The sequence below is a fragment of the Lepidochelys olivacea genome, assembly GCF_965140295.1.
Source record: "Lepidochelys olivacea isolate rLepOli2 genome assembly, chromosome: 1".
NCBI lineage: Eukaryota > Metazoa > Chordata > Testudines > Cheloniidae > Lepidochelys > Lepidochelys olivacea.
The window spans coordinates 288,316,932-288,461,110 of NC_140411.1; the positions used below are offsets into that span (position 1 = coordinate 288,316,932).

Below are 144,179 nucleotides of genomic sequence, written 5' to 3' on the forward strand. Positions count from 1 at the left end.
TTACCACTCAAAATAAAAGACATACCTCTTATGTCTGTGGCGTTCAGGGGGTCGTTAAGTGCACGACTAATGGCAAAAACAGTTAATGTATCTTAGAAGAATGAATAAGAAAAAATTATTCAGACAATCCCACCTTTCAATCATAGAATAACAGTTGGAAGGGACCTCTGGAGGCCGTCTAGTCCAACCCCCTGCCCAGAGCAGGACCAATCCCAACTAAATCATCCCAGCCAGGACTTTGTCAAGCCTGACCTTAAAAACTTTAAGGAAGGGGATTCCACCACCTCCCTAGGTAACGCATTCCAGTGTTTCACCACCCTCCTAGTGAAAAAGTTTTTCCTAATATCCAACCTAAACCTCCCCCACTGCAACTTGAGATCATTACTCCTTGTCCTGTCATCTGCTACACTGAGAATAGTCTAGATCCATCCTCTTTGGATCCACCTTTCAGGTAGTTGAAAGCAGCTATCAAATCCCCCCTCATTCTTCTCTTTTGTAGACTAAACAATCCCAGTTCCCTCAGCCTCTCCTCATAAGTCATGTGTTCCAGTCCCCTAATCATTTTTGTTGCCCTTCGCTGGACTCTCTCCAATTTCTCTACATCCTTCTTGTAGTGTGGGGCCCAAAACTGGACACAGTACTCCAGATGAGGCCTCACCAATGTCGAATAGAGGGGAACGATCACGTCCCTTGATCTGCTGGCAATGCCCCTTATACACCCCAAAATGCCATTGGCCTTCTTGGCAACAAGGGCACAGTGTTGACTCATATCCAGCTTCTCATCCACTGTCACCCCTAGGTCCTTCTCTGCAGAACTGCTGCCTAGCCATTCGGTCCCTAGTCTGTAGCGGTGCATTGGATTCTTCCGTCCTAAGTGCAGGACTCTGCACTTGTCCTTGTTGAACCTCATCAGATTTCTTTTGGCCCAATCCTCCAATTTGTCTAGGTCCCTCTGTATCCTATCCCTACCCTCCAGCGTATCTACCACTCCTCCCAGTTTAGTGTCATCCGCAAACTTGCTGAGGGTGCAATCCACACCATCCTCCAGATCATTAATGAAGATATTGAACAAAACCAGCCCCAGGAGCAACCCTTGGGGCACTCCGCTAGATACCGGACGCCAACTAGACATGGAGCCATTGATCACTACCCATTGAGCCCGACAATCTAGCCAACTTTCTATCCACCTTGCAGTGTATCCATCCAGCCCATACTACTTTAACTTGCTGACAAGAATACTGTGGGAGACCGTGTCAAAAGCTTTGCTAAAGTAGAGGAATAACACGTTCACTGCTTTCCCTTCATCCAGAGAGCCAGTTATCTCATCATAGAAGGCAATTAGATTAGTCAGGCATGACTTGCCCTTGGTGAATCCATGCTGACTGTTCCTGATCACTTTCCTCTCCTCTAAGTGCTTCAGAATTGATTCCTTGAGGACATGCTCCATGATTTTTCCGGGGACTGAGGTGAGGCTGACCGGCCTGTAGTTCCCAGGATCATCCTTCTTCCCTTTTTTAAAGATGGGCACTACATTAGCCTTTTTCCAATCTTCCAGGACTTCCCCCGATCGCCATGAGTTTTCAAAGATAATGGCCAATGGCTCTGCAATCACATCCGCCAATTCCTTTAGCACTCTCGGATGCAACGCATCCAGCCCCATGGACTTGTGCACATCCAGTTTTTCTAAATAGTCCCGAACCACTTCTTCCTTCACAGAGGACTGGCCACCTCCTCCCCATGCTATGCTGCCCAGTGCAGTAGTCTGGGAGCTGACCTTGTTTGTGAAGACAGAGGCAAAAAAAGCATTGAGTACATTAGCTTTTTCCACATCCTCTGTCACTAGGTTGCCTCCCTCATTTAGTAAGGGGCCCACACTTTCCTTGGCTTTCTTCTTATTGCCAACATACCTGAAGAAACCTTTCTTGTTACTCTTAACATCCCTCGCTAGCTGCAACTCCAGGTGTGATTTAGCCTTCCTGATTCCATTCCTACATGCCCGAGCAATATTTATATACTCATCCCTGGTCATTTGTCCAATCTTCCACTTCTTGTAAGCTTCTTTTTTGTATTTAAGATCAGTAAGGATTTCACTGTTAAGCCAAGCTGGTCGCCTGCCATATTTACTATTCTTTCTACACATCGGGATGGTTTGTCCCTGTAACCTCAGTAAGGATTCTTTAAAATACAGCCAGCTCTCCTGGACTCCTTTCCCCCTCATGTTATTCTCCCAGGGGATCTTGCCCATCAGTTCCCTGAAGGAGTCAAAGTCTGCTTTTCTGAAGTCCAGGGTCCGTATTCTGCTGCTTTCCTTTCTTCCTTGTGTCAGGATCCTGAACTCAACCATCTCTTGGGTCACTGCCTCCCAGGTTCCCATCCACTTTTGCTTCCCCTACTAATCCATTAACATCAGTCTGCTTTTGTCACATGAAGCTGTCTTAACTTTATCCATTCACTTGATTGGCTACATACAAATAATTTTAAAGATCACCCAAGACTGTAATCCTGTTCTCCCTTCCCCCAATGTTCAGTCATGCTAAAAAATAATTATGATTATTACGCACAATTATGAAAAAAGCAGCAGCTCTACTAAATTAAAATGTTTCAGTATAAAAATACGGATTTTAACCAAGAACCTCCCAATCGGAGGACAAATCTTGCTGCAACTTGTCATTGCATTTCCTTCCATGGCATATTGTAAATTTCAGTGCTAACCGAATGATTAAAAAAAGCTTAACAGCAATAGAGTTTCTTCAACATCCAAGTTAAACCCAGTCTTTTTTAATTGCCAAAAAAACGCACTGCGTAGCCAGTGCCCATTATAAAGCAAAACCCACGGCTGGAAATACACAGCCTGCAAAGCATATATTGAGTTAGTTGGCACTAAAATATCATTTTCAAGCTAAAGTAGTAATGTAAATCTTCCACTGTGAGAGGACAGTCATTTGTATCCACTTCCTTGGTCACAATATTAAATATTTCTCAGCTCCGGATGCTGAGAAAGTCCATTGCAATTCTCTCGATATATCAAGATCACACTCACTCATTCTTTATCAAGAAAAAAACACTCAGATATGAATTTGAAACTTTATTTCAGGGATCTATTGAGGGAACTAGGAAAGGAACAAAAAGAATATAGATGTTTCATACAACCCATGTTTTATTTGAATGTAAAATGCCTTTTTTAAAGCACAAAAACAAAATAAGTTAAATCTGCAGGAAAATGTAATAATGACATGCCAGTAATGAACACACTCTTTCTGTTTCATAACCTCTTAGGGTTTGTTTTTTTTTGTTTAAGTACTTGGCGAGATCTGGTCCACACATCCTTATGGGTTGAACAGTTAACATGGGCGATGGTCTGGTACACGTTTCCTGAAAGAAAATCACATGATTTAGAGTGGTATCTTCTCCTTGAAGTCCAGCAGACAATTTTTAAAGTACCTTAAGTTTTTCACACTACTGTAAAGTCAATGCCAATTACTTCCATAAGTATGGAACATATGAGCTGCCCATCTGGATGTGTCCCCAGTCCCTCAAATCCAGTATCTTGTCTCTGACAGTACTCAGCACCACATGCTTCCTGAGAAGGCAACCTAATGATAAACTGTTAGGGCTAATTTGTCCAGTAAGCATCTTCTCTTAATAATTACTCAGTTGAGACCTAAAGCACTAGATTTTATACACCTTCTAAAACTTTAAGTAATAATTTTACTAATGTAACTGGATATGTTATGTACATAAAAAATTTCAACTTTTTAAATCTTTCCCAGCTGATGGCAAATTTAAAATTCGTTAGGGTGCATAAGTTGTTCAAATTTTCCCCTCCAAGATGCGTTATTCATATTTATCAACAACATTCATGTTGCCCATTCACCTAACTTTGGAAATTTCCTCTGAAGTTTCTCAGAATCCTCTATGGACTTGGCTAACAATTGCAAATTGTGTTATCTGCACATTTTGCCACCTCCCTGTTCATTCCTTTTTCCACATCAACACACAGCAGTTCTAGTAGAAACTTGTGGCACCCCACTGTTAACTTTTCCCATGACAATTCGCTAATATTTTCTAACGTCTGTTTTTACAAAGTTAAAATTAAGGCTGAAATTCACCAATATGGTGAGGGCTTACATAAGCCCTTTGTGTCACCAAAACCTTTTAGGTAACACCAAATTAGTTTTGCAAGGCTGTTGCCACAGGGATGAATTTTACTGGTAAGGAACAATGAGGGATTCTTCATTAGCAGTCATTTTATTTCCAATAAATTCCTTAGTGCAGGACTTGATTTAACCAGGGAAAGAACTATCTTTTGCCACAAATTATATGAAGTGACTCTTCAAGGTGGCGTACAAAATTATAGAATATTTTCAGGTGCACAGATGTCAACATGCTCTAAGTTACAGCCTCTGAATCATCCAAAGAATGATGTTACTTACTTTACAGTAACTATAGTTTTTAGAGAGGTGTCATCCACTTGGATTCCACTCTTGGTTTGCATGTGCCCCAAGAGTGGAATCCATGCGGGCAATGACATGAAGAAATGTGGGTTATACATTAAGATCGGTAGATGAACTTTACTCCTAGTACACCAATCAGCAACCGAAGTAGACAAAATAATAGTAAACAGACAGCCACAAGCAGTAGCAGATTCCATTTCAGATAAATTTTGGGCATCCAGCTACAATTTTAGCTTTTAGGGTTTCTTAACAACGGAGAGAATCAAAAACTGCCTTCCCCATTTTTCTCCACAAACAGATTTCTCCAGTGAACTCAGATTTTAGTTCTACACGCTCTGATCAAACTCTGCGTCACAGCTATGGATTTTCATTGGCTAGATGGTGCTTAAACATACTCTAATTTAAACATCACAATGACTTTGGAGAGTCAATTGTTTTTGCTATTGCAAACTAAATGTGGGAAATGTTAGAGTAGAAACAAAAAATAGCTTTATCGGAAAAAAGAGAATATTTAGCTTGAAAAGAAGGGTTTTATCTAATGGTATAACTAGAACACCAAACTTAGATTCAGAGTTTAGGATACCTTGGTGCTGCTTTAATAATGTCATCCACACGAAGAATCATTTCTGCTGCTTCAGCTGCACTCAGCAGAACTTGTCTCTTGACTTGGAAGCTTTCAGTTACTCCCAGCGTTGCCATGTCTCCAATGACACCATCCTTCATATCTTTAAAGAGAAAGATACTTTGCCAGAAGGGTTTTTTTTTGGTGTTTGTTTTTTAAAAGGAAAAGCTTGCTAATAACCTGCATTATGCACAAAGCTATCTAAATCAAGTGCAGATAAAAACATTACATCTCAACCATGTATTATCCATATGTCATAGATTCTACAGAAAAACTAATTTAGAAATTACATATTTTAAAGGGTCAATACTTATTACCTATTTCCCTCCACCTGTAAAGCCAGGTGCTTTAATGACTATGAGTCCAACTATGCAGGGCTAAAAGGGAGATAATGTAAAATATCTCCACAAGTGACCTAAAATAGATTTTCTACATACAGAAATGTCAACTCCAAAATTCACCAACTTGGGATGTTCCTGGGCTAGAAGAGAGTGTTAGGTTCCCTTGGGAAGCTGTGAATATCCCCTTTCCAACAGTATGAATCTTCCATTATGAAATGCCCTACAAAGCTGCAATATGGTGGTCTTAAATTCACGATATATTAAGTACATACAAGCTGTTATTGAGGGCTTGTGTATTTGAACAGTTAGTCTCTGACAAGCTGGGGTGTAAGCCTACCTCACACTAGGCTGCCACATGCTAACTGTCTATGGGACCCTTCACACAAAGTTATACAGTGCGCTTTGATCTGCCCCTGTTTCAAAGTGGGCATCCACACTGAACCAATTATCCCAAATTCAAGCCAATAAAACTTGCATCACATCATCATGAGTACCATGTTTTCTTGCTATGCATGTGTATATATTTGATATGCAAACACATGCATGAGGATATTAATATGTTTAATTTTCAGGATATATTTGTAACTTTTTTGCACTATTAACTAAGAACCTGAAAATAACATTTACATATTATAGAATAGATGTAGTCTTCTATATTTGAACTTAAAATAGTCAGTTATTTACTATAACCATCCTTTCTATTACAACCATGTCAAAGTGGAGTTTTTCAACCTTATGTTACTTATCACTTTGTTTCAAATTCTTCATCTATTTACTGTCACTTCCTAATGCTGCTACTCAATCTTGACTGAATCATAGCATTAACACTCACTGATGTTAATTTACTTACTTATACTTTAACCAGGAAGGTAAAAGAATAGGTTATAGCCATACAGCCATCTCTATTCCAAATGATCAATAGAAACCATGAACTGGTCTCCTAGCATAACCACCTCAGAGGACCGAGACAATTACATGTTAAGACAGTACAGGAAAAAGCTAGTACTTTCATTCATCATATGAAACCATGATTTATGTCCACCCAATTGGACATCTATTGATGCAAATAGGTGTGACTATTTTTCAAGCTAGGGTGTTAAGATTATACTTTAAATTCTAATTATTTTGTTTGTGATGCAGTAAACTCTTGCCTTGACTTTATCAAAAGGTCAAGTTTGCACCCAGTAAGTCACAACAATGCAAAGGCACACATTCCACACCATAAAAAAGGACAAAAAATTCAATATAATTCACATGCTATCAAATTTCTCACCAAGTCCATAAGTTGTTTTCCCTTCACTGTGAGCAGCTCTGAGCTGAGACACTAAATCTGCACTATCATAGCCAGCATTATCAGCTATAATGGTTGGGATCTAAAAGAATAAATATGCATGACAACAGATCAGAGGATGCAAATAAAGCAAGTAAAAAACAACAAAATAACCATACTGCAACAACTCTATACAAACTTAAGGTTGCTTATTTACTCTTCAGTTACAAAAACAGCTGTAAAAGAGAAAGGCATAGTCACAAAAAACATACATAAGCAGAAGTTCCCCAGTTGAGGTCGTCAACAAATGTTTTTCATTAATTTATAGGTACACAAAGTTATACTATGACCACTTGAAACAAAATATTTATCTGCAATTAAAATGGTTTGCATGATTTCTTGTGATCCGTGCAAAATAATTCTCTACACTGAGAATACACATGCAAATTTGCAGGCCAAAAGGTGTTTAGATTGGTTGAAAATATATAGCTTAGAAAAAGTCCAAAATGACAACCTTAATGCTGAAACAGATAGTAAGCAGCTCTTAAAACAAAATCCTATTAATTTGTATTAAAGGTATATATTTCAGTAAGAAAGAAATTGGAAAAAATAGACCAAAACATTTATTATGAGAATACTATTCCCTCAGGCTTGAGATCTTTGTAAGCAGTAGTAGAGGGAATGCTAGCTACAATATTTTAGTAGGTTTTTCCTTCAATTTAACACATGAACACAAGAGTACATTTTCTCATTAATGATTTCAAACTGGTCTTGTGGCACTTGTTCCATTTTAACAATGTAATCTTGCTGATGAGCATTTTTCAACAAAACGTTCTTTTACTCAACGCATGTCAGTCTAAGTGATGCTAGAGCAAACTGTGTAGGGTCATTAAAGAGACAGTATTCTCTAAATTAAACATTACTTGACTTTCTGAAAAAAGTTTTCCCTAGTTTAAAATGTTGCTACTGGAAGTCAGGCTTTCCCAACTCTGTGCTCCAATACAAGCAAAGTTAGCATTTAATGTGTATTGTATTCACTTTTCTGTGGTGGTGTCTCATTTTTCACGAGATGAAGCAAATATTTTCTAAGATTTTATATAGGGAAGTTCAGACAGTGCTAGAGAATTTTTTCTATTAAAGCATTACTGTAATCTCCCTGAACCAGCCACCTAAATCAGCTGGAACCAATGTGTGCTGCCCGTTCTACTGAGCCTTAGGGTATATGCCTACACAGCTAAAGAAAAACTCACAACTGGCCCATGCCAGCCGATTCCAGCTTGTGGGGTTTGGGCTGCAAGGCTGTTTCATTTCTGTGTAGACTTCCAGGCTCATGTCCCAGAGCCTGGGCTCCAAACCGAGCACGGGCAGGGGCAGGAGGAGGGGAGGAGGAATGCATGAGGATGGAGTACAGTGCATGTGCTGGCCAAACAGACACTGCTACCAAAGTTCTCCAATTGGCAGCGCAGGGATGCAAGTGCACCTATAGTGGAGCACCCTTAGGGACACTATTTGAAGAAGAACATTAACTTACCATTCTCAAGGCCTTCGCAAAAGACTCCATTGCAACAGATTCTTTGCCTGGTGTTCTATTGGCAACCTCTGTGACAGCATTAGCCATCAGCATCTCTGAGCAACCTGTATATTAAAAGAATGTAAGTACCTTACAACCTGTCTTGACTGACAACAAGAAAAGGTTATACATAGTGTTGAAAAGAAAATGTAAAAGAGAACTTTAATATTCACCTCCACCATAAACAGTTCTAGTATCTTTCACAGTTTGGGCAAGGACACACAGAGCATCATGCAAAGATCGTTCGGCTTCATCTATAATCTGCTGTGTTGCTCCACGCAGTACTATGGTGCAAGCTTCACCTAAGGTCAAAAATAGCAAAACCAAAGAGCTAAGAACATAGCCAACAGAACATCAACAACATTTTGACAGAATAGCTTTGACAGAATGAAAAGCAAAGACAGTCCCAAAAGCATTTATGCTAGTTTTACTGACATCACCTTGGACAAGTTTAACCTATTAGGAAAAAATGCAACAGTTGGCATTTCACAGTACAAATGAAAATTTCTAATGAACTTCGTTAACCATGCCATTTTCATCCATGTCCTACTATAGAATTTGCTGTATTTCTTTGCAAATAGTTAATTTAGAAGCATCAAATATCAAGCAATAACTTGATAAACTACATATAGATCAGAAGTATTGGCACTTTCTGGTTAATGAAAGTTACTGAAATCTATTCTAGAAGATTCCTGCTAACAGGTTGCCACTTGCCTCACCACTGTTTCATTTACCAAAAAGGGGTGTGGGGAGGGGACACAAAGTCTTAGGTCCTAATTTTGCAAACACTTATGAACGTACATAACACAATACAGTAAAATTAAACCTATGGACATATCATAAGGACAAGAGCCTTAGTGTTGGCCAGGCTTTTAAGACAAAATGTTACCTGTCACATGGTGCATTTAAAGTATCTATTCTAATGACAACCATTTAATGAACAAGTTAAATATAACTGTTAGTAATAAATAGGGCCCTACCGAATTCACATGCCATTTTGGTCAACTTCAGTCATGGGATTTTTAAAATTGTAAATTTCATGATTTCAAATATTTAAATCTGAAATTTCCCAGTGTAACTGTAGGAATACTGACCCAAAGGGGGATTGCAAAGTTATTGTAGGGGGATTGCGGTATTGCCACCTTTACTTCTACGTTCCCGCCGGCAGCAGTGCTCACTTCAGAGTTGGGCAGCTGGAGAGCAGCAGCTGCTGGCTGGGAGCCTAGCTCTGAAGACAATACCACTGCCAGCAGCAGCACAGAAGGAAGGATGGCATGGTATGGTATTGCCACCCTTACTTCTGCATGGCTGCCTTCAGAACAGCAGCTGCTACTTGCCAGCCACCCAGCTCTGAAAGCAACAGCACAGAGTAAGGGTAGTATAGTATGTTATTGCCACCCTTACTTCTGCACTGCTCCTCGCGGGGCTCTGCCTTCAGAGCTGGATGTCTGGCCAGCAGCCAGCACTCTCTAGCCACCCACCTCTGAAGGCAGCACAGAGGTAAGAGTGGTAATACCGAGACCCCCCCCTGCAACCTAATTTGGGGTCAGGACCTCCAGTTTGAGAAATGTCGGTTTCCCCTGTGAAATCTGTATAGCATAGGGTGAAAGCACACCAGAGACCAGATTTCACAGTCCGTGACGCGTTTTTCACGGCTGAGAATTTGGCAGGGCTCTAGTGATAAATGAATGAAATTATAATGGTTGGTTAATGGTAAAATACTTACCCATAGCTACACCAGAGAAATGAATGAGTTTATCTTCTCCAATCAGAACCTCTTCAATAAGCTTGCAACTTCCTAGTTTTACCAGCTCTGGGTGATCAAAGGTTGAGGCAATTTCACCACCTATGAATGTAAGTTCATATTAAACTACTTGTTTGGTTACAGTCTACGTCAAGTCTGGGAAGATCTAAAGCTTCCTTTAGCTACTAACAACACTACACCAGTGTTTTCTAAAATTGGTGGCAGGACCGAATATCTCAGTTATTCCCAGAGTCTCCACTTTCATGTTTAAAAAAAAAAGCTAGACTTATTTTATGGTCGCAAAGTAAGTCTTTAAAGGGTGTGTATTTTCACTAAGGGAAAAAAAGGTGTGTGTGGGGGGGTCTAACTGGAGTTACCTAACATGATGTAAAAAGAAAAGGAGTACTTGTGGCACCTTAGAGACTAACCAATTTATTTGAGCATGAGCTTTCGTGAGCTACAGCTCACTTCAAAGCTCATGCTCAAATAAATTGGTTAGTCTCTAAGGTGCCACAAGTACTCCTTTTCTTTTTGCGAATACAGACTAACACGGCTGTTACTCTGAAACCTAACATGATGTAAAATCCTAGTGAAGACAAGGCAGTTTGTAGTTTCTACATACAAATTAAGCGGTCAAGTTAAAGACTAGGCTCCCCATAATTTCTAACTTGACCTACTAACTCACATGAAAGCTACAAACTGCCCTGTCTTCATTAGGATTTCACCTTGTTAGACAACTAGTCAGCTAGCTTGAGCTGAGAATACACCTTTTCGCTTTAGTAACAACAACGCCAAATTGTTAAACAACTGAAAACAATGCAAAGACGTTTGAGCTTACAGAGAGCCCTAAACAATACCTCCAAGGCTTGGACTGTTCCATCCTTTTCAATGGGTGCTAACTCAGATGTCAATGATGACAATTAATGTTGCATGTCACTGCTCAACCCATGTAAGAAACGATGACAAAGTTTCCGCCATTTCCCAAAGCATGTGGAGGGCACAGGAGTCAGGAAGATGTATACATTAAAACATAAAACTTTATCACTATATGGTAGGATGCAACTGGTTTCATTTTCCTGAAGTGGAGGCTCAGCTTTGAAGAGTTTGGGAAATTCAACAGTATATATTGTGAAACTCCAGATTCCTGGCACCAAAATATTAAGAACAGAGCCTAGAAGTATATGTTTGTTTCACCTCTGCAAAAGCACTTTGAGATCTGATGAAGACACGGCTGTATTACTTTAAAATTTTGAATTTAATCCAATTATTTGATTAAAGAGATTCAGCTCCTACATGAAAACCATATCCAGTACCCAACTATTTCTTATTTCACTCTTATGCTTGACTACCATGAGTGTAGCTCCTTTTAGACTTTAGGGCCGCTGTTTTATAAAATGCAAAGCGAGTGATATAGAGCTACAGTATGATCACTACATACAAACCCATATGATCTTTAAACAATACAACCTTAAAAAATCATACTTCTGTTGGGATATTTAATTTATTTTACATACTATTGTAACTAGAATACTTATACTTCCCCAAAACCAAACAATGCTATACCTAGCAAGGCTTATCTGCAGCAGGCCTATCCCATTTTTTTTCCAGACTTTCTATATTGGTTACTTAGGGTACGAAACACATAATTCTGATTTTTTTTTTAAAATAGTTATTTACAGATAACCTTTAAAATATAGTCTGATCCTATTTATCAGCATGCTATGATAATGCAGGGCTCATGAGCTGGTGCCAAATGACAACAGTAAGTTTAAATTTAAAGCAGAGTAAATTGAGTAGGCAGCTGTCTATTAGCAAATTAACATATTTTACAGAGGCCAAGAGCCATCAAGAACATAAGAATGGCCGTTCTGGGTCAGAACAATGCTCCATCTACCTCAGTATCCTCTCTTCTGACAGTGGCCAGGTGCCAGATGCTTCAGAGGAACAAACAGAACAGGGCAATTATTGAGTGATCCATCCCATTGTCCAGTCCCAGCTTCTGGCAATCAGAGGTTTAAGGACATCAAGAGTACAAGGTTTCATCTCTGATGAATAGTAATTACTTTTGGGTAGATTTTACCTTGAGATAAAAATCCTTAGAGGTTCTTTTGTATTTAACTCCCCCACACTCCCAAGTAAATTGTGTTCATATTACTCCACCACTTTTTAAATTAACTTCTTTTCTTAAAATGAAAAGTTAAAGGCAAGTTGTATCAACTATGGAATCATGCATTAACATTTAGCAGAAAATGAATTACTGATATGTCAACACCCAGGACATACTGCTATGATGCAGCATTCTTCTCTATACCTGTAACAAGAGCCAGACGTTCTACGCCTGCAAAGTCTGCATGTTCAATAGCCATAACACCAGCAGCACCAAACAGCTGTTCGGGGTAGTTATAAATCAGTTGCCTACAATTGAAGCACACACACATAATTTATGCTATCGAAAGACTGCATCTTTCATCAAAATTACATGATAGCGACAGAAGTAAACCTGCTTCTCAACATGAACAGAAATGGATTTTGAATTATTTAGATTCCAAAAATACTCAGGGTGCGAGGCACTTCCCAAACATGGAGAAAACGTCCCTGCACAAAGAGCACACAGCATGAAGAGTCACACAAATTCTGGGGGAGTAACTGGAAACTAAGACACTGTAAAGTAACTTCTAACTGTGGTTTTTCAAAATGGGTTATCCAGATATATTCCACTTGTGATGCACATACACCCAAAAGGTTCAAATTCAAATTATTTTGGCTATCTGTGCCTGTTGGGGCTGTGCCTGCACTGTAGTCCTCCTCATGATCTCCCACCCAAGGGACCAAACGGAAAAGTGGTCCCAAATGCCCCGAGTTCCTTCCCCAATACAGAATCCAATTTGCTTAAGATTCTGAAGTAGCACGAAAGGAGACCAGGTTGTATGAGTCATCTGAAGTGGAATACAAATACAGTGACCAGGAGCATAGGAGGTGGGTGATCTAAGTATCTGAACACCTACCACAGAACAGGTCTGCCAAAGCACACATCAGTCCTTGATGCTTCTACAAGGGAGTAGTGTTGTATAAAATGTATACCAAACACATGCAGCTGCCCTACAAGTCTCAGGTTGGTACACAGTAGCTGCCTGGGACCTGGCTTGGGCTCCAATCTTTACTGGTAGATCTTGTCTGGCTGTTTCATAGTTGCCCTAGGGCAACTGTGAATCCAGTTAGATAACCTCTGGGCAAATACTGCCTTACCCATCATCCTATCTGCAAATATACACACCGTCTGGGGAATTCCTGAAAAGTTTAGTGGTGTCTAGACAGAACGACAGTGCCCTAAGTACATCTAGGGAGTGTAGGTTGGCCTGCCCTTGGTTGGAGTGGGGTTTTGGAAAAAAGAAAGACAGATGGATCACTTTATTTATATGGAAGCTTGAGTCTACTTTCCACAAGAATTTCAGATAAGGCCTAAGGGTGTCCCTGTCCTTATGGAATGTAGTGTACACAGTAGATTAGTCATAAGTGCCTGGATTTCTCCTACCCTTTAGTCAACAATATTGCCACCAAGAAGGCTGTGTTCATGGATAAATGGTAAAGTGAGCAGGTCAACAGAGTCTCAAAAAGGTAGAGCCACCATATCAATCTCACATCCATGATATTAAGGTCTCAAGGAGGAGAAGACCCCCTTATTGAGGGGAAACACATCCACATAAAGCCTTAAGGAATCTAGCTATCATCAGGTGGGAGACCACCACATGACCCTGCATGGGAGAGATGGTTGGTTGATAATGCTGCCAAGTGGACTCTTACTGAGCTGACAAGATAGCCCTGAGTTCTTCCGCAATAAGAAGGTAGTCCAAAATAGCAGTACCTGAGTCTCTAAGGGAGAGAATTGGCATTGTTGGGCCCAAATAGAGAATCTTTTCCACTTGGCTGAATGAGTAAACATAGTAGTCTTTCCTACTCGTGAATTGGTACATTCTGGACCTCAGCAGAACAGCTCCTCTTAAGTCATGGTTAGCCAGCCAATATCCACACTGTCAGGGATAACAAAGCTGGGGCCAGATGAAGAATCTGTCCCTGATTCTGGAAGATTATGTCTGGAAGAAGTATCAGAGGTTGAGTGGATAGATTCTGCAGGTCTGATAACAAAAACTTCATTGGCCAAGCTGGATTGAGCATGATTACTACAGCTGAGCATGTCTGAACTCACTTAAGACCCTTGGTATTAATGGGATTGGTGGGCAGGGGATGTACTTTTTTCCTGATGTCAAGGGAATGAGGAAGACATCTGATAGGGAGCCCAGACTCAGATCCCCCTGACACTTCTTGTTCTCATTTGAGGTAAGTCTATGGCTAAGTGACCAGTTATTGATGTCTTGTGTGATGGTGTCTTCAAAAGATCATTCATGATCATTTGTGAACTGCCTTCTGAGGCAGTCTGCCAGGACATCCCATAAGCCTGGTAAATGAAAGGCAACCAGAGTGATTTTGTGGGACACACCAACTGCTGAGTTGGACAGCTTATTGACAAAAGGGAAATGATTGTGCTCCTTCCTGCCTGTTTATACAAGACATTGCTGTCATGTTATATCTAGACCATCAATCCTCTCAATATGGGAAGGAATGCTGTGTGTGTCCAATGAATTGCTTTCAACCCCAGTACATTTAAGTGAAGGCAAGTGTCTTCAGGAGTCCAGAGGCCTTGGATTTGCAGATGATCTAGGTGAGTTCAAGCATGTGTCATTAGTGTACTGGATGGCAACAGTGAGAAAGGGTACCTCCTTTAACATTTAGAGGATTCTTTCACCAGTTACAGTAGGACTTCTGGGGGGGGGGGGGAGAGGGTCTTGCACTTTAACATTTATGTGACATTTTCTTGGGCAGATGCACAGATTTTTGCATAGAGCATAGGTGAAGTCTGGCATGCTTTGTGACATATATCCAAGGGTCCGTGTGACTTCTGGCTCACATGGCCCCTATGTTGTTATTCATGTTTAAGGCTGAGCCTGCAGCTGGTTCATGAGATCAACTATGGTACTGAATATGTCCTAAAGCAGATAAGACTTTGGTGTTATCGAAACTAGCAACGCCCCTATGAAGTCTACCCTCTGGGTTGACAACAGAATCAAGTTTTTTATTGATCAAGTCCCAGGATAGTGAACAGCTGAAGAATGGAGTCACTTACATGTGTTGATTTCACTCAAATGATTCCCTACTTTTTCACATGAGCTTCTATTACCACAGCCATGGAGTTGAAGACCCTTAGCGTTGTTGACAGTTGAAATGGCAGAACTCTGTATTGACAGTGGGAATTTATCACTTGGAATCTCAAACATTTCATAGGAGTTGAATGGATTGTTATATGAAACGAGGATCTAAGGAAGGGATTATAGAGGCTATCTGAAGAACCAGAGAGAGTCTAGAATTGGGCACCAATCCTGTTTTTTCTTCAGACTTCACAGTCTTTCATGAGAGAAATCCCTGAAAAAGGGATGGGGAAGGAGGGTGCAAGGTAGGGAGACTCTGAAATTGTTTCAAATACCCCACCCCTTCGGGATGCGACAGGATGAGTAAAGATCCTCCAGATGTTGTAAACAGCTCTCAACCAAGATGTAAAATTAACTGCCTTGATGTAGCCACAGGGTGAGCAGCCAATGAAGGGAAGGCAGAGTGTCTTCCTTTGGTACCTCTGCTTAGACTACATTTGTGGTATGGCCTGCTTCCTTCTTGGTGCAGGCATGTAGACTCACAGAGATCTTTGAGTTACTTGTGAGTCTTTCATCAAGAGTATTGCCTCATTGGTTTTACTATTCAAAAGATCACACCCTTCAAATGGCAAGTCCTCAGTGATAAGTATATGAAATGGATAAATAAAGAGATCAACTTATAGTCAGTTGTTTATTGTAGCCATCACAAAAGAAGAAGATCTTAAGGAATGTTTTTAAAAAGAAGAAGAATGTGGCTCTGCAGACCAGCTCAGAAAAGGTGTTCTATATGTAGCAAATGGCATGGAACACTACACGGAGAGAGCTGGAGTACCAGTCACAAGGGGTGTCACGGCTGACAACAAAAGGGATGGGGATGACAGTAAGAAACAAAGGCCAGATCCTCAAAGCTATTTAGGCACCGATCACCCATTGAAATCAATGGGCGTTAGGTGCCTAAATAGCTTTGAGGATCTGGGCCAAAGATGATTCAGAAAACATGGGGTAGATATAAGTAGATTCTTGTACTCAATCACAGGCAGCTTCAACATAATGCAAGGGAGTAGGGAGAGTGAGTGGAAGGATTTAAAAGGTAGGGGGCATGACGCAGTCAGAATGACAGGTAAGAAAATTACTTAGCAATTGTGTTTTCCATGGAGTGGAACGGGGTGGTAAGGAGTGATATTGGACTCAGTGAAGATGTTACAATAAATAAGAAGTCTGATGATAAACAGCCGGATGAATCTTATGTGTGTGGGTAGAGAGAGCTGGATCTTAAAAAAGTTATGAAGCAGCAAGCCTTTAACAATATATAACATGTGGGACATAGTCACATACCTTATTCCTTCCACAATAAATACATACCTGTTAATAAAGCAGTTTATTCCATGCTTAAGAATACGTTCAACCTTCTCTTTCATTTTTTCTTTTTCTGCTTGTTCTATTTCTGCTACCTTTGCTGTCGAATCCACTCTTACACGAGAGCCAAAAACCTAAATTAAAAACAAAGATGTAAGATTTATTTGAAAATTAACTCAATTTATAAAGAAGGCTTCTATTATATTAATCACCTACCTTAATTTTATCTGTATCCATGCCAGTGTTTGCAATAAGTATCTTTGCATTTTCAATTCTTTTTGGCTGGTTGACACCAATCTTTTTATCTAGCAGAAAGCCTACAGTGAAAGAGAAAGTAGCACAAACTCAGCATGCCTTAAAATGGGAAAAGGACTATTATTCTAAAATGTGTCAAAAATTTGTATAGATTCACCTACCAATACCATAGCAATGTTTCCTGAAGCACATACAGACATATGTATATATCTCACATATAGTGTTAATTTCAACTCTCAAATACACAGTCACTGAATAAAACATACCTTCATCTAAGTAAGAGTCTACCAGACTTCCACCTAGTTTCTTGATAATATGGATAGCTTCCAAATTACCAGATCCTTTCAGTCTAAGGACAGCTTCCACTGCTAGTTTAGTAAAGTGATCTTTATGATGAGTAAGTAGTTTTGAGGACAATGTGGTCCCTGCAATGTTCATCAAGTCTTCACGGAACTTTATTTCATCATCACTAAAACAAACACAATGTAACCAAGTGAGTAAAATTAAATGGACAGGACTGAAGAAGCAATTCAACTGACTGACACTACACTACACTCAGATATATTGTTATATACTTTTCCTCAACATTTTTGAAGTGATGTGCAGTTGCAAAATAGTTGCACTTTGCGATTATTCCATTGTATGCCTCACTACATGAAGCACTCTCTACTTAGGATATGAATTTGAATAAAAGCACCTCTTGAAAAGGAGTTGGTGCTCAATGGACAACAAACCATATATGGCCTGTTGCATTACTGCACATATATATTATTGATACTTCGCACTTACATAGTGCTTTCACCTATACATTTCAAAACACTTAACAGTGGGTAAGAATCATCACCCCATTTTTCAGTTGGAGAAAGTCACAGACAGAAACAGTATGTAGACTTGACATAAGCAACTTGCCTCATTTCTTAATGGGCATGATTGGGAAGGTGCATGGAAGGTTAAGTTGTCGTAACGAACAGTATGCTGGAGTCAGGATGGCTAGTTAAGTTTAGTAGGAATATCCTGATATTAGCAAACAAGCATAAATGTAAGAAAAGTTGAAGATCAGATTATGCATGAACAGTGTATGCTGTACAGGGATTGGTTCCTGAAAAGTAACCAAGTCAATCATGAAATGTAAGATGCATATAGTTAGGCACTAGTTAGGAACTAGTGTTGGTAGAAATGAATATAAGGAAGTTTTACTGTATGACTTTGGATCTATGCTGTATCCTGCATCCACCCCGCTACTTTGCATCTAATCAACTCAACATATCTTTGCTGTATGCCAAATAAAGGAATACGAAAGATGAGATTGGAGCCAAACTGAGTTTTTGGGGAACTGAGTGGAAAAGGTCTCAGGGAACCCCAACACAGTACTGTATTTTGTTTTGATCTTTATTTCTCCTTTAGAATAAAATGTAAACACCTGTATTTAAGTGCTTCAATTTAACTGGGATTATTGTAACAAATATTCAGATTACTCGAATGAGCGGTCACACCTTTCTTATTACGGTCCGATACCATGGTGACAGGTGTGGTATCAGAGGGCCTGCTGTACCTTCAACTCATATTCCAAGATGCTGCTTCATTCAGGTATTTGATTATGAAAACTGGTAAAGAATAATTTCATATCTATATTGTTCATTGACAGAACAAGAAACTGCACAGATCATTTGGGCCAAATACGAGGAACTGCTTCTTTACAGGAGTCTTGATGAGGACAGAACATTTGAGCAGAGTTACTGAGCTAAATTCTCAGTTACATTAAGGCCTCATAACACCACCTTGACAGTATAAAGGGGTCTTAAGTGGCTCAAAGAATGCCCCTTGTGCAGATCCCTAGCAACGGCAAGTACTCTATTTTGGCCCTGTTCACAGGCAACAGCACAGAAGTGGATAGTGAAGGTTTCAAGGGGATGGCTGGAGTGTACCATACTATGACTATTCTCTTCTTCCCAGAGACATGGGGTCCATGAGAAGCAGGGTAAACTGGAGGTGCCCTGAGGTTCTAATTTATGTCAGGCAGGCTCCAGAATACAGTGAGCACAAAGGGGACGCAACGCTACCTTTGTCCAAATCTCTTGCCCAACTCCCCAAGTCCAGGAGAATATGCATTACATAACGACACGTTATCCTCAGATATAGCTTGTACAGCAACTATTTTCCCAGTACCTGCTGAAGATTTGGTTTGAACCAAAGTAAACTGTTTGCAGCTTTTTCTAGTCAATACAGACATGATGTTGCAAAGTTGGAGAAATTTGGAAAAGGTGGCTGGGTGGTTTCCGCCTATTAAAAGGTAACAACCCTCCTTTTCTGTCACACACATCTGAAATCCCTATTGGCTCAGGACTAGGTAGAATACTGCTGGGGGAATTCTGCACCACTGCGCACGCGCAAAATTCATGTCTCCTGCAGATTTCTTTGCTTCCCTGCAGAAAAATGACTCTCTGACAGGGAAGCAAAGGGAAGCTGCAAGAGCAGTCACACACCACTCCCTAGCAGCGCAGGTACAACGTTTCAGGCATCCAAAGCAGCCAGCAGAGAGGTAAATCACCGTGGGGCTGGGGACACCCCAGCCAGTGGCTCCTACCCTGAGCCAGGATCAGCTGCTAGTCCTGGCTGGGCTGGAGGCAGGAGAGGATGGGACTTCCTCTTTCCCTGCAATGAGTGGCTGGTGCTGTGCCAGACCCACCCCTAGAAACTTCCCCCAGCTGCAGGTAGTTCAGCATCCTCCCCTGCTTCCTGCCCACTCCTCAGCTGTAGAGGGGAGGGGCCACTGTATGGAGAGCTGCTCCCCCATCCACCCAACCCCTGTGCATCTGGACATCCCATACACAGACACCCCTGCCAAGCCTCACCTCGTACATCCAGAACCCCCCCAGCCCTCCGTACCCAAACCCCACCCCACTGAACCTCATCCCTGCATCTGGAATCCCCCCACATCCAGACCCTCTGCCTCTGGACCTCCACCCCTGCATCCAGACCACCCCCCACTAAGCTTCCTGCACTCAGACCCTGATCTTGATGAGCCCCACACCTACACCACCCTGAGCCCCCACCTTCAGACCCCCAACTAGCTGCACCCAGACCCCCCCACCCCAGCAAGCCCCACTCCCCCAGCAGCCAGACTCCTGCTGCTGAGACCCCCATACCCAGACCCTTCCGCTGAGCCCCAACAATCTTCACCTGGAAGCCCCTGCAGAGTCCCAAAGACCCTGCACCCCCACAACGAGCCTCTTGGAGCCTCCAATCACACTTGGATTCTGCCTGGTTGAGCCTACCTACCCCACACCTGGTGCAGACGGGCATGGCCCCAGCATGTTTCTGTGACAGGCCCAGGCCTTGTGCTGTGTCAGGGTCGGGAGCAGCCTCACCACTGAATCCATGTGCTGGGAGTGGGGGGCTGCAGGATGAGTTTCCACTTCTTGCAGTTAGTGGCCTGTGCTCCCCACTGCCATGCTGGAGTCTTTGCATTTATTTATTGACAAATAAAACTTGTAGAATTTTAAAATACTGTAAACAGAATTTTTAATTTTTTGGCGCAGAATGCCCTCAGGAGTAGAACAGTTCCTGAAACTAGTTCTGATTTTTTTAATAGATTTAAAGTCAACCGTATCCATCTGAGATTGAAATAACTTTGGATCTGGGTTTATGGATGTAGAGAATCTGGAAGTGAAACTAGAAATCTATAGTACACATTGAAAAATCTGAACAAAATTGCAAATTTTGTTGAAGGGGAAAATTATATTTTAAGGCAAACTATATTCTAGTTAAACAGCTACATCTTTTAGTATTTTAAGATAATTTGTCTATATTTTTAAAAAGCCTTTATAGTTTAGCTAAAGAAAATTGTGATAACATCTATTCAAAAAATATTGCTTAGATCATATTATATTCTAAAGTATAAAAATGAAGAAAACCAAACTGTTTTCCTCCTGCTGAACAATTCTTATCTGTTTGTCCTACCCATCTGTGACAGTTTACACAAAAATTAATCAGGACAACAAAAGAAGATTACTACTGCAAATGTAAGATATTTACTAACCCATGATCCACTGCAGATTTCAAGAGGGCCTCTCTTGCTGCTTTTGTAGCTTCTCTCCAACCTGCAATGATGGTTTGAGGATGAATCTTCTTTGCAACTAATGCTTCTGCCTCCTATTAACATAAAACATATAATTAATTTACTTCAACGTCAAATTTGAACCGAGGAAGGCAATTTATTCAGTAAGATAATTTAGAATCTTTTCAACACCAAAAGGAGTCTTTTAATCCACCTGACAGCCAAAACGATCAAAACAATCTTAACGTGAATGATTTAGGAAATATGTATTTACCCTCTAATACTTCAAATACAGATGTGGCCATTCATGCTGCTAGTATCTCTTACCTAAGCAACTCATGTGCTTTATTCAGGGTGGCCCTTGAAGATCATCTGGAAGCTTTGTCTACTCCAAGCCATAGCTATATTTTGAACAGGCAAGCAGGTTATTCTAAAAATGTATCATCTACTCGAAGCTTTGCATTGGCTTCCTGTTCACTTATGGGTGTAACTCAAGGGGCTGGTGAGAAATTTTAAAGCCCTGGTAAGTCAGCTACCCAAGAGATCATCTCTCATCTTAAGCCCTATCATTTCAGTTAAGATCAGCAGGTGCTCTTGATGTCAGTTCCTGGAGCTAAAATCTCTAGGCCTTGAAGAGCTTTGTTAGCAGGAGGTCCTTGCCTCTGAAGCTCCCTCCACAGGTAGCTCAACAGAGTCAAAACTCAGTCTGCAATCAAACACTGTACCAGTCTGCTAACTGCAAGAGCCAGAAAGCGAAACTGATTATATGATAAACAATGAAATTGCCTTTTTACCTTTTGCATATCAGTTGCGTGAGGAAGACAAAATCCTTTCAATTGCAATAATTCAAGATGTTGTTAATAATAGATAAGGAATACAGTTGTTTAAAATACTATAAATATTAACAGAACAGTGTGACCCAAGGACCTCTTAACGCCAACTGGCATAGGGAACAGGAATACATAAGGGTTTCAGAGATCCTCTGGGTCTGGTGTCTACATACTAGTTAACCAAAGAGTATCATGCAAGGTCTCTTATGATAGCCTGTGTCACACTGGTCACAACTGTGAGATGTATCTACAGAAAATATGTAAGAAAAAGTTAAGTTCTCTAGGTCTGAGAGTTAAGGTAGGCCACCAGAAGATGATCCACAAGCTCCCGACAGGCAGGAAGGACGAGATGCTTATCTGCGTGCGCCTGGTCACGTGCATCGAATGTTGTATGGCTCACAATGGATGCCCATTTATAGTCTGAGCAAAATGTTACTTAATAGATTGTGGGGACTGCAGGAAAACACAGCAAAGGTTTAGGAGTAAACAGCATATAATAAATAGCTTTGGGTTTCTTTTTGTGCAGTTGGGAGACCATTTTCATGGAGCTGCACCCACAGTTCCCCCCCACCGCCCACTCATCTCTGGGACTGCTTTTTCCCCCCTTGAACTATGCCCCATTCAGCATCATGCGCAAACCGCTAACCCCTTGCTATTTTTTTGGTGGGGTCTTTTTGTGGTTTGGACGAACCAGACTTGTTTTGGGGTGGTTTTCCTGGCCACCTGTGCAGATGAACCCCCAGTTATCCTTTAATTTGTGAGGACAAGCCACCAGTGGGCTTGGTCTTATGAAGCAGGGACCTCAGCCAACTTGGTTGAAACACTGGAAAAAGGACTTGGGGCAAGCTATCATATAGGACACAGAGGCCTTGTGAGTTAAGTTTAGGCTCTAGAACGCACGTTATGATGGTTATATATATATATAAATAAAACCATTTCTTACCAATATTCTTCCTTTCTATCACTTGAATCTCTGTTCTTTGATACATTTATTCTTGTTTTCACTATCTCCCCCAGGTGCTATGTGTAAAGTAAGGTGGTGATCCTGACTTGAATCTTGTGGCTGGTGAATACTACTTTTTTAGGACTAGCAAGTCAGGGTTCTCCAAGTGTTCAGTGAGATGGGGGTGGGCATTCCAGAGGGATGGTTGGAGGACTTGGGGGTTGGTGAGCACCTATTGCTAGCCTGTACAGAGAGAGTGAGGCTGGCAGAGGCCTGGAAGGTAGTACCTGCATTGCCAGAGGCTGGTGAAGTCAAGGAACTGATACACAGCAGACACAGACAAGAATTCCTCACATTAAGGGTAGGAGGTAGCAAGGTGCTTCACAACCCTGGATACTCCCAAGAAGCAGCACAGGCATCATCTAAGTTTTGTTCCTGTTTCTAAAAATTTGATAAATGATACACTAATGCTTACTCTCTTGGTGGCACCCTATGCTGTATATGGTACCAGAGCACTCAAATGCCAGATACAGTAGAAAATGTTTAAAAACAAAAGTTTCATTACCCTAAGTAATTCCGCTGCCAGCACAGTTACAGATGTAGTTCCATCACCAACCTCATCATCTTGAACCATTGACATGTCTAAGAGAGAATACTACTATGTTAGTTTATTTATTCAAATATTCTGTACTGCTCAGTACTAATGACAAATATTATATATTATGGATACACACTAGTTTGGAAATCAAAAACAGGGTTTTTAAAAACTACATAAGGGCAGGATTAATTGCAATAACTGAGCATCATATTATCAACCTGCTACATAGCAAAAGAAACTTGCACAGAGGATGTTTTGTTTGCTAAAGTAAACTATCTAATAATTGACCTACAAGGATGATTTAAAATATTGTAATGAAAAACATCTAGTCAAACTCACCAACCAAAACCTTGGCAGCTGGGTTGTCTACTCCAATAGATTTTAGGATGGTTGCACCATCATTGGTTACTGTCACTGTGCTGTCTCTTCCAGTACTTAGAAGAATCTTGTCCTACAGGATGCAAGATTTGGGATACTGCTTGAACATGTACTTCATAGTGGTACCACAGTTTTAACAGTTGTAAAGACAGCTGAGAGCCTGCAGATATCTTACCATGCCTTTGGGTCCCAGAGTGCTCTTAACCAGGTCTCCAATGGCAATAGCACCAATGAAGGATGACTGGAATAAAAGTGAACAAGCATCAGACAAGGATTCATCACTTCTTTTATAAGAGTAAGCAGCTAAAGATTAAACCATAACAGGGTCAGGAATCACAATTACTTGCCCTCATCTACTCCCTCCACCACCATATCCCATCCCCTTCCCTCCCCTGGTCCAGCTCTAAAGTCAGGCAGCTCCCTTCTCCTCATAACCTGGGTGCCAGTAGAGGAGCCACTCAGAGCACAAGAGATGCTGCTCTGTCTGCTCATTCTGTACCCAGCACTCCACCGACCCACAGCTGCTAGAAACAGAAACTCCATGGAAACTCCTGCTCAATCCCTACAAATTTAGGCTGGAGCATTCTCAGTACAGATGAAATCTTCAAAGAATTATACTGCAATAAGTCTCTACTACTGAACAAATGCAAACTGAATTTTTTTTAAAAAATTATTAAATATGGTCAAATTTGGCAGTTTTTCATGTGAGTGGCAAAAGAAATCCCACTCTCAGATTTCAAATCCTCAGTCCAAAGCATGGAAGGAGCAGACCTTCTCAACAAAACAGATACTTTTTAATATTTTGTTAATATGAGCGCACACACACTCCCCCACCCCAAATCTCGTTCTTGAAAACAGCTGAACCATTTTTGCTTAAAACTTGTTATATGCAACTGAAAACAGGGTCTTATACTTAGGGCTTGGTGTAAATTGTAATTTTATTTTTTTTTAAAGAAAATTCTCAACTGTGTAAATGGCAAAGTATTGCTTTTCAGGGAGCTTCCATGGAATTAATTTTACAGGTAACTTTAGCTGATTTCAATAACTGAATGAATTTTACAAGTTAATCAATTTCTTCCACACACATGCACATAGCAGTCTTATTCCTTTGTGTGCACAGAGCACTCTATTCTTCTGGATACACACACCACTGCAAGTAAAGGTAATGTTTTGTATTGAAGACTTTGTTGTAAACACTCTCTTTTTTTAAAAAATAAATATTTAAAAGATCGCCATTTGGGGGGAGGGGAGGCAATTTAATGGTTTCCATGCCCTCCCTGACAGTGTGATTTACACAGGGCCTTACTTATAATGGAAACTGTCAGGCAACCATACCTATAGAAGGTGTTAGCAGTTCTGCTGATATTTAAATAAACTCACCAACCGAGCTGTCTCTGCTTTTTCTTCATCTGCTCCAGCCTTGAAAATATTCACAGGTGCTAAGGAAAGGGATGCCTGAAATAATGGTGATCATTATTTAATTTCAACTTATGTTTGTGAGGTGTTTTGAAAATGAAGTGATAAAGCTAAATTACATTATGTTTCTGTTATGGTTGAATTACAATACTTAATATCCCCTATTCCTAGATATATTGTAATAAATGGATCTTTAACACACTTTTTATCTACATTTTTTTTTTAATCTTCACTTCACTGACATTATATAGAGCCTCTTAATTTAGAAAGATATTTATTACCTCAGGGGCACCAAAGAACTCAAATGCTGTCTCCAACTTTGCTGAGATGAACTAACGGAGCAAATATAAGATTTCCTGCCCTGTTCTGCCCTGCAGAACACAGAGATTTGCCTGGAAACTAACCAGATCTCCCTGACTGAGATTTCACCTGTGCTGGCAGTGAACTAGCTTTCTGCTACCCCTATTCCTGGAGTGATTACAGCTATTCTCTACTAGCTAGCAACCCTGGAGGAGCATTATCAGTTGGTGTAGTTTAAAGGAATCAGCTCTTAATTGAACCACCAGAAAATTAGGAAACCAGAACCTCTGTTGCTCCACTGCTCTGCTGCACCCAGCAGAAAATTGGAGCCGCTCATTTCAAAGTTTTGTGGAATTACTGAAAACAAACATAAAAACTTAAAAGTTGTTAGATGACAATGTTTTTAAGTTAACATTATCACAATTTTACTTCCTTGCCTTTCCCATGTCAATTACACCATAATAGTAGGATCTTTTAGCCCATTAAAATTAGAAATCTAAACTTAATCAAGGCCCCCATGAAATCAGCAGCAATCTAGAACTAAGTTGTACACCATCGAATGCTGCATTCTAAAGCGAACTCGGGATTCTTCAGCAGCTTCAAGTCAACTCAGAACCCGACGCAAAGGAACATACATGATTCAGTGGTATTAGGATGTTTGGATACTTACAGTATATTCAATTTTACACCGCTGCAAACTTTTAACACAGTAGATTGCTCTGATATAGGGTTGGGCCAATTCTGGAATAGTTTTCCCAAGGAGTAAGTTTCTTCCCAAGCCCCCGTCAGTTACTAGGAGCCTTGTGTGCAGAAACACAAAGACTTAGCTCCCTTAAACATATTTTACCTTGTTTGAGGTGGATGATCCTGTTACCCAGGTAAATCCTAACCTCGAGTCTGCCAAGGGCCGCCTGCCTCAGCCACACCCCCGGGTGCCCCGCGGGAGAGCGGCTGCCGAGCGGTCGCTGTCCGGTCCCAGAGCTGTCATTGCCCCTCTCGCCAGCAGGCACGTGGGACATCGGCCCCAAACCCGACAGCGTCAGAGCCCGGCCGGGCCCCGCCCCTCGCTCCCCTGGGATGGGGCGGCGGCCCCGTGGCGATGGGCCCCAGAGTGACGCAGGCCAGGCAGCGGCCCCGCATGGGGAGCCGCTCGAGAAACTTCTCGGCCGGCGCTCCGCTCTAGGCCGGGCGCGGCAGGGTCCAGCTCCCCCGTGACTGGCGGCACCGCCGCCGCACAAAGGAGGGGGAGGGCCCGGAGCCGCGGGCGGCAACGGCGGCAGAAAGCCACAGCTCCTCGCGCTCCCACGCGGAGCTGGCGCAGGCACGAGCCCGCCTAGCCCCGCCGCTCGCTCCCCGGCCCCGGCCCCGGCCCCGGCCTTACCATGGTGACGGTGAATCTGCTACCAGCGTCCTGCCGATCGCCTCGCGCCCGCTCACAGTCACGGCCGCACGAGCCGTCCCCAGGCCACGAGCTAACCCCCCAGCAGCCACCGGAAGTTGCGTTGCCTCCCGCGGCGCAGCCGCTCCCTGTCGGCCGGAAGCAGAAAGGCTGCCTCGGCCGAGCACATCCACCCTATTGAATATATTGCATTCTGGGAGTTGTAGTCTTCCGCAGGCCAAGCGGAGCCCCTGAGGGTGACCGGAGGGCGGATTGCCGATGGAGGCTGACCCACCTTAGCTACTTTGTCACTAGATCGAGTGACTTCGGTTTCCTTAGCCAGAAAATAAGTGTCAAAGTGACCAGTGACAAATGTAGCAACTCACTGTTGATTACAGTGACGTTCGGAGGATGAAAAAAGGAGAACGACTTGTGGCACCTTTGAGACTAACAAATTTATTTGAGCATAAGCTTTTGTGGGCTAAAACCCACTTCATCAGATGCATGCAGTGGAAAATACAGCAGGAAGACAGACACACACACACACACATTGAGAGAGAACATGAAAAAAATGGGTGTTGCCATACCCACTATAAGGAGAGTGATCAATTAAGGTGGGCTAGTAGCAGCAGGAGGGAAAAAAAACAAAACCTTTTGTAGTGATAATCAGGATGGCCCATTTCCAAAGGGTTGACAAGAAGGTGTGAGTAACAGTAGGGGGAAAAATAAGCATGGGGAAATAGTTTTACTTGGTGTAATGACTCGCCCATTCCCAGTCCTTGTTGAAGCCTAATGTAGCGGTGTCCAGTTTGCAAATTAATTCCAATTCAGCAGTCTCTCGTTGGAGTCTGTTTTTGAAGGTTTTTTTTGTTGTAGTATTGCCAAAAACAGACTCCAACGAGAGGGGCAGTGAGTTGTATTAACCTCCACTGACAGGGGCAGTGAGTTGTATGGGTCTGTGGTGCCAGGGCTCCTGCAAATTCAGGGCCCGGTGAGGCCAGCTCCACCAATGTTCAGGGCCAGGTCTCTCCCCTGATCCCACCTGCCACCCCCGTGTGCCTCCTCCGAGCATCCCTACGTGCCCTGGGCAGCGGGCAGCTGCCCCGCCCTGTGCTCCCTCACCAGCTGCTGCCAGCTGCAAGAGAGCAGCACCAAGGCTAGGCTGAGGTAGCTGCTGCACCTGAGGAGGGGAGGAGGTGCATGGCAGCACCCCCACCCCACAGTAAGCGACTCCAAGTCGACTTGGGAGGTATGGGGGAAGACACTTATCCTGGCTGGGCCTCATGAGCAGCAGTCTAGGGGGACTTGGGTGAGTGTCGGGCTAGGAAAAGACCCTGTCCAGAGCTCGCTACTGCTGGCTGCGAGGAGTCATCCTCTGGCCCCCAGCCCTGGGGCAGCCTGCCTGCTGCACCCCAAACTCATCCCCAGCCCTGTCCCACACCCTGCACCTCCTCCCACACGCCAACCCCCTGTCCCGGTCCAGAGCCCGCACCCAAACTCCTTCCCAGAGCCCACACTCCCTGGAACCTAATTAATTTACATTAATTCTTATGGCAAAATTGGATTCGCTTAACATCGTTTCGCTTAAAGTAGCATTTTTTAGGAACATAACTACAATGTTAAGTGAGGCGTTACTATATTCAGTATTTTTAATGAATTGGATGATGGAGTGGAGTATGCTTATAAAATCTGTGGAGGACAGCAAGCAAGGAGGGGTTGCAAATACTTTCCGTCAAAGTATTAGAAATCAAAATAACTGTGCAATTCAATGAAGACAAATACAATTCCTGCAGAGGAAAGAAAAATCAAATAAAAATGGGAACAACGGGCTAGGCCAAGGGTCTCAAACTCATGGCCTGTGGGCCATCTGCAGCCTGTGAACCTCCCCAATGTGGCCCGTGGGGCTCCAGCAGTTTTGGGCCAGGGCTTTCCCTTGGCCCCACCTGCCACCCCGGGCGCTCCCCAGCTCAGGCAATTTACAATGGCCCAGGGCCCCCGCAGCACAGCGGAGCAGAGTGGCTTCTGCCTGCTTGCTCCAGATGTCTGCTGCCCCTCCTTCCCCCGCAACCCCAGGACAGGGCTGTGCCTCTGTGCGCTGCCCGCATCCCTGAGCGCTCCTGTGGCCAATGGGAAGCTGCAGGGGCGGTGCCTGGGGGCAGCAGCACACGGGGCCCCCCGTCCCGTCCCATTTTGGAGCCCCAGATAAGTGCCGCACGCCCTCCCAGAGGCTGCAATCCCACCCCCTGCCCCAGCCCAGAGCCTGCACCCAGCACCTAAACTCCCTCCTAGAGCCTGCACTCCAATCCCCTATCCCAGACCTCCTCCCCCTCCCAAACTCCTTCCCACAGCCTTAACAGGTGGGGGGTGGAGTTTTTTTGGGCGGGGGGCAGGTTGTGGGCAGCATGAATAACATTATTGGCCTGCTGGGAGAATTTGAGGACTGGCACTGGCCCTAAGGTAAATTGAGTTTGAGACCCCTGAGCTAGGCAATAGTACTGCAGAAAAAGGATCCCAAGGTTATAATAGATCACCATCTGATATGAGTCAGTGTGACGGTATTGTGGAAAAGGTAAATTTAATTCTGAGATGTAGTAACAGGAATGTCATATGTAGGACAAAGTAGGTAATTGTTTCGCCATACTCAGCACTGGCAAGGCCTCATCTGGAGTACTGAATCCAGTTCAGGGCACCACATTTTAAGAAATGTGAAAAAACTGGAGACAATCCAGAGCGGAACAACAAAACTGCTAAGAGGTTTAAAAAACATGATTTATGAGAAAAGATTAAAGGAACAAGGCATGTTTGCTTTAGAGTGAAGGTGAGTGAGGAGAGACAGCAATCTTCAAATATGAAAAAGCTTAGTATAAAGAAGATGGTGATCAATTGTTCTCCATGTCTACGGAGGGTAGAACAAAAAGCAGTTGACTTAGTTTGCAGCAATGGAGATTTAAGTTAGATATTAGGAAGTTAAGTACTAGAACAAGTTACAGAAGGAGATTGTGAAATCCTCACCCTCTGGAGGTTTTCAAGAACCTGTTAGAGAAACATCTGTCAGGGATGGTCTAGGTATACTCAATTGTGCCTCAGAATAGGGGGTGGGGGTGTACTAGATGTTCTTGTGAGGTCCATCCAGCCCTATATTTCTATGAAGTCAGTGGAACATAAGGAAGGGCTTAGAGTTAAGCACAGGCTAAGTGCTTAGCTGCATAAGGATGGACGGTTGAGTCAGAGCATAAATTACCATCATTGGGGCTTCATCAATACAGTCTTATGACCTATGCTTACTGCTGAACCAGTAGTTCAGTTTAGTATGCTGAGCTATTGCAGATTAAAATGTATAGTCCTTGCCACTGTGATTTAACAAGGCTGTTTTAATACTTTTACTGGTGCTGTTAATTCAGTTATGACACATTAACGTCTTGTGATTAAGGGGATGACTCGTGACCTAATTTTTCTATCTGCCTTCAACAAGATTTTTACTTCATTTTCTAGAGAACTGATTATTTACTTCAAGAAATATGGGATATGTATCAATTTAAATGGCACCACACTGAAAAAGCAACATCTTTCTATATATTACAAAGATGTAAGGCCTGAACACCACTCAAAAAAAATCCACACATACTTCCAGGGCCACCACAGAAAATTTCCAAACTTAAAAAATTATGTACCTTAGTAATACAAAGGAAATAGAATAGAGGCGGTCTTTGTGATAAATGAGATTCAGAAAATTAAGTAAATACACAATGTTAGCTAATAAGGCTATTGGTATGCCAGGGACAATGGTGAAAAAGGACAAATATCTTTTCCATTGAAGGTACAACACACCCAATATTGAATAATGAAAATCATAACCGAGTCTCAAACAAGAAATTCACATGCTCCCAACAATGTAAAATCATTTTTATTGCCATGCTACAATTTAAAAAAAAATGAAGTTGGCACTGATGAGGGAGGACGACAATGTTGTCAACATTACATAATACATTTTTTAAAAATGAACATTTGGTTAGCTATCAGTAATGAAAATGCAAACCCAACTTAAATTAAAATTCTAATATGCTGATTTGGAACAGCATAAAAATACTGTACTATGCAGAAAGTGTCAATTTTCTCATAAAAAGAAACATGGAATGTCTGTAAAAGATTAACCAAACAGGACAAAGTTCATGGACATTTTATAAACAATTTGGCAATGGTACTCCCACTATTTATAATTTTTATAAAAGAAATAAAAATCTAGAAAGCTACCTTTATACAAAGTTGTTATATTTATGCCTTTAAGTAGGAAAAAACATTTTATAATGCAAATTAGAACATAATCTTACAATATCATACAATGTAATGACCATAAAGGAACATAAAAACATGGTTTTGGCTTTTATAGAAATATATATTTCTGCATTTAATAAATGCATTTGTGGCACAATGGTGACTGCTGTACTATTACTACCAGTCAGCTTTCATGCTAGAGCTGTATTCAGTTGTACTGTAACTGCAAATTTGCAGTTTAGTTAAGATGCAGACGATGGTTCAGAAGTAATAGTTCTAGGTGATGCAACAACAGAATGAGGTGTTACATGCAAAAAAAGGCAACGTTTACAGTTGGGACACACTGCATTGTGGGATACCAAACAACACTAATTTTCCTTTTCAAACCAGAAGCATATCCTATACATTCAGTAATTAAGTACCAATATCTTACAAGTGAGAATGTCTGTGTTAAAGATTTGGCAACTTCAGGGAAAGTACAAAGTTAGTACCAAATATATAGTATATTGTGTGTGCGCGCGCATACACACCCACACACACCCCCTTACACAATCCGATGCCAAAATTTGCATTAATTTTGGAGTCAAGGATGCTGATGTCCATTCCTAGCATTAAAAATAAAAGCAATCCTGAGCTGTTTCTTTCACACTCTTTAGAATCATTTCCTCTTTCATACATAACAGCTCAATCAATCTACACTTATGTATGACAAATAAAAATTTATATTGTAATTTTAACTCTGGTGACCACAAATAGGAATTTTTTTTAGTACAGGTAATATATTTATATTTTTACAGTATTTTTAGATCATTCCTGAATAGCTTGATCAACCAGATCTTCTGGTGTAGTACAGCCATTTTGCACTCATTGCCAGCAGAATCTGAGCAGGTACCACCTGGTCCAACAGACACCAAAATCAACAGAAATCTTTCTGTAGGCTTCAGTGGGCAATGAATCTTTCTGTTGGCTTCAATGGGCCCAGAGACAGTGTATCCAGCTCAAGATCACTCCAGTACAAAGGTAATCCACAGAGAGGCTCCTGCCTCACCCCCACCTCTGCAGCAAGCACAGAGGATGTGATAAAAGGTTGATATACCCCTATGCTCTATTATTCACCTGCTGTGATTTTGGGCTGGTTTGCAGCTAGTGGGGAGAATGTTCCTGGGAAATAGCCAGGCACAGAGTGGCCCCCAGAATCAGGGAGTGGAAAGGTGAGCTTCACGGCATCTAAGTACTCATGCTTCTCAATTAAAAGGTGAAGTTCTGGCCCTGCATCTTCATTATCTCCTCTTATTTTTATCACTGTAATTCTCAGACACCAGTCAGCGTTGGGGTCCCATTGTGCTAGGTGCTTTACAAAACACAAAGGAAGACTTAGTCCCTGCCCCAAGGAGCATACAACCTAATTCTTAATTATATTTTTACATCATCTCATTTGTATATATACATATTTGCTACATTAAATAGAAATACACCAAGGTAATGGATATATCAGGAAACTTTGTCACAATATGTGTATTATCACACTAGATAATTACTAAAACTGCAAGAAAAATTTTAAATGCCCTTTGTAAATATATAAAAAAATATAAAAATGTCCAATACTTGTTTCATGACTTTTAAAGATCAGACATACTTTCACCTATATACCTACATATTTCCACACAAAATACTGCGTTAAACTGGAGTAAACAACATTAGGATAATATCCTAATAATACATCTGACAAATGTCTTAAGTCATACTTAAAGCACAATTACAAGGAACATTAACACATGTATGGTCAGAGTTAAGTCTGCTATGTAAATTTTAATTTCCTATTCATCGTGTGTGTGTGTTGCCTGGAAGAGGAAATATTTTCTAAAGATTGTGAAAGAACCTTAACTCAAGATTTCCTATCTTTTTAATGAGTACTATTTAGGAATGGACATTAGCAACCTTAACTCCATGTTAACGCAGTTTTTTGTGCTGGAATTTCCCCTAGGCGCTCTCTTTTTTTTTTTTTTTTTTTTTTTGAGACTGTAAATGAAGAATTCAACATGAACACATCTTACATGATTTTGATTAAATATTTTTATGAAGTAAATACTGTCAAATTTGAATGCCTGAATTGTTATTCATGGAAAAACCCCTACATTTAAATGCCAAAAATCAATTTCTATCAGCCAACAAGCAGGCTCAAACTTTTCTTGACCTCTTCTAGTGATGGTTAAGAGAGAAGAAGTTTTCCTCTAAGAAACCAATTAGATCCACTACCAGCCTCTACAGTATGTTTCCTCACATTCATCTTTATTTGCAGCCATAAACAACACAGTACAGTGCAGATACGGAGTTCTACTACAGATTCCACCTTATATGAAGCAGGCAGTTCTGTTAAGAAACAGAGCTCCACATCAGGGATGCAACATCACACACAATGCAGTAACAACTCAACGAAAACTTGTTCACTCTTAATTCTGGCTCTCGATTAATTGCAGTTAACTCACGCAATTAACTAAAAAAATCATGATCAATCAGTTTTAATTGCACTGTTAATAGAATACCAAATGAAATTAAATATTTTAGATGTGTTTCTACATTTTAAAATATATTGATTCCAATTACAAACACAGAATACAAAAAGTGTACACAGTGCTCACTTTATATTATTTTTATTACAAATATTTGCACTGTAAAAATTATAAAAAGAAATAGTTTTTCAATTCACCTCATACAAGTACTATAATGCAATCTCCTTATAGTAAAAGTACAATTTACAAATGTAGATTTTTTTGTTACATAGCTGCACTCAAAAACAAAACAATGTAAAACTTTAGAGCCTACAAGTCCACTCAGTCCTACTTCTCCTTCAGCTAAGACCAACAAGTTTGTTTACATTTACAGGAGATAATGCTGCTGGCTTCTTATTTACAATGTCACCTGAAAGTGAGAACAGGCATTTGCATGGCACTTTTATAGCAGGCATTGAAAGGTATTTACGTGCTACATGCCAAACATTCATATGCCCCTTCATGCTTTGCCCACAATTGCAGAGGACATGCTTCCATGTGGATGACGCTTGTTAAAAAATGTGTTAATTAAATTCTCACTGAAGTCCTTGGGGGAGAACAGTAAGTCTCCTGCTCTGTTTTACCTGCATTCTGCCATATATTTCATGTTATAGCAGTCTTGGATGATGACTCAGCACGTTGTTAGTTTTAAGAACGCTTTCATTGCTGATTTGACAAAACGCAAAGAAGGTACCAGTGTGAGATTTCTAAAGATAGCTACAGCACTTAACCCAAGATTTAAGAATCTGAAGGGGACAAGGTGTGGAGTATGCTTTTAGAAGTCCTAAAAGTGCAACACTCCGATGCGAAAACTACAGAACCCGAACCATCAAAAAAGAAAATCAACCTTCTGCTGGTGGCATCTGACTCAGATGATGAAAAGGAACATGCATCGATCTGCACTGCTTTGGATTGTTATTGAGCAGAACCCATCATCAGCATGGATGCATGTCCTCCGGAAAGGTGGTTGAAGCATGAAGGGACATATGAATCCTTAGCGCATCTGGCACAAACATCTTGCAACACCGCTACAACAGTGCCATGCAAACGCCTGTTCTCATTTTCAGGTGACATTGTGAACAAGAAGGGGGCAGCATTATCTCCTGCAAATGTAAACAAACTTGTTTTTCTGAGTGACTGGCTGAACAAGAAGTAGGACTGAGTGGATTTGTAGGCTCTAAAGTTTTACATTGTTTTATTTTTTAAGGCAGTTATTTTTACACATAATTCTACCTTTGTAAGTCCAACTTTCATAATAAAGAGATTGTATTACAGTACTTGTATGAGGTGAATTGAAAAATACTATTTCTTTTGTTTTTTACAGCACAAATATTTGTAATCAAAAATAAATATAAAGTGAGCACTATACTCTGTGGTGAAATTGAAATCAATATATTTGAAAATGTAGAAAACATCCAAAATATTTAAATAAATGATATTCTATTATTGTTTAATCGCAATTAATTTTTTAAAAATCACTTGACAGCCCTGCTCTAATTGAAGTGAAAGAAGGCAAAGGCAATCTGTCCTCTGTTGATACTGCCTCATCCTGGGCAAAATGGAACTACCCCAGATACCAACATGAATATTCTGGGCTGGCTTTTCAGTGGATGTACATTGGCATAACTCCATTGAAACCAACTGTTGATTTACACAAGGATACCTGTCTCTGTCTCTCACACTTAGATAACACTTTCAGGTTGTCATGCCCATGAAAGTACTATTTAATTTACCATAAGTTAAATAAATTGAGTGTAGATGCCTCCATTTCTTTCAGTGCCTGTCTGGGCTCTGAGTGAATATGAAAGCCTGACTGGGTGAAGGGTGATGGGTGATGGATTATCAAACACTAGGGAGGGTGAGACTAGCCCTTGTACAGGAGGAAATGAGGCTCCAAGGAACAATATTGCAGTGGCTGCTCATGCAGCTGTTGCAAGGAGCTGGGCCACATAGTGGCCCTGCTTTGAAATCTTGACCTGGACCCTGTATATCATAGCTGTGGCCCAGACTAACTGCATTCTATGTTGCAATAAAATGCTTTCATGTCAGAGATTTGAACACACTGATATTATTTAAATGCTGAGACATTTGACTAAGTGCAAAATGTAAAGATAAATACTTGGGGGCCTGATACTGCACTACTGAAGATAATAGTTTTGTTATGGATTTAAATGAGAGCAAGATTAGGCCTTACTGTGTCACTTGTTATATTCAACACCTTCCATATGCTGAATAAATTATCAGTACATGAGTACATTTTATTTATTTTTTAATTTAGACACTTCACTGAGGAGAAACCAAAAGAACATTATAAAGCCAGTCAAATTTTTCCAGAATTGGTCATTTTTAAATGTATTTGATAGAATCACTGGAAAAAAAAAAAACTTTCACAAAATAGAACTCTGCACCTCTTAAGTATGCAATATCAATTTGGGAAGGAAATACTTGTTTTTCCGTTGTGTAACCCATGGATTAAATTCCCACTTTAACTGCATTTTCAATGCAACAATGGAGTCTTGGACAGTGCCTCCTCAGATTTTATACACTGCAAATAAGAATTGGTTAGAGCAGCTACTTAACGTAGTAGAATATATGAACGCTCCGCACCTTTTACTAGTCATGGCATCGGGGGGGAGCAACGTCTAGCTTAAAGGCTTTACACATTGGAGGATTAGTAGTGTCGAATATGTCATGTGCCTGAAAGACAGGGGCCAGCTGAACATTGTGTATAAACACAATTAAAAGAAAATTTGCCACTTTTTCTGGGCATTGGTTAGGTAATCTTCACATATTATGCCAGTTATTTTCCAATGAACTGTTACATAGTTGTTGCATCTTGCTCTGTACACCTGTGGGTCCAAAATAAATATGCTTAAAAATACAGATGAGAAATTTCAGCTAAAAACTGAACCCCAGATCTGCAGACAGTGAATCTAACATCACAAAGAAACTGAGATACAACCAAGTCTCCAAGGGTAAAGTGCAACTACTTCATAGGAAAATTAAATAAAAACAATGCCATAGATGAATTGAGTAGTTTCTATCTCTTACCTGCTTAGGGAAATGGAAGAGGTTTAGGGACATCCTTGAAAAATATGCAGGTGGAGGTATCAGCCTGAACCTAAACACCATGCTTAACATCTTTAATGCTAAAATGCACTCTGTATGTTAGAGATACTCTTCCCTTTAGGTGCAGTATGATGTCTTTTGCATTTGTCATATTAAAAGCATCACCAACCCCAAGAATTCAAATATCATGAATGAGAAAAAAAAATCATGAGATTGGATTTGGCTTCTTTTTAGAGGCCTTCTGGTTTTTGATCCTTTAGGGATCATATTTTCAAGCTTTTCTCCCCAAGGGCAAGAAATTTAACTTTATTTTTTTGGGGGGAGGGGGGAGAAAAAAAGGAAAAAGTGAGATTTTGCAGTATTCACAACTCCAGGATCTACAGCTTTAAGAAAAACACTAAATATTACAACACTCATAAAATTGCAAGAGTTGGCAACAACGTTATTCTGAATGGTCCATGGTAGGTCTTGGATAGGAAGGATGATCTAGTGGAAAGGGCACTGGACTAAAACTCATGAGAGTGGGGTTGAACTCCTGGCTCAATGTGTGACCTTCAGCAAGTCATGTATAGTTTACTTGGGCCTCAGTTCCCCCATCTGTAAATTGGGGACAGTACTTACTTACTCTACAGGGGTGTTTGAAGATAAAATCCATTAATGATTAAGACACTCAGAGATTATGGTGACACGAGCCATATAAGTCTCTAGATAAGATAGCTGATGAGTTAAGTGTTCTAGCTTTTTAACTGCTTGAAATATAGTGCTGAAATCTTGTCTTAGTTTACAAATTCGCAACAGTTTGTCGGTCTGATTCTAGTTCCTAGCCCACTTCACACATCCACCACACAGTTTGCAACAATTGGCAATCACACTTCAAGACAGACCCAGGATTAGTATATGCATGGTGTGATGCAAATCACAACAGAGGTGCAATGTCAGGGCGGAGCAAGGGACACTTATAGCACCATGCATCTGTACTACCTCTGGTTCTAGTGAAATGCTACTAGTCCCTCACCTTTTTGAGCACCTAAATAAAAAAAAATGTATACAAGTGCATAGACTAATGGTGAAATGATTATGGAAAAGTTTCTTGATCTCAATGAAGTTTTCTTACAACGTCCCAACTAAGGCTCCTGTTCCCTTACTACTGTGAAGCATATGGATTGTGCACCTAGATGCATTTTAGAATTATAAAGTTTGTGAAGAACACTGGAAATCCTTCAGGATAAAAAGGCCTGACCTATATAAATGAGGCTGCCATTATCTCACTGGGGTGAACAGGAAAAATGTATTTCAGCTATCACTCTTCCTACTATTTATCTGGCTGAAGACAAAAGGAAAATGTAATAGGGAAACAGGAACACCTTCCACAAAATTCAAAGAACTGGAAATAGTGTTTTGTTTTATATGAAAGCTCAAATATTACATGAGGACCCTAAGCATTTTTTCAGACCTCCCCTATGGTTTCTTGCATGTGATTTTTCTCACCCACAGCTCAAGGATTATTATTCGTCACACCAGTTCACATAGTGGTCAGTTCCTTTGAAATCACAGGCTCAAGCTTAATCTGTTTTTTTTTCTGGTCCTGCGCTGCACCTGCTGTACTGCTATCAATTCTATTAATATTCAGTATAGAACAAGGGACTGTCAAGGGCATACCTGGCATGTTCAGCAGATGCGTTCTACTTGGATGTACCATAACATCGAGCAGCAGTTAAGCCATTAGAGTAACTGAGTTAACTAGCTGCAAAGGGAAAATATATATGCCCATAGATATTACCTTCAGAAAATTCTCTACATATTGTAAGTAACTAATTCGGTCTAAATCCAAGTACATCATCTACAGATCCACACAGTTAGAATTTAAGATTTGGCACACTGAACTACCAACTGCAGTACCTTGCTTCCCATGGTGACCTATATTTGATGCTTCAGAGGAAGACAAAAATGCATAACACACCTTTCCACTTGTGCGATGCTGTATGCTGCTGGACACTAACACTTTTGGGATGTTTCTGCCAGACATAAAAAGTAGAATAGAACACTGGACAAAAGCAACCCTGTTAAGTAAAAAAGGTTCCCACTGAACCTTCAAGAGATTTTTCTTTGACAATGTGCAGACTGAATAGGAGCAACACACATAAAAACCCTAAACAATCATTGAAGTTATACACAAAAACTTAACTGTTCTTAAGCTACAGACAATACAAAATAGGTCAAAAGACATCCCACACATGAAGATGGAAAGGTGAGCAGAACTGTGAAATTAGAGAACACCTTAAAATCACAGATATAATCAACCTTTGAATTCCTTCAGAAAACTCAGATTAAAATTTGGTAAAACTGTTCAGGAAGCTTGATACTACCACTTGGAAATATCTTTTCTAGTGGAAATGACTTATGGCTTATTTCAGACCCAACTCTATCTCTGACCAAGTGAACTTGATGTAACCCCTCAATGTTACAGAAATTTAAAAAACCTTCAAGAATTTGAAGCTTGTCCAAATTACTTCAAAAAATGAACTGACATATACAAGGAAGCACGGTGTTTATATCCCTTCACATGAGCCAATATGTATTATGTAAGTCAAACTGATTGAATAATGAATTACTCACACCTCTCATATTGGAGGAGGCCACATGAATGAAGAGAGTGAAGGTACAAATATCAACCTTGCAAGATTAGGGCTATCAGCTAATAATGCACATCAAGAGGCTTTATAAAATGTTATAACAATGACTATAGGCACATGGCCAGAATATTGATAACTTCAGAACTAGCAGTCACTCCAACTCTAACCAAGTAAAGAGGCACTGTGAAAAGTGGCAATGCTTCTGCACAACAATTACTATTACTGTAGAATAAAATGGTGTCATTTAATGAGTACCTGCTCTACATTATTTCCCTTTTGTTAGACAAGCACATGAAGTATTCAGAAAAAAGTCTATTACTCTATAAAAAGCGTTACTGTTAAGAAATGCAAATGAAGTATTTGCATCTTCAATTTTATAAACTTCACAAAAGGTGCAAATGATTTAATGCTTCCCGGTTTCACATAGGCAGGTCAGTACTGTTATGTCTAGTTTTTCTAGACGTACCATCATCTCGTGGCAGTGCTTTCTGCAAACTTGACATAGCAGCAGTTCTTTCAATGTCTATCACAGCATACAGCTCTGTGCGCCTGGTTGGAGTTTGTGGAAGTGGAGTGGTAGGAGTTTTTGGAGTCTGAGGGTTGTCGGAGTCACTGCCACCTTCCAAGTCAACCTGTATATAATTGAGCTGCCTGTGTTCTAAACTTGGACGTCTAATATCAAAGTTAAAGACTGTTGGTGTACAGTCCCGACGTCGTGTAAATTCTACTTTATGAGCACTTGCTGGCACAGTTACATTCTCTGTATTTACGTAATTATGCATTGGATCTAGGTTATTGTGGTAGCCATTCAGAGATGGGGTCTTTGGTCCTAAATTGTCATCTTCATCTCTACTTAGCTTGCGGGCTTCCCAAACAGGCGGCAAAGATGGCAAGTTTTCATAGTTTAACAATGCAGTTCTCCTTTGAGCAGAGTTGTTAATATTCTGGGTATCTGAGGTACTTGTTGATGCCAGACGACCTCTCCTGACCCCTGAGGCACTAGGGATTGATAACCTGTTTAGATTTTCATACACTAGTTTATTACCACAAGGTGTTTCTTTACGTTCATCACTGTCGTACCCAGTGTCCCATTCAGAGTTGTTTGTACTGCTGCCACTAACTTGGTCTCTCCCAAGTTGCTCCAGTTGCTCTCTTTCCATTAATTGTCTTTGAACAGGTGTTGGTCCTAAAACAAATTTGACTCCTTCAGGCTCCAGAAGAACCTGAGCATCTCTGTCATCAGTGCAATTCTGATCTTCTGTTGTCTTGCTTGTTTCAACATTAGAAAGCCTTAATTCCAGCGGTACATGCACACTTGATCTATTTTTTCTTTCCTCTTGTACACCAGTAGTGTTGACATAGGTGTGCACCTGTAGAGGACAAATTCAAACATTAGTTGCACTTTTTCTTAATCTCCTTACTCCTTCCCTTCCCTCAAAGACTTGCAATCTTTTTGCCTGGCTGTCTGAAGAGTGAAGGAAACTGTGTTTTGGGGACAGAGTTTTGGGGTAAAAGTCCAGCCTGTTGGGTTGTGTTGAGCATGGAGCTTTGTCAGAGGTTTGCTACTCATCTTATTTTTGCAGTGTTGTTTTAAATAATGTCAAAAGGTGCCCAGACGAACCAGTGAGAACCTATTTCTACCATTAAATTTATTAATAAGCTCAATTCTACCTTATGTCTGAGCTCTGCTGAGGTTACAGCTCCCTGATCCAGTGCCAGGCTAGCCCCAACATTGGTCAGAACAGCCTTGGGGCTGCTCTGACTAAAGCCACTGGTATACTTGGAGGGTTAGGTAGCTGCGCTTCCACCGAAGAGCATATAGTCAATTAATGGTCAAATTATAAAACTGTTTCAGAACTAACGATCGAAGAGGTCAGACTGGTGTGTGAAATCGTACATTTACGGAATTAAAAGTGCCGATCAGGATGTTGGTAGCAGATGCACTTTGGGCGAGCTAAAAGTGCACCACTAGCTTCACACTTCATCCTTCAGGGTTTCCGACCCCTTGCTTTGAAGGGAATGGAGAGATGGAATTCTCTCATCCCCTATACCACTCCTGGATCTGGAAACTTGGAGGGCAAAGGTAATGACTGAGAACAACTCCCTTCTGTGCTCCACACTATACCAGACCTCTGCCAGGATTTGCCTGCTGAGTGCGTGCAGGGCACACTAGTAGATGAGGATAACTATTACTTTTCCGGATTGCCTCACACATCAACAGTCATGTGTGTCTTCATTTTTCAAGTTATTTGCTTCTACCAAAGAGCATTGCTGAGAGTCAAATACACAGATGTAATTTCTCCCACAACACTTACCCAGTGACATGCTCAAAAAGCCATGGTGAGGCACTCAGCTTCTCTCCCACTCCACTTGCTTTCAACCCCTGTTCTCCCTCCCTCACCTAATTCATTCTCCTTTGAACACTCCAACCATTTGTTCTCTCCTTTTCCTGCCCTGCAGGTGCTCACTTGACTCAACTCCATCTATCTTCCTCTCTGACTTTTGGCTCTGCCTCTTTTTCTCCTCCCAGTCTCTCATCATCATCCTCAGTGACTTTTCCATGCTGACTCCCCATATGACTCTTACCCACCTATCTTAAGTTCATGACTGGGAACTCCTGGCACTATTACAATACAAATAAATGCATAATAACATGTATTTTAAATCAAGTAGCTAAGAAAACAAAGTTGCTCTTTCGCCAGATGCACACCATATACATCATCATCAAGACTACGGTTTTGTCACGGAATCCACGACTTCTAAAGACCCCCGTGACTTCAGCCCTGGTGGCAGGGAGCTGTGAGGTACCCCCGCCACTTTGAGGCAGTGTGCCCCCAAGCGCTCAGATGACATGGGCAGCGGGTGTACCCTGCAGCTCCCAGCTATGGCCATGGCTGGGCAGGGGGACCCCCGCAGCTCCCCACAGTTGGAGAGGAGGCGGGGGACCCCCCCACCTTTCCACGGCTTGGGAGGGGGGATTCTTGCAGCTTCCCTCCACTGCTGGTTGCAGGGGGAACCTGGAACTCTGTGCCCGCTTGGGTAGTGGGACCCCAGAGCTCCCAGCTGCCCAGTACCTTCCCATTTTATCATGGATATTTTTAGTAAAAGTCAGGAACAGGTCATGGGCTTCCATGATTTTTTCTTTATTGCCCGGGACCTGTCCCTGATTTTTACTAAAAATACCCATGACAAAATCTTAGCTTTAATCATCATCCTATATTGGTACCACATGCAAACATTTTACAGTAATACAACATACTATGCAGATATACACAGCCAAGATCAGAAAAAAACACACATTTTTCCATCATGGAAACAGATCTAGGAAAATAAGTGCAAATACAAATCTACAGGGTCAGTATAAGAGCAGTAGAATTAATGCTGAACCCAAAATATGTGAAAATAAAGACTATGCTTACTTGTTCCTCTGCTACAAGCAATGGATGCGTTGACTCTTCACCTACTGACGGAAGCCGTGCACTTCCTACAGAGGGATGTCTGCTGGAAGGATGTGATGAAGCATCTCCAAAGGAGGGATATCTTGGATACCCATTAGGTAAACTTTGTGCACTGAACCCAGGAGCTAATTCAATTTAAGAAAAGATGCATTAAAACGATATTCAAAGTGCCCCCTTATGTATCATTCAGCTGCTTTCTTTTGTCTTTGGAAAGTGCATTGTACATTGTGGACACTATCAAAATAAATATACTTAACAAATGCCAAATGCTCACGGGCCTAGATATGTGCCTAAAAAAATATATATCTAGATTGGATCTCCTCAATATTTAACTGCCAAACCATGTGCCAAAAATTTTAATCCCCTCAAGAAAATATGAAAAGCAACTACTGCTGAGTAACAAAGTGGAATTGGCATCAACATTCATTTTCTTAAGTTCAGCCCTCTTAAACTGTATTGTCTGCATGCATAAACAAGAGAACGGGAATATACATTTTACAATATACATTTACGGGAATGTATATTAGGGTACGTCTTCAGTACCCGCCGGAACAGCGGGTAGTGATCGATATATCGGGGATCGATTTATCGCGTCTCATCTAGACGCGATAAATCGATCCCCGAATTGACGCCTGTACTCCACCTCTGCAGGAGGAGTAAGCGGAGTTGACGGGGGAGCCGCCACCATCAACTCACCACCGTGAGGACGGCCAGATAAGTTGAACTAAGATAGTTCGACTTCAGCTATGCTATTTGCATAGCTGAAGTGGCATATCTGAGTTCGAACCCCCCAGTGTAGCCCAGGCCTTAGATATAAACGCTACTGAAAAATTAATTTGTGTTTTTCATAATTGCATTGCATTGTTTGTCAGTATATTTATGATACAGAATGACAGCAAAGATTGCAAACTCGTTTACTTTATTCAACAAAGGGTAAGCTAAATATACAATGGGAAAATAAGTTAGTTTCATTGGTTACAAGTATTTCATCAGAAAAATTGTTAAGCCAATTTCAGGTTTTCACACACTGCCAAATTTTAATGCAGTTTTCCAGTTAAGTATATAAGATTGTCAAAAGAGATATTCTTGTAACATCACTAGTCACAAGAGTATCTACTTTTGAGAACTTCATTCCACCACTTTTCAAATTCACAGTTTTACAGTTCTAGGTTATCTGAAGTGAATGTATAGACAACACTGAAACAAGAAGTTTACATTTTTAGATCTCGATGGAGGAGGAACCATAACCCTTATCAAACTTCTTTTCAATATTGCCATTAGTAACATGAAGCTGTCTCCTTAAGGAAAAGAAAATTACTTGCCTGTAATTCTACTTTTTTAAATCACCACCACCACCGGATCCTCACTGCTAGATCTCAAGCCTCCAACCTGAGATTGGCCAGAACTCCCACAAACAGAGTTTTGGAGGGCTTCACACACACACCCTCCCCACATCAGAAGAAACATTCCAACCCCGCAGCACGAAAGGTACAGCTTAACTGCCAATTCCCTTTTGAGAGCGAGAGCGAAAGGCTGGAACATGACCAGTACCAACATATCATTAACTCTGCAAGGATAAAGGGTGAGTTCATATTAAAAAACCCACATTCAGTAGACAATGTTATTTTTGTATATAAATATGCACAAATACACAATCACCACAAAGCAGAGCACACCTCTTCATAGGCAGAACTCCTACACTCTGAAAGGAGATGCATGGGTGAGAATCATGTGAGATATGTTCAAAGATGAAGAAAGAATTTTCTCTTTAAAGATACAATCGTTATGGGATTCCCACTCTTGGTGAGTAAGGAGCTTAAGGATGTGATGTTTCAAAATAAAACCAAAGGCACTGCATCAGGCAATGATTAACATGTACCTTAGGCAAGATGCAAAGCAGCTCTTTTTTTCTTTAATAAAAAGGGAGGATGAGTCACCTCCTGCTAACCAAGAAGCATCAATGCAGAGGGATTTGAGGATGAGTGCTCAATAAGCAAGAATTATCCACAAATATATCCAGATAAAGATATCCTAAGAAACAAAACTCATAGGCATGGGAGAGTTTGGGCTCCGCTACTATGAAATATGTTCTGCAGACGTGAGAGATGGAAGCTGACTGCAAGCCATGAATGACACAGACATCTATGACTACATCTGTGAGGTAATGGTCTTCCAAAAAGCCAGAATTCAAGCCATTTGTTCAGCTATACATACCATGCCCTCAGAACTACATTCTGTCAAAAAAAAAAAAAAAAAAGTGTCAGAGGACAGCTCAGTCTGGACAAGGTCACAGGAGTTCTGAGCAGTCATCCAAAGCCACACACTGAGCCTGAGAAAGCTCATCTTAGATATTTATAAAGTCAAAAATGACAGTCTTGGCTAATATGGGGATATTGGAAAAGGAGAGGTAACTCAACTGTGCAGTGGCTGGAGTTCTTCAAGGTATGTGTCCCTATGGGTGCTCCACTTGAGGTGCACATGACCCCATGAACCTTTGACCGGAGATGTTCAGTAGCAGTGCCCATTTGGCCCATGTATGTTCTCCAAACATCCTGGTTGCCTGAACTGGAGATACAGAGAGCTGCACAGGCAAACTGCCCTCAGTTCCTTCTCTACCACAAAGTTCCATGAAAGGAAGCTCCAAAACAGAAGGAAAGGAGGGCTTGTAGCAGACCACCCTCAGGGAGGCATCTCAAACAACTCCAGTTATGCACAAGGTGAGTAACCTCTCCTTCATTGAGTAGTTTCCCTGGAACAAGTTCTCTACTTCAGATGACTCCCAAGCAGTGTCCTCACCCAGAGGAGGGAGCTTCAGAGCGAAGTCGAATAGTGAAGACAAAAATGCATTACCAACTCCAACATCTGATCTATAGGCACGAACCAAAGCATATAGAGGGGTCCAGGTTTTGGCTTTGCTGATTTCAATAGCCAGAACAGGTTTCAGTAATGCCACAGAAATAGGTAGAGGCCCTGTACAATGGGCTAGCACCCTGGAAGGAGGATGGATTTGACAGACTCATAACATGAAATAATACCCCTAGAGATCCACCTTGAGAGTCTTTGGGAGGAGACTGTGGGTCCTTTGGATCTGTCTACAACTGAAACAGTCTGGGAGACTTTCTAAATGGTTTAGTTTCGTCCAAATAGAAGGCTAATGCCCTTCTGACATTCAAGGTATAGAAGACATCCCTGGTCTGATGTAGTTTTGGGGAAAAAACTGGGAGATAAGTGACCTGGTTAATCTGAAATTCAGAAGATACTTTAGGCATAAACTTAGGGTGTGGCCATAACAAAACTTTTTTTTGAAAAACACCAAAGGGATGATCTGCCATTAAAGATCCCAGTTCTCCGACCCTTCGAGCAGAAGTGAGGGCCATCAAAAAAAAAAAAGTAGCCATTTTCATGGAGAGGGGAAGTAAAGAACAAGTAGTTAATGGCTCAGAGATGTTTTGTAAAACAATTAAGAATGAAGTTCAAATCCCATATTGGGGTTTAATCTGAGGGGAGGAAAAAAAGACTGAGGAATCTTGATGTTGCCACTGAGGAGGGCCCATAGGGCATGGGAAGAGACATCCATCTGCCGCACCAATGGAATGGAGGTCAAAGTCATTTCCCAACCTCTAAACCCCCTTTCTCTCCCCCTCAGTGTAGGTGGCAAGAGAGTAAATGTCTTGTCAAGTAGAGAGGGGTCCCCTGGACAGAAATCTGGAAATCGGACTTTTCCTCACCATAATCCAGTGGCGGTGATTACTGCTCATCCTGAACGGTAGGTATCAAAGAGGTAGGAGATCTGGGCAAGAGATGTGGTGTTGGTGACCCAGAAGATCTCAGTATAGGCAATTGTATGGTACCAATAAATAGTGGAGACAGGCTTGTCTGAGACAAAAAGATCTTTTGAATAGCAATGGTACCAATGGAGTGTGAGCAGAAGTTGAATAGGATTCTGCAGAAACTGTCATCAGTACCAGGATAGGTGCTCATCTAGAATGTGCTAGTACTGCGCACATGGAACACTTCGAACAAATACATCTAGTAGACTCAGATGATATCAATGAAGTAGACTGGGACATTGGTATAAAGTCTCAGAGAAGGTATGCAGGAGTCTAATGGCACTGACTGCTTCAAAGTACAATGTCTCCTGGAATGGACATGACGACAAAAAGACAAAAAGATCTTTTGAATAGCAATGGTACCAATGGAGTGTGAGCAGAAGTTGAATAGGATTCTGCAGAAACTGTCATCAGTACCAGGATAGGTGCTCATCTAGAATGTGCTAGTACTGCGCACATGGAACACTTCGAACAAATACATCTAGTAGACTCAGATGATATCAATGAAGTAGACTGGGACATTGGTATAAAGTCTCAGAGAAGGTATGCAGGAGTCTAATGGCACTGACTGCTTCAAAGTACAATGTCTCCTGGAATGGACATGACGACCTGATGTCAAGGGAGGTGTCACTACTGGGCAGGGCTTTTAGATGATGTCTTAGAGATGACCTCTCGGTACTGGAGCCAGTCGGCGCCTCAATGGTACTCCCTTTGGGAGAGGTCTCCGGAACATTAATTATAAACCAGTGATAGAGATTTTTTTTTTTTTTTTTTTTTTTAAGAAAAGACAAGGACTCTCAGGTAGGAAACCTAGTACTCCTTATCCTCTTGTTGGCACCCATAGTCTTGTTCCATGAGGCTCTTGTTGACCTGAACTCAGAGGTAGATGAAGCCATTAAGTGTGCTGGGAGACCAGTGTACAGGGGGGTTCTCTGAGCCTGGATCAGAGGCCAGTCTTAGGACTTGTTCCATCATAAGCAATCTAAACTCTCTCACACTATTCTTAATGAGTTCTGCTTTTAAAAGACGTCCAGATCTTACACTTAGTCAGTATATGGATGTCTGCCAAACAGCGGAGGCACTGAGAATAGCCGTCACTGACACAGATTACCTCCTGGCAGGAGAGAGAGTGCTTAAAGCCTAGGGATCCTGGTGTACCCCAGAAGTGCTGATCTCCAAAATAACCCCTCAAGAGGGGAAAATAAAACAAACAGAACCCCCAAAATTAAATACTAACAACTAGATTAAATTTAAGAAAACTACTTAACAAAAGAACAAACCAAGCTAAATTACACCTAAAGTGAACCAGGCACACTTGATGCTCAGTCTCAAGCGTAAGGGCAGTTAAAAAGGAACAGAGGGCATTTTGCCTATGCAGCTCTATATATCGTTGGTACAGGCATGAGGATGTCTAGAATGCACGCACAAGCCAAATGGGCACTGTTACTGAAAACCTCCAGTCAAAGGTGCCAAAGGGACAATACTCAAAGAAGATTCAAGCTTTGCCAAGCCCTTTGCTGCTACAGAGTGGTGGAAATGCTTACAGGAGCCTTCCCTATAAAGAAAAGGTCAGTAATTTCTTGTTTAGCTGATAGGAAGAATTCTGCTGTTCTACCTTCATTCAGCCCCTCAGGGCCTGCTGACACAAAGCATGAACATTTTGGACAAGGATTCTGACGTTTACAATTGTCGTATAATTTTCTGTGGTTGTAATCAGGCAATCCTTAGACAAGATCTCATAAAGCGACCATATGTGCACATACTGAAGTGGTGCTTTTGTGCACTGATGTTAGGTCCCAATACAGCCTAGCCAAATTCTTCAGCTTTGGGAGTCCTAGCCAGTCCTGCCCCAGAGCAAGGAGATCTAGAAGTGAGAATTCTGTGATGGTATTTAAAGAAAAAAACCTACTGCAAACACTTTAGCTGGCAATAGCATTTAAATCAGTATTCATTCGTTAACTAGATTACTTGCATGCTGCTAACTGAAGAGCTAATCAAATTTAAAGCAAGGTGTCACGTTACACACAGAAATTATACTCTGAGAGCAGAACCATGCTTACTGGTGGGTGTTCGAGGGGTTCTTGGAACTTCCAACTCAGTTTGATGATGATTCCTTTCTACTACTGGTTCTTCTACCACATTTATGCTATTGTTCTGCATGATCTCTTGTAGCATATTAAATAATTCTTCTGCACGAGCACACTTAAAGGCAAAGATTCCTATAAACATACAACAAATTGTTTTAGATCCCTTTAAGTGAAAACAAGAACTGCTTCTAAAAACAGTTATGTAATTAATTTTTAAGTAACTAAACAGGAGTCCACTTAACGAATACCTGTTAAAGGAACTGAGCTATTATCTTTTTTGTGCACCAACCGAAACAAAAATATATAGTGAGGCCCTTTTAAATTAGTACCTGATAAATGAATAAGCTTCCAATGCACCAAAGGACAGACTGGAAAATAAAACAGACCCAATAAGAGAAAATCTGTTAAAATTTCTGGGTAAATGAGGAAAAACACTTCATGAAACAGCGAAGTTTTAAAATGAATAATCTAATAAGTAGACCTGTAAAAAGAATAGAACTTTGGTGCTGCAAGGTTATGTGTTTATCAGGTTTATACTGAGTTACCATAAAAAATAAAATACCTGCACAACAGGGAAGAAGGGTTTTGACACAGGGTAAAAGTCCACGTTCTTAAAGAAGGTTAAAATGAAGGGCTAGAAGACAGATTGTGTGAAATAAACAGCAACAAACCATTTTTTTCCTGCCTTAGGGATAGACACGAAATACAAAGTTGGCATCAATACTATGTATATTGCCCAAGTATTGTGCCACTTTGTCTTTGAACAGTAGAGGGAGCCCAACTTACCATCCCAAGCAAAGAGACAAGCAGTGAAGTCGCAGCTTTGGTTATTCTTTCCATTGAAAGCATTAATTTAAAGTTGACATATTCTTGTTAAAAGAAGAGTGTGTATGTGGTTTTGTTTTTTTAAGAAGACTGGATACATCTAAAAAGTATCTTTATTTTAAGATACCTATATCCTACTACATTTTGACAATGCAATCAATCATGACATTCACTTCTTGTTATCTACAAACTTTTGATTGATTTGAATACCATGGAACAAAGAGCAATCTAACATATTGACTATATTTTGGCGTTAATCACTAAAAAAATGCTCCAAAGGTAGAAGCTTACAAGATGTGCAGTACTCTAGGTCTAAACAATTTCTGTGAAACCTCTCCAAAAATTTGACATTTTGCTTGATATACTTCAGAAAATAACAGTGTACGCTTGAGAAATTCAAATTTGCCCTTCTATTAAAAAGGAAGAATAAAACATGTTCTGTTCCCAAATTGTTAGTACTTCGGAACATGAGGTGCAATTAAATTGCATATATAGAAAAAGAAAAACAAAAATCAAGACTTCTTACTGCAGCAATTTCTCAAATATTTTCATATTAAAAGCCATACTATGAAAAAGCAACTCCCTTCCCCCCACTCAAGTTAGCTAGGATGCCATGGGTTTTTTCATAACATGTACTACTATACCCAGTTTACCGACACAGAAACAATGTTGCATGGTCAGTGAAGTTCTGAAGTGGGCTTCAAGTTTAGAAAGACAACAAATAATCTGGTTCTTGTCTACACATATAGCAGTGCAGCTGTACTGATGCAGCTGTGCTGCTATAGCACTTAAGTGAAGATGCTACCTGTGCTGACTGGAGAACTTCTGTCAGCATCGGTACTCCAACTCCCTAAGAGGCTGCAGCTATGTTGACAGAAGACGACCTCCCATCGACATAGTGCTGTCTGCAGCAGGAGTTCATTCGGTATAACTACGTCGCTCAGGAGTATGGAGTTGTGGTGGTTTTTTTGTTTTGTTTTGTTTTTTTACGAGCCTCATAATAAAAAAAATAGTGAGTAAACAATGTTAACGGCAGTTAAGAATGCAACTTAACCTAACAAAATGATAAAAATGGGTGACTAACTACTCTCACCTGCTTTAAATAGTGGTTGCTTTTTAAAAGGTTAAGTTAATCAACACTTCAAGCCAGATCTCCAGCCCCAGTCTGGCTGCACTGTGCTGCAGGAATCTGCAATGATCAGGCAGCCATAGATTACCCTTGACACAGAGGAATTCTTGAATGTCGGAGATGGGGTAGCCACCACCCAATATCTTCATGAAGGTGGTGCATCAGGGGTAGGGAAGCATAGAAAGGGTGTCATGGAGCACATGGTACTTCACCTGTTCCTTGGCCAGTGCAGTTGTCGCATAGGGACTGCTGCAGTGGGTGTAATTTAGTGTAGCTGTTTGGCCCATCAACTGGGAGCCATTTTGACTCCCCAGTCAGCTCAGGATTAAGGGAACGGAAAAGTAGGAGCCACCTATCCCTCATTCTTCTCAAATGTGCTGAAATTAAGTGCTTCATATTTAAAATAAAAACAGAATTTAGGAAACAGGATGATTTCACTGATGTTTTGGCTTTTATAAACAAACATTTGTGATTTTTTTTTTTTTTAGGGAGAAGGATAGAAAATGCAAGTATGTGTTTTAAATACTATGTTTAAAAATAAACAAGGCAGACAGACCTGATCCTGCAAGTGCTTAGGTTTATTATACCCCCCCCCCCCATTTGCTGCCCTCATAACAGGTGTAGTGATGAATTCAGCTAAAATAATCTGTTAGTTTTCAGAAAGGCTTCTCTGAAATCTTCATTTTTACATTTCTCCTTCCCCAAAAGGAGAAACATCAGGAAAGTCAACACTTCGAGCCAGGAGAGTTGGATTCAACCCTCTACAAAACCCATTAAATCAGCTCTTAAACTGATTAGTGATGTCACTGCAAAGAAGTACAAAGTATTCCACGTCTTTGGTGATTTCAGAAACTAGAAGTCTCCCAGATCTTCTTTCATATAGTGCAGACAAACTGCTCCAGAGCAATCAGGCCCACCCTATTTAAAATGCTGGCCATTTAACTAGAACTGTTCCCCAAAGGGCTACTTATAAGGTTTTTTGTGATGCCTACATTCAAGGAGAAAAAGCCCACTCTTTCCACTCTTGCTCTCAGGAAGAAAAAACTGAGTGAATTGTATTTCATTTAAAGACTTGTGGAACAGGTTGCTAAAATACTTATATATACAAACATATAGATGCTACCTACCTTGTCCAGTTTGACATCTTCGACCACTTTCAAAAGAAAAGAGATTTGAATCATAGCCGTAGCGACGGAGACAGAGGTAGTGCCATTTTACGGAATCCCGTTTACGGGTGTATAAAATTAGTTCTGTATCTGTAAGTTCCATTACGCCAGAACCCAGTTCATTACCATCATCATCTACATTAATGACCTTTAAAATAAGAGTTTTATACCATTATATAAGCTTCTTGGACATTTCAGTAACATAAAGCATCTGACCCATCAAATACAAATTTGAAAAGAGTTTATAGCTCCTGGTGAGATACAAAACATTACAGGTTTAACTATTTTTGAAAACAAAACATTTTTGTATAAGAGCAAGTCAGGAAGTGTTAATTCTCTAGATGAGAGTATTTGCCTCTTTTTTTAAAAAAAGTGTATGTTTAAAGCAGTGTGTATCAAAGGGCGCAAATCATTAATGTGACTTGTTACCTCAACACTACAGAAGTTTGAAGGTAAGTCCAATAAATCTAAGAGTCTGTATTTTTTATATGTAATATGTGCATTAAAACAAACAGTCACCACATCCTCTTTATCCCTGATAGAACTTGGACAATCGCCACATTTATTCACACTGTAACAGCCCCTATTTCAGTGCCTTTTGTCCCAACCACTCCTTACTCAATAGAAAGACTGGTTATAATTAATTTTCTTCTTAAAAAGAGATAGTCAAATTGAAATCTAGTCAATTTTAAAAAAGGAGAAATAGTTTCACCTGCCACTGAGGCTCCTGACATTTTCTGTGGTTTTGCAAAAATAGTCTCTTTTTTTCTCTCCCCGGTTTTTAAGTAAGACTCACACAAACAAGGGAGTTAACTGTATAGGGGGAAAAGAGAAACTGACCACCAAACAAAATGCTGTTGAAGCACAAATTGAAAAACAGAAATAAAGTCTCTGATCTTTCGGTTATTAGGTGTTATTTGTAACAAAACTATGTAAAAAAGTCCAGACATTAATGTGGTATTTAAGATAACAGCATCCCCTTAAGTTGTCTGCAAGAGTCATTGTTCATGATGGAAAGCACAGCCACTTGCCCTCATTCTTCTAGGATCTTGGTGAGACAGACAGGGACAGAAAATCAAATATCAATCTTGTGTAACTGGGCAAAATGAGGCCATTGCAGTCAACGGGGCTACTTGTGGTTAAGGTTAAGCACATGTATTTCCAGGTCTAAAACTCCTAGGAATTCTTTGCGTGTGACAACAAGGACTATTCTTCTTCAAATAAAAGACGTTTTCTGAAAAATGCTACAATAATACTGACCTTCTGTTTAAATGGAGATTCACCGCCTAAGACACATGGCTTTTCACCTTACAGAAGATCAGAGGTCTATGAATATCCATCACTACTGAAAACCAGACCTTTTAAAATATCCCTTTTACTGGACCTAATATATCCTTAGGGATAAAGAGGAATTCATAGCCATACAAACTGATACGTCTCTGATGGCTTGATTTTCATAAACATTACTAACACTTTCTTCATTCCAATTCTTATATCTGAATTCTATTTTGCAAGGGAATGACAAAATAGATTGCAACACAAAAAAATCAACTGCTTACCTTAAACTTGTTTCGATGGTTGTCTGGGACAGTCTCTTTATCTGGACAGCTACAACAGCTACCCATGGCTTCTTTAGAAGACCATGTAATCTCTAGAGCCAAAAAAGGAAGTGGTAATTTACTTGGGGGAAGGGAACCCAAGAATACCCAGGGTAGACTGATTTAAATCAAAGACATTTACATCAACAATTTTAATCATGATTTAAATCAACAAACAGGAAACCTTGATTAAGGTCATTGTTAGGAAAACAAAAAGAACAAATGCAAAAAAACCAAGGATGATTCTTACTGGTTGATGTAATCATTAAAAACGTGTTCATTTGCAACTACTAAATATAACCTTTACACTAAATTTGGTACTTGTTGCTAATCAGGAGTATACCTTATATCTGTTTGTATTTATTTAAGCAATTATATAGCTTAACATTTCAGAGTACTAATTTTTACATTCTGTTATGTTAGAAAATAGTTAATGATGAATTTACTTACTAGATTAATATTTTACTCGTGATTTGAGTCAAGTTGTATTTGGACGGAAATTGAAATTCAATTAATAAAATAATTTTAAAATTCTGTTTTTAATTAAATAAAACTACCTTGTATATGATAGAAATCTAAGGGAGAAAGTAAGTTTACCAAAACATATTTTGTATTTAAATTTGATTTATTAAACAAAATAAGTACCTGAGTTAGTGAATTGAAGTGATAGTTTCTGGTCATCATGTCTTTCAAGATTTTAAAACTAGTCAACTCACTCTCTCGTATCTCATTTTTATTCACAGATTGGAAGAGGAAAACAAGTTTTCCTGCTTTTTTGATTACCAACCAGTTTCTTAACTTTGAATGAACCTGTCACTGAACTAAAACTAGTGGAATAAACTGATTTGAAGAAAATATTTTCTCTATCTGCAGAAGAGACTACTGCTATCAAGAGTTGGTTTCACATTTCAACACACTTTGGTTCTAGGTACTTAATCAGTGGCTTTCACCAAGTCAGTGTTCTATCTTTTAAACGTCAGCATCTAATATGTACTGCTTGATTTTTTTTTAATTAAATGATTTAATACATTTTAGTAAGTTTAGGCTAGATTGTCAATTTTAAATATATTTTTTAAATATACCTATTAATTTTAAGTTTTAAAAGGAATTTAATTTAAATTTTCATACACCCCAATAACATCCACTAACTATATATACACAAAAAGAAAAGGAGGACTTGTGGCACCTTAGAGACTAACCAATTTATTTGAGCATAAGCTTTCGTGAGCTACAGCTCACTTCATTGAAAGCTTATGCTCAAATAAATTGGTTAGTCTCTAAGGTGCCACAAGTCCTCCTTTTCTTTTTGCGAATACAGACTAACACGGCTGCTACTCTGAAACCTATATATACACATCTCATTGACACAACAAAACCAAATGCACAAATAGTTCTCCTTGAGATGACAAATGTCTGAAGTATTTTGCAGTAATCACACAAGCTATTATAAAAATATTAAAATAATGATAACATTCCACTTTTTAAAATTTTATTTTCTTACAATTTGACTGGGAAAAAAACCTCTCTCAATACAAAGTTGTGAGAATCCTGCCATAAGTAAAACTTGCAGTAACCAGCTCATGTGAGTTGTGAATTGAATTCTCATGACATTTGGAAACGTTTTGTGGTGAGACCCTCACCCCCCTCCAAACTCTTCACACTGGGCCAAAAGGCTCTAAAAGCCCAAGTTCTGGCTCAGGGAGAATTTCCCCAGCACAGGCACTGTGGAGACAGCCTATGGATCCTTACACAAAGGGGGGGGGGCGCGCGCAGCAGGGGTCCTGTAGTCTATTGATCCTGCTCATTTATTTTGAGGAAGTACTCTTGAAAACAATTATGAAAGGTAGCTATAGTGCACCTAGATATTAAAGTTAATACAAATAAACACATTTAAAACAGAAGTTCTCGCTCTGTGGTCCACAGAGCGCTTCCAGATGGATGCAGAGCTGTTTCAGTTACATTGGGGAAGTGTTTGTCAGTCTTTAAACAGAGATACTGTAGCTACGTATGCCCAGTCTTAGGGCTTCCTTTAACCTTTTTGACAAACTGATAACAGAACTAAGCAGCAGTGATGCACTCACTCTTTCTTTCTTTGGTGTAAAAATTACATTGATCAAAGCTGTAAACGGCAGAACTGGGATGCCAGTGCGAGCGATTTTGAAGGACAACAAAATCAACCTGCAAAGTGACTAGCAGATATAGAGCAAAGGGAGTTGTAGATGAAGTGAAGAGATCTGGTACTTAAATTTCAACACTACCCCCCCAAGAAGAGGAAACAGAGATACAGAAAGGGAGAAGGGAAATATAATTCAATAGTCAGAGGAGTTTATGGTTTTACCTCCTTAACGTTTTAGGACACAGAGCACTTAAAGCTGTTTAAGAGACAATGTGGAATTGAGGTTAAAAGGCCCACAGTATGGAACTTTGAGAACTGATGGAACTTAACTAAATTCACTCACCTAGATTTGGCCATTAATATTCCTAGCCTCTGCTGCAGCATCAGGACTTCTGTCATACTTCAAAATGGCATGTTGTCTTCTCACATTAGCAACCACTTGAACTAAAAATATAAGTGAGGGGGGAAAAGTTGAACAACTTGTCTTTATACATACTTTCCTTCAGCAAAAACTTGCTATTAATGTACATTTATACATAGTCAACAGTATATTTTGGAGGCACTGTATAGGGCTAGACTGCTATAGTTTTGTATAAGAGGCAAATCTTTGTGCAATGGTGCTTATGTCGTGGACCCCAGGGTCTCAGAATCACAATACATTTCCTGTTCCCATCTTGCTTGCAGAGAGAAGAAACCTGCTAATACTGGTACACTGGAGCAGTTGTCCTCAACGAGGGTATGCACAGGTCTTCCAGGGGTTACGTCAATTCATCTAGATCAGTGTTTTTCAGCCTGGGAGTCATGAGCCCCAGGGGGGTTACGGGAGAGGTTTTGAGGGGATTAAAAGTGCAGAACTGGCATTAGGGGGTGACAAGTATGGAAACTGCCTGGGGCCTCATGCCACAGGGGGCCCCGCAAAGCTAAGCTACATGCTTCAGCCCCAGGCAGCAGGGTTTGGGATTCAGAGACCAGAAAGGAGTACAATAGTCTGGAACGGTTGAGAATCATTGCAATGGGGGACTATGCCCACTCTCTGCCGATACCCCACCTACCTGAGAGAAGGGAAGTACCAGATACACAGACATGTAGGGTATAGCAGACACATTGGGGAGGCTGCACAGAGGAGCAATATGTCTCTTATTCCATATCCTACAGAACGCGTAGGATAGTATCAATGGGTATTCTTAGCATGTCAACCCTCTTTGCAACCCTCCACTGGCTTCTCCTTCTCTATCACAACATAAGCTTTTTGTCTTCACTTACAAGGCCCTTCACTTACTACTGAAATGTTAGGAGTACTTGTGGCATCTTAGAGACTAACAAATTTATTTGAGCATAAGCTTTTGTGAGCTACAGCTCACCTAATCGGATGCATTCAGTGGAAAATACAGTGAGATTTATATACAAAGAGAACATGAAACAATGGGTGTTACCATACACACTGTAACCAGAATGATCACTTAAGGTGAGCTATTACCAGCAGGAGAGCGAGGGGGGGACCTTTTGTAGTGATAATCCAGGTGGGCCATTTCCAGCAGTTGACAAGAACGTCTGAGGAACAGTGTGGAGTGGGGGCGGGGAATAAACATGGGGAAATAGTTTTACTTTGTATAATGACCCATCCACTCCCGGTCTCTATTCAAGCCTAAGTTAATTGTATCCAGTTTGCAAATTAATTCCAATTCAGCAGTCTCTCGTTGGAGTCTGTTTTTGAAGTCTGATCCCACTGAGGGTTACCAAAGGAAACTACAGCATTTGCTCAAGAAACTCCCTGAAAAAGCACAAGAACAAATCTGCACAGACACACCCCTGGAACCCCGACCTGGGGTATTCTATCTGCTACCCAAGATCCATAAACCTGGAAATCCTGGATGCCCCATCATCCCAGGCATTGGCACCTTGACAGCAGGATTGTCTGGCTATGTAGACTCCCTCCTCAGGCCCTATGCTACCAGCACTTCCAGCTATCTTCGAGACACCACTGACTTCCTGAGGAAACTACAATCCATCAGTGATCTTCCTGAAAACACCATCCTGGCCACTATATATGTAGAAGCCCTCTACACCAACATTCCACACAAAGATGGACTACAAGCCATCAGTATCCTCGATAATGTCACGGCAAACCTGGTGGCTGAACTTTGTGACTTTGTCCTAACCCATAACTATTTCACATTTGGGGACAATGTATACCTTCAAATCAGCAGCACTGCTATGGGTACCTGCATGGCCCCACAGTATGCCAACATTTTTATGGCTGACTTAGAACAACGCTTCCTCAGCTCTCGTCCCCTAATGCCCCTACTCTACTTGCGCTACATTGATGACATCTTCATCATCTGGACCCATGGAAAAGAAGCCCTTGAGGAATTCCACCATGATTTCAACAATTTCCATCCCACCATCAACCTCAGCTTGGACCAATCCACATAAGAGATCCACTTCCTGGACACTATGGTGCTAATAAACGATGGTCACAAACACCACCCTATACCGGAAACCTACTGACTGCTATTCCTACCTACATGCCTCCAGCATTCGTCCAGACCACACCACACGATCCATTATCTACAGCCAAGCTCTACAATACAACCGCATTTGCTCCAACCCCTCAGACAGAGGCAAACACTCACAAGATCTCTATCAAGCATTCTTACAACTACAATACCCACCTGCTGAAGTGAAGAAACAGATTGACAAAGCCAGAAGAGTACCCAGAAGTCACCTACTACAGGACAGGCCCAACAAAGAAAATAACAGAACGCCACTAGCCATCACCTTCAGCCCCCAACTAAAACCTCTCCAACACACCATCAAGGATCTACAACCTATCCTGGACGACGACCCATCACTCTCACAGATCTTGGGAGACAGGCCAGTCCTTGCTTACAGACAGCCCCCCAACCTGAAGCAAATACTCACAAGCAACCACACACCACACAACAGAACCACTAACCCAGGAACCTATCCTTGCAACAAAGCCCGTTGCCAACTGTGTCCACATATCTACTCAGGGGACACCATCATAGGGCCTAATAACATCAGCCACACTATCAGAGGCTCGTTCACCTGCACATCTACCAATGTGATATACGCCACCACGTGCCAGCAATGCCCCTCTGCCATGTACATTGGTCAAACTAGACAGTTTCTACGTAAAAGAATAAATGGACACAAATCAGATGTCAAGAATTATAACATTCAAAAACCAGTTGGAGAACATTTCAATCTCTCTGGTCACTTGATTACAGACCTCAAAGTGCAATACTTCAACAAAAAAACTTCAAAAACAGACTCCAACAAGAGACTGCTGAATTGGAATTAATTTGCAAACTGGATACAATTAATTTAGGCTTGAATAGAGACTGGGAGTGGATGGGTCATTACACAAATTAAAACAATTTCCCTATGTTTATCTCCCCCCCCCCCCACCACCACTCCCCACTGTTCCTCAGACGTTCTTGTCAACTGCTGGAAATGGCCCACCTGGACTATCACTACAAAAGGTCCCCCCCCCTCGCTCTCCTGCTGGTAATAGCTCACCGTAAGTGATCACTCTGGTTACAGTGTGTATGATAACACCCATTGTTTCATGTTCTCTATGTATATAAATCTCCCCACTGTATTTTCCACTGAATGCATCCGATTAAGTGAGCTGTAGCTCACGAAAGCTTATGCTCAAATACATTTGTTAGTCTCTAAGGTGCCACAAGTACTCCTTTTCTTTTTGCGAATACAGACTAACACGGCTGCTACTCTGAATACTGAAAGGTTGACTCCCACCTTCAGTCGGGCCATGATGCCAACTTCCACTGCTCACCTGTTTTCAAACAAGCACCTTTGTGCTTTCTCCCATGTTGTCCTTCACTCTTGGGAGGTACCCCCTGGGAACATCTGTAAAGCTACCCCTTTAACTACCTTCAGCTACCTCCTTTGATGTGATGCCTACAAATACTTGACAATGATGAGGCTGGTGATAGCACTGTTTATCAAGCTGACCAATGCTCTGTCATTGTTCCCTTGTATTCATTTATATATCTTTAGACATCTGCTGTCTTATACTTAGATTGTAAACTCTTAGGGGCAGGGACTATCATTTTGTCCTGTATTTTTACAGTGCCTACCACAACAGGGTCCTGATCCATGGCAAGGCTCCTGGGTGACAAGGTAATACAAGTTAATAATTAGGGATAGTATGGATAACCCATCTTTAAATTATATAGATTAAAAAGTAAAGTAGCTACATTGGACTTTCAAAACCAGACTATCATAACGCTGCCTATGTTTTTCATTAGGCTATAACAAAAACTTGTGATCACATTTAAGACACTACAATCACATACAAAACTGCACAAGCTTTGCTGAACTTCAATCAAATTTGACTTGTGCATAGATGTAGGATGACCATTGGTCATATGCTGTACATTTAGGTGTGTGTAGACACACAAATACACGGAAAGGAATTTATAGAGTGCAAACACGGTTAACATGGCTATGTTGTTGCCTCAAAGACATGTGGTAGTCAATGTCAAAGCCTTGCAGCAAGTGAGGATGTATAAATTATTTCTATAATTGCACTAAATTTCCAGGCAAAGTGCTCTTTCAGGGACAACGGCCTAACACCCAACCTGAAGTTTGCCTACTCTAGCTTTTACTGTAACTTAGTGATTTGTAAACTCATGTCCTCCTCACAATCTTCTTTACTAGACTATATAAACTTCACTACCTTTGCCCTCCATGAGTCTCATCTTCCAGTCTTGATATAATTTCATCCTGCCCCTTGCATCCATGCATTATGATACAGTTTTAAATTACACAATCAAATTTTTGCACAAGACCTCCACCTTATTCGATGCACAACGGGGCAGAGTTAAAGTTGAATAGGCGACCTTAAATCTGGCAATTCCTAATTTTTGATTGCTTGACTTTGCAACCTGTTAATTTTGGGGAGAGGGGAGGAAGTAAGTTAAAAACAAAATAAAGTGATTAGTGTGGGAAGGGAAAGAAAAGGAGCCTTCTTTCTCTAGCCCTCACCCTTTGCAAGCTCTCCCATCATCTGGGAGTTAGTTAAGGAGAGTATGGCTCTTCAAATCCAATAGCTACAACATGGCTAGGTCCATTTGCTCTTAGCTTCCAGTTCTGACTGAGCAATGAGTAGTCCTGTGATCATACACACTTTGCCCAATAACTCAATTTTAAGTTCTTGCATTTCAAAACATCTATAAAATATTATTTCAGTCAAAAGACATTGAAAGATACCTTTCCTTCTCTAGCACATTCTTTTACCTCAAGGAAGTCTAGCCTTTTTTTTTTTATTTTATTTTTTTTTTTAAACCGTTCCCGCCGGTAGATTTTGTATTCAGTCATGAGAACGGCTGACCACAGCTAAAAGCTAAATATACTTACATCCATCATTTTCACCTAGAGCATTCTAAATGCAACAATTTGGCAGACCACGTCTACTTTTTAACCTTAAAATTAAAGGGCAAACATGCATGTATACACATGTATGTATACACACACACACACAAAATCTAGCTTTCTAATTTATATTTTTCTTCTTTAAGAAGGGGCTTAGCCCTGAGTCCTGAAACTAGAACACAGAACTGTTGTGTTTTTATTTTAATGCTTACCCTAAATTCTAACATTACATATCATATGTATTTGATTTTAAAAAGGTAGAGAAGATAAAGGATAGTGAAATTAAAGTGGTTTTGAACATTAACTTATCTAGCACCAAAAAACAGAGTAGCTAGAGTTATTCCATTGTTCCTGAGATGCATTAATTCATCTTTAGCTTAAAGCTGTGTGTGATGTGTGAGGTTTTTTGTTTGCTGGTTTTTAAACTTAGGATCTCCATTAGGGCCACAAATTTGTGACCAAAGAGTGAAGAGAATGAAGCTAACAAACTATTTTTTCCACTATGTACATTTCTTTAACAGTTAATTTAAGATACTGGATAAACAGAATGTTTTTGAGATCACTAATTTACATTACAGTACATGTTTTAATAATAGAACTAATGCTGGGATACCTGGGTACTAAAATCCAAGAAAATACAAATGTAACAGAACAAGGATCAAATCCTCAGTTTTAATTCTTCCCATTCCTAAATATTATTTCTCAAAATAAGTATCATATTAAAACAGTAAAATGAAAGTCATGGTCTGTCTAAACTCTAAACTAGTTAGCCAACAATGAATTTAATATAATACATTTGTACCAGAGTTGAAAGCAAATATTTAATGCGCAATACCAAAAAAAAGCTTACAAGCACTCTCTGAATGTTACAATTAAGACTTTTCAGTTGCAGTAGTACTACCATGGTCAAAGGCTTCAGAAATACCTAACTGGGTTTTCACAACTGCCTGCTGTCAAACCAAGAAAAAGGACTATAGTCAATTTGGAACTTTATGAAGACATTCTTAAAATAGCAGAAACATTAAAGGTTTCATCCTCAGTAAGTCCAATTTCTGTTTGTCCCCCACTTAAATGCCATAGTTTAATTCTAGGGCCAGCTCATTAAACAAAAAATTTGGAAATTAGTTTAATTTGAAGCTTCAGGATAAATCCTTGAGATTTTGAAGGAGGAAAGTTGAATAACTGGAAAAACGTGTTATGTTTGTGATGTGGATTGAACCTGGGAAGAATTCTATTTCATGGCATCCCCTCTGGGCAGTGAATTCAAGTCACGGCCTGCTGGACAGTTACTTCTACTTAAACTGAAATACAACAATCCCTCAAATAATTTTCAAACTCACTTTACAAAACTGCTTTTAGCTACAGAGTAATCTCTGCCATTTAAATCACATTTTTATTAAGTGTCTGGTTTGCTCACTTTTCAGGTTAAATTAAGTATGAGACTGTAGCACCATCACAAAGCAGATGACTAAACATATTTTCTGCTCTCAGGTTCTTCTTGGTAAAATCATAACTTGATTTTTAAAACTGGAAATCATTTAAAAATCCTGGGAAACTATGTGGGGGAAAAAAAAAAAAAAACACTTGTCAATTATTTAACGGAAGCATTCTGCTGAAAATACCAGTGGTAACACCAGCACCAAATTACAAAAGGGAAAAAACAAAAAAGTGACTGATTATTTTTTCTAAATTCTTGAAACAAGAAAAAAAACAAACAAGCTTTTGAGTCTGCAACCTGTTCAGACTTCAAATTTAGTGTACAGTATTTCAAGTCCCTTCACTGGAAAGGGAAAATTCTGTCTTACCTGTGAGTTTTCTTTTTAGAAACCTCCATGTCAGCTAGTCTTCGTAGTAGGGCAGTCCCCATCTCTATGGCAAGGGGAAGCATACTAAATCTCTTTCGGGAGCGTGGGCTTCGGCACACCTCAGGAAGAACTAATGATCATTCTGGAGATTTTTTTTTTCCAGCTTTGGAAGCTGTATAAAAGTTTCTAAGTGCTAGTCAACACAAACCATTTGCAGCAGAGCCTTTACAAGAAATTTAGGAGTTTCCTGGAAGAATACCCTCATCTGTTTCAAACTTCTTAAAAAAGAAGCGTGTGTGGTGGGGGGAAGGGAAGGAGAATTGGACATTAATCAATTCTCTGAGGGAGGGTCAGACTGCAACATGGAGGTTCCTCAAATGAAAATTCATGGATAAAACAGAATTTTCCCTTTCAGACCCCTCCATGTTGCAGTCTTCATAGTGGGAAGCAGTAAATCATCCCTAGGGAGGGAGGATTCCATTTTCTCCTGTAGAACTGAAAAGGAATTTACAGAACAGGGTACCCCAGTAATCCTTGGTTTCAGAGTAGAAGCTGTGTTAGTCTATCCACAAAAAGAAAAGGAGTACTTGTGGCACCTTAGAGACAAACTTATTTGAGCACAAGCTTTTGTGAGCTACAGCTACCAAATGCTTCAGGATGTCAAGTCTAGTGTCTGAAAAAGCAGATGGAAAACCCTTTAGTAGCCTTACAGATTTCCTTTTAAGATTTCCATCCACAAAAAAAAGTCACTGCTCTTTTCACAGAGTGCATAGAAACAAAAGGAGAAGAGCTTTGAATGTCTCTGCTATGAATATCTTTACCTGTAGGCTCTGTTCATGTCTAACTTATGCATTTCTACTTCCCTAGGATGTCTGGATTCAACCAGAAGGGCAACATAAAACTTCCTATTATATAAGAAAGATTGTAGTCACCTTGGGGATGGAGGGCTGGCTAATTCACAGAACTACCATGTTTGAGAGAAAGTATAAGTCAGGTTTCATCGAGAGCCTGCCAAAAACAAACACTGTTTGACAAGAAAGTGGTGAATAAGCAAGATACTTTCAGTGAGAAGGGAAAAGCACCTGCAAGACTGAAAGGTAGTTCTATTCGAACTTGTAGGACATAGATCAAGATCATGCCAAGAACCTGCATATTGCCAGAGGACTGATAAGAGTGGCAACTGTCAGGAATCTATTACATGGCAATAATGAGAAATTCTTATGCATTTCTTACAGTGCGATATACCAACAGAAACTGACTTGTCTTTCTAAAACAGTGGTCCCCAAACTGTGGGGCTCACCCCCCTAGAAGGGCATGGAGGAACATTCAGGGATCACAGTGAGGCCTAGGGCCAGCCCCCATGGGGGGCAGGGAGGGAGTGCCACCCAGCCCCTCTTTATCCCCAGCTCTGCTCCAGTCCTGGTCTCCGACCACCACAGTTCCCCAATCCTGGCTCCGCTCCTGACCCCAGCCGGGGCTCCCCTTACCCTTGTCTGTGCCCTTCTCTCCTCCCCCCCTCCCTCCCCGGGAGAAGTGGCCTCAGCTTGGGGGGGCAACAGGAGTCAGGGGGGCAACCATGAAAAGTTTGGGGACCACTGTTCTAAAACAAAAAAGTGTTGCCCTTGACATCCATGGTCAGGGTGTCTTGCAAAAAAAACCACTGTGTCCTTTGCATCATCTGACCTTCCCTGATATGTATCCCTTGTAACACCAATATATAATCATCATGTGATACATAGACATCATTTGTGAATTTCCTCCGAGATGCTAGGAAAATGGTTTTTTGCACTGCTGTTGTAGCCACACTGGTTCCAGGACATTAGAGAGACAAAGTAGGTGAGGTAGTATCTTTTATTGGGCTAACTTTTGTTGGTGAAAAAGAAACTTTTGAGCTACACAGAGTTCTTCTTCAGGTCATCTTCCCAGGTGTAACCAAGGCTGATGGAAGCCAGAGAGTGGCAGTGGTATAACAAGCAGGCTACTGGAATCAGAGCGCTGAACCAGAGTTCCTTAACACAGCTACTCAGTGCATGCTTGTATGCTGGCTGGAAACACCCTGTCAAGAGAGCTACAGCAGACATTAAACTGATAAGAACAGATATTAGTTTAGGAGATAATGTTTGTACTTCACGGTCCAAGAGACACAGACAAGGTTTTTCATCTCAGGGCCAAAAGCCTAAAAACATCAAGATGCTTGATCACAGCCTTTGATAAGCCAAGAGACTACCTATGCTTGATCTTAGCTCTGAGGAGCTGAGAAGCAGGAAGGCATTTTGAGGCACTAACAGGGCAGACAGTGACAACTCCTCACTGGGCTGGACTGCACCCCAGAATGTGACTTGAATTCTGTGTAGCTTGAAAGCTTGTGTCTTTCACCAACAGAAGTTGATTCAATAAAAGATATTACCTCACCCACCTTATCTCTCTAGGAGAATGTTTATCAACTTCTTAGAATGAGCACCTGTAATTCTTTCCTATCTGTTTCCCAGCTGACTGATTAGGCAGCACTGGATATTTGTTCAAGATGGGTCCCTGTTGCAGTATTGGGTGGGAAGGGCAGGGGTGGGATCTGAGACGAGGTTCCAATGGGTCAGGTCTAAGAACCAAGCCGTGAGGCTTAATGAGGTGTAATCACTGTAGTCTGCTCCTTCACAATCTGTGTTACCATTTTGATCCTCAGTGGCTGCAGGGAGTTGGGGATAGGAAGAAAACAAAAAAAAAAGGAGACTTTTAGCCCACTTTCAAAGATATGGGGACCACAGCCTCCGCTTGTGAGTGTGCATCTCACATGGTACCTCTTGGCTTTCCAAATGGAGTTGGATGCAAACGGATTCACAAATAGGCTTTAAGTCTGACCCATGAGGCACAGAAAGGCTAGCTGTTGTAAACTGCATTCCTTTGGTTCTAAGTTCATCTTCAGATGCTAACTTTCCTTCTTTGTGTAGAACCATGGTGGGAGGGAAGGAGAGCAAGCGAGCATACACGCTTGTTTCTGCCAAGGGCACAAGCAAGAATATTTCTCCCAGCAGGGCTGAAGATCTTCAGCCTTTGCAGGCACATACAGACTGTTTCCAAAGAATCAAAAATGCTGGAAATGCAGGTGTATGCTTGACGGCTCACAGAACGAGACAGGTTATACTCTATATCTCGTCTCTGGGCTATATCCCTCTCCCAAGTCAATGAGGGGTCCAGCTATGTTCCCTTTACATGGGATCTGGTATCTGTGCAGATGACAAGTTCCTCCAGACTCAACATCAGGCAGCCGTTAAATAATATTAAGAATGAGTTCATTGAGATACCAATACTGGATCTGGACCAAGAACTTTATATACTATTTTGCTGCAATTGCTGGCTGGAAGCAAAGCAAGAATTGTGCCAGGCATACGCACAAGACCAACTAGCCCAGGAGCTGAGTCAGATTTTTCCTATGAGAAATGTGCTAATGTTTGGCAAATAAGACACTATTTTCTTTTCTCTCCCTCCTGCCTCCCCCAAATAAAGAGATTGTCCCGGACAATAACTTAGATGCTGGAGTTTTATGAGGGCTGTAATTGGCTCTTCAAACCTGTTTGCTCAAAGCCATGTTTCTGATGGCTTTTTAGCAATGGTTGCTGGGTCCAGTGTAATATGACAAGAAGGCTGTCCAGACAAGGGTAAACATGTATCCCTTTCACTTGAAGGAAGGGATGAATTGTGAATATCCATGTAGACGTTACGAGTCCAAAAAGGGAATACTTTGTTGTAGCAGAGACTAAGTATCTCTGGGTGAGTCTCCCCAATCACATCTTCAGTAGACCTCTGGGAGCTTTATTTTCACATTCCAAAGTCTTGGAAAGAAAATGCTGCAATGATGGATTTTAGTATTTCTAACTGGAATATATGATCTCCTTCTGGACTTTGAGGAACCAGAGATCTAAAATTTGTACCACAAAGAATCTTTTACTTCTTCCAAAATATTCATCTCTCACAGAACTGGTTCTTATTGTTTCAATGTGTGGGAGATGGACAATGCACGCTTCATCTTCTGATGCTATAAAAGTTCTTGCTGATAGTGCGGATTTATTTTAATTTACTGTGAGTAAAGGATAAACTTCTCCCTAGGACAATAAGTGAGTTCTACTGAATATCCTTCCCTGATTATCTCAAGCTCCTATTCTCTGGAGGTGATTCACTTCTAGATCAGGGCCCACCCTGACGCATCCCTGCTCAGGGGAGGGAGTTCTTCCCAAAATTGGGAAACCCAAAAAATAAGAAGCTTTGAAGGCTGGATGGTTTTCCAGAGAATCCCAGTCTTGGTCTTCCAAGTCCACGAGAGAGAACGACCGCTTCCCAATTTGTAATATCCATGCTGGAATCTGGAGGAGGATTGGCTTCAAAGGAAATACCTGCTGAAATAAGGTAATTTGAAGTGTCTCTCACTGGCAAGGACTTAACCCCTTGTCTAAAGTCTCAGCGTCTGCTTTGCTTCTATGCTCCCAAAATGCTTACAACAAGATATTTGGAAGGGTATCAGAGTTTAGCCTGTAATTCCAGTTTCTTCAAGTGCAGCCATAGCTGCCCCCGGGACACAACTTTGAAGCTTTGAATGTTCAGCAAGTTAAAGACATAAGGTGGATGACGTAATCTCTTTTATTGGACCAACTTCTGTTGGTGAGAGAGACAAAATTTCGAGCTTACACAGAGCTTCAGACCAATAAAAAGATATTACCTCACCTACCTTGTGTCTCTAATATCCTGGGACCAACATGGCTACAACATTACATACAGCAAGTCAGAATCAGGTGAAGCATCAGTCCTAAAAAAGCTAATAAAGAAATCTAGTTTAGAATAGATTGTTTTTCTTTTTCCCCTGCATGCTCACAAGCTGCTAACAGTTAAGCATAGACCTCCACAATAAGACTACACCCAGACGCTCAGGCTGAGACTACTGTATCCAAGTTTAGTCTGAGTGATTTTATTCTCATCTGTGGGTTTAGCAAGATTACTCTCTTCAACTGGTATGATTATGCCCTTTAACAAAGTCACAACAGGCTTAACCTTAGGCAGACTAATGAAGACTTTAGGTAGGGAATTGCCACTCCATCTTAAAATCACACCCTCAAATAAGGGGATGAACAACATGGCTCTTCCACTTTGCAAGTTATTTTGTTTGTTTCATTTTCTAAAAATCCATAAGCACTTGTGAAGTTAGATCCTCTCCCTGTGCAATTTGTGCTTAACTATGGAAAGCTTAGTCAGTCTGAGCATCTTGCTCAAAAGCCTCAACTTTAGAGATTTCTCCTAGAGACCTAGATGGGACACTCATGAGACGTGTTACGACTTTGCGGTTTCCTTTTAAGATCTGATTGTGAGAAACACTCTTCACCAGACCTTGGATCAAACCTTCAAGAGAAGTGGGGAGAAGCCCTCTGAGGGGGAAAGTGCGTTACCAGAGAGATTGAAAGGACAGTCTGCAGGCATATATCCCTCATTTCTCTACAAGGAAAAAAGAGTAGCCACTTTATGACCTCCTGTGTGAATTCTGGAGGATAGAAGGGGAGATATAGCAGGCTCATCTCCCAAGGAGGGAATTCAAATCATTTTACCCTGTGCTCCTTGCTGCTGGGTCCAAGCTAAGCAAGAACCGACTGCACAGAATGAGGTGTGAGCTGAAGCCACTGGAGACAAGGGACCCGTTGGTATCAGGGAGGCGACAGGAAATGAGACAGCTGTGGCCTTGCAAGTAAAATAGCTTGTGTGAAAGGGGAGATGCTTTGTAGCCTTCTCAGCCATCTCACAGTCCACACCTACTAACTGGCTTGAAACAGAAATTTCATCCTCCTGATTGTCATGGGGTGAGACCATGCCTTACCCCAAGATTCAGGAGTCTCCAGTGAAAACTCTCAGCCTTCAGGACAAGCAGAAAAGAAAAGGGATCCCATATTTTGGGGAAGGGGAAAAACTTACCCCCAAGTTTGACACTGATTCTAGCCTGGTCTCCATGAAAGAAGCTTCCATGCAGTCTGCTCAACTGTCTTGACATGGCCTTGCCCACGTGCTTGCTGGGAGCTGAATTCCTGTGGCCTGCTGTCTGCCATTTCTGGAGAGGGTGAGAAGGCGAGGTGCTGTTCTCCAAACCCTCCTCAGAAAGCCAACCTAATTTTTTTTTTTTAAGTTTAGTCTTTTTGAGGAAAAGCCTCAGAGCCATTGAAGAATTTGAGACACACTTGTTGATAATCTTTTAAGAATCCTGCAGAAGCTTCTGCAATAATCTCATGTGCACGCAGCTTGTAGGCAGACAACTCTGGAGCTCAGCCTTAGAGCAAAGGCTCTAGTTGTCATGGAGATGGTGAACACCCCACTTTGAAAAATGATGTGGAGGGGCCCGAGAATGGACCATTTTTAATACTTAATATTTAACTCTATTATTGAGAACTCAAATTAGCATAGCTCTAAAAATGACAACCCTATTGCTGCTTGGACACTGCCTCTTGTAGAACTCTTTTAAAGAGCAGTATGTTGAAAAAAGGGCTTACTCTCTGCCAAACAATTCCTGCATAAAATATTCTTAAATGTAGGTATCTTATGCATGAAAACATTACATTATAGTCCTTGCCCCCTTTTTAGTCCCCTCCCCCATTCCCCTTCAAGAACCAACCTTACATGGGGAAAAAAAAATGAGGGAAGAAAGTGGATTCCTTATTTCAACTAGAAAGCAACAGAAGTATCAACTCAAGAATTCTATTCACACTACTTCCCTATTAAAAAAAAGAAAAAGGTGTGCGTGCGAGTGCATCTTATCCTAGACCTCAGACAATTAGAATTAATTCACCAGCTCAAATTCAGAATGTTGACACTAGCTTCCATAATCAACTCTTTGGAAGCAGAATTGGTTTTCTGCTCTTAACCTTCAGGAAGCTTATTTTCAAGTAGTGATTCACCCAGCCCTCAGAATACATCAGTGGTTCTCAATTAATTTACCATTGTGGGCCTCATCCAATACTACCTGTATGGCTCTGAGGACGTCACATGGGCCACAGCTGTGTGCTGATTCGGCTGCAGGTTTGGAACATCTCTTCAGTTCAACCACTATCACTACCGTCTGTCTACAACCTAAGAGTTTTCACAAGATATCTGATGGTAGTAGCAGCACATCCAAGATGACAAGGAATACACTTCTACCGTACTTGGATGATTGGCTTCGGAGAGTGAAATCCCCACTGTTGTCCCACCTTAACGAGCTTCTCATATACTTCTAAAATCAGTTTTCTAACAGTAAACTAGCTGTGATCTCAAGAATATGGAATCTCACATCACTAACAGCAACATTTACTGATTCAAATCACCACTAGCTGACTTCCTACAACACAGTAATTAAATTTGAGAGCAAGAGGTTTTTTGTTTTGGCTTTGGATTATGTAATAGGTCATGCCTAAAAAAAAAGATTTTTTTTAAATTATCTAGAGGTTAGTTACATTGTAATTGATTTTCCTTCAGTTTTGACATCTCTTGTTTTCATCCACAACTGTCGTAGACTTTTTAGTCATTAAGATTACTTGCTATTTGTTTAGTTACATCCCTTTTACTGAACCTTGTTTAACACCAAATTCTTTTGTGTTGCAAAAATACTTAAGTAGCATATAAGGAGTGTATTTTATAAGTCAACCTACATACTTAATGAAAAATACTTGAGTACTGGGTCCTCTCACAGAGCTAAGGAAAAAATGTGTTTTTAAAGGATTGAGTTAATGAGTTATGAAATCCGCATTTCAAACATTCCCCTTTTAAGGTACATTCAGTTTGCCACAACAGTTGCCATATTATACATGGAACAAATTTACAGTTGCACAATTTGCACAGACTACATCTTTCTTTATCCCAGGGTAGCCTTGTAGCAGCACCACATGATCGCATGACCATAAACTCAGTTGCAATTCCCTGTCCATGGGGCTTCTCCAGAGCTTCCAGTTTGTTCAGTATGCAACAGCACACATTTATTTTCAGTATTTTACACCAGTCCTGCCTTCTTTACATTGCCCTAAGTTGACGGATGGACTATAAACTGACAATGTTGGTTTTTCAAACTTTTAATGCTATAGGCCCAAGCTATATTAGACGCGGAGGCCTCATTTTGACAGGTGTCTGCAGTCATACACCAATAGCCTTTCAGTGAACCATCTTTGCATCTCAGGTTGGTAAAACAAACATGCCTTTACTGAGGAGGGTTCCAGAGTATGGAATCTACTATACCCTGAAATTCAACCCAGTACTTACTTCACTTTTTTTTTTAAATGCCTAAAATATTTTTATCTGACTGCAAATAGTGTAAGTTGTCATCTCCTCCCTTAGAAAAGAACAATCATAGTTGGCCCCACATCTGTTATATTTCTCTCATTCCTTTCCCTCCAGCAACTTTTAATTGCCTTATTTGCTTTTTATTTGTTTGACTATTATGATAGTGGTTAACATTGTCTTTACTTGGAACCCCAACTTTATGAAACCTAGATGGGACAGATTTATACCCAGAGTCCATGTGCTTTAAGGACCCTCTTACCAAAAACAGCCCAATGAAAAAAAGTGCAAACTCTGTAGTGTCTGGAGAAAATACAGCCAGGCTTCTATGTAATTTAAAATAAATCTTGTAATTTTCCTGACTCCCACCAAAATCACTGTTCCACTGTGGCATTTATCAATATTCAGTGAAACGCAGGGTTTCCACTGAAATACTGACACCTCAAAGAAGGTCTGCAAAATGAGGGGTTGTACTGTGTGACTACATTATGTCAGATTCCTGCTATATAATGCAGCAGATAGGCTGCATGGGAATCCACTCAGTTCTCTGGGCGAGAAACTAGTGTTCTAAATGCGGACGTTTTTGGGTGGCCTATACAGAACACAGATGCATGTTCAGATAGAACTGGAAAGCCCTCCAGACACTAAGTTAGTGTCAGCAATTGGATAGACGGAAACAGATGGGAAACCTACCATATAGAAAAAAATGCTATTGAGTAAAACAAAGGGAGCAGCCTTTAAGCAGCACCTTATTCCCTCCAGAAGATAAGGTGACAATGCAATCAACCCTCTGAACTTAGTTGATGTCTATCTTACTTGTTGGCACTAGATTCTTTCTCTAGGCTTCAGCTGAATAATTTAGTAGTAGACACTGTGGTAGAATAAAATGTGAAAGAAAAGAAGGACCATTGGTTGCTCAGATGTGGCAAATCCTATTAAGCCTAGTATCCTATTTAGACTTAAGTAGTTCTTACTTTGACCTTTGTCTTTTTTCTGGCTAGAGTGGCTTCCTAGAACAGAGGTGGGCAAACTATGGCCCGCGGGCCCGTCCTGCCCGGCCCTTGAGCTCCCAGCCCCGCCACTGCTGTCCCTCCTCCCCCGTAGCCTCAGCTCGTCACGCTGCCAGCGCTCTGGCCCGCCACTCCTCTGGGCAGCGCAGCTGGCTCCGGCTGGGCGGCGATCTCCTACTGCTCTGAGCAGCATGTGAAGGTTGCGGGGGGGTGGGGGGGGGGGTTGGATGGGGCAGAGGTTCTGGGGCAGTCAGAGGACAGGGGGCGGTTGGATAGGCGTGGGAGTCCCCGAGGGCCTGTCAGGAGACTGGGGACGGGGGCGTGGATAGGGGTAGAGGCAGTCAGGAGACGGGGGGGAGTGGGTTGGATTGGGGCGGGGGGGTGGCCAGGCTGTTTGGGGAGGCAAAGTCTTCCCTACCCAGCCCTCCATATAGTTTTGCAACCCCAATGTGGCCCTCAGGCCAAAAAGTTTGCCCACCTCTGTCCTAGAATGATGCCAAATTCTTTAGATTATTTTCTACAATTTGTGGTGTAGAAGTCTGAAAAAACAACAGTATCGATTTAGAGTCCATTCACCACTTTAGGGCAATATAAAGGCGGCAGGGCTGGTGTAAAATGCTGAAAATAGGTAAGTGCTGTCACATACTGCACAAGCTGCAAGCTCCGGAGAAGCCCTGTGTAAAGGGGACTGCAATTGAGTTCACGGTCATGAGAGCATGTGTTGCTGCTATGAGGTTATCTTGGGATAAGGCATCACATGCAACATCTCTTCTGTATCAAAATTTTGCTTCAAACCAGTAATTGCTGGCTGTGCAGGCAAGCCTCTTGGAGCTGGCCCACAGGGGTGAACTTCTTAAGAATTAATGAGGAAAAACCAGATTTGCGCTTATTAGCCCAGACTGGAAAATTCACTAGGAGTCTGGAAATAGAACAGAGAAAAAGTAACAGGTTTCAGAGGAGGAAACTTCTCCCATGGAAACAGAGTAGTTTAAAAAGACAGAAACCCTTGAAAGAAGATTCAGAAGGGTCATGATGTTCTTTCCCATACATCCCCACGTATGCAGCCTTTCTTCAAATTAACTGTTTCTTCAAGATGTCTTGCTGAGTCCTTGCCTTGCATTCTCCAGCACATGAAGATCTAACAGCAACTAGCTTCCCATTTTGTCTACTTGAGATACAGTAGGGGCATTTTAACAGTTAAGAAAGCTGAGTTGGGTCACTGAGCATAATCCTGCACTTTCATCTATCTGGCATCAGTCATAACAAAAAGAGAACAAGTACTTGAGGGGAAAAAAGCAGTGTTACCAATATCAAACTAAAACAGACCAAAAACTACAGCGAAGGAGATGCAAGTGGGAAGTAACGGTACTGGAAAATTGTTTTGATTGGAGCTGTGGCCTGAATATGAAAGGTGAATAAAATCTACAATCCTGAATGGTGGAGCTGAAGGTATTAAAAAAAGTGTATTTTATATATTTGTCTATGATAAGTGTTTAAGTATAAGAATTTTTTTTATAATTAAATTAAATACATTCACAGACTAATTATTCAAATTATGTTGAATTTAGACTGCTTTTCTCTCTACCCCTTGCCCAAAACAAAACCATGACATTTTTATGATAAAACTACAATGAATCTGACTCCTAGAAAAACAAAATTATTGTAACCACACACAAGTGCCAGCACACAGAATTGTAGTTTCTACATACCGCCCACACAGCACTTTTTGAACATGTGATTAGGAGGGCTGATGCATGATCACACTAAATTCCTTCCCTCAGCTCACACATCAAGAACTTGCCGTCTCAGCTGCATTCTTCTTCAAACAGCCACTGTAACCTTAGCAACCCTCTGCTCCTAATATGGACAGCTGGTCCATTTAGAGTCAGCCCTAGTTGGCAACGAAAATGGTTGTTCCCTCAAATTCGGAAGAGCTTGTCCTCTTAATTCCCAAACTACTAATCACAGGGGTTGATTTAAAATTTTGAAACTTGATTAGCACTTTTGTTCAGTTCCAGAGATTTGTGCAGCATTTTAATCTGTTTGAGCTAAAAAAAACCTGAGGAGTTATTTCCTATGTATTTTTCAAACATTGTTAATCAAAGTAAGTGTCATAGTACATAAAACACAGTTTGAGAAAATATTTGGGGGAGGGAAGGAAAGAGAACAGACTAAGCTGTAAGGAAAGATCTCTGAAGATCCTACTGTAAAAATAAACTGAAAATCTTGATGTGCCAGTATATTAAATTGTAAAGCTGCAAACACCCAAAGCATTTTTCTCAAAGCTGAAAATAATGATTTTAGTAACCTGCAAGAAGCTATCTACATTTTTGTTCCGTAACTATTCCTGACTAACGACCATTTACAAACACATACTTAACCCATGCAAGGGCAATCACTCGGAAGATGCCTTTGTGCTCTTGTATTCTTGTAAAAAAAAAAAAAAAAGGGGGGGGGGGGGGAAGAGGGTCTCAAGGGGTTGGTATAGGAGTGTGTGGCGAACTGGCCATTGATGACAAAATTTAAGATTAATCTCAAAATACTTCAGGATTAATAAAAACCAAGATTTGTGCACAGCTGAACTTATCAAATATATGACATCTCTTTCATAAGATCTCTCTTATGATTCTTTTTTCCACTCAAAGCGTAACATTTACTCCCTTAATTCTACCACAGGGAATATATACATCAAGTAAGGTAAATACATTCTGGCATATCTTCAGGTGGTAAAAGAGGTAACCATTCTTTTCATTTCAGAATTCCAAGGATTTGAGAGGAGAACTGGATATGAATTTTTCTATTCAATAGCAACGCAGAAGTTCCTCTATGTTAAACACAATTTTCAATCTTCACCAGTCTATTTGTTTAAAATTTTACTTCAATACACAGAGTTTCTATTAAAGTCCTCAGATGACAGCACTCACTCATTTATTCCATCATACTTCAGTACAACATAGGCAATATACTACAGGACAATTTTCAAAGGCCACGGCTTCCCCAGTGGCACAGCACCTTGATTCTGGACTTTATTAATCTACTCTTCTGATTTACCTTGCATTCTATCAAGTTCAGCAGCAATTCAAACACCTTCAGCAGCAACAAACTTTCCATCATTCATCTGTCATCCACCTTGAAAACAGGCAAGAGTTCAAAACAAAATTTAAAAATAGAAATGACTTGGGTAAAATATGCAATAGTAAAAGACAAGGATTACATTAAAAAGGATATACTTCGAACAGCTAGATAAGGATAAGATTAAATATAAAAGTAGAAAATGGCAAGACAAATACTAAGACGGGTCAAGACTTAAAAACTCATAAAAAAAGACTATATATAAAGTGTCTCACTGTAAAGCCCAGCCCCCAAATAATTTGTATGGCTCTTTTATGCACCTTCTATTTTTCAGATCCTTTTTAAAATGTAGACACCAGAACTGGACACAGGACCCTACAGCTACTCACATTTATCCACCCAGAGACCACATGTGGAGTCCCCATTTACTTCCTCAGTACAGGACTGGGGAAATAACTACTTGCAGATTGGAGTCCTGTGTTTGTAAAGCACCTAGCACAGTGAGACCCTGATCCTGAATGCAGTTTTTGGATGGTACCACAATACAAATCATAAAAATTAAATGGGATAAAAATAGAAATAATTAAAATAAATCCTATATATGAAGCAGGAAATCTAAATTAATCTTAATGACAAGTTTGTTGTGAGAACTGGGGGAACATGCACAACAAAATTTATAAAATATAATCAATTCATTCCTGTGATTTGATTACACCATTGTAGGCTGCTGGACTGGTCCATCCTCTATGTGAGCCAGGGGACATCAACTCCAAGAGGATTTTGAGCTGTTTAAGCCACACTATTGTCCCAGTAGTTAGACACAGAAGAGACACAGAAGAGACCCAATTAGGTCATGTAGCCCATCCCTCCTTTGTAGCGTAGGATTGTTCTATGCATTCTGTTTTTCAGTCCTCTGTACGCCTAGTTTTAACAGTCTCAATGATTTTTCCACAACTTATTTTGGGAGACTTTTCCATAATCAAATACATCTTTCTGTTAGGAAGGTTTTTCCTAATATTCTGTCTAAATTTTCTTTTGCTTAATTTAGTCACACTATGCCCTGTTCCACTCCTTTGTGCCACTCTGAACAATTTACTCTTTTTTCTTGGTGTTCACATCTTCAAGATACTTATAGACCAATATGTCCAGGTCCACCCCATCTGATATAATTATTTAGCCAGTCCACACCCATGTAAACTATTTTAATCTTAATTCATAGAACAATCCCTCCAGACCCCTAATCACTGTATTAGTCTCCTCTGAATTCTTGTCAGTTTAAACTATATCTTTCTGAAAGAAGAGGCCAGAAGAGAAACCTCAGTGTTGGCTTTTGAGGTTTGTTTGACCAAGGAAGCACTATTAAAATTATTTTAGTTTTGGAAATTCTTGGTCCTCTTCAAATATAACATGATAATTTATATGTAAAGTGCAACATTTTCTCCTTGGAGCTCATGCATCAGGACACAGTGGCTGGTTTAGGTGAATACCTGAAAGAAATAAAGAACTATGTATATGCTGAAGTAATCTACCAGCTAATTCAAGCTACCTAGATATTTTTATGACCTCAATTTTTTTTCATTTCCCCCATCTGCAGTGAAAGACAATCCTAAATATACCAAAACCATCCAGTTAAAGGTCAACCAACAGAGAATGCTGGTGAGGAAATTAAGACCTTCCTTACACAGGAAAATTTTACCAGGGAAAACAAATGCAGTTAAATAGCTTGTATCCCTGTATTGACAGTATTATTCTGGTATCAGAATTTCTCTTTTCAGTTTAGCTTAAACCCTTTCCCAAGCAAACAACTAAACTGAAAAAAGCCACTCATACGCCAGAAGATGATTATCCACACAAAGGATGATACCAGTATAGGTATATCAGTTTAAATTCAAACCTTAGGTTATAAAGGGGAAAAAAAAACAAAAACATCTTCCTGGCATAGACGAGGGTTGACATATGCTGACTTCCTGGAAGTAAGTTTTAAGAAGGGATAAGGAGAATAAGCTTTTGGCAGACTGTTCCAAGTATAGGGATAGCAGAAATGAACCCATAAAATCAAAGGAGTGGGAGAAAGAAAAGAAGGAAGCAGTGAGCAAAATACAGGGAGGAGGAAGTTATAGTGGAGGTTTACGTGAAGACAAGGAGCATGAATATTCTGCAGTAAGAGAGGCAGTGATAGGATTCAAGTAGTGAGCGCCATGGCTAGAGAAAGGGAAGTAGTATATTATACTTCAGAAGCCGCATTTTAGGTAAACTGTGAGGGAGGAGAGAAAGAAGTAGGGAAAATGGAGGAGGTTACACTTATCAGGGCAAAACAATGGAGCCTAAATTAATTATTGGGGGCGGGGGGGAAGAAATGGCCTGCAAAGACTTAAAGAGCGCGTTAGCTCTCCAATACTTTTACGTCAGATGCCTCCCAAACTTGAGCCCACAGCCCAGGCAGATTCTCCAAGGCCACTTGAGTGCCAAATCTCATAATAAAAGTGGCATGAAAAGACTTATTTTTTATATTTTAATGGATGAATATTACTCATCCAAACATTTTTATAAAAATTCTTTAAACTTTGTTTTAATTTTTTGAGCAGAGTCTGCACAGTCTTTTAAAACCACAGTAGATCTTTGGTTTTTTAAATGTTAGTTCTACCCTCTTATTAGAAGATTCAGTAAATGCAGCAGAATTTACCAAAAATAAGGCAGTGTAATTTTGATATGTACTATAAAAAAACCCAAATATCTATGAATTCTTTCAGCATGTTACCCTTCTCTTTCCTTCCATCCATTGGTTCCCCCTCCATCTACCCATTGAGAGCCACTGCTGACTTTACCTCAGCACCCTGTACTTATTCTAGTTACAACTTGCAGAGTAGTCTTTCCTCTTGTGTACTTCAGTTTCAACTAGCTATATTACATGTATTTCTTTCTATAGTGTCTGTCAGGAGCCAAAAATTGTAAACAGACATTTCCAATTACTGTGAGAAGCCTCAGCTGTCCATGAAGCTTCCCATTGTAGCACTAAGACTTAGAAACTCATTTGCCTGAGTGCCTAATCTCAAGGTTCAAAGCCCCTTGTAACATTTGTAACCCACACAGTTTCCCAGGAAAAACCCAGTTAGGTCATAAGATCTTTAGGTTGAGGGGGACCATACCTGCAATACTATCCCTCCTTGTGAAAGCATGTGGAGGCACTCACAGTGTCAGACAGCAGTTCAGAATATTTTCTTTTTTATTGGGTTGGTATGATGCCACCTCAGAGCTTTCATAGCCAAAGGAGAGGGCGGAGGTGATGCCTGCCTGGTGTTAGCTGCCTGAGAAGGGCCTGTACAGCAGACTTTCAACGGAAAGTCTTCCCCACTTAGAAATGTTGAACCCTGGTCACCAGGAAAGACAGCCATGTTTAATTCCATTAGTGACACCACGTTGGATATGGATTGGCGCACACAAAGGAATCTTCTGGCCTAATAAAATGGTGTACAGTGGAACTAGAAAGATAAATGGTGGGCCTCCTACTGCCTACTTGTTTTTCCACACCTGGGTTACTGGCCTTCTCATTACTTCACGGCCAGCCGCTTACAGATCAGAAGGGAAGGCAGACGCTGGGGACAATATCCTGGACGTTAAAGTGTGGTGACCCACAGAGTCAGTTGGAAATGACAGCCCAGTAGTTAGCCTATGGAAATCCACAGAAGCGGCAGGTGATGACAGCCCAATATTTCCCCCCATCCCTCTATTACATTTTACTAGAGAAAATGAGGAGGGGTATATAAACTATTGTTTAGGACAGCTGCAGATGACCTGACCGTGGTTAAAACGGTACTCTGCTGGCCTTCCTCCCAAAAGGAAGAATTTTCCTATGTATATGTATGCACATATGCCACAGAAATAATCTGGTCTTTTCTTCATTTATATTCCATGTTACACTCCATGAAGGTGAACAATGTAACCAGGTGCTGCGAATCATTCACCCAACTGCACTGTGAGAAAAGGGAAATTCAGCCCTGGCAACCAGCTGCGAATTAATCAGCCAAATTATTGAGCCAAATAGTCAGAAAACTGAAATAAAGTTTAGCGTTTTCCTTAGAAAAAGCGTTGAAGCAGAGAGATCTGCTTGTTTGTGCCTGTCACTGTGGAGGCAAATAAAGCTGTAGTGAACTACTGTGGTAGGACATTCAAATGCTGTCAATTCTGACAGATTTGGTTCTGTCCCTAAGTTGCAATACCCATTGTAACAGAGCTGCAGACCTTAGCATTAGTGTTTATCACCACAAGTTACTAAAGAAATAAAGGTTTTAGAGTGGTAGCCGTGTTAGTCTATCAGCAAAAACAACGAGGAGTCCCTGTCGCACCTTAGAGACTAACAAATTTATTTGGGCATAAGCTTTCGTGGTCTAGAACCCACTTCATCAGATTCATGCATGCATGAATCTGATGAAGTGGGTTCTAGCACACAAACGCTTATGCCCAAATAAATTTGTTAGTCTCTAAGGTGCCACAGGGACTCCTCGTTGTTTTTTAAAGAAATAAAGCAATTCAGGGTTGAGGAAGGGGGTGTGTATACACACACACACACACACACACCCTTTCATTGGCTGGACAGTCCAACATTCCAAGAAGGTTGCTGCACAGTCCAATACATATTACTATGAGATGCAAAGGTTTCCAGTTCTCAGCTGGTAAAGGACGGGGGGGGGGGGGAAGAAGAGAGAAAAGAGTAGAGAAGAATAAGTCAAAAACTGCAAATTAAGAGAAACTTTCATTTGTTGTTTATTCACTTGGACACATGCTATAATCTTGAACTGAAATAACCTTGCTATTCTAATTGACCCAGTTTTATTCTTGACAAGATGGGATTTCCTTATTTGCTATTTTTAAGGGGGTGCATAATATTTAACTGCTCTGCAGGTGAAGAGAAAAAAAAAGCTTGTTTTTCTAACAATATTTCATATGGATAAAAATTAAATTTGGTAGTGGGTGTTAACATTCTGCAAAATACTTCAAAAATAACGTAAGGTCTCAAAGCCCTCTAATTTCACTCTTCTGCCTTTATTATTAAAAATAAGGAATTAGGTTCTGTGTCTTATCCAATGTTTTATTTATTCTAAGCATTTGTTTATTAAGCAGTTTAAAACCATGTTTTATCCCTCTGTAGAACTATTGTACAGAATGTATATGCCAAAATTAAAACAGATGTACACACATGAAAATTTGATCAAAGTTAGTAATGTAATGTAACTAACAAAATAATGTACGAATTAACAAATAGTAACTTTAGAGAGACATGGTGAGGGAGGTAATATCTTTTATTGGACCTAATTCTATTGATGAAAGACAAGCTTTTGAACTACACAGAGCTCTTCTTCAGGTCTGGGAAAGGTACTCAGGCCTGGTCTACATTCCAGAGTTCGGTTGACGTAAAAGTCAGCTTACTCAACCTAACTATGTAAGTGTTTACACTAGAATGGTGCTCCCGCCGATGTAAGTTGCCCACTACATCAATCTAATAACTCCATTTCTTTGAGAAGCGTAGTGCTTAGGTCCACGTAGTTAGGGCAACGCAGTGTCCATGTAGACCCTGTGCTACTTATATCGCTTGTTGGCTGGCAGCCTGGAGCCCCGCTGCCACCTCCCAGTGAGGAAGGAGAGAAAGCCCGAGCCCGGCTCCCTGCCCTGGCAGCAGGGCTCAAAGCAGGAGCCCCGCCCACAGCTGACAGCTTAAACTGTGAGCCTGATGAGGGGCAGGGCTCAGCTTCACAACAGGGAGCCCACTAGCAGTGAAACTGTCATTCTTGTCAGTTTCATAGCTGCTATTTAGCATTTGTTGTGGGACTCCTGCTGTCCGCCCATGGCAGCCAGCCAGAGAGGACATGCTAAAATAGTACAAAAATTAGTTTACAAGCACCAGCTAAATAATACAGCCAGCGTTCAAGTTTAGGTTCTATTCACTTAATATAAGTAAGCAAAGAGACAACTCATTGCATTCTGTGTCAGCTGTAATAGCTAAGATATTTTCATATGGTAGCTGTAGATAGAACGCATTCATTTAGAGGTTACAAAAGCACAGATGCTTACAGCATGGTCCACATCAGATAATCAGTTACTGCAGACACCAAAAAAGGCACTTCTGGCTATCAAAGCCACTTGGAATTCCAGGAACTAATAGGGATCCAGTAATACCCTGAAATTATGCTCTTCATTGACTAGGAACAGGCAAGATGCCTCAATCATGAAGGCAGTCACCATTCATACCTACTCACTACTTCTCTCAAACAACCAGCATCATCTCAGTCTTATTAGGACCGACTCCCAGCCAGCTTATTGAAACCCAAGCCCCAATTAAACCTAATTATCTTATACTAGCCAGGAGGGCTACGCAAATAATTCTTAAGTACCTGACTAAAACATTCTACGAGCACACCTCAGAACAAATTTGTTCCTTCCTGGCTTATACTCATAACATCCAGGCCTAAAATAAAGAAACAATACCATTATGTTCATTTTAAGGAGTACCATAAACAAATTGCCCCCCCACTGGACAACATCACAACAGTATTATTCCAACCCTCCATACATAACAAAGATGTATGGAAGATGCCATCACACCATCTTGTACTACAATGAAAGATGCATTCACAATGACACTAGATTCAGGTGGTGCAGAACCAGTAAGGAAACTCGGGGGGGAGGGGAGGGATATGAGAACCTTTTCCACTGCAGTTCCTGATTCATGAAAAAAACATTTAAAAGCTGAAATTTAAGCCCATAAGAGAAGAATTTTTGGACTAATTAATTATTTACTTGTATACAGAGTAGCTGTTCTCTGATTCGCATGGTTTCTAACAAACAAAACAGTGGTCTGAAAAAATCTGGATCATGGGACAGGCAACACTAAGAAAAACAGTGAAGTACAGTTTTCTAGTTAGAACAGCACTTATTTTCATATTCAATCCAAAGAACATCTAATTAGATGGCAATTGGCTAAAAACAGCTTATTTAAATATGATTATGACTCAAAAATAGCCTTTAAACATATTCAACTATGCAGCCAATTTAGGTTGCATAGAAGGATTGAAGAATCCTTTTATAGTCCCAAGCATAAAAGAAAATGATGCTCATTTTCCTCAGTCCAGCAGTTTGAAAGTTCAAAAGGTAAGAAAAGTTCTGCATGAACACACACAAAGTTACTTAGAAAAATAAAGCTTTAATTATAACTGGCATTTCTTAAGCCACTACTCAGAGCAACTCTATGGTTAAGAGGTGACATCATTCATGTGCCTGGTGGTGTGGAAGCCCAGAATCAAAATGTAGGCCAGATTACAACATTCCACAATACTGGTTTAATAATAAATTATTACTAATTGTTTTTATTACGGCACTCCCTAAGGGGCACCCAAGAATGGGGCACTATGGTGCTAGGCACTGTAGAAACACAATGCTAGAAGACAGTCCCTACCCCAAAGAGCTTAGCTGTTCCTTATCCTACCATCTGGAGTCTCTAGCTGGCTCCTCTCTACAAACCTCCCCCGCCCCTCCCAATCTCGATTGTGGGGTGGAGGGGAGGCACCACCTGGGTCCTAGAGCCACCATAGTATGTGGGGGTCTCTTCAATATAGTTCTGGTCCCAGAGGGTACTGGGAGAAGAGATGGACCCAGTTAACCAGAAGAAAAAAAAATCCTAAAATAAATTTAAATATCAAATCTGCATGGATTTATGCATAGAATCCTACCAAATTCAAGGCCACGAAAAACGTGTCACAGATCATGAAATCTGGTCTTGTGCGTGTGCTTTTACACTTTACTATACAGATTTCACAGGTGAGACCAGCATTTCTCAAATTGGGGGTGCTGATCCAAAAGGGAATTGTGGGGGAGGTGGGTCACAAGGTTATTTTAGGGGTGTTGCAGTATTGCCACTCTGTCTTTGGTGCTGCCTTCAGATCTTGGCGACCGCAGAGCAGTGACTGTTGGACGCTGCCCAGCTCTGAAATCAGCGCCCCGCCAGCGGCAGCATAGCAGTAAGGGTGGCTATACCATACCACACGCTGCTGCCTTCAGAGGTGGGCAGCCGGAGAGTGGCGGCTACTGACTGAGGGCCCAGCTCTGCAGGCAGCAGCACAGAAGTAAGGATGGCAATACCATACCATGCCATCCTTACTTTATGCTGCTGCTGGCAGCAGCTCTGCCTTCAGAGCTGGGCTCCCAGCCAGCAGCTGCCCAGAAATAAGGGTAGCAATAGTGCAACCCCCCTTACAATAAGCTTGCGACCCCTACCCTCCACAACTCCTTTTTGGGTCAGGACCCCTACAATTACAACACCATGAAATTTCAGATTTAAATAGCTGAAATCATGAAATTTACCATTTTTAAATCCTATGACTGTGATGTTTACTGAAGTGTACCGTGAATTTGGTCGGGCCCTATTTATGCAGGATTGACAAAGTCAATACACTAATTTGCCTCTTCAAATCCCCTTTTCTTTTGCATCAAATTGAACCTTCACACATCATACTCCCAGTCCCAAAAGGCGCTAAAAATCATGAGTTTGGTTTAAAACAATAAAATTTGGGGTCTTTTTACTTACCATCTGTTTTTTGAGCCTTTACGGTCACATTTTCAAGTTTTTCCTCTGCAACCAGGAGAGCTAGATACTTTTCTTTTAAATGTATGTTGAGATTTTCATGTAATCAATTACATGATTCCAGGAGCTGGGGCTTTAAGAAAAATACCAAATATTGCAAGAGTTGGCAAAAGTACACTCCACCGTCGAGGCCCAAACCTTATTTGCTTCCACTGCTCATATGTCTCTTCCTATGAAAGTATGATAAATGCTTTGCTACTTTTGGTTGCTGTCTTGATGAAAAGGGGAATAGAATTTATATTTAAAAACTTATTCTCAAACAAGTTTCACACTTCATTCATAATGATCCTTTCATCTTTTGAATTTTGAGCCACGGGAATGAACAAAGTGGGTGCAATTTTCTTTTATGACAGTCACTTTCTAGAAAATTTAGAGGTTTCCAATTAAACAAGCTTTTTTTGAATAATAAATCGGTTACATATTAAGGGCATTATTAAAAGTTGCCCCAAGTTCCACACAAAATAGCTCCCACAGCTTCAGCAATGTGATCGTATGACTGAAGACAAAGGGTTTGGAGCAAAGCAGATGCCAGACTTTTGTTTTAATCGACTCAAGACCTAACACACTGGTTTAAAATATTTTTAGTGGTAAAAGTATTTTTTAAAAAAAGCATAAGCCTGCATATATATATATATATATACACACACACACACACACACAAAGTAATAAGTGTTTGCACTGCAGTCTGCTCAAACAAACAAGTTCAAATGCGCCTAACATTAACACACCCATTTAATACCAGCATTTTTTTTTAATTTAAAACTAGATGACATGGTCCAAAAATTATACTAGAATTCAGTTAGCTATACATTAATTCAAGAAAAGAAATATACAAAGATAAGATCCAAAAGAATGCTAAACATAAATCAAGTCAAATTTAGACAAAATTCAGACTTCAATTTAGAAGTTCAAGAGTAATTGTCTTCTATATATACACTATTCTAGGTGAGAAAGCATAGCAGCAGTATGCATATATTATGAATTACTGTTAATGTATGTATTACTGTAGCACCTCGGAGTCCTAGTCCTGGACCAGGACCCCACTATGCTAGGCATTGTACAAACAGAACAAAGACTGCCCCTGCCTCAAGAGCTTACAATCAAAAGTAGACTCACTCATTGACTTAGGGCTTGTCTACATCACCCATGTGAAAAAACACCCCCTGAGCAACATAAATTACACCAACAGAAGCGCAGGGTGGACAGTCGTTGGGAGAGCTTCTCCTGCCAACATAGCTACCATGGCTCATGGCGATGTGTTATTATGTCGACGGGAGAGCTCTCTCCCATTGGCTTAGAGCGGCTACATGAGCCATCTTACAGCAGCACAGCTGCTCTGCTGTAAGCTCGCTAGTGCAGACAAGCCCTTAGCTTCTATCTTTATTACCATTTCTGAAATAAAGCTGTACAGTTAAAACTAAAATTGTTTCAATTAAAAGAAATTTCTTGTCATTATTTTAATATCCACACCTTTTCACACTCCAGAACATTTTTCAGTCCACCGGGAAAGCCAGTGATATTAAATATAACTAAGACCATGAGAAACCAGGAAGGGCTTTGCTCTTTTAACGCATTGTTTATTTTTGATGGGGAGATTCTGATCAAAGTAATCAAATTAGAAATGGAAAGCATCACCATGGATCTTATATCAGTTTACTGATCATGTGCTAACTGGAATAGGAAAATGTGTTTACTTATCTCAAAAATCCCTTTCTTCTAGTAGGCAGATCCACAGACACTACTTTAGGTAGCTCTCAAGGGAGACATCTGTAGGTTACTAGCGTGGTGCTAAGCCTCACTCATTGATGACTCAGTGCCACAATTGTGAAAGCTAGTATATCTTATGTTATGACAGATCAAACATTTAACAGAATTAACTGGTTTTGTTTGTAAATAGAAGGCTCTAATGAAGAGACAGGAAAACTAAACTCAAAATAGAGACAGTTAACTAGATTTCTCTGCTTTTGATAGAGGTACCCAGATCTAGTGGTCCATCTATTAGAACAAAGGACAATTTAGGTAACATGTTTTACCATTCATCAGCAAATATAGGTTCAGAGATCCTAAAATCAAATTTAAACAGCATTCAAAATACAGATAGTGATTTTAACTGGAATAATTAGCTGACTTTAGTAACTATGTACACTAATCTAACAGCAATTACTAGGGACCCACTGCATGTAGCCTTTTCCAGCTGAACATTGTCAAGTGAGAAATGTACATTGGTTTTGTATTATTTTGTGAAGGAGGGCAATAACGATTTATAGTGTCTTCACAGGAGATGTACAATATTATAGCCCATGTGAATGTCACCAGTATGAGCAAATGAGCCCTAAATAAGATGTTGGCAATAGATTTCTAGATTTAGAAATCTAGACAGTATTGCCAACCCCAAATGTTCAAATGTGTTAGAAATGGAGACAGAGCTGCTCCTTTGCTTACACCCCATGGCATAATGGTAGCACCTTTAAGAGTAAGCGTCATTTAAAAACACAAATAACTAAAAACCAAAACACTATGTTTTCTAAAAAGACAACTATGACAATCAGGGTACAGACACCAAGGGGAGATCAGAAGGTTTAAATCCCCAAAAGTAAGCAGCTAAACCAACTACTTTACTGTAAAAGTACATCAAGTAAACTCTTATGAAAGCTTGTAATGCACAGAACTTAACAGTCATTATGAGATATGTATACAGATGGTGTGAATGTATGTGTACCCCCCCACACACACACACCTGTAATGGTAACTGTGATACAACTTCAGCATCACCTCAAAACAGCGCTGTGAAGCAATCAGACAGGGAAGGGCTACCTCTCCTACCCAATGAGACTAGCCGCAAGCACCTAGACATTGTCCAGAGCAGAAAAGAAGAGTGAGGAATCATCAAAGCAAACAGGAACAGCTTGAAACTGAAAAGAAAACCCCAGTCTATAGTGACTAAAGGGGAAAAAAAATGTAAAGCCTTTTAAAATGGAAGGGGTTTGAACTAAAGAGTATCCAGAACTTGGGGGGACAGTCAAGGCAGCAGGTTGTCCATGAACAGTGGATCCCTCTTATAATTAGGATTATGCTATGAAACTACTTTAATGCAATAGGTAACTCTTATTAGAAAAGTGATTTTATCTAATATGAAATTGTAAAGCCTGAGATTGCATCTTGAACATTGACTTTATGCATAAATGTATATGTTTGTTTTTCCTCATTATTTCATCTCTGAATCTGTGGTTTTTGTATTAAATTAGGTTTTTGTTTAATTTTATCATAAGCAGGTCTCTGATGTGCAAACTGTGTGGAGTCCATATCCCAAAGTGAACCGATAACTGGGGACTGGTTTCACACCTCTGGGAGGTAACAAAATAGAGAGGAACAGTCCAATCTGGTAATTAAGAACTCAGGAAGAACGTATTTGGGGAAATTAATCGCGGAACACTTACCGGCTCAGGGTGGCGCAGAGGCTTGAGGCTTCCCCCTGCAGCAGGGCCAGCTGGTGCTTGTGGCTCCAGCCCTGGGGGGGGAAGGGGGGGGCACACAGAGACTCAGGGCTTTCTCCACCCTCAGCCCGTGGTGGGGAGAGCAGGCGCTCACAGCTCCAGCCCTGTGGAGGGAGTGGGGGTCTGCCATGGGCCGAATGACATTAACCAATGGGCTAGATCCGGCCCGCTGGCTGTAAGCTCCCCATCTGTTTTAGCCAAACAAGCTAAAGTTCCCCACCCCTGTTTTAGCTCCATAAATGGGTAAATGATTAAATGCAATAGCCTGTGAGAACCAGGAGCTCAGACTATATTAGATAATAGCCCTTTCTGACCTTAAACACTCTGAATCTGACACACAGTCTACATTATTGAAACTTCAATTGTGCTTCATTATCGTGCTTCAAAATGTTTAAAGACCATAAGACAAAAATACTACTGAACTTCTACACGCAGGCTTTTTAAAGAATTCTGATGCATAAAAGTAAAGGCTATCTTTCAAATTTTACCTTGCAAGGTTGAATAGTCTGTGACTACACTGCAACATTAAATTACCTTATATGTTGTTGTGTTCAGTAAGATTTGGAATATCCCACCGTCAGACTTCTCAGACTGACTAAACATAAAAGTGGCCACTGGACGACCAAATTAAACTGTTAGCTTAGGGGAAGGCAATGTTAGCGTGCATGCATGTATGTATACGTATCTTGAAAGAGTACCAAATATATATTTTGGACAGATTTCATACATAAAGTCTTCACTAAGCAGCAAGGTTATAAAAGTTAAATATATACACTGCATGCCCAAGCCTTTATTTTCAAATTTGCCAATTACAGTGTGTTCAGACAGTAATAAATAAAAATCAAGACTCACTGTAATTACAAATAAGGAAACAGTTTCAAGAAGTGCATATTCCAATTAAGCTATAATATATGTAATAATTGATCCCTTAAACTCAACTATTGAGAACAGCAATCTCTTCAATTTCCTTCTCTTTCTTACCCTTGCCCTATCTATACATGTTTTTCCTCTGTTTTTTCCTCAAAAGAGAAAACACACTATTCCTTCTCCTAAGGGAATTTCCGATTCAGCTGAGTGATACCTGGCAGCAGCAACTGGCTCCCCTATAACAAATGGAGGTTTCAGCAAATCAATGGGATGACGTGCATCAGACTGGTGACTATTTTCGTCGATGAGCTGTGCCAACAGTCAAAATTCCCTGAAAATCTAGCTCCCTAAGGAGCAGCGCTTTCCATCAATCTAAATCTGTTTAACTGGGCTGGCCCATTTTATTGCACTCCTCTCCTCACAACAGGAGTAACCTGTTGCCTTTGACTACCCAGACAGTAAAAGTTTGTTGTATGCAACAGCTGCTGTTAAGCAGGCTGTAATTTCCACTGATGTTAGAAAGGGTTCCATTTATTAAGTTGATCACACTTCTGAAAGTTCACCTTACGTTGAAATAGCAGCACCGAGGAGATTTTATGTGCAATTCTACAGATAAACAGTTGACACAGATATTAAAATTCTATAGTATGCACATAAAAACACTGAAGACCACAATTCTAAAAGTGCCAAATGAATAGCTGATGCATTTAGGTAACTGGTACAACTACAGTCATTGAATTCACTTTAGTCTAGACTTTTGAAGATCTGTATCTATACTGTATTGTTTCAATAACTTTGAGTTGACAGTAGCTTCAATTTTTTCTCCCTTTAATTTAAATGGCTACAGTAGCAAAGCAGACACAGAAAAAGCAATGGCAGAGGACCCTCTTTGTACAGTCAAAGGATGCAGAAGGAAGACAAGGTGTCAGCAACAGAAATGTGGTTAGAGACAGACTAGCGATATATGTGTGCGCCCCAACACCACTTGTAGGTTTTGAGTAAAATCAATAAGACAAAATACTGGCATTCCCTAACTTCTAAATCCTTGACTTTCAAACCTTCATAAATGTTCTTCTATCAAGGTTATTTGTGTGGCCGGGGGGGGGAGGGGGAGGGAAGGGAGGTGGCCTGAACAGTATAAAACTAGATTTACTAGGGAAAGACTCTTACTATATATTTGTTAAGCATGACACACAAGAAAATTCTATGTATATGTACAGTGTAATTAAAAACATGAGATTACCTTCCATTAATGATTGATGCCTACTAGTTTTGACTTCAGATTCATGACATACTGGCTTAAGTATGATAAAATAATGGTATGACTATCACTCAAAGTATACCTCTGTGGGTGCAAAGATAGGATAGCAGGAGTTAAAAAAAAGTGTTTAAACATATATTTTCAACTAACATGGTGAATGTTGCTATTGTCACACATTCCAGTCCAGAACAAACAAATCTGATTAATTACTGCCTGGTAAAGTGGATTGTGGGGGAGGGAGGAGATTATTTTAAAAAGAATAACTGGATTTATTTAAATCGGATTTTAAAAAATAAACCTATTTAAAATTATATTTGAAATTAAAACAATTTATGTTAAGGCCTGAACTAACTATAGTCTATTAAGTTATATAAAAAAATATATTAAAGCAGTACATGTTCGCTGTCAAAATTTTAAAGAAAGTCTGGTAGAAAACTTTGACTAAGTAGCTGGTAACCAGAGCATGTTGACATATTAAACCACGTTACAACAGCAGACTCTTCTGCAGATGCAGAAGGAATATTTTCTTCCATTTTTTTAACTAGCTTGTTCAAAGTTAAGAAGCTAATGGGAATTAATAAATAAATAAATAAATCAGGAACGCTTGTTTTCCCCTTCCAAGCTATGAGTAAAAAGTAGGTGTGAAAGGATGAGATCTAGTAGCTCTAAAATCTTGAAGGACTAGTGACCAGAAACAATCAGTTCCATTCACCAACTACAGACAATACTTCCCTTGTTTAATAAATCAATTTAAATGCAAAACATGTTTTAATAAATTTTTAATGTATCCAGCACATTTAATGTTTTATTTAAAAATTCTGTTTTGTGCATTAATTGAATTTGAATTTCCATCCAGCGCTTGACACAAATCACGAATAAAAAATTAAAGAAATGCATCATTCACCACTTTCTAGCAATATAAAAATTAAGAATGTGCATGAATATATATTAAACTACAAAAGACTATAGATATAATGTATCCTCCTGGTTCGTAAAAAGCAGCACCAAATTTAGAGTAAAAACTGTAATTAGTTGCAAATTAACATTTTTTAATGGTTACCAACCAATGAGAATCAACCTTTCCTTTGGAAAATAACTAAAAAAGTACTACTGCACAACATGATTAAAATAGTTTATTTAAATCAAGGTTTCCTGCTTGCTGATTTAAATTGTGATTACAATTGATGGTTTAAATAGCTTTGATTTAAAATCAATCCACCCAGTTGCAGGGGGAAAACTCATTTAAAAAATCAAGCCCCTCATCTAGAGAAAATAAAATCACTTGCTCCAATTGAGTAAGAAGAGACAATTACTGTGCAACATTTAATTCACATAAACATAAAAATGTACACCAAATAGGGAAATTTATCGGTTCTTATCTGAAAAGTTCCTTCCTTTGAATAATGAAGTCCACAAATCTGTTACAATAGGTCAGAGGTTCTCAAACTGGAGGTTGTGACTCCTCATGGGGTCGCGAGGTTATTGTGTTGGGGGGCGGGGTCACAAGCTGTCAGCCTCCATCGCCAAACCCAGCTTCACCTCCAGCATTTATAATAGTGTTAAATATTTAAAAACGTGTTTTTAATTTATATGGCAGGTGAGGGTCACACTCAGAGGCTTGCTATGTAAAAGGGGTCACCAATACAAAAGTTTGAGAACCGATGCAATAGGTACTTCCTGGAACAGCACCAGAACTGTCAGTCACTAGAAACAAAAGCGTTCCACCACTAAGGTTCATTACTGTTGTGAACTTCCACAATCAGATTAATTCAGTTCTCATTTCCTAATTTACAAATTGTGTAAGTATACTTAAGGTTTCAGAGTAGCAGCCGTATTAGTCTGTATTCACAAAAAGAAAAGGAGTACCTGTGGCACCTTAGAGACTAACAAATTTATTTGAGCAGAAGCTTTCGTGAGCTACATTGTACATTATCCTCATTGTAGCTCACGAAAGCTTTTGCTCAAATAAATTTGTTAGTCTCTAAGGTGCCACAGGTACTCCTTTTCTTTTTAAGTATACTTTTAGGAAAAAGCACAATAATTTCTCCTACTGTAGAGTGTGGAAAACTCTCTCAGAAGTTTGGATGTCAGTTTCCATCTCTATTCTGAATGCTCCGTTTGTCTCCAGGTGGCCCAGATCGGTGACCTTAATACTTGAAGAAAATTTTCAGACAAGCAGAGATATATTCTCCTATTCATCATGCCGAAGTCAACAGATTTGTTACAATGGGATTCTCAAAGCAGCACATCTCCAGGATGGAAAGCAGGATCATCATTTAAAAAATGGAAATCTAAAGTGAAGTATATTATAATAATACATAACACAACTCTTATATAGTGCTTTTCATCCATAGATCTCAAAGCACTTTACAAAGGTGGTCAGTAGCATTATCCTCATTTTACAGACGGAGTAACCAAGGCACATAAGGCTTATACATCCCCTTACCTTCCACTTGGCATTAAGATGTGGAATGAGTTATGCCAAAAAATGGCATTGGTTAAAGACTGGATGACAGATGTATAGAATTAGGTGAACTTCTGTATTCATGGCCAGGTGGCCACCTGGAATTCTCAATAGAGGAGACATGACTATTCTTCTCTGAGATTCAGTGCTCCAAAGGACTGGACTTTGATGCTTAACCAAAGGAAGAATATTTCTTGATTTACTCTGCAAACTAATGTTATGACAGTTGAAAGGACTACTGATTGGAATTAGAAGTACAATACTGGGTTTTATCCAAGAAAGCTCCTAACTTTAAAAAAAAAAAATCCACCAAAAAACCCCACACCTCATGATTGGAGGTAGTGTCAATTGGGAGGTCTTCCGTAATGAACAGGAAATATGACACCTCCTGCAGGAACTCAATTAGAGCAGTGCTGTAAGGAGCAGAACCAGGTTCCAAGGCCGTTCTGTATGACCTTATGGGGCTGGAATAAGGATCATTGTCCAAATAAAGCATTTAAGGATGGGATTTGTACAAAACTTCCTTTTCTTGAACATGCTGATAATACGCTATGGAGAGGTGACTTTTTCCCTGTATACTCATAACTACATTAAGACCCTCCTAGAGAAACTCAAGGCTATGTTTTACTTGTTTACTGGTGGAACCATGATCCCACGTGCCCTTGGATTGCTGCGGCTTGGCAGACTTTAGACACCATCTCTCTAGTTCTGTGCCTCTAGGCACACTCACTAGGTGCAGAACCTGTGAGTGACGCTCCTCTTGGCTGCAGAGATCCTATAGTCCAATTGCCTAGGCCCTGAAACTGGCACCAAACCTGACAAGCAGCTGCTGCATTCCAGTTCACTCTCCCCCATTCATGGAATGTGACAGTGAATGCACTTGGAGAAAATACAAGAGATATACAGAGGTATGAAAAAACAACAAAACCCTGTCTCGATTTCTTAACAATTCTAAGAGCCCTTTGGGATATGGTATTGCCTTTTCAGGGGAGCAGGCTACTTCCTCTACTCCTACTCACCTTACCTGCTTCGGGTCCTGATCTGCTCACTTCTCTCTCTAAAGTGTCCAGTCAGAAGCTCCCCTTTATAAAGTTGCAGTTTCTTTTGTCAGGTGACCTCTTTCAGTGACTCCCAATCCCTCATCAAGTGATCCATTGCTTGATTACCCAGCTTACCTGGAAGAACAGGTTACACTGAGCATTCACTATCTGTCCTGCTATGTCAAATTAGAGAGACATGATTGGTGAGTGAGTATCTTTTATTGGACCAACTTCTGCTGGTGAGAGAGACGAGCTTTTGAGTTACACAGAACTCTTCCTCAGGTCTATGGCAAAGTTTTCATTTGCTGATGGTCCTTTCCCACTGTCCCATTCAGGAGCAGACACAATGTGCCAATGCCCTCCCTTTATTACAATAAATATGATGCAAGAGATATAGTGAAAGACAGTCAGGAAATTCATTAGGCAGAAATAAAGAGTTCATAAAATCTAACTGGAATTCATGAATTCACACAGAGATTCCAAATGGTCACAGTAGGTTCATAAGGCTAGAGAGCCATAAATTCTATAGCCAGAAAAGCAAACAGTATGACTGCTGCTCTCTCCTTACTATGCATGTATGGTCCTGAGGAGTAGTGGAAGAGGTGGTAAGACAGAGACATCACCCAGTTTTAGAACTGTTCATTCAATTCCTCACATCCAGTCCTGACATATGAAGAGACCACAGGGCACTTCACTGCTGTTTCTAGATGCAAAGAAGTCAGTCATCAGCCTATCAAATTGATTTACATAAGCCTTGGTGTTCCATGTCTCTTTTGGGGGTAGCATACACAGAGAAAGGAAACTTCTGTCCTGGGCAGAGCAGAGTTACTTTCTATGGAGTTGGGCCAATCGTGTTTTTCCTAGCTGATTTATGAAAACCGCACCAACCATTTTGACTGCCAAAACAAGACCAAGCCCATTATATCCATGGAAGGAAAAGTGCTTGCAAACCTCCAGTCATATAATCATAGAAATGTAGGACTGGAAGGGACCTCAATAGGTCATCTAATCCAGTCCCCTGCGCTGAGACAGTCCTAAATATTATCTAGATTAGATCATCCCTGACAGTGTTTGTCTAACCTGTTCTTAAAAGCCTCCAATGACAGATTCCACAACCTCCTTAGGTAATTTGCTCCAGGGCTTAACTACCCTTACAGATAGGAAGTTTCTCTTAATGCCTAATCTAAATCTCCCTTACTGCAATTTGCCCACTGCTTCTTGCCCTGTCCTCAGTGGATAAGGAAAACAATTTATCACCATCCTCTTTATAACAAGTCTTCAAGTACATAAAAGGTTATGTCCCCTTTCATTCATCTCTTCTCCAGTCAAAACAAGCCCATTTTTTTTTTTCAAATCTGCTAGAACCTTAATAATTTTTCTTGTTCTCCTCTACGCTTTCTCCATTTTGTTCACATCTTTCCCAAAGTGTGGTGCTCGGAACTGCACACAGTACTTCAGCTGGTGGATGCCACACACACACTCTCCCGTACCTATTTCTTGGACTGAACTGGGATTTGTTTGGGCCTCCACCATTGTACCCATCTGGCATCTGACATAAGGGTCACTCTGCCTGGTTCACTGATAGGTGGATCCCTTCAAAAAAATTTAATGGTCTATAGTCACAAGGTGAGTGAGTGGACACCATGCAATGCAACCTTGACCTCTGCTAACAAAGGGAAATCTTAAAAAACAGGAAAACATAATTACAGGCTATATGATCTTTCACACTTCAAGGTAGAACAACATCTAGTTTGCACAGGCACCCAAAGTTTATCCAGAGGAACAAGTCATCATATTGGGGCGAGAGGGAGAGGAATACCAAAGACTCCAGAAACAAGTTTCTTTTGCTCTTGTTCACAATTTAGCTGAGCAGCTTGCATATTTTATACCCCTACCACAAAAAGGTTTTGTTCAAGTGAAGTTAATTTTGCAAACCATATATTCTATTTCAAAAATGTTCGCGCTAGCAAAAAAGTTAAATTCCCATAAATTCAGTGTTCAAAACATACACGAAACTCAAACCTTTGAAAGGTATGGAAATTCACAGTTAAGGAAGCCAAACTATCTGAAATCTGGCCATTTTGAAGAATGTGTGGTGATGATGGTGGTTTGACAGCAAGGAGGAATGAGGAAGGGACCAAAATCAGGTTTGTAATGGAAATTCAGTGATATGCTATTCTTTTATCACACGCATTACTGTATAATCTGTGTACTGCAACAAGAGCAGTTGATATTACTCAATAAAAGCAACACCAGTACTATATTTTAAAGTTGAAAATATGTTATAAAACCAATTCTAACCAAGCCAAAATATTGTGAATTTCCAGAAACAACCCAACAACTGCATTTTATAAGAGACAAAAGACGCAATACAGCTCACAGACTAGATATTGCAGAGGGCTACTGAGCAAACCATTATATTACCAGCTCTTTTTTCTACCTTAACTTCAGAGTAGTTTTCCTGCTATAATCTTCAATACTTCAAAAGAAATCCAAGTGACTCAGGATTAATATTTACATACTTTAGTCACACCCAAACAACTTGCTGGGGTTGTGGTTTTTTGGTCAGCATTGACATTTAGGGAAAGTCAGTATACCAACAAATATTGAAACTTTTGTACGTTATACAAGCTTCGGTAATTATGAGTATGCATATATCAAAAGGTAAACTCTTCTATTCCTATGGTAATACAAATTAAATTTATAACAAAACTGTAGCTGAGGTTGTGGGGGGTCTGATACTCCAACCATATAGAAAAGATCAGGTTAAGGACATACAAGGGTTGAATGAAAATAAATGTTAAAATGCTAAAACACTCACGTCAAAACCTTAAGTCAGGAAATTCTACATTAAGGCTCTCTTTCCTTTATCTCACTGATTTTTTAACAGTATTGCATGGATCTGCTAAAAATTTGATTTTATATTTGATTTTATATACTGTTTTTACTACAACCTAGAAAGAAGGCTAGAGCATTGCAATAGTTTGCTTTGTGTCAGAAACCTTAAATGTTTTAAAACAGGTTTTGTAGTTTCTCTCTTAAGACAAAAAGAAAAGGAGGACTTGTGGCACCTTAGAGACTAACCAATTTATTAGAGCATAAGCTTTCGTGAGCTACAGCTCACTTCCTCACATCTGAGGAAGTGAGCTGTAGCTCACGAAAGCTTATGCTCTAATAAATTGGTTAGTCTCTAAGGTGCCACAAGTCCTCCTTTTCTTTTTGCGAATACAGACTAACACGGCTGCTACTCTGAAACCTGTCTCTTAAGACAGTTACATGAAACAGAGTACCCACACACAAAAAAGCACCTTGGTCTATAATATAGGGATGTTATTAAGCAGACCCAAGGTGACATATCTTAACAATTCTAAAAGACCGGTTAAAGTATTTTGTGTTGATGAATCATCTATTGCTGATCAACTGCCAATAAGAATAAAATCAAGGCTTTATCTTTTCCCCCAGAGCAGTTACTTTTAAAAGTTACTATGAATGTTCAGTATCTCATTTTGTTTAAAAACAAAAAATAACTAGGACTGTTTAGAAAGATACCAAGAGGCATCTAATCAAACTTAAGAAAAACTGGGACTTTTTGTAATTTAGACTTTTCAAATAGAGTTTGACCAAAATATATTAAGCTTACAGCAAAATAAAATAAAAATATCCAGTTTGTTAGACTTGCTTAATAAGATTTTTCTATGTTTGCACAAATCTGCAGTCACATAAAAAAAGTTTCATTTCAAACAAATACTGGAAACTCCATTTACAAACTCCTGAAAAATAGGGCTTATGATAGAAATTTAAATTCTGATATCAGAAATGGCATTTATACATTTTTTAAAACTTAGCAAATCTAGACATATGTGAACACCATGGTACCCTTCAAATTGTCACTGTCTATATTTTAACTTATATTTATGTTGCATTAGAAGCATCAAAAACTATATACCATGCAAAAATGACAGCACCAACACAAAATTCCAGATATCTAGGAATTAGAGAATAGCCCACTTAACTAGTGGGGAGATGTTTATCAGATAAAGCTAAATGCTCCAAACTATTTTTTCTCTGAAGTAAGAGTGTGTTCTCACCTGAATAAACAGGAAGCTCTGGTCAAACCTTTGCCCATCAAAATGAAACTACTGGCCTGATTTTTCAGATATGCTGTGCACTTCCAACATCGTTAAAAAGTCAATGGGAACTGTGGGTGCTCAGCTTCTTTGAAATTAAAGCCAAACCTTTAAAGGGCTGCCTTCAAAAATGTTGACTTGACTCAGTAAAAATTGCATTTATGTAAAACTTGGCATTAATGAACAGACCTTCCCTTTGGAAATTCTGTATTTGTTACGTCTGTCCAATTATGACCAACATGAAGGTGGTTACAAACATGGGGAAGATTTTCATCCCTCCGCTCTCCCTTCTCTCAAGCAAACAACAAAGTTCTCTGTATTATTCTTCACAGAGGAAATTAAGCCTTAGTAGTAAAACCACACATTTCAGATACTTCACAATAGCAAGCAAGCACATTTTTATAGAGGAAGAAGGTAACAATTTTTTCCCATTCAGTGGCTTGAAAAGAATTTTTCCCCTAATAGGACTGCACTTGGATGGAAGCAAATTTTACAAGCGGCAAAGAGTCCTGTGGCACCTTATAGACTAACAGACGAATTGGAGCATGAGCTTTCGTGGGTGACTACCCACTTCATCTGTTAGTCTAAAAGGTGCCACAGGACTCTTTGCTGCTTTTACAGATCCACACTAACACAGCTACCCCTCTGAAGCTTTATAATAGTTCTTGACATAAAGCTCTGTACTGAAACAGGACTATAAAGCTCTATAGTTCATAGCCACCACGAGCATTATATGCATACAGTTGACAACTTTTGGCCCTTTCATTCAGCATTCATAAGAATTTCTTATTTTAAACACCTGATGTACCATTGTATTGTACTTTATTTTCAGAGAAAATTTATTTACATAGCACTTTTCATCCAAATAGATCCAAAAGATGCTTTACAAATTATATTGTGATTATTTTGCCCTCTACTGGAAGACAGCTACCTCCAAAATAGAGCACAGCAGCCGTTTAACAGTACAAGCAGTATTAAAGAAGTTAAAAAAGTAGTTTAGAACAGCAACTATAAAAATATGGTGGCCAACTGCTGTTAGAGGAGAACCAGTAGAATTTTGTCCCATTTGCATATCAGTATACCAGCTTAGAAACTAGTCAGCTTAGCATTTATTGTCTACATCGAAAGGTAGCAAAACCAGTGCCTCAGAAAGGTTCTCATGTACCCTAGGAACTTTCACTCCTGCCTTCACTAGGCATCCGAAATTGCCGTTTCCACAGTATACTTAAGAAATAGTTTACATTTATTCCTGATTTTGATAGCTACGAGGAAGTTCACATAAAACCTTCCTTCACAAAAAATATGATAGAAAAATATACAAAAACGTACACTTCCTTCCTTCCACCCCCAGTCAAAAAACCCTCAACACAGAAATATGGTACCAGATTAGTGAATCTAAAGTACAAAAAGGAAAATTCTACCTGCTTGATTACTTCATCTTAACAATTCTGAATTGAAGAATGGGCAACTCTCTTTTCATATGGTAAAGTACCTTTAAATTCACTTCAGGTATTTCCAGATCCCTTTAGGCACAACTCATAAGCCTACCATTGTGGAAAGGTAATATGGAGGAACTACAGAAATATTTTTGGGAGAAGATAGACAGCATTTTTATATCTGGGATCCTCAAATATCCCTGGTTTAAAGCCTAGATAATACAGTCACTGGAATGGATTTGTTGGTAAATCTCCTTATGGTGATGGATTACGATCAACTATACAAGCAGATACTGCCTTTGTTACTACTGATCATGAGATTTTGGTCACATGCCTGGAGTCACTAGCAGCGACTGATGGAGTCACTTTGATTATGCTGAATAATAACTCCGCTCCCCAAAGCTTTTTCATTTACAGAGCTACAGGATTCTCAGCTGGTCACATTCAGCATGTATGCGAGGATGCTAGGAGAATTAGCGAGATAGTGTACTAAATCTGCTGTAGCTCATACTAAACCCCACCCTTATTTCTCAATCTCATCTGAACTTGAAGCAGTTGAGTTACTTACCTAATTTATGAGACCGAGGGATGGAGAAGTGCTAGCCAGCTGAGACTCAATGAAGACTGAGGTGATATTTAAGTTGCAGAAAACAAACAAGCAGCGCTTTATACAGACAGTACATTAGCATGCCCCCAGAGCTGCACTGGCTTCAAATTAATCTCCAGCGGGAATTTAAGGCATTAGTTATGACTTGTAAACCATAAGTGAGTGAGCCATAAGCCCAAATTTCAATGAGTTTTGGGTTCCTAACTCCCATATATGCTCTTTTGAAAATCCCTGCCCAAATGCTTGGGCCCAGACTACCTAAAGTGCCAAAGGCGGCATGCAAGCCGATTTTTACTCGGATGCTGCTGCCAGCCAGAGTCCCGGCCGCCGGCCCCATTCAGCCCGCTGCCTGCTTGGGCGAATGGAAACCCTGGCTGGCAGCAGGCTGAGCGGGGCTGGCAGCCAGGACCTCAGCTGGCAGGAGCCGGCAGTGGGAACCCCAGACCGGCAGCAGGCTGCCGGTCTGGAGTTCCAGCCACCGGCCTCTTGCCAGCCAGGGTCCTGGCCATCGGCCCCGCTCAGCCCGCTGCCAGCCTGGGTCCTGGCCACCAGCCCCATTCAGCCCACTGCCAGCCTGGGTCCTGGCCATCGGCCCCGCTCAGCCCGCTGCCAGCCTGTGTCCTGGCCACCAGCCCCATTCAGCCCACTGCCAGCCTGGGTCCTGGCCACCAGCCCCATTCAGCCCACTGCCAGCCTGGGTCCTGGCCACCAGCCCCATTCAGCCCACTGCCAGCCTGGGGTTCCGTCGGGGGCCCCTATAAATGTAAAATTTATTACTGGCACACGAAACCTTAAATTAATGAAGACTTGGCACGCCACTTCTCAAAGGTTGCTGATACCTGCTCGAGAAGCTGCGATCAGAGGCAACCAAGCTCACAGCCACGTCATTAAAAAAGTTAATTACAACTGAGAATGTGTTCTTGACTCGAACTCAATTCTCCTGTTGGTCCAAAAGACCCCAAGTCTGTTAACTTCCCAGGCATGATGCAAGACATATCTATTCTTCTAGGCTTTCCTAGGAAGTATACAATGAGAGATGTGGAGTGATTGTATGATGCCCTATTTCTAGAGGTCTGTTTCACTTTATTTGGGCACCATAAGGATATAGCTTACCTTATCTGAGCCGGACGGCCATGCATTGGTTTCCCCACCAGTCCTGGGCTCCCTGTGACTGCAGCCAAACCAAAAAGTTCCTTTCTGGAGTAAAGGAAAGACCAAAAACACAACAAAGCCTTTCACAAACAAGTACTTCGCTGTCAGTGGGCCACAGCTTCCTCCAAGTCCTTCCCCTAAACTACAGGGGTTTTCATACAACCTACATGTGGCATTACAGAGGAGCTTCTCTCTTTTATCTATGGCATTACAGAGGAGCTTCTCTCTTTTATCTATGACCTTAGGACCCAAAACCGTGAAGTGATTGTTCACTCCAAACTGCTTTACTTTACTCTTCCCCAGGGCACTTCAAATACCTGCTCGTATCCTCTTAGACCTTCTCCCCAGGCTCTTCCTAGGTATCTTAAGTGCAGAGACCTCTATGGCTCCCTCTACAGCTCTCTCTCAGCACGGAACCACACCAGTCTTGGCTCCAGACCCCTTCCTACAAGAGTACTAACAGTAAGAAGCAAGAGGCAGATATTTTCTAGCCCAGTCCAGGCCTTGCTGAGGCCAACAGTCACATGATCAGGGAGGAACCTAAGCACAAGTGAAAGCTGGGATGTGAACCATCTGAAAGGCTCACTAACCTTGCAACAGGTACATTACATATGGGTTCTTTGATCCATGATCATTGCTGCTTGTCATACAACCACACTATTATGTAGACCATATGTCCTTGTATAGGTATTGTTATTGAATTCTGACTATTTATCTTTGTTGGGTGTTTAATTTTCTACCAGAGTTAGAGCTCAGAATGATACTGTATTAAAATATATAAAAAGTACAAATAGTGAAATGGGCCTTTAGGATGTTAGAAGATGGAACTCCTTCAACAAAGGTTTCCTTACATATTCTGATATATTTGGCACAGGACAGTTGTTCTGCTCAATGGAGATGTCTTCAACTGATTTAGTAGTGTGTCATGATGGTTTTGGCAGTTTACTATTAAAACTTTCAGTATCCATAACTGGGTGGAGCAATTGAAGTGACTGATTTAAATCAGATTGGGGCTTCGTAAAACTATATTGAAAATTTTGCTATACCAACTTTAGATTAATAGGTATAATCAATTATATCTTGTTGAGGTTTTTTAAATGCCAATACTGATAGAAAGTCTCTTACTTGAATTTTACAAAACCGCTATAGGCCAAAAGCAAAACACTATATTGAAAATTAAGGCCTTGATGCCACAAACTAGAACGTAACTTTACTCACATGTACAGTCCTGTGGATTCCAATGGGATTATTTAAGTATTTAAAGTACAATAATCAAATAAGTGCTTCCAGCATCAGAAAGTGAAGTATTTTTATTAAAAACTTCTGAGTGACAAAAATCTTTGTCACTTCAGATCAAAATTGCTCAAGTTACTTAGATCTGCTGTACAATGATTTATATATGCACAACCCAGAGTTAACAAAAACAGAAGCCTAAAGCAAGGCCCCTGAACTCATATTTAGGTACCCATTAGTGGGATTTTCAAAATCACTTAAGTAATTTAGGAGCACAAATTTAATAGACTTCAAACTGCAAACCCTGATGCAGGAGTGTAGCCTGATCAATGCATTTTGGCTTTCCTGAATTGTGATGGTTCAATATTTTGGAAGACGGGGGTTGAATTTCTGGACTCATCTTTTTCAGCATATACGAACATTTTAAGTTTGAAACTTTTTAGTAGAAAAAATATCTAAGTAAAATCTGAACATTAGAAAACTAAAAGGAACAAGAACAGGATATCCATATTAATTTAAGACAATATAATGGGAAGAAAAGAACTAGCAAATTTAAACTAGAAAAATTTAAATAAAAATTTTGATTTTTTAAATCATGATTTGTATTCTCCCTGCTCCATACAAACAGAAAGCATACAAGCTGCTCATCACTACCTATTTGCTTCTTCCACACCAACAAATCAAGGTTCAGTTAATAGGAATTCTGAAAGGCACCGAGATACTGCAATTAAGAGTATTCTAAATGACTACCTTCAGTATTACAGTAGAACGACTGCTGAAACTCTGACAAGCAATATCTTGGGAGTTTCAAACAGCCAACTTCCCAGAAGTTTTAAGCCATGTCCTCCTACCAGTGATAAAACTATAAATTGTAATCTATATGATAAAGTACCTAACTATCATTCTATTAAGTACAGAAGAGTCACTTTTCAAGTAGGAAACCTAAATCTGAGTCTATCCTAAAAAAAAAAACCTTAGCATGACAATCAGCAACTGGTTCCTATAGCACACCTGTAACACCAACTGGACAAGATCGTGGGCTGATGTAAACTGTTGTCACTCCACTAAAGTAAATGGAGTTATGCCAGTCTACACTAGGCTAAGGATCTGGTTCCATTCATTCACATAAAATTCTCCAACAGCAGACAGGCAGTCATACCACTATTTTGATTTAGACTTTCTTCAAGCAAGACTAATCAGCAAATAATCCTCCACCATACTAACATCCAGCATTGAGCCAGTCTGGATGGGCACGAATAGTGTAAAATAACCCTCCCACCACCCTACCACACGTGCATTTACCCCAAATTGCAAACGTGGTCTGTGGTATAGTTTCAACCTTCTACTACACAGGGGATGAGTTAGGTAGAAGACATTTCCCTGTACAAATTAATTGTGCACACACTGTGGAATTCATTTATGCACTATTTAAGGAGTGGCTGATTTCTTCAACTGCATTAGATTTTGTTCTGCTTCAACCTATAGCCTATTTCAACCTTCCTATTTAGTGTACTACTGTCAGTTGGCCGATAGCTGCTGACTGATCATCAAGGGAGTTAGGAGGTCCAGGCCCACCTGAATTTAGTCACTTGGATCATTTTGGTTTATGACTGGCTGTCAGTGCAACTAACAGAAGTGAATGTTCCATAGTGGCCATTAAATTACAGAAGTTTCCTTAGAATCATGGGAGGTTGACATCTTCCTCAATTCTACGCGACTCCCTAAAAGCCTTTCAAAATCTCTCTCAGATCACTGCTTCAGAGACCTGTGCCAGAAATTATGGCATAGGTACCCAAAAAACCAATGCAACTGCAATGGAGTAATTAAGTGAAAGTGCAGATTCAGGACAAAACTGCACCTAAAATGGCAGAGCTACCATGGTATATATAGTACCACATATCCCACTCATTCAATTCTCTATGGAAGATGCAGTCTAATATACACAACCAGGCAATTAAAACGGCAGCTCTCAGAGTTTCCTCTGAGCCAAACTGAGGTTCCAGGAAATAACTAGTGCTATAGCTGGAGATCTAATCAAGATGCTGCCTATCGTATCACTAAATGGATGGCATCTGAAAAACCTTTTCTGTTTACCCCTTTTCATAGAACAGCTGCTAATGTTTAAAGGGTGCTGGACAAAAGGTTAACTTCCAAAAACAGAAACTCATCTAGGGGAAGCATGAGTGGGATTCATCTTGTAGTAGCACCAAAAAGAAATTGAACATGAAGCTAGGAAATCTCAAAGTTCAGTTCTAACTTGGGCTCCTGCACTAAAAGCAGAGTCCCAAATGCCAGAACTGTAAACTGTTCTGCTGAAAACTCAGATTGAGACCATTTTATCATAGAAATGGAAGACTGGAAGGGACCATGAGAAGTCATCAAGCCCATCTCCCTGCACTGAGGCAGGACCAAGTAAACAGAGACCATCCCTGACTGGTGTTTGTCCACCTTGTTCTAAAAAATTTCCAATGATAAAGATTTTCACAACCCCCCTTGGAAGCCTATTCCAGAATTTAACTACCTTTATAGTTAGAAAGTTTTTTTAATACCTAACCTAACTCTCTCTTGCAGCAGATTAAGCCCATTACTTCCCATCCTACCTTCAGTGGACATGGAGGTCAGTGAATTATAATCCTCATTATAACAGCCCTATTAGAAATGTGTTATCAACTTCCCCCCACACCAGCCTTCTTTTCTCAAGACTAAATATGTAGCTTTTCTCTTCATGCTGAAATTAAATGTGAAGGGGCAGCAGTGTGGTACCACTGTCTCCTGAGGCACTGGAAAATGGACTAAAATTGAACCAAAACTCCTGAGATTACCAGTCTCTGCTCCCTGTCAATCTAGATTGGGAAAAAGCAACCAATCAATCCAGAATTAGAGTTTGCAAGAAGAGAGTTAATTTACATTTGTCAATAGGGTTAAGTTATGAGGCACCTGGCAGCAGGCTTCCTTTGATGTAAAAGAATTTAAACACCATACTTTTTACTAACAGTCTTTGCTACAGTTTTATTTACAGCAACTATAGGTTTATGAGCAAAACAAGACATCTTCTCATTCCTTCCATTACTATAATCTTCCTAAATGCCACAATGTTAAACATGGTCACTTTATAATTTGAAGTTTCATACCTGACTAGCTACCTCAAGTAGAAAGAAAAGGAGTACTTGTGGCACCTTAGAGACTAACCAATTTATTTGAGCATAAGCTTTCGTGAGCTACAGCTCACTTCATCAGATGCATACAGTGGAAACTGCAGAAGACATTATATACACAGAGACCATGAAACAATACCTCCTCCCACCCCACTCTCCTGCTGGTAATAGCTCATCCAAAGTGAACACTCTCCCTACAATGTGCATGATAATCAAGGTGGGCCATTTCCAGCACAAATGCAGGTTCTCCCCCCCTCCCTCCAACACACACACACAAACTCACTCTCCTGCTGTGTGTGTGTTTGTGTGTGTGTGGGGGGGGGGGATTTGTGCTGGAAATGACCATAACCTTGATTATCATGCACATTGTAAGGAGAGTGATCACTTTAGATAAGCTATTACCAGTAGGAGAGTGGGGTGGGAGGAGGTATTGTTTCATGGTCTCTGTGTATTTAATGTCTTCTGCAGTTTCCACAGTAGGCATCCAATGAAGTGAGCTGTAGCTCACGAAAGCTTATGCTCAAATAAATTGGTTAGTCTCTAAGGTGCCGCAAGTACTCCTTTTCTTTTTGCGAATACATACTAACACGGCTGTTACTCTGATACCTCAAGTAGAACATTCATGGAAGGTAGTCTGACTGAAAAATCCACTAATGCTTTGTTTGGTGCTGGACTTGATTAATATCAAACGTTTGTAGTGGTAAGTAAAAAAAAGTTTATTCTCAAAGCACTCCAACTGACAGCCCAAAATGTTTACTGTTAGTGGCAGAGACACAGAAATACTGCAACTTTTCACCATAAATTGCTAGTTTTTAGCATTCCATCATTCTTTCAAAGTATTCTGCTGTGGTTCCATGATTAATCTTAAAAAGTCGAGAATACTGAAGGACTCTGCAGCTACATTTCTTTAATTGGTACAGTATGCCACACACTTCAGAAAGACATTTGGCACACAACAACTCTAAAGCCTAACTGTTTAAATAACCTCATAAATACAGTATCTCACTTATCCCTCCCCACTAGGAAGGCTTAATATCTCTCAATACATGAAAGGTTACATTCTTTTCAGTTCCTGGGTTACATCCAAACTTTGACATTTTGAATGACTAGCATTTGTATACTCTAGTAGTGGAAGAGCTGAATTTATTTAAGCCTGAATGCACCCATATGATGAAACAGAGAAAGCTAAAAATCTGTTTTACAGAAAAAAGTATACAATCATTAACCTATCAGCATTATCAAGAAAACAGAAGATAATTTGTTATCTAAATTGTAGCAAATTGCCTCTTTTTACAAAACCATAATTTTAGATATAAATCTACGTAAAGACAATTACCTTTCATAACTAGAATAAAGTATCTGTCTAAAAAAAGCCACAAGCTTTTACGTAGAATATTTGAGACTGCAAGTAAAAATCTGAACATCAATTCTAGATTTTCTGGCATGAAGAACAGAGTACAGGTTTTGGAATAAAATGTTGACTGTTATTTTAAGAAAGGAACAATGCAACTGTATATGGTTGTCAAACATTGCGGCACCTAAAGATATAGCAAATGGAACAAAAATAACTTTCAGAATTTTCATAAAGCAGAAGACATTCTTACTGAAGAATATAACTAGTTGCTTTATACATACACTGTTGCATTCATTCAAATTTTAATAACTTATGCCTAGGATTTAACATTTCAGAAAAGTATTACACTCAATCCTATTCTGACTTTAAATCAGTATAGAAGCCAGTTGATCTGTAGAGTTCCATTTCATCCATTCACCTTATATAATTAACAGAAAAGCACTTTATATTACAACATACAGAAGGCATAACAAGCTGGTTAATGTCACTCCATTTATTAGCATAAATGTGTCCTGTCCTTGTCAATCCCCATTTTTAATGCAACTCCTTTCCTTAATTGTATAATACTAAATATCTGCCAAGATCAGGTTATCTATGCCATACAGGTCTGGTACAGAGTTGGGCAATGCTTCAACCCATTCCAGAAGTGGGACCCACAAATACCCTAAACAACTACCTACCTAGAAGTAAACATCGCTACTTTAAAATTCCAGTTTAAGATTAAAATTAAAAACTATCTTATTTAATATCTGAAGTGTCTATAACTCAGCTCTCCTCATTAACTAATAAGGCTCATGTAGTATTTATCTGTCCCACAAACTCCAACTTCAGGGGGGCGGGGGAGAAATCAGGAACTGGGATATCAGAACTTCTTAAAAAAAAAAAAAACCCCACAGTGAATGAAGAAAAACAGCAGTCAGTTATAACGGCAAGATCCCAGAACGGAGTAAAAGCTGGCATCCTCTCAGACCAACCATGCCTTATTAAATACTTTTTAAAAATTTAGAGCAGAGGTTAAAGAATAAATTACTTGTTTTAACTATAATCCATTGTACCAATATGAGTATCGTGTAGGGTGATGAGGACCATCCAGTTTACCATATTAACCCAGTTAGATTTTTTTGCTCATGTTTTGTTTATAAAAAGAAAATTAACACTCAAATGACCAATGTCTTATATAGTTTTGCAATATATTATCTGGAAACTCCCAAACCAATGACTAGCCTAAATGCTGCACAATAAATGCTGAGATATTAAGTGCTATCCTAATTGATTAAAGGTTTTAAGCACCCAAAAGGCAAACACAGATCAGGATCTGTCCCTTTAAGTTCTAAAATTCTACAAGTTATAAAAAGGTAGATATGAGAGGTAAAGTTTGTCAGATGTTTAATGAATCTAGGTCCCAACCAATCTGAATGTCAACAAAATGAAAATTCCTGAAGAAAGAGGCAACAAGAGGACATCTTCAAAAGCTACTGCTGGAGTAACTTTTGTAGCATTTGTCTATCTTGTTTATACCCCTAACAGAGGGCCTTTAACAGATTTTAATTTGATTTAAAAGTAGGTCTTGTTTCTAACAGTTTGACCTCCTACTGTAGAAGGAACCAAACTGCTTTTAAAATGAGTTTAGAAACTGTAACTGTTTCAACTGACAGCTTAACAATAAATTCATCTTTTCACCGTCAGTGCACCGCAAACATTCAGGCCTCAAACTCTTTACAGTAATTGGAATGGATTTAAAACTTTAAAAAAATATTCTGATGTTTTTATTTACCTTTTACTTTTTGAGCCTTTAGTGTTCATGTTTAAGCTTTTCTCCACAAATGTGAGGTCTAGGAACTTTAAAAAAAAAAAAAAAAAGAGAGAGAGAGAGAGAGAGAGAGAGAAAGAGAGTTAAACATAATCATTTAACTCCGAGAGCTCAGGACTTTAAGAAGAAACACCAAATATTATAAGACTTGTAATGAAATCATGAGAGTTGGCAACATTGTGACCAAAATACCTACTTGGCCTTCCCAATTTCAAAAAATGTGTTTCCCTCATTAATTCTGCAGTAAGACCATTTTAAGGACAACCTGTTCAATATTGATTTTGTTCAAGTTTTAGACAAATATTTAGGTCATTTTCACCTAGGTCAGCTGATCAGGGATGACAACCTACTGTATTACTTTTTTCACCAGACCATATACCCTGGGCTCAAAAGTGTTTCAGAGACCAACCAGATGCAAGAAATCACTGTTCGCAACCATTTACTTAGGGTTAGAAAAAGTCATCTTCCCCTCCCACAAAACCTTTATTGTATGGCATTGTCATAGTGTCACCAATGAGCTCCCCTAGCTTAAAAGCACTTTGAATCACTAGGAAAGGAAACCAGGTTTGGAAGACTCACCCAAACACTTTTTCAGGCAGGTTAGTTATGTGCATAAGACTGTACGACGCACCTAATAGTAGAAATAATTTGCACTCACAAGACAGAGACCAGATGTGTGTCTATAATCGGAGGTGCATAGTTTGCCTGCATCCTTATCAGTTTAAGGAGGCAAGGTGGCAGCCCATTGCAGGTTTCAGGATTCGGTGCTTTATAAACACAGACTGACAAGCTAGGGTACCTGAACACCATGAGGTCTGGTCAATATAACTACCCCACTCAGGGGCATGAAAAATCCACACTCCTGAGCACCATAGCTATGTTGACCTACCCTTGGTTGAGAGATAGCTAGGACAACAACAACTTGGTCTTTTTGTTGTGCATAAGCATAAATATTAATAATAATTAAAATATATCTAACAGTCCTCCAACTAAGATCAGGGCTCCACTTTGATAGGTGCTGTGCAACACATATTAAGTGATAGTCCCTATTCTGAAGGTATAAAATGTGGCATGGAAGGAAAGGAAACAGACACATAGGGTGGTGAGTGAAATCAATGGCAGAGGAGTGGGGCTGGGTTTATGCACAAAAGGACAAGGGCAGAGAAGGAGGGAGGATAAGAATTAAACAGTGTTTTCATGGTAAGGAAAAAGGACTCTAACTTGATGCAGTACACAAGGAGGACCTAGCAACTACAGAAGTGATTCTTAACATCTTTCTTCTGTGTGGACTGCAGCAATATGGATGTCAAGAAGGCTGGGGAAGAGGCACTTACAGTAGTCAAGGTGTGACACTATATGGAATATGGGTGACCGCAATAAGTCTTACAAGAGGTGCTATGTAAGGTATCAGTGGAAAAGTTATGATTTGCTAAATAAGCTTATTTATATGTATCATGAGTTTAAATGTGTGTAATATATTGATATCTCAAATATGTGCTGTGGATCTGGGTGACACACCAAAACAGATTGGCATCAGCACTATCCAGCCTGTTTAATGGCCCATCAAGGGCAATCACCTGTACAATGAACCCACTGAGAGAAGCTTCTTAGTGGGGTGGGTGGGGGGGGACGGGGACACGACTCCAAGTGCATTTCCACTTGCTGAGAGCTTATGTTTGAGACAGATGATGTACAAGCCACATAGCAAAGAATATAAAAAGGCAGCTGCATCTTCTCCATTTTGTCTTCAAGCCTGCTTCTCACCTTGGAGTAACTTCCCTACAAACTGAAGCTTTGAACAAAGGACTGATGTGCAAAGTTTGGATGGTCTATGTTCCAAAGGGACTTTACACAACAGCAATCTCACCAATGCGGCTAAGAACCTGAAATATGGACTCTGAAGTCATATATATGTATCCGATTGTGTTGACCATTTAACAACTGTCTTCTTCCTTTTCTTTTTGTTTACAATAAAACCTTTAGTTTTAGATACTCAAGGATCATCTGGCAGTGTGGTATTTTGGGTAAGATCCAGACTAGTCTTGAACTGGTAGTGTGGCTGGCCCTTCGGGATCAGAAGAACATTTTGTAGTGTCTAGAGCTTTAAATAACTTCTCACTTTATTGGACCTATCTGCTGATTGGGAGCCGGCGACTGGAATGCAATAAAGGGACTGTGCGATTTATTTTTTTCTAAGCTTCTTGATAACCAGTATGAGGGATCAGGAGCTCAGTTTGTGACTGACTGGTGACTAACTAGTTAGCCACCAGTTTGGGGAGAATCTGCTCTCCTTTTTGCAGCCTGCCCTGCCTTTGGCATTTTCAGTATGGGTTACCCTGACACCTAAGGTCACATAAGGGCCTGAACGAGACCTTTAGCTGCGAAGAGAAAAAGAAAGGACTCATCTTGGAAACATTCTGGAGAAACAGGCAGCTGTATTTGCACATCCATGTTTTTTGTCCAGGTCCAGGGAGAGGATGTAACCAAAGTCGACTCCCAGGTTATTGGCCTGAGTGAGAGGGAGGATGGTGGTATTTGTCAGAAGTAATTGAGAATGGTGAGGGAAATGAGCAGAGACAGGAAAGGAAGAGGACTCCAGTTTAGGCCACACTAGTCTTAAGATGACTGCAAGAAATCGAGAAGGAGAAACAAGACTGGATGGTGGCACACAAATCAGGAGTTGAAGCTGTCTGAGAAGATGCAGTCACCAAAAAAGCCTGAGTATTGCGTAAATGATTCATAGAAATGGTGCATAAAGGGGTGTGTAGAGGGGCAGTCATGTGTGTCTCACCCACTGATAGGGTGCCTGGACCTACACTTTAAAGAGTAGGAGTGCATTTTAACTGTTTTAAATAAATTTTGGACTGGCGTATTGCACTGGTTAATAGTTGTAGTTTTAAGAATGCTTAATAACTGTACAATATCCACCTGGGAAAGTGAGGAAACAGATTGACAGAGCAAGAAAGGTACCCAGAAGTCACCTACTACAGGACAGGCCCAACAAGGAAAACAACAGAACACCACCGGCCATCACGTACAGTCCTCAGCTAAAACCTCTCCAGCGCATCATCAATCTACAACCTACCCTGGAAAATGATCCCTAACTCTCACAGACCTTGTGAGGCAAGCCAATCCTTGCTTACAGACAGCCCCCCAACCTGAAGCAAATACTCACAAGCAACCACACACCACAGAAACACTAACCCAAGAACCAATCCTTAAAATAAACCATGTTGCCTACTCTGTTCCCATATCTACTCTAGCAACACCATCAGAGGACCCAACCACATGAGCCACATCAGAGGCTCATTCACCTACACATCTACTAATGTGATATATGCCATCATGTGCCAGCAATGCCCCTTTGCCATGTACATTGGCCAAAATGGACAGTCTCTATGTAAAAGAATAAATGGACACAAATCAGACATCAGTAATAGTAATGTACAAAAGCCAGTAGGAGAACACTTTGATCTCCCTGGACATTAAACAGATTTAAAAGTACCCATCCTTCAACAACAAAAACTTCACAAACAGACTTTAAAGGGAAACTGCAGAACTACAATTCATTTGCAAATTTAACACCATTAATTTGGGCTTGAATAGGGACTGGGAGTGGTTGGTTCACTACAAAAGCAATTTTCCCTCTCTTTGTATTGACACCTCCTCCTCAGTTATTGGGAGTGGACCACATCCACCCTGATTGAATTGGCCTGTCAACACTGGTTCTCCACTTGTAAGGTAACTCCCTTCTCTTCATGTGTCAGTATATTTATGCCTGCATCTGTAATTTTCACTCAATACATCCGAAGAAGTGGGTTTTTTACCTACAAAAGCTTATACCCAAATAAATCTGTTAGTCTTTAAGGTGCCACCGACTCCTCGTTGTTTTTGTGGATCCAGACTAACACAGCTACCCCTCTGATAGTTGTACAGTTCTTACGACCGAGGAGGATTAGATTTGTTTTTCAGTTACCATTTTGCTGTAATTTAAAAGCAATATCATACTATAGTTTAAGGAAATAATTACATCTGCAAATCAATATTTGAAATATTTAATACAGTCCATCAGAGAAAAAACCTCAAAAGTGTGAAATACTCTGTAGCATTAATGCTTGGCTGAAAAGCCCTAACATTTAAGTGACACTGAATAGAGCTAGAGGATTTATTTATTTAATTTTTTTAAAAAAACCATTTTTATAATATTTACATTTGCAGTTTTAAACACTTATTTAAAAGAAGAGAAGTCTTTTTTTATATGAAAGAACTGTCTCTAAAATATCAGAAGAATTTTAACATTCTTCTCTGAAGTAGTCCTATCCTAGTCCTCTGTGTTGCTTGGTATCTTAATTTGCCTTTGGTTTCAAAACTGTAGGCTTGCCAAGAACTATTCCTTTCAAAACCTCAGGAATTCCATTACTAGTTTTAAGCTAAATTAAAGGAAAATAGAAGCATTCAATGCGTGGCAAAACTATGTACAAAGTGTTTGTTGATAGTCATAAATAGACTGAAAAATTTAGACACGTCTGAAAGACAACTGCTGTACAGTCAGCTCTGTTTTGCTCTGCTCTGCAACTAAATAAAGAACTATTGCTGTCACTTCAAGTAAGCTCAGCGTGCGATGCATTTGTACTGAACTGGAATATAGCAAACACTAGATCATTCATTCTTCACTTGAAACAGTTTATATATAAAACTGTAGTTTGCATTTCTGTGAAGTATAGTGGGAGATCCTCTAAAATTATTGCTTCAATGTCTCCACGTGGGGCAAAGGTGTCACTAGTTTCTAAAGACGTAGCAAAAACAGCCAACTCTCCATCACACTCAAGATTTCCTCTAGAACTCTTGTTCTACCACACAAAAAATAAAATAAAGCCATTCCATACTAGGAATACTTGTAAAATTAAGGATATGTTGTCAACTAGATTAAGCATGAAGATGAAAGTACAATTGTCAGGTTCTTAACTAGTATTATATTGATTGACATCCATATTTTAACATTTAAGTACAATCATCCAAATAGAAAAGGAGGACTTGTGGCACCTTAGAGACTAACCAATTTATTAGAGCATAAGCTTTCGTGAGCTACAGCTCACTTCCTCAGATGCATATCGTGACTAACACGGCTGCTACTCTGAAACCTGTAATCATCCAAATGTTTAAGCAATTAATTATGATCATTATTAGTAATCGTATAGCGGTAATGCTGAAATGTCTCCACCCAGAATGGGATGACATTGTGATAGATGCTGTACAAACATGTTGGAAGGCATGGCCTCTCCCCCAAAGTGTTTACAGACCAACTTGCTTGAAAAATAATGTTAGCAGTTATAGGATCAATCAAGGATAAGCAATTTGGCAAATAAGTCTGTGGTGTGACATAACAGTTTGTTGGGCCACACCATAGTAATCACCAGAATTATCAGCAAGGCAAAATGATTTAAATTACAGCTCTGAAGACAAGTTTAAAAACTTTGATTAACTGTTGCAAACGACAGAATTCCAGCTTCCAGCATACCAGGATAGAGGGTCCATTTTCTCTTTGAAAGAGAGGCAGGAAATTGCAGCAACTTTTCACCATTGAGCCAGCACACAGTAATGGATCAGTGGTTTACACTAACCGTCATCTGCTATATGAATGACTGCAGCAGCATCTCAGCTCTGCCAGTGCCAATACCACCATGAAGAAAAACCAACGGAGAGGAGTCAAGGAAAAAAGGTCTTCTCTTAGAACTAAAAATGTAATGATCAAACCCCTCTTGAATTTGAGTAGTCATCCAAAAAACCTGCAGTATTACAAATATGCCAACTGCCATATAGTACTTGGCTTTTATTATAGATAGATATTTCAAAAAAATAGTAGCTCTGAAGCACACATTTTCCTGAACAAGAGTCACGAAGTCAAATATACACAGAAAGAAATCTGAATACCTGAAAGAAAGCCAAATGCCTATTGAACACAAGCTTAAAAAATGAAGCTTACATCCAACAAACTAATTCACTTACAGTAGTGTGAAAGAGAAGGTAGAAAAAAAACCTAAAAATGTACTGGAGACCTTGATTCAGAAGTGTATTGTAATAGGACTGTTTCCACACAAACCAGGCATCCCTAACTTAAATGCACACTGCTATTTGGGTAAATGGAAAGGAAAATTAATGCAACTTCAGACTCTAACCAAAAATCTACTCCAAATTACAGGCAACACTAGTGTTGAAGCTACAATATTTTGCAATGCCACCACCACTTTGTAGTGACACAAATGCTCTCAAGGTTCTATAAAGATGGGTCCTACCTCTATTTTGCACATTGGGAATCAGGCACAGAAATGTTTAAGGGACAGTCCAATGACACAAAGCAACTCAGTGACACATGGGAACAGAAACCAGGTCTTGACACCCAATTCTCTGCTCCAACCGTTGAACCATGCTCATGGATTTAGGTAAAAGCAAAACAAGTTGTCCAGGTAACAGATATCCTGGACAGAAAAGCAGCAGCTGGTCACAACAATGCGGGAGCACCACTCTGTCCTCACCAAGCAGTGTGCAGAATATTGCCAAGGCCAACCACATCAAAATCATGAGCCAAGCCCCCACACAAATCATGAGATTTAAAAAAAAAATTAATAAAATGTGGGGTTCTTTTTATTTACCCTTTGGTTTTTGAGTCACTAGCATTCATATTTTCAAACTCTTCTTCCCAACCATGACAACTAGAAACTTTTGTTTTGCAACTCAGCTAGAAACAATGAAGATGGTAGTATGCCAGAGAATACATCACAGATCCAAGTATAAAGAGAATGAGTTTGTATACACTGATTACTACAGAAAAAGTCTATTAACAGAAAATTTAAAATCTATCCCCCTTAAACATTTTTACAGTGGAAGCTGCTGTATTTCAACTTCCACACAATCAGAATATTAATCTCTGTCTACACCAAGAAATTTGACCATCGTTGATAATCGTTTTTTATCACCTTAACTTTCACATACACAGAAAAACATTTCAATTATTTTGAAGATGTCAATGTGATCAATTTTACTGAGAGCGAGCGTGAGAGCAAGAGAGAGCGAGCACGCACACACACACACACACACACACACCCTTTACCACATTGTATAGTCTAACCATTTCCTTGGTAGACGTTTTAATTCACTGCTGCATCTGCCATAAATGCTAAACTAACCTATTTGCATTATGAATGATCACTGCCAAAATATTAAACCACACTAATGTAAATACATAGAAAATTATAACAAATATAGCAACACACTGAAAAGTTCAACTTATACTGAAGCCTCTTATTAATTTAGGGGGTAGGGATGTTGTGATTCTTCATACCCTTAAGAACATGCACATGTTCAACAGATTTGTCCCTTCTAACCTCACCACCAAGAGTTTCTCAGTTAAACTGATTATAGCTGGTGCGTCAAACATACTGCCCATGGGCTGGATATGGTCTGCCTGATGTATTTACATTTCCCACAGGACATGTTCAGACTGTAGAATTTCAGCTCTCTTTTTCTTATTTAAATAAGTTCCTAACCCTAATGGTTAAAAAAAAGTTTGTAAATGTAAACTTAGCTAAACTGCTGCAATGCCAGGTGCCTGAGTCTGCAGACAGGTAGAAACAGTGACTGAGGAGCATGAACTCCCCTTCTTCCTATTAATCTCATGGAGGGGAGCTAGTGTCTCAGATCTAAAATCCAGCAACAACATTTCAGTGTTAACACCAACTATCTTCAGCTGATCATGTTCATGGATAGAATGGGGAAGGAGGTGTGAAAATTAAGCTTACAAGGAGGTGGGAACTGGGAGCTGCTTCAGGTAAGAAAATGCAGAGGGAAAAACAGAGTAAACACACAGGGAAGATGGAGAGAGAAAAAAAGGAGACTGGGAAAAAAAACAGCGGGCAGAAATAACAGTGGCTCTAAAAGGAGGACATTTTTCCCACTGAACGTTGCTAAATATGACAATAAGGTACTAAATGAAGAATATCTAAGTTTAGTTACTACACAAAGGCCATATCCTTCCCTTGATCTCACTGCAAAGCTCCTAGTGACATCAATGTCAGACTGCTCTGGATCAAGAGGAGTCTGAAGTCCTCTATTTATGCCCCAGACCATGAACAATAATTTAACTTGCAATTCAGTCCTCTGAGCCAAATGAGTTTGACACCCCAGAACTAAAGAGATGTAGTATTTTTCAGTATAAGGTTGCTAAAAAGTTTATCAAAACTTAACACAAATAGAGCTCTATTCATTATTTTAGTAAGTTAAAAAATAAACTTTTTTCAATTTAAAGTTTAAGTGTTGTTTTAAATTTTTGGAGGCTTAAGAACAACTGCTGGTGTGCAAAACCCAGAAAATGAAATCTACAAATTGATCAACTTCACTGTTTTAGTTTCACTCTCCATGTTGAATAAAATGCAAAACAGCAGCAGCGTAAGTGTTGAGTTAACAATTATACCCCTAACTGAGAGATCCAAAGAGTCACAGCTCAAACTGACTGCAGTTTTTTAATGTGCCGAACATCCACACAAGGCCCTATGCACCATTTATGCCCACTTCAACTCCAAATTAAAGTTATATGGGATTTAAATGTTGCCTTAGGAAGTGCCCTGTTAACTGGCCCTTCTAATCAGGCATTAATTTCATCCACTATCTTTCTTATGAGCTGCATTCTTTAAACTATAAGGCCTGATCCATTGCTCACTGCAGTCAATGGGAATGAACTGATTTCAACAGGTTCTAAATAGGACACACAGTGAAATGGATGTAATTGCATTCATAATTCGTTTGGAACCACCAGAAAGTCTCTAAGAATACTGAATAAGAATAAAGAATCTATACAGCAAGATTAAATTATGTTACAAAAAGTAACTATTATTTTTAGAACATTAGATTTAGGAGGGTACAATTTCCATGTAGTTCACTGACTGAGCACTAACAGTACAGAACACAGAATAGACATGTATAAGCATATGAATTCAAGCAGACAAAATGCTGCAAATTTACATGCTTAATTTTACAAACCCGAATAGCCTGACTGACTTCAAAGGAACTACAGTGTAAAAGTGTTTGCAGGACAGATTATACTAACACAAATGTTAATATACATTAAGTGTCAAATATTTTATTTTTCCTGACAAAAATGACTGGCAACAGACAGGATCAGCACTTATTTATTTTTGAGTTATTTTTAATGTTAAAAGATGGCAAAATGGCAAACATGAATCAGTGGTAGAGTACCTGTGAAGACAAAGAAATGAAGTAGTTGAACATAGTAAGTCAAAACAAGCTAGAACTATTTATAGACTACTTAATAAACAGACAGGGGGAATTTGCCCCTAAATAAATATAAATATATTTCGGTTAGGTATGTCTTTTCATACATGTGTACATACAGGATTACTTTTTGGTACATCTTGAAAATCCTCTCCCCACCTACCTAAGTCAGATGACTCTGTTATTTGTCACTTATCAGTCTGAGTGCTGAATTACTTTTAGTCTCAAAGTAGTGCTTGCGGGCAGCTCTGCAGGGGGATGACCCTGGGAAGGATCAGGTTGCCCTCTAATGAGCTGATTAGCCTTGCTACTCTGAGCATACATAATTTCACCACATTTTCAGGTAAAATTAGATTAAACTTCTTTCCACCACACTCATTTCAATTCTGAAGCCTTGATGACATTACAAAGAGATGGTCCACAGAAAAACTGCAGTATAATCTTAAACAACAAAATTGACCAACTTGTGTTTAAAATAAACAAGTATGAAAGTAAGCAAAAATCATGGAAAGACGTTTAGCTACACATATATTCACAGGAATGTTGTTTCAATAAGCATTTTCATTTTTTATTGACACAGAATCATATGAACTAAGGGGTTGTTAGGTAAGGCGCGACATCCAAATTAGAGTCAAATAAGGAAGGGAACTAAATTTATGAATATTAGCATTGGACTGGTAAATTTATTCCAATATAAACATTTCCTTTTAAACAAAAAAACCCAGCAAATACATTTATAAAGCACTGTATGTTTTCAGTGCAGTATTTAACCAAGGAAAATACACAACAGAGTCAACTTGCAGAATTCTTGCTGACTTCAGTAGGAATACAGGGCATTTACTGGATCTGAACCCACATGTCTTAATACCAGAGCATCACAAATGCACCACAAAAACATGCAATATTGTATACAGTTCATCTCCCAAAAAGAAAAAAATGACAACATAGTTATCAGATCATAAAAATGGTATTTTAATGTAGAATGGCTACGAATATTTTAAAACTGTTTAAGATCAAAATAAGTTATTCAGAAAAACTATATGCACATTATGCTAGATGTCACTTACATATTAGTGTTCAGACAAAAGAGTTAAGTAGTTTTAGAGAAGTATAGTTACAAAAGTGTCATTAGGAAATGAAATCATCAGAAAAAAATACTAATACAAAATATTGTGGTTACACTGGAGAAAATGACAAATACAAAACTCTTCCCAATATTAAGCCTGACTTCTATTATTTACATGCACCGCAATTGAAAGGTATATCATTCTATGACTAAGTGTCAAATAAAATTTTAAGTGATACCTGAATATGATCATTGCTTTCTATGAATTGCCAATGAAAGGAAGATTAAAATTAGCTAAAAAAAATTCAAGATGTTAAAGCTCAGTATTGCAGACATAGCACTTACAAAGTTGCAAAACTGTCAGAGAACTGATTTAAACAAAAAGCTGGTCTAAACCTTAGCTATAGCAGACCTGGTGGTCCACTATAATTAACTAGGATGTGAGGCACCATTTGCACCGTTTAACTTTCTGAGGCCAATCCCCACCAAACTAATCCTAGCAGGAGATTACAAAAAGGGAATTTTCTACTTGAAATATATTCTGTTAAGTATAACATCTAATATATTTTCACCCACAGAGGATCATTTTTGGGTAAATTTTCAGAATCCTCTCCTCTCCCCACCCACATATATCAGACACTTGTGTTATTTTGGCACTAACTCATCAAACTAGCCAAACTCAGAATTAGTTTTGAGAGTCAGGAATAGCACCTTTAAAGTTCCAGGACTACTGGGCATTAATACACCACAATCAGAGGCATGCAACAGCAAATATACTAGTCCTAAAACGCACATTATAGAAGCAGTTAAAGCTACAGAGGGAACCTTGACAGGACACACAGGATAAGGCTGACCCAGCAGGCAAATCAGCTGGTGCATGGTCAGCAAGCTCAGGGACCACAACGTACAGGAGCTGCCTCCAGTAAGCCCTCAGTCAAGACAGCTTTAAGGGCTCACCTTTGTTTTCACGGTCATTTCTCACCTCTCCCCCCACCCCCACACACTCTATCCCCACTGGCAACACACGCAACGGCAGGTTAGCCCCCCCGCAAACCAAACCCAACCCCTCACCTGAGCCCTACACGGCGATGGTCTCCAGCCCTACGCTCGCATCAGCGACTTGCCAACCCCACGCCCAGGCCCCCAAGCACGGCGGCAGGTCCCAGCAGCGCCCCCTCCCCCCACTGACAGAAACACGTCCCCAGCCCGGCCCCCTCTCCCAGCGGCACGTCTCTCCCCAAGGGAAGCCCAGAACAGGGCCAATAGGGAGCAGCGGCTCCCGCAGCCCAGGACGCTCCCGCTGGCACGAGTCACCGCCAGGAAGAGCGGAGCGGAGCAGAACCGAGCCGGGCCCCAGGACGCTGCGCCCCCCGCCCCCAGAAGCCGGCTGCCGACACCCGGGGGAAGGCGCCGGGCGCAGAGCCGGGCCCTAACCAGCACTTACATTCTCCATGAGCCCAGGACTGGCCGCGAAACCGGCAGGGGCAGGACCGGGCCGAGCAGCCGGGGGCTGGGAGACCGCGGCGCTGGGTCCTTTCACAGCCCCAGGAACAACTGCAACTCTCGATAGCGGCAGCCGCAGGGCCTCGCTCTGGGCCGGACTCTGCCCGGGACAACTTCCGGGGCAAGCCCCACAACTACTTCCGGGGCCAGGGAGGGGGCGTGGTCCTGGGAGGGGGCCGGGGGCGTCTCTGGCGGGGAGCGCCCTGGCCTCATGCGGGGCGGGAGGAGCCGCTCGTTGGGAGTACGCGTTTGGGTAGCCGGAGCCTCGCTCTCACGCCAACGGTTGATCCCAAGTGCGGCCTGCCTGAGCTCATTTACATATTCCTACGTAACCCTGAACTCCCGTGCCCCGGCCGTCGCGCGCCCCAGCTGGGCTCGGGCAGGCTCCGGGAGCCGGCGTGTCACTGCCCTGCTGGCGCAGCCTGACTCGCCGTGCAAAACGCAGTGAGGCGCTTGGGCTGTGCGAGCGTCTGCTGGCTCACCTCATGCAGCCGCCGCCCCCGGAGACTCTGGTCCTCGCGGCGCGTTAGGAGCTGACAGTGGCTTTGATGGTGTAAAAGGCGCAGCCCATGCCTCAAAGAAATTGCTAAAGAAAACAGCTCAGCGGCCTGGGAGGAAGAACTAGGAATTCTGTGTGTGTCAGCTGCTGTTTTCCACGGCATGCATCCCATGAAGTGAGCGGTAGCTCAGGAAAGCTCATGCTCAAATAAATTGGTTAGTCTCTAAGGTGCCACAAATACTTGTTTTCTGCTGGGCACCAGAGAAGTGCGTTGCCAGGCCCGTTCCCGAGAAGGGCCGCCAGCAGTTTCCTTGTAGAAACTTCCTGATTTTGCAAGTTTGAAAAGATGAGGTACAAGGGGTTTTAATTTGCTTTTTTTATTACTTGTGACTGGGCACCAAGAAGTTGGTTTCTGTCGTGTTTAGATGTTGCTTTATAGTCTTCAAACACTGTACAAATGTATCTTCATGTTCTTTTTTTAACTGTTGATGTATAGAAAATTATAAAGAGGGAGCAATATAATTAATACAAGAAGATGAAAAAGGAGGAATGATGAAAATAGAAATGATGGGTATGTCTGCAGTGCAGTAGACACCCTCAGCTAGCTTCAGGGCTGTTTAAGTGTGGTGTAGAGCCGTGGTTTTCAATCTGGGATATCCTGGAAGTATGTAGAGGTCCTCTAGGGAGTATGTCAACTCATCTAGGTATTTGCCTAGTTTTGCAACAGGCTACATAAAAAGCACTAGTGAAGTCCGTACAAACTAAAATTTCATAGAATGACTTGTTTATGCTGCTCTATATACTATGTTATACGGTAAAGTAACATGTATACGCACTGTATTAGACATGTTCTATGTCATTTACTTATGCAGGCAAGCACGTTAATGAGATTGAAGTTGTCATGGAGTGTATGCAGTTGCAATGTAAAAATGGATAGAATTTTTTAAAACAAGCTGGAAGCAGTGGTAGTGGCGACTGAAAATAGTAAGAAATTGAAAATGACGGGGAAAAAAAATTATCGCTTCTGCAAGGAATCTATTGCTTTTGGATTCATGTCTACAAATAGCAATCTACTTCAAGCTTTGTGTTTCCTTTGCAAAGAAACTCTGTCAAACAACAGTTTGAAGCTGGCACATTTGCCATGACGTCTGAAGACAAAACAACCTCTGTATGCGGATAAGCCAGTAGATTTTTCAAAGAAAGCTTTGAGTTCCAGACTTGCCAGCTTAAAATGAAAAAAGCTTTTGTGAGCACTATACCATCTTCAAGCAGTGCAAATACGTTTTAAGTGAGGTGAAACTTAAGAGTATGCAAGACGAATCAGGCTCCTGAAAGGGGTACAGTAGGCTGGAAAGGTTGAGAACTACTGGTGTAGGGAGGTTCCAGCTCTGGTTTTATCCAGAGTTCTAGGATTCTCCCAACTCGCAGGATCCTAGAACTTTAGTGCCAGCCCAAATACTGCAATTAAACAGTCCCTTAGCCCAAGCCTGCATGAGCCAGCCATCGGTTTTTAATTGCAGTATAGACATACACAAAAAAGAGTCAAAGGTAAAGTGCACACCACACAGCTGGGCAGGGGCGGCGAGTTCTATGGGCCCATGGTGCCTGTGCTTCACCAATGTGAGAGCAGGGGGTCCAGCTTAACCAAAGTTTGGGGCCAGGTCCCTTCCCCAGCCTGGCCTGCCACTCCGGGAGTATCCCCCCTGGCCCTGCCTGCCGCTCCTCTGAGTATGCCCCATCCCCACTTGTCCTCGCTCCCTACCCCAGAGCCTTCTGCACACTGCGGAAGAGCTGATCACGGGAGGCAGGAGATTCTGGGAGGGTGGAGGAGGAGTTTATTGGCAGACAGGAGGCGCTGTGGGAGGAGGGGTGTGCTTGCTGCCAGTGGGTGCTAAGCATCTACTAGTTTTTTTCCGTGGTGCTCCAAGGCTGGAGCACCCATGGAGTCAGTACCTATGGAGCTGGAAGAAAATTCCTTCCTGACTTCAAATGCAGCAATTAGCTAGACCCTGAGCACGTGGGCAAGACCCACTAGCTGGAAACCTGCAAAAGAATTTTCTGTAGTAACTCTGAGCCCTCCCCATCTAGTGTCTCATAGCTGGAGATATTTGTTAACACCAGACACAGTAAAACAGAAGGTTTACTAGACAACAGGAACACAGTCTAAAACAGAGCTTGTAGGTACAGAGAACAGGACCTTTCAGTCAGGTCCGTCTTGGGGGGTAGGGAGCCCAGAGCCGCATCTGGGCCTCCCTCCATTTCCCCAGTTAGCTCCAAACTGAAACCCCCTCTAGTCATCTCACCCAGTCTTGCCCAGCCTCCCCCTGGCTCCTCCTCCAGCCTTTGTCCAGTTTCCTGAGCAAAGGTGTAACCTGGCCCCAACCCCCCTCCTGGGCTCAGGTTACATGCTCAGGTATCCTCCTTCAAGTGAAGTCACACCTGATATCCCCATCACCAATGCAGACAGTCCCAGTAAAACTTCCACGCAACATCCCCAGGTCAATACGCCCTACTCCGTCACAGTACCCCCACCAAATTTACAGATTCGTTAAAAATCCTTGCTGTTGGATTTGGAACTGCCACATGAAATTATTTTGGTATTCTTGGATGGTCCCCCAGTTTTCTCCCATTAAACTGTCTGAGTTTGACTTCCACTTCAGATGTGGCAATTTCTTTTTCCATATTCCTGTACCCATTAGCCAACCTGCCACTGTTGCTAAGCTCCTGATTACCCTTATTAAAACCCGAGGCATAGTATTTGTTTAAATGGTGGGCCATATCTAGATTATTTTTAATCTCTACCCTGTCCTCAGTGTTCTGCAGTCCACTTCTTTCCTTGTTTTCTTTTTATTTATATGACTAAAGAACCTTTCACTATTGGTTTTAATTTCCTTTGCAAGGTGCAGCTCTGTGAGGGGCAGCTAAGGCAAAATTTTCTTTTTTGAGATCACACTATTTTTACTTATAGATCATCCTGTAAGCAGGCTTGTTCTTTACAATCTAAAATGGACTATGAATGCGTGTGAAATTATTACCTCTTTTGACTCAAGCAGTTAGCCAATATTGAAGATCTTGCAGGTTGTTTCTCTTAGGAGAAATTGATGATGGAAGCAAGTATTTCTTTAATGCAATCTTGTTTATTTGCAAAGAATGTACACCAAGTCCTGTTTCACTGAACAGAGTGGGAAACAAACAACAGGAGGCAGTTTCTTTGCCAGGACTTCCAAGCCTCATTCCAGCCAATGCTCTGCACAAAAAGCTTTGTCTTTCTCTCAGGGCCACTTTACAAGTACTTCTCTCACTGTCTCCTTGGCTTTCTTGCTGCCTACTATGTCTGGATCTGGCTGCGAACACCTACAAACAACAATATCCAGCTCCCTGTGTTTGCATTCAGCCCCCAGCAAAACCCCTCCACCCACCTAGCTCTGTAACTAACTGGCCTTGCATGTGGCCTGTGTTTTGGGCAGTAGCTCATATTGTTTCAGCTATCTTATCCAAAAGGGAGCTTAACTACGACTTACGTTTATCCTGAACGAATAGCAGCTCTCTCTCACCAACTTCAATGAGGTTTCTCCCAACTTTCATCATAACGTGATGTTCCCTTCTTTCTTGAGATTGCACTAAAAGTATGCATGAATGTGTGTAACTGAAGGATCTTTGCTCTGAGGTTACACTGAGAAATTGTCTTGGCAGATGTGTGCGGAACATACTTTAAGTTTTGTTTTGGCCAGGTTTCCCATTCATTTTCCCTAGGAGCCTGTGGAGCTTTGGATGATATGTGTAATGCTAAAACTAATTACTCTAATTTGCCCTTTGAAGTAGCATTTTATTGGCTGTACAGAAGCAAATAAGCTTATGCACTAAGTTACCAGATACATAAAGCTCTTAATATGTTAGCTAGTATGTTTCCATAATAGACTCTAATAAATAAATAGTGGGAAAAAGTCAGATGACTGATTCTAGAATCCAAAGCTATATTAATCAAACATTTGACATTGTACACATGCATTATCCACTTTTTCATTCCTTTAGAGATATATAGCTATATAATACCCCCCCATTTTATTACATTTTTCTCAAACATTAGGGTTGAATTTGGTAACAGCCAGAAAGAAAGGGCTGTAAATTGTAGGTACCAATTGACCACAATTTTAATGTGTGGAAATCTTGAAACCTTAAATAGATTTCCACAGCACTGAATGAAGTGTTTATGTATTGTCCCTGACAAAAAGAAAGAAATCACTGTCTCTTCTAATCGTGGGCCCAGCCCTGCATGCTTAAAATTAGTAGTTTTGCTATTCACTAGAAAACTGCACACCAAGCTATTGACAGTATAGAAAGGATAAGATGCCATTTAAAAAAATGAACAGAGTTTAATTAGAATATTTTGACAATTACGTTATTTAATTGTAAAAATATGTACAGTTACATATAAAAAACAAAGATTTCTAAAGAAACAAGAAGTTGCAATCTTGTTTATCTACTATCTGTTTCTGAGGCTCTTCTCCCAGATGTTTTAAGGTAAATTGTATTACTTATTGGAAATAAGTTTGTTGAAATTGGTTTAGTATGAAAAAGAATTGAACGTAATCCACTTAGTTTTTTGGTTTTTTTTACCCAAAATAGAACTTGTGTTAAAATAAATGTGAAAGTCTCCGGTTCCATTATACAATCATACTCTGCACAGCAATTTCTTTGTCAGAGACTTATGCATCAGCAGACAGAATTTCATGCTGTCAGGTACTGGTAACAGCAGAATGGCACCTCCTGTCCTACTGAGACACGCCAGAACCATTCAGTTACCAATATACTCATTCCCTCATGACAGAAATAAACCGCAGCCTCATGGTTACAATTCTAGCTATGTTTATTAGAAGTCTGGTGCTGCATTTGGCGAAAACAATTCAACAAAAAAATATATTTCTGAAAAAGGAGGTTTAAAATTATTTTTAAAACATATTTTATCAGCTATCTACTTAACTATTCTAAGACCCAATACTTTAAAGACCTGTTGTCCTGGAGCTGGTACACCCCGTCACATTTTGGGGGAGAGGTGAAGGGGCATTATGGCCTCACGGCTGAGTTTGAATGACCACCCCTAGTCTCGGGGCAGTGTGGCCTAATGTTTGGGGCTCGTCAAGGTGGTCCTCCTATGCCAGGCTGTGTGGCCTACCGGCCAGAGTCAATAGGATTGCCCTTACTGTTCGAGCTGTGTGGTCTAGCAGCCAGAGTCAATAGGGTTGGAGAGGTGGGCCGCCACCCCAGGGTGGGCAGTGGCCAGGGTAGGGGGACCCAGGTCCTTCCTACTCCACTGGGTCCCAACTCAGGGCCCTTGCGGTGGCAGGGTTGCCCGCCACCAGCTCAGCAAGTGAAACACACTAATCTAATCTATGGTTTTACAACCGATTCCCTGCAAAGTTTCCGTGAGTCTGCAGTTTGGCATCTTGGGGTTCCCATGGTCTCTCCTCCCTCTGTGGTATCAGGAGCCTGGGGTTCGTGGGTCAGCACAGTCTGGCTGGCCTTCGTGTCCCGAAGTGCCAGAATCCGCAGCACACCTCCACTCCCTCCAGCAGTCAGCCCAGACTGAGCAGAGTTACTCCCTTTTATATTCCGTTTCCAGATGGAGCATGCCCAGCAAGCCAGGCCGGGGTGACCTTCTCAGCCCACATAGTAGAATTAACCCCTGCGAAACCAGAGCCACACCTATACAACCCGCCACACCTATGCATGTGCTTAACTTTACATATGTGAGCAGTCCCATTCATACTACACATAAACTGATACATACATGAACTACAGAGTAAGATCAAACATTGTAAGTCTTTACATTAAAATAGCTTGATTTATTCTAATGCCTCTTAGACCCTGAGCCTGCAAAGATTTACCCAAATGTTCAGTCGTACTCTTCATGTGCATAAAGTAAAGCATGCGTGTAAGTCTTTGCAAGAATAGAGCCTAAGGCAATGAAAACTAACCATTGTTTTTATTTAAAGACTTTCACTGCTTAATCTTATTGTAGTTTATGAGTTTATAGCTAATAGCCTTTGTGCTAATCACTCAGAATATTTTGGGAGGATGAAAAAAATGTCCAGGTAAACAAATTTTCCGAGCGATTTAGCACATCCAGCAACCATGATGACTTTTCTGAGGTAACTGGAGTGGTTACACAACTTCACTGCTCTCGCTCTGATTTAAGGCCAGCTTGTTCTATTAAATATTGTATTTATGTGCTGGATTTGATTACAATTGAGAATTAAGTATTTTACTGACAATGAATCTATACGCCAGCTATCAGTTTGTGGTATACCACCTGTTTGTTTCTTTAAAAGTTTTTTTTCTTCTTCTGAACTAAAGATATATTTTCACATGTTTTGCTCTTTGAAGCACTAATAATATTGGAAGAGCCAGGTATCCTGCAGGTGGGTACTATCTGAGCATCTGAATCTTGCTCTCCAAAAGCATCTCAATATCTGTTCCTGTTATTCTAGTCTTTTAGAGAAAAGACTGCCATTGTGTGGTGGTATTGTGATGGAAATTAGATTTACTTGGTGGACTAAACATTTTCACCTGTTTTAGCAAGTAGCCAATCCTGCACTCAAGAGAGCAGTCAAGCAGTATATAGGGTTTTATAACAGTGGGATTTATCTGTTTAAGAAATTGTTCCCCCTTCCTTTCCCAATTCTTGTCTGGGGTCTGAGGAAGAAGGGAATCTCTGAGAACTGCACACCAGAGAATGGGGTTTCCTGCAGTTTCCTTCTGTTTGTTTGCTTAGGGATTCCTGAGAATGAAACTTGAGGAGTGGGAGAGGTGAAGGAATACCAAGGACTTCTGAACGTTTTCCTTTTACTGTATAGTTTGTCTCATACCTGTAAATCCCTTCCACTGAAAGGATAAAGAATATTAAGTATAAAAGCATTTTGGGTAGACCTTGTAACAGCCGTGTCATGCAAAAGAATGTTTGGGATGAGAAATACGATTGATTTATTTAAAACACAGAAGGAACCATTTCTAAATTTCTCAGTGAAAAGGCTGAAGCTTTTGGTAAAACAGTGTTTAGCACAATCTCACCCATTCAGACACAGGCCTGAGCCAGAGGTGTGGAATTGCACCTAGGAAAAAAACAGACAAAACCAGTTCCTCTCAGCTCCACAGTGCACATGAAAGTGAGCAGATTGCATGCACAATGTTGCATGCAGCCTGCTCTGCCAGTGCATCTGACTTGCTTTGCTGGCCTTTAGGGGTGAAGGGAAGAAGCCTGGCACCTAGGGTGAGATCCGCAACAGGACGTTAGTGTTGCCGTGCTGAGCATCACACGGTGCCTAACTTTTAGGGCCTAGAAAAAAAAATATCACAGGAATAACACTGATCGACAAGGCCGAGTTAGACAGCTAGGCTCCTATACAATGAATGGGGAGAGAGAGCTTAGAAAACAATCCTCAAAGCAGTACATTAGGTGGGAAGCCATCTAAGCTAGTCAATGGGACATGTCAACTAGACGGGTGTGTGCTAAGCTCTGCCCCTCTCTCAGAGACAGGTGCCTAAATCTGGGCAGCACAGGGGCACCTATCTTGTGCAGAACCCAAAACAAAACAGCCAGGGAGTGGGGGAGAAGAAGGAGGAGGACCTCCTTTATAACCTTTAGCCTAGGGTACTCACCCAAGATGTGGAAGACCCCCAGTTGAAGTTTCCCCTCCTCCTGAGTGGGAGTGCCTAACCACTAGACTACAGAGTTATTCTAATTCTTTCTTTGATACCATTAACATTTCAGTATTCCACTGTTCAACTGGAGTGGAACAACTTCAACAGGAGAGAATGAGGGAGCCCCACATCAGACTGTTCCATTGCCTAGCAGTTTGGACACTCTCCTGAGAAGTGGCTGATCACATAGGTGCCGACTCTGTGGGTGCTCCGGTACTGGAGGACCCATGGGGAAAAACTGGTGGGTGCTCTGCACCCACCAGCAGCCAAGCTTCCCCCACCGGCCCCCCCCAGCTCACCTCTGCCTCCTCTCCTAAGCACGCCATGTCCTCGCTTCTCCTCCCAGGCTTCCACTGGGAAACAGCTTTTTCAAGGCATAACAAGCTGTGGGAAGGAGCGGGAACATGGAGTGCTCGGGGGGGAGGCTGGGAAGAGGTGGGGATTTGGGGAATGGGTCCCAATAGGGGCAGGGAGGGGGCAGAGTTGGGGAGGGGACTTTGGAGAAGGATTTGGAATGGGGGCAGGGCAGGGGCGGAGTCGGGGCGGGACCACCCACTGGTGCCAGGAGAAGTTGGCATCTATGGCTGATCACATTTCAAAACCCTTCTCCCACACAAGGAGGGAGTACTTGAACTGGGGGTTTCCCATACCATGTGTGAATACTCTAGCCAGTAGGCTAAAGATAAGGGAGGTTGCTGGCCTCCCCGCAGCTATTTTGTGTGAATTTGCCTGAGGGACCCAGTCCAGTAGGTGTGCTCAGAGACCGCGTACCTGACTGTGCCCTCACATGCAACTTGAGCAGCCAAATGCATATCTTTCCTGGGTTGACAATTGTTCTGAGCTTAGGTGGGAGATAGGTGTCTGGATGCCTATCATGAAACAGTAGAATGCATGCTTAGGCAGGAAACAGGGGCCTGGTTGCCTGTCATGTATACCAGTAGGTTGCAGGGCTGCTACGAACAGATCAGGCTTCTATATCAGATATGGTCTGGCTACAGAACTTCCTTCCCTCAGAGATATACACCAGATGTGTTCACCATAAGATCCTTTAATGCTCTGCCAAGCATGGCTGAGGTTAGCTTAAATAAGGTATGTTACACATATTGCCACCTTGTGGCTGTACAGTGGAATACAAATTAGCATTCCATTACTTCTCCCCCCAAAAGTTCTATATTCCTACCATTTACAAAATTTACACTGTCACACTATTTCTGAAGTTTGATACAGACTAGTCTGTCAAATGTATCTGAATCGGATTGGTTTTCTCACTACACAGCCCAAACATGTAACAACTTGATCTGGCTATCCATTAGTTGCAACAACAGCCTGTGATCAGTTTGGAATCCTTGAATCGTCATCTGCCATATGTAGAGTTTGTTCTGTTGATTGTTCTTTCTGAGGCACAAACTAGATATTGACAGTTTCTGTTGAACTCTCTACTGTTGGTCTTGATCACAAATGATCTGGTTGGTGAATTCTTTTTCTTTAGGACTGCTGGAGTTATCCATCCTTTTTCTCCATCCAATTGAATACAGACACAGTAACCAGGTTCTAGGCTCAGCAGTTCTCTAATTGAGCATCAACGTTGTAAAAGTGTTCATAAGCTCTTCTCCCCCAACTGTTACCCTAAAAATTGGAAGCTAATTAAATTACCTACAATTTTTTAAATTTAATAAAAAGGGTAAACAAGGTTGTGGCCTGCCCTAAAGGAATTACCAGAATATTACCAGGGGGCTTGTCTCTGACTCGTAGAGGGCTCCCCAGAGCAAGCTAGTCTTGTTAACCCCTGAAAGGACATGAATACAGCCTTCCGCTCAGGAATGGACACACAAACAGTAATTCTTCAAACAGAAATAATTGTTTCTTGAAGGAATTAGGTATTTACAGAAAAAGAAGAAGAAATGAGTAAAGCATGATAAAACATAATAGAATTACACTTTAAAATAAAGCAATGCAGCAAGTAAAAACATAGACTATATAAAATATAACAATGTAACCATTCACTTAACTCTATTTGACTTTTAACATTCAACATGTAGCACTGAACATCCAATAAGCACTGGCCAAGGGACTATTAGATGGGTAGAGGAAGAGCTCACTAAGACCACTGGCATACAACTTTATTTACAGGAGAAACCCATACGTTCCTTGACAGTGAATAGAAGACTAGACTTACTTCTACTATTCTTAGATTCCTCTGAATCATCAATAAGGTCCTTCTGATCTGTGAAAAAAGGAAACGCTGTCTGCTGGTGCTTAATATTGTTTGCCACCAGAGAGAGACCAATGCTGCTGAGGCGAAAGCTGCCCTCTGGTGACAAATATGGAAGCCTGTTGGTCACTGCAGATGTTTGGTAGCTGCTGCTGGCAAAGACTGCTGGCTGAGTTGCTATGGCAGCTCTTATGCAAAGTAAGCTGCCATGGGATAAGAGGGAAGGTGCTCTCATGGATTGGTAACTGGTTAAAAGATAGGAAACAGAGGGTAGGAATAAATGGTCCTTTTTCAGAATGGAGAGAGGGCCCCAGGGGTCTGTTCTGAGACCAGTCCTATTCAACATATTCATAAATGATCTGGAAAAAGGGGTAAACAGTGAGGTGGCAAAATTTGCAGAGGATACAAAATTACTAAAGATAGTGAAGACCCAGGCAGACTGCAAAAACCTACAAAAGGATCTCTCAAAACTGGGTGACTGGGCAACAAAATGGCAGATGAAATTTAATGTTGATAAATGCAAAGTAATGCACATTGAAAAGCATAATCCCAACTATACATATAAAATGATGGGGTCTAAATTAGCTGTTACAACTCAAGAAAGAGATCTTGGAGTCATTATGGATAGTTCTCTGAAAACATCCACTCAATATGCAGCGGCAGTCAAAAAAGTGAACAGCATGCTGGGAATAATTAAGAAAGGGATAGATAATAGGACAGAAAATATCATGTTGCCTCTATATAAATCCATGAATACTGTGTACAGATGTGGTCATCCCATCTCAAAAAAGATATATTGGAATTGGAAAAGGTTCAGAAGAGGGCAACAAAAATTAGGGGTATGGAACGGCTTCCGTATGAGGAGAGAATAATAAGACTGGGCCTTTTCAGCTTGGAAAAGAGACAGCTAAAGGGAGATATGATTGAGGTCTATAAAATCATGACTGGTGTAGAGAAAGTAGATAAGGAAGTGTTGTTTACTACTTCTCATAACACAAGAACTAGGGGCTCACCAAATGAAATTAATAGGCAGCAGGTTTAAAACAAATAAAAGTAAGTATTTCTTCACACAATGCACAGCCAACCTGTGGAACTCCTTGCCAGAGGATGTTGTGAAGGCCAAGACCATAACAGGGTTCAAAAAAGAACTAGATAAATTCATGGAGGATAGGTCCATCAATGGCTATTAGCCAGGATGGGCAAGAATGGTGTCTCTAGCCACTGTTTGCCAGAAGCTGGGAACGAGGGACATGGGATGGATCACTTGATGATTACCTGTTCTGTTCATTCCCTCTGGAGCACCTGGCACTGGCCACTGTTGTAAGACAGGATACTGGGCTAGATGGACCTTTGGTCTGACCCAGTAGGGCCGTTCTTATTCTATTACAGTGCCTATAGTGAGGCTGCAGCATGCATGTAGTGTACATTCCTAGGGGAAAATACATAGGTGCCTACAGGATTAGCCAGCAGCCAAGTGGGAGTTTTGTGGATTTCAGTGGTGTCTAAACAACAGGACTTAAGTACCCAAGTAACTTCATGGATCCTGCCACTTGCCACCGCAGAGGTGCAAAGAGGGAACAGTCCTTATTTTCTCCGCAAATGTAGGGAATATGATTGCCTGTGGTCCTTGCATATGGCCTGCAAAGTGGGCAGGTGGAAGGTAACAATATCTTTCCTAGCCCTTCTGACATTCAGGTTGTACCAAATATTCTCTCTCTTATTTTTAGTGAGAATAGCCAGAGGGTATCACTCTGAATTTTGGTGCAAGAATGAGTTACATTGGGTATAACGCACCTGCTTAACTGGATACACAGTGAGTAGTCCCATTGATTTCTGTTCAAAGTGCATGAAGTTAAGTATATATGTAGAATTGGGGCCTAAGGTTGTTAAGCTGAGAGAACTGCTAATATGGACAACCTTACACTTAAAGTGTTTGCCAAGAAAAAGACAACTTTGGTGGAAAGGAAAAATCATAAGTTTGATCTTAAGGGCCAGAGAGAGGCAAAGGGATATTACAGACCAGGATGTGGCCTGATATCTTGAGGTAAAATGTACAAAATAAATACAATATTATCGGGATGCGACTTGGTCTACTTAAAGGAGGATGGGATACCTTTCCATAATTCTAACATATGTATTACTGTATATCTCTCTTAAGACTGAGTACATTTTTTGGTAAGGGTATTAGTTCTCATGTTCTTAATTTTTCTATTGTAAATTCTGCTCTTGAGGTAAAAGTAATAAAGGAAACAGTTTATTTTAAAAAATAAAACCACAGCAGCAGCCCAACGACAAGATTTAGACCTTCCAGAAAAAAACATTAGGATTGGGGACTGCACAAAGAAGGCAGCTAGGAAAGGCTTGTATCTATTGATCAGTGTTGCAGTTTTAATATTAAGCTTGGGCTTGGTACACCCTGTCACACGGTCATTGGGATTCCCTGTTGAGTCAAACAATTGCAGTTGGAGAACTCAGGACCCCTAGCAGGGCCAAGCAACCAAGCAGTCTGTAGCCCCGGGGGCAGGACAGAGCAAACACTTAGTCTATGGCTCGTAAGCCTTCTGGGCTGGGGCAGACAATAGTGGAGGGCTCTGACCCTCTGGGCAGGTCACGGCAAAAAGTCAGTCATCAGCCCCTGGGGTGGAGCAGAGCAAACACTCAGTCTATAGCAGGGATAGTCAATAGGCAGATGACCAAATCCAGACCACCTGATGATTTTAAACAGACTCCAAAATCTTTTTATGAACTTATTGTCATTTTTTAAATTATTATTATTTTCTCTGGAGTCTGGATCTTGACTATACCTTGACCAAGAAATTTGGACCTTGATAAAAAATAATTTAGCTCTTTCTTTGAGCAGCAGGGGAAGAGACTGGCTCTAGACTGTTCTCAATGGTAGCAGATGACAGAACGAGGAGTAATGGTCTCAAGTTGCAGTGGGGGAGGTTTAGATTGGATATTAGGAAAAACTTTTTCACTAAGAGGGTGGTGAAACACTGGAATGCGTTACCTAGGGAGGTGGTAGAATCTCCTTCCTTAGAGGTTTTTAAGGTCAGGCTTGACAAAGCCCTGGCTGGGATGATTTAACTGGGAATTGGTCCTGCTTTGAGCAGGGGGTTGGACTAGATGACCTTCTGGGGTCCCTTCCAACCCTGATATTCTATGATTCTAAGAGAAACACATTAAACTAGTCCAGGGAAGATCCTTGGGGAAGGTCTACACTTCCTGACTGGGACACCTGTCCCCACCCCTCTTACTTTCACAGGGCTCTGGCATTCGAGCCCCTGGCTTAACAAGGTGCTTTCAGCTGAGGGTGACCCCCTCATTTGGGACAGGTTCTGTTCCCCTTTATTCATACAATAATTACAACACATTGATAACAGCATTTCACTACCCCTGCATTCAGTAGTAAAGTGATTTGTAACCCAACATGAGTCAAAGTTGATTACTTTGGGCAAAACACTGCTCTATCTGATGGATATCTAAGCAGAGCAAGAGCAAACTGTATTTACATGGACACACCTAAACTCTCTCCTCCTCCCAGCTAGCTGTCAGGTAGCTTGCCTAGTGGCAAGTGCAGAGGAGGGCACAGGGGAACCTGGGGCCACCCTACTCCACTGGGTTCTAGCCCAGGGCCCTAAGAAGCTGGTAAATTCCCTATGCTTGAACCCCTAACACATTCCCTGGGTACTTCCTACCATAAGGCCCATTTAGGGCATCTCTTCTGCTGGCAGGGGCTCAGCATCCCAGTTAGTCTCCATGGTCAGCTGGTCATCCACAGCATAGTCTGAGTCCGTGGTCTCAACAGCCTGGAGAGTTGAAGATTCCTCTGCAGGAACCTGCAGCACATGTCCTTCCTCCTCCTCAGTCAGCCCCCACTGAACTGGGCTGCCTCCTTTTATCTGTCCCTTCCACCTGGAGCATGTGCAGCAGGGGTGAGGGGGCATTGTCTCCTAGGCCCACAGTGATTGGTCAGGCCCCGTTGACCCAGTGCGGGTTTGGTACACCCTGTCACACAATGCAAGACTCATTTACACAGTATTTAAAGATTCAGATTAGGACCTAAAGCTAGTCTTTTATGCTAGGCTGAGAAGACATTTTCAATTAAATTTAAAAAGTTAATTTCTCTTGTTTCTAATCTTCTAAATTTGTATTACTCTGCACTTTTACAAAACTTTGCAATCACTTTTGTTTAAGATAGGCCTTTATTATTATTGCATTCATTAGAGTAGTGCTTGGCAGCACAGCTATAGATGAGTATGCGACCAGTGTTGCGAGTCTGTTACGAACTGTGTTTTGCAGTGTTTATGACTCAGCCATTAAAAGCACTTCTTGGCTGAAATTTTATACAGAAAATCTCCCTCTCTCTACTGTAGGAGGCGGCCTCTTGTGTAATTTTTCTGTGTCCGTCTCCAAATGCGATTTGACACTAACAAATACAACTTTTAAAACACACATTTCTGAGTCTATAGCAAACCTTTCAGAAGCTTGAAGACCGGTTTACAGAGAGAATGAGTTGTACTTAGTGTGCTAGTTGAACAGTGTAAGGTCAGTCTGCCTCCCCTCACGGTGGGTATGCTCAGTAGAATGAGCCTTTGTGTATCAAGGTTCAAGAAGTTTTTGTTCTCCGCAGTTGAACAAGATAGAACAAACCCTCCCAGATAATGGAGGCTATGCTACAGGCACCTAGCACCTGACCCTGCAATTCTTAATTAGGAAAAAGGTCCTACTGAAGTCAATAGGATTTCTGTCTAAGTAAGGAATACAAGATTGGGCCCTGGTCTTAAACCATTGGTCCACTGTATCACTGAATATTGTAATCATTAGTGCAGTTGCCACTGTGTATGTAAAAATCAATATTAATGTATTTCCTACATCTTGACAGATTATTTTTATTTACACAGTAAAACTTGTCCTAAGTGACTGCTTGAGAGTGATAAATCCGTTGCGTTTAATGGATGTGGCTTTTTGAGAAAGGTGGAATAGAACTGTACTCACATCATTAGGGGACCTTGAGATAGGTGCCCATACTGGGAATATTTGAATTGGGTTGCCTAATAAGTAAAGTGCCTTATGCATATTGAACTGTGAGCACTGGAATTGTTGAAAAGATCTACCTGCTGCATACAAACAATGTACTGTCTGTTATAGTATTTTTAAGGCTCCAGGCACAGCGGTATTTCAGCTGTAAGAATTGAACACACAGTGACAATGAGAAAACAACTGAAAATGTAAATTAAAGCTCATGAGGTCAGAGAAGACCTATTTAGTGTTATAATAAAATGATTCTGAGCCTGCTGAGATAGTCATGCTCTGCTTTTTTTGATCTTTCAGACACATTAATGATGAAAGACTGAAAACATAATTACAAATGAAGCTTTTTCTGAGGCTTCCAAAACCATATTCAAGCCCAGGTGGCCTCACAAAATGAACGTTATGCTTAACCACATTCAACTATTTTCACTCCCCTAACAGGAGCTGCCACATGCAGTCCTCTCTTTGTAACTTCTTGTTGGCTATTTTCCAGTGGCAGCATCAATGTGCTGACCATAGGAAAGTACACACACATCTGTTTCCAACCAGCCTGTGGTAACTGAGTGGGATGTAAATCTAATTAAATACAAAAAGTTGCCGTATGTTGCAATAACATTCATGGTCTGAATTAAACTGACAAAAGCAAGGAAATTCCAAGTTAAAGTTCCCATTCTGTCCTTATTTCACCCTGCTGTACTTTGGAACTGCAGGGTCTCAGAACTGTGCATAATAGACACACGTGTTGTGGCTGTGCGCATGCCAGTGTGCACAATCATGCGTGAACACACACTACATACAAATCACTGTGTTAAAAGAACATTATTAAGGTTGCAAAGTCAAGCTCTCAAAAGTTAGAAAATGCCAGAATGAAGGTTGAACATGCCCTCCAGAAATGTACATACATCTTTAGCAAAGGCTACTCCATGGGTTTAGGATAGAACTAGAGATAAAAAATAAGTGTTTTTCCCTCACTAATGACACCCATTTCAAATAATCCAGTTCTTAACCCAAATCATGAACCAGAGAGTTTTAAAGACTGCAATTTCCCAGCTATTCAATAAAGAAACTTTTCTAACTTACATAGAGATCAAAACAAACCTTAACCAGCCCATTCTTCCCTGATACTGGTACAGTACTTTCAAATTAGCCATTATGTTGCTCAACTTCCTAGAAAAGTTGTTTTATACAAAAAGCTGACTTTAATAGAAGCGATAGCATCCGGTCAGTTAGGAAACAAAAAATTGCAACTAATTTATATCAATCTTTGCAGACAACTTTCCTAACCAAAGAAGTCTATATATGACATGCTGGGAAAAGGATCTGGATAAACAAATTACCCCAGAAGAATGAGGGTTGATATGATACAAGAGGACCAGTAACCTCAGTCTTCAGCATGATAAAAGAAAAATTCTTTACTATAGTGTTTCAATGGTATTTCATGCCAGTCAGGTTAAAATCTATATATAGCAATTAAATGTGGATAAATACTGGAGAAACCGCAGTGAACGAGGAGATTTTACACACACAGGGTGGACATGTCTATTCATTAGAAAGTACTGGGACATAATTCATAATAATTTATCACAAATTGTTGGATATTTATTACCCAATGATCCTTCAGTAATCCTCCTGGGCTTCCTGTCAGAATGGTCATACAAAAGGAAATGAAGAATTAATCTGTCATCTGCTAGGCTCCTGATAGCCTCTCATTGGGAAAAGAAAAATGGTCCAACTCTAGCGGAATGGTTCACAAAATATGAGAGGTTGTTATGGAAAAATTAATGCACCAGTTACGTGCTCAGGATAATAGACAGAGGACAAATAGATACTTAGATATTTGGTTACTATATACACTCAGTACTCAAACAAAAGAAGATTCACCTGCAAAAAACCTCTTGGCACACCTGTCCAATCTTTTTGAATATTAGCATTTGATAGACATGCCTGGCTTGTTAAATATGTGTAATCAGAGATTTCACTCAATTTAACAAATTCACTAGAAATGCTAGGTCATGAGTAGTGTAAAGATGCTCACTCTGTCACATGGTAACACCCTGCTTAAACGGAGAGATTTGATGATTATATTAACTGTATACTGTTTCACTAACCAAAAGCTCACTGTTGTAATGAGTGTTTTGTCTCTGATATTTACATGGCAAGGATTTGTAAACCTGTTTAAAAAACGAATGGTTCAGAGAATGAAGCTGCTGTTTAATATTTTTATCCTCAACATACAGTTAGTATCCTCTGCCTTATTTAGTGTATACCATGCAATGAATATATAATTATTAATTTTCTTATGGTCTTTTCTAGGGCACTCATCACTGTAATGTCTGAGTGCTTCCCACACATTAATGAATTTATCTCCATATCGCCACTGCAAGATAAGAGTATTATCTTCATTTTATAGATGGGAAAAACAGACAAAGACTTCTCTGCAGGAACACAGTGAATCAGGGGTAGAGCTAGGGTTAGAGCTCAGCACCACAAGATTCCCAAGCCTGTGCCCACACCTCCATACCAAGCTCTCTTGTACTATGATGTCACTGACAAAAAGGTATGTTTTTACCAATAGGATACCTAACCACATTAACTATCCTGCTTTACCGTAGTGGAGAAAAGACACCTGTAGTGTTTATCATGAGATCAAACACAGGTATATAATGCTGACCTCAGCTAGGTACCTCACAGCAAACACTACATGTCTCTCTTAGGATTTTATAGCAGGATAACCACTCTATATTTGTTATCTCGCTGTACAAACCCCCACACCTTTGTGTCCGTGAAAACAGTCTTATTGGCAGAGGTGCTGAGCATCTGTGGCACCACTGAGTTCTATTCCAGCTGTAAGTGTTCAGCATTTCTGCAAAGCAGGCCCCCATTGTGTCAAGTTGTGCACACAGAAAATCAGAAGTATACAATTAGTGGTCACCTGGCAAAATTTTTGTTTGAATGATTTGCTCTGCATTGCATATGAAGGCTGCAGCAGAGATAGATCTGAATCTTCCTTTATACTCTATTATTCACCTTCCTTAACTACAAGGGAATCTTTGCTCATAGATTATAAAGGAACTATTATGATCATCTAGTCCAGGGGTCAGCAACCTTTCGAAGAAGAGCTATTTTTTAGTTTTTGTCTTTGACCAAAATATTTCAAGAGCCGTATCACACACAAAGCTACTTGTAGAGTTCGAATTTATCAACTAATAATAATTGAACATGTTAAAGTTATTACTACTCACCAATACTTTTAATCTGACTAGAATCTAGGTGCTTCAGTGAGGACTATACCTCACTGCCCACAGCCAGGGTATGTAGCTGCGGTGTTAAACCATGCTGGGTCCATGCCGTTGCATCTTCACTGATATCTTTAGCCAGGGGAGCTAGATTAAAGCTAGCAGAGCTGCAGTCATGCTTCTGAATGCAATGTAGGCACATCCCCTGCATTTGTACAGCACCTAGCACAATCAGGACCTGATCTGAGTTGGGGCCTACTGATGTTACTGACATTCAAATAAGTTTGGACCCAGCTCTCTGGAAAATACTTGCATTCAGATTTGGGTTTGTTAAAGTGCATTTTCTACAGGGCCTGCAGGGCTACAGTCCCTCAAGTGAGGCTCTGAATAAGGCCAGTATTCTGGCAGGGGGTCACAGTAATGCGATGTCACTGTACAATATGTGAGCTCCCTGGAGGCTGAGTGGTCTCTGCCCTTCTGAATCACAGGGTGCTTGGAGCATTGTGTACCCGAGACGACACAATAACTACACCCGTGCTGCGGTGGATTATGTGCTTATGAGAGCCTCACCCTGGCTTTGTATCAGACTCCGAATCCCCTTCATGCAAACCTCCCACCTCTTCTGCTGAGTGCCAGTCTTCCTTGATTACAAAGCAGGGGACTGTGGTGCAGGAGAGGGTGTGGGGTCTGGGAGGGAGTTTGGGTGCAGGAGGGGGTTCTGACTTGGGGTAGGGGTGCGGGAGGAGGTGCGAGGTGCAGGCTCTGGCCAGGAGGCGCTTACCACAGGCGGCACCCGGCTGGCAGCACAGCAGGCTGCCTGCCTGCCCTGGCCCCATGCCGCTCCCGGAAGTGGCTGGCTGCTGGTATGCCTCTGCACACCCCTTGTGCAGGGGGGAGGCAGCTCTGCGCACTGTCCCCACTCCCAGCACCGTCCTCACAGCTCCCATTGGCTGGGAACTGGCCAATGGGAGTTGCGGGGGTGGTGCTTGCGGGCTACCTCCCTTCCCCCAAGGAGTGCGCAGAGACATGCCAGCAGCCAGCTGCTTCCTGGAGCAGCGTGGGTCTAGGGCAGGCAGGCAGTCTGTGGTAAGCGCCTCCTGGCCAGAGCCTGCACCTCGCACCCCCTCAGAAAATGGCAGCCAGCAATTGGGCAGCCAAAGAGCAACAAGGGGGCAGCCAAAGAGCCACATGCAGCTCTGAAGCCGCAGGTTGCCGATCCTGATCTAGTCTGACCTCCATAACACAAGCCATAGAGCATCATGAATATTTTTTGCATCAAGCCCATAACTTCTACCTGAGCTACAGCGTATCTTCTAGAAAGATTTCCACTCTTGTCTTAAAGACTGAATGGGATGGAGAATCCACGACATCCCTAGGAAAGTTGTTGCGATGGTTAATTACACTAACTGTTAAAAATTTGCAACCCGGTTTCTAGTCTGTATTTTGTCTGGTTTCCGCATCCAAACTCGATGTCATTATGCCTTTTTCTGCTAGATGAAAGAGCCCACAACTAGCAGAAGTTTCTTCTCTCTTTAAGTACTTATAGACTGTGAAAAAGTTACTTCTTAACCTTCTATTCGCTAAACTAAACAGACAGAGTTTTTTTAGCTTGTCGGTAGAAGGCATGGTTTTTGATCTCTAATCATTCGTATAGCACTTTTCTGAACCCTTTCCAAATTCTCAACATCTTTTTTCAAGTGTGATCAGAACTAGATATACTAGTTCAGTAACAGCCTTATTAATGCTGTATACAGAGGTAACACCATCTCCCTGTTCCTACCGGATATTCTTCATACATCCAAGGATTGCATTCACCCTGCTAAATACAACATCACATTGGGAGCGCATGTTCTTTCTGCAGTCCCCTACCTGCTCACTGTACATCTTCCAAATTCTAGAGCAAATGAGGCAGAGATCCTACAAACAGCCTCATTCACTATCAACCCTGATTCATGCCTTTAGCACAGTCCATCCTGTGCACTGAAAGAGCAAGAACTCCTATTGAAAAATAGTATATGATAATGAAACTGGAGACTCTGTCATAATGCCATATACACAAGGGGCAGAACTGAGGTTGTTACTTCTGGGGGAATTCTGTGTATCTGCAGATGTTCATCTGTCCCACATAATTTTGTTTTTCCCCCAACATAAAAGACATTCTACCCAAGAAGTGGTGCAGTTCCATCTTTTGCCCACCAGAGTCTGCTGTGGGGCCAGAACAGACAGCTACATGAATGCACCCGGCTGTTCTGCCACCACAGCGGCCTCTTGTGGGCAAAAGGCAGAACCGCAGCACTTCTGGGGCAGAATGTATTTTCTGTGGGGGAAAGAAATTTCTCTGTGTGCCCAGTGCTGCAGATTTCCCCCAGCAGTAGAAGTTCATCATAGCACTCTGCCAGGTTAGGACAGAGTAGGGCACACACGGCTGCTGGGGTTCAGAATGGCTGGGGGCAGGGACAGACTGGCGCATGGGCTCAGGAGCTAGTGGGGTGACAGCATTGAGCCTGGGGATGGGGAAGGGAGGCTGCACGGAACAGGGGGATGGGGGAGAAGACTGCAGAGACCCATGGGGATGGGGGGTTGTGGGGACAGAGATAGATGTGCCTGACTGAATGAGAGAGGCTTGGGGTCAGTCAGGGTCTGCATGGGGGAGGCATCCCAACTCCCTAACAGTCCCGTCCGCCCCCAATAAACCCTTCTCCCACCTACATCCAACACCCTCCAGGTTCACTCCCAGGCTCCTTCCCTCTCCCTCTGGTCCTCTGTTACCCCTGACTCCCCCAAGCCTTTGCACTGCTTCTGACAGATGCAGGAAATACAGTTCTGTATTGTAATTTAAATGAATTACTCAAAGTTCTGTATTAATAAGCCTCCTAAGGAATCTATTTGTCAAAACAAAAATATTACCAGAATCTTTTTTTTGGGGGGGGGTCTATATTGTTACAGACATACTTGCTGACGGATATTTTGAAATAAATTACCAAAATAATTGAAACTGACATGATTATGTTGTGTGATTTTGACAAATAAAATATGCAGAATTTTTATTTTTTTGGCGCAGAACTCCACCAAGAGTAAGGTTGTATGGGCAACCTTAGATCTGGCATTTCCTAACTTCTGAATGCTTGAGTTTGCCACATGTGTTTTTTAATGTTTTTTTAAATTTAGTTAATTTCTTAGAATTTTTTTAAAGGAAAAAGGTTAACAAATTTTATTATGTGCTGCTGTACTTACCAAACCCTCCCCCAAAACACATTATTGGTAGAATTTGAATCCTACATCTTCAGCACAGCTTGAGCTACTATACTAACTACAAAAAGAAAAGGAGGACTTGTGGCACCTTAGAGACTAACCAATTTATTTGAGCATGAGCTTTCGTGAGCTACAGCTCACTTCATCGGATGCATCGGATGCAGCTCGCGAAAGCTCATGCTCAAATAAATTGGTTAGTCTCTAAGGTGCCACAAGTACTCCTTTTCTTTTTGCAAATACAGACTAACACGGCTGTTACTCTGAAACCTATACTAACTACCTTAGCTGGCAGAAAGAAAAAGCTGTTATCCCAGGGAGAAGTGAGCTGCTGGCACCACGTGTTGGGTCTCGGCATGTATTTGGGAAAAGCATGGCCCAAATCACTCTCTTCTTTCCAACCCCAGAAAATGAGGGGAATTCCTTCTCCATGTGGTGTTCTCAGAGAAGAGGATGGGATACTGGTACCACGTGCTGAATCTGCGGATGAGATTGTCATGGGGAGCCCAGTCTAGCTCTCTCCCTGGGTCTGCTGATGCTGCAGTAGCAGTTGTGTGGGCCTGACCTTAAATTTGAATGTTTATGTTGAGTTATTGTTGTGGCATGCTGCCAAAGTTTTGCTGACACTTAAAGTGACAATGGCATTTCAGAAGAAACGGAGGTGGTGGGCTAGAGTTCACTTCATTGCCCTTCTCCAGTGTCTAAAAAAACCCCAACTCCCATAGAAAAGTAGCTGGAGACCCAGTTTAGTCTCTAAGGATTTTCAGCAAGAATTGCACAGGGTCAACCTTCCCACATTCAAGTCCCAAAAGGAACTAAAGAAATGAATTTAATTAAATAAGTTTATAAAATCTCATGATAAAGAAACAAATAATAATCTAATTTTTACAAAAAGAATGAGGAGTACTTGGGGCACCTTAGAGACTAACAGATTTATTTGAGCATAAGCTGTCATGGGCTAAAGCCCACTTCAAAAACCAGTCAGTGAAACACTTCAGTCTCCCTGGACACTCAATTATAGACCTAAAAGTTGCAATTATTCAACAAAAAAACCTTCAAAAACAGACTCCAATGAGAAACTGCAGAACTGGAATTAATTTGCAGACTGGACACCATTAAATTAGGCTTGAATAAAGACTGGGAGTGGGTGAGTCATTACACAAACTAAAAACTATTTCCCCATGCTAATTTTCCCCCTACTGTTACTCACACCTTCTTGTCAAATGGGCCATCCTGATTATCACTACAAAAGTTTTTTTTCTCCTGCTGATAATAGCTCACCTTAATCAATTACTCTCGTTAGAGTTGGTATGGCAATCCCTTTTTTTTCATATTCTCCTGTATGTGTATATATTAATTTATATTATATGTGTATATAATTAATTTATATTATATATATCTTCCTACTGTATTTTCCGCTGCATGCATCTGATGAAGTGGGGTTTAGCCCACGAAAGCTTATGCTCAGACAAATTTGTTAGTCTCTAAAGTGCCACAAGTACTCCTAGTTCTTTTTGCTGATACAGACTAATGCGGCTACCATTCTGAAACCTAATTTTTACAGCATAACATGGCTATTTTATAACCCACAGACAGTGCTAATAAGCAATGGTCACATAAACATCACCCTATACTGGAAACCTACTGACCTCTATACTTACCTACATGCCTCCAGCTTTCATCCAGACCACATCACACAATCCATTGTCTACAGCCAAGCCCTAAGATACAACCACATTTGCTCCGATCGCTCGGACAAACACCTATAGGATCTCTATCAAGCATTCTTACAACTGCAATACCCACCTCCTGAAGTGAAGAAACAGATTGACAGAGCCAGAAGGGTACCCAGAAGTCACCTACTAAAGAACAGGCCCAACAAAGAAAGTCATTGAATGCCACTCGCCATCACCTACAGCCCCCAACTAAAACCTCTCCAGCGCATCATCAAGGATCTATCCTGGAGGACCATCCCTCACTCTCACAGACCTTGGGAGACAGGCCGGTCCTCGCTTACAGACAGCCCCCAACCTGAAGCAAATACTCACCAGCAACTACACACCACACAACAGAAACACTAACCCAGGAACCAATCCCTGCAACAAACCTGTTGCCAACTCTGTCCACATATCTATTCAAGGGACACAATCATAGGACCTAACCACATTAGCCATCAGGGGCTCGTTCACCTGCACATATCCCATCATGTGCCAGCAATGCCCCTCTGCCATGTACATTGGCCAAACTGGACAGTCTCTACGTAAAAGAATAAATGGACACAAATCAGACATCAAGAATTGTAACATTCAAAAACCAGTAGGCAAGCACTTCAATCTCCCTGGACACTCAATAACAGACTTAAAAGTGGCCATTCTTCAACAAAAAAAACTTCAAAAACAGACTTCAATGAGAAATTGCAGAACTGGAATTAATTTGCAAACTTGACACCATCAAATGAGGCCCGAATAAAGACTGGGAGTGGCTGGGTCACTACAAAAAGTAATTTGCCCTCTGTTGATGTTCACCCCTTCTTGTCAACTGTTGGGAATGGGCCACATCCACCCTGATTGAATTGGCCTTGTTAGCACTGACCCCCACTTTGAGCACCGAATCTATACAGTCTGCTGAGTCTAAAACATCTTCCTTCCACTTGCTTGTAGGAATCTTCAGTTGGAATCCATGCAGACTCTTCCTCTGCTGAAATCACTGCTAGTCAGTCAGCTAACTGATTAACCAAACAC

The 144,179-nt window shown here is 40.8% G+C and overlaps 2 protein-coding genes across 4 annotated transcripts; both read right to left on the minus strand.

Moving 5' to 3' along the window:
* Positions 1 to 3,072: 3,072 nt before the first annotated feature.
* CCT2 (chaperonin containing TCP1 subunit 2) lies at positions 3,073 to 26,864 on the minus strand. Its single transcript, XM_084652367.1, has 16 exons — positions 26,717 to 26,864; positions 25,000 to 25,074; positions 23,795 to 23,860; positions 23,581 to 23,692; positions 23,209 to 23,285; positions 20,853 to 20,965; positions 17,080 to 17,282; positions 16,775 to 16,875; positions 16,565 to 16,692; positions 12,313 to 12,416; positions 9,984 to 10,103; positions 8,431 to 8,559; positions 8,219 to 8,322; positions 6,691 to 6,790; positions 5,038 to 5,179; positions 3,073 to 3,372 (listed from the first exon to the last, which is right to left on the minus strand). Exons 1-16 carry the CDS (start codon positions 26,717 to 26,719, stop codon positions 3,342 to 3,344), a joined length of 1,608 nt encoding a protein of 535 aa, XP_084508493.1. The 5' UTR covers positions 26,720 to 26,864; the 3' UTR covers positions 3,073 to 3,341.
* Positions 26,865 to 34,874: 8,010 nt separating this feature from the next.
* Positions 34,875 to 119,611, minus strand: FRS2 (fibroblast growth factor receptor substrate 2). Of its 3 annotated transcripts, XM_084633363.1 has the most exons (8): positions 119,452 to 119,611; positions 75,004 to 75,081; positions 55,789 to 55,889; positions 53,291 to 53,382; positions 51,693 to 51,879; positions 48,585 to 48,743; positions 42,656 to 42,819; positions 34,875 to 40,606 (listed from the first exon to the last, which is right to left on the minus strand). In XM_084633363.1, exons 4-8 carry the CDS (start codon positions 53,354 to 53,356, stop codon positions 39,656 to 39,658), a joined length of 1,527 nt encoding a protein of 508 aa, XP_084489489.1. In that variant the 5' UTR covers positions 53,357 to 53,382; positions 55,789 to 55,889; positions 75,004 to 75,081; positions 119,452 to 119,611; the 3' UTR covers positions 34,875 to 39,655. The 3 variants fall into 3 exon arrangements, with proteins under 3 accessions (XP_084489489.1, XP_084489488.1, XP_084489490.1); XM_084633362.1 differs by lacking the exon at positions 75,004 to 75,081; XM_084633364.1 differs by lacking the exons at positions 75,004 to 75,081; positions 119,452 to 119,611 and adding an exon at positions 100,066 to 100,119.
* Between the last annotated feature and the right edge of the window lie 24,568 nt (positions 119,612 to 144,179).

Excerpts from the sequence above, each read along its gene's own strand:
- FRS2 (XM_084633362.1), bottom strand. The coding sequence starts at position 53,356 with ATGGGTAGCTGTTGTAGCTGTCCAGATAAAGAGACTGTCCCAGACAAC. Across the intron at positions 51,880-53,290 it reads ACCATCGAAACAAGTTTAAG|GTCATTAATGTAGATGATGA; the intron begins GTAAGCAGTTGA and ends CTTATTTTAAAG. Across the intron at positions 48,744-51,692 it reads AAGATGTCAAACTGGACAAG|GAATCTTTGCCTTTAAGTGT; the intron begins GTAGGTAGCATC and ends GTATGTTTATAG.
- CCT2 (XM_084652367.1), bottom strand. Across the intron at positions 17,283-20,852 it reads AAATCTGCAGTGGATCATGG|TGATGATGAAATAAAGTTCC; the intron begins GTTAGTAAATAT and ends TGTTTGTTTTAG. Across the intron at positions 16,876-17,079 it reads AGACTCTTACTTAGATGAAG|GCTTTCTGCTAGATAAAAAG; the intron begins GTATGTTTTATT and ends CTTTCACTGTAG.